Here is a 137,353-nt window from a genome sequence, read left to right on the forward strand (position 1 = left end):
TTTGTTCACACTGGGCCATTCTGGAAAAAACACGTGAATTTTTAGACGGTATCTTGGCAACTCAGCCGTAGTCTGGCTATTGATATTCACAGTAGACGCTTCCATCTCCTTTTCAGAACAATAGAAACCGTATGGGAATGAGGAAACCAAGTCTGCAAGGACAAATCTTCTCCCTCCGGCCCTGATGGACATTTGAGAGATTAGTACAACTCTTGACACTGTTTCTTGCAATTTCAAAGATGAATGAGACAACATAAATTATTTCAAGGTATTTATTGAATAGAGTTTAATAAACTGTTTATGGACTTTTAAAAGAATTTGCTTATGAAAGCAGCTATGTGCAAAAGTTACAATAGTCCCTTGAGGAGGTACACCATTCAATTTCTGTCTTTTTGTCTCACCGTACTACATGAAGGGGCTCGAAAAGCTAGTTTGCTCAGGGAGTTTGCTTTCAGAAATGATCTATTTACATTCTAATACAGCTGAGTGCTTATATACAGAAATTCACAATCAACAGTGTAGACCAATTTTCAGTCGTTATGAAAAAAGCGGCATTAATTAAAATTAGTGATAAATAGCATTTGCCTGAGTAACAGACAAAAACTCCTTAGATTTTTGTTTCATGAGTTTTCCTATTATATGAACAAGACGATGTGTTATTTGTGATCTGGTAGTATTCACTGCATTTCTGATCTCACAGAGTGCTTCGCTAAATACTTATACACTCAGAGCTATGTGTAAAATTCATAATTGTTTGTACAGAAAAGTAGAACTATGAATGTGGGACATCTGAAGTCAAAATTGCAATGACTTAATGGAGACTCTGGTGATATATTAAGTGGAAAGTTCACCCAAAAATCGAAATTCTGGCATCTTTTACACCCCCTCATGCTGTTCCAACCCATTATGACTTCCTTTCTTCTGCAGAATACAAAAGTGGATACAATTAAAAATAGTTTTGTCCATTCAGTGAAGTCACTGGAGCCCATTGGTTTCCATTGTATGGACATAAACATGGAGACGTCTTTCAAAATATCTTCCTTTTGTGTTCTACAGATGAAATGACACGAGGGGGAGTAAATTATTGGGTGAATTATCCTGTCAAGAATTTATAGGTACATTGAGCCATCCTGAGATATTATGGAATGAATCTTCGGATTTATGAACATAATTTAGAGTGAATTAGCCTTTAGATGCCAAACTTAGAGCTTAGATCTTAACCAAAAATGTTTTTACCCAGTAAGTTCGTACCAAAAACAAAATTGCAAATTGGCCTCAGATTTGTTGAACAAAGCTAACTTGCTCCAACATAACAGTAAGAACTGCTAATGTAAAGATGGCCACTAGTGGATAACGGGAAGAAGGTAGGTTGTAGACTCCATGTCGTCTCATGATGTCATCACTTAGGGACGGGATCCGCCTACTCAGCTGCCAATGGACAAGATGGTTGTACTGTCCTTGGCTTTGTCAAAAAAAATGGAGGACATGTCATTGGTGGTCTTGAGCTTGCCTTCAGCGACATTTTGGGTAGATGAAGAGTTGCTCGGTTGGCATTCTTCACAGCAGCAGCAGCAACAGTCCATGAAGGCCTGGCCCAGAGACTTGCACAGGCAAAGCAGCAGCACTGGTGTCACAGATGACTTAAAGAACAGAAAGAACTGGTTTATGAGGGCCAGAAGAGAAGTCACCTCCTCAGACACCTGGATGGGAGCATACGCCAATGTCAGGTTGCAAACGTTCTCTGGCAGCGTACAGACACCATATACGACCGCTAGAGCCATGACCGTGCAGTTGAGCTGCCGTTCGACTTGCTGAGCGTGCTGAAGCTTTTGTTTTTTGGATGGAGATTGCTCCTCGGGCCGCTTAAGAGAACTTCCGCTCCCGCCGGATACATGACAGGTGGCCAGCTGACAGAGCAGGGTGAAGACAACGGGCAGACAGAAGTAACAGCCGAAGTACCACCACATGCGTGCGTCGTGGTAGTTGATAATTAGAGAATAGATGGATTCGGGGAGATCTGGATATGGACTCATGATGCAGGTGTCCACTTGTTCACCCAGACTAGATGATGTCACCTGATGCAGCTGCCACAGGAGCAGCTCAGGAGCCGCTAGCACCATGGAGCCAATCCAAACCACGGCCAGCTTAGCCAGGACCTTCTGACATCGCTCAATTCGTCGGGCCTTTGGCATGGAGCTTGTGGCAGCGTGGAAGCGGTCAATGCCCAAAGCACACAGACTGAAGGTTGTCACACCAAGAGAGGTTACCTGGAGGGTGTGCAAAACAATCATTATTGTTATAATCACATAACATATGTTTGTGTTTTCATGATGTTTCATGATGTTCAGTAAAAATAACTGATTAGAGTAGGGATGCATCCATTTTAATATTGTGGTCAAAATAGTAAAGGTGCTAATTATTTTCATGTTACATGAAATGCTATTAATATTAAATATAATATAAATATATAGATATATAATGACATAGATAGTAGTATTTTAAGAGATTGAGTTAGGCTACACATTTTTTTTTTATAAATAAATAAATGCTACAAGTGAATCTAGGATTCAGAACAGTTTAATTTAAAGGCTGAAAAACTGATATTCATTTTAAATTTGATAAACATGTAACATTACTAATTAAGTTACTAATAATACTAGCTTACTTAAAGTTAAAATTACTAGGTCAACTTTAAATGAACATTAGATGATGACAAAGGTAACTGATAGGATAAAATAAGGTGAAGTGCACAATTAAATGTCCTATATTGATCAAAATGATAAATCAAAAATCTGTAACATTGTCAAATAATATATAACCGATATGGGTGTACGTCCCTCTTGACTGTCATGAATAGTAATTATAAAGATGGGTGTTACAGGGTTATGTAACATGGTCTGCAGTGTTAGAAATCCAGAATTAATACTGTATCTATCTGAATTTAAAAGTTCTTTAATTTAAGGACTAGCTAAACTTTGGGCACATTTAAGATATATTTTTTCAGATACATTAGACCATGAGAAATTGATCAAGTCTGAATGTGAACTTGACTGTGCCTTAGAAGGGCCTCACCTCTATGTAAGGCACAACTCTGCAGGAGAAATCTCCCAGCAGCCTCTTATTGGTGAGTTCATTAAAGACCACCACAGGCAGACAGAAGCACAAAACCAGAAAATCCCAAAAAGCCAGACTTGCAAGAAAGTAGTTCCATGTGCTCCTCATGAAGTAATTTTGCCACACAATGCACATTACCGCCAGATTACCCACGATGCCGAAGGCAAACACCACAAAAGCCAAAAAGAGAATCCCATAAGCACTGTAAGAGCTGTCAGTGATGGGAAACAAAGGATTGTAGATTTTTGTGATGCTCCTTTTGGTTGGATCACCGATAGGAACCTGTTCACTGGTCATTTCAGTGCGGTTTCCATCTTCAGCCACTGACGAATTGGCCATCTCTGTGAAGGGCAAAGGACTTGTAGTTTGTGTGACCATGGTTCCTTTATCATCATCCTCCACACTGAGCACATCTTGCGGTGTGCTTTCTTGTGAATCATCTTGATTAAAACTATTCTCGCCAACAGTTGTCTTGTCTTGACTTCCTCTTTTTCCTTCTGAAGCACAAGCACTCAGAAGCAAAGCCAGTGTCATAAGATAAATCAATTTATAATCTCGTATCCCCATCTTCAAGGTTAAGTCCAGTTACGTACAAGTCAGAGGAAATTGCTTCAGAAGCAGTAACTAAAAAACAGATGGCAGAGGCTGAAGTAAAGACCCCGATGAAGGCACTGCTGCTGTTTGAGATCCCTTGTGCCAAAAGGCTCTGTGTTCTGCAGTGACCAGAGAGTAGCTCTCTTATCAAAGCTATGGATGGCTGCTCCCTCTCAATAGGGGTCCATAGAAGCACACCCCCTTTTGCTATTCTCCCTCACTGACTGATGGGTGTGATTGCCCTCTGCTGGCATTAAAATGCTGTTTTAAAGCGTTATAATTTCACTACAATTTACTAAACTGAGAGTTTTTAACATTGTTATTAAAGTGCAAGTAATGAAACTAGTTTTCAAGCTGTGGTGCATTAAAGAGATTAAATAACATAGATAAATGCACATGTTACCAGTCAGAAGTCTTGAATAATTTATTTTTACATTCAGTGATGCAACCCGCACAGACATAGCTTAAAGAGCACTGAAGAAACAAAATAGTGAAATAAAAATAATTAAAAAGATTGTCTTGTAACAAGCTGATTTATCCTTTTCTGACTAAATGTGAGTTACATTTTTGTGTGTCTTAGAAAACAAAAGAGAGAATTCCTTAGCAAACAGAATGGTTGGCTGAAGAGACAGTACCCCCTCCCCCCACTGGCCCCAATACTTCTGTAAGTAAGTAACTTCAATAAGTCAATACACTTTATCCTAGTTAGATAAACTTCTAAACATGGCATGACTCAAGTTATCATGTCTGAACTTCTAGAAATCTAGATTAGAATGGATTAGAAGATTGGATTGCTTCCAGAGAGATTAAATTACATTAAGTGTACTTCATTTTTAAAAAAAATTTTTTTTGAGCATCTCTATCTGTGTTTGATCTTAATCAGTATGCTATGTGTTGAGTAAAATTTGAGATACAAACACTTTCTAGTATGAATACATTACCTTGGACTGAAAATGCTTTTTTTTTTTTTTTTTGCTGGAGCTCCTGCCTGGGGGCTGGGGAGGCCGCAGATAAAAAAAAAAAAATACAGACACCGATAGCCATAGTTTACACATCAACCTTTCACAGACCACGAGTATTAAAATGAGTAAGTGCACGAAAACTGAACACAGCCAAATGCACTGTGTGCCAAAACGTGTCACCCACACACTTTCAAACTCTTCTGATGTAGTAAACAGTTTGCATGTGTATAATGCTTAGTACAGTAACACTAACAACGTAAGGGTGACATGGTGCTAGTGATTCAGAAATGTCTTCTTTCTCTTCCCTTTTGGGTTGTGCATAATGTATTTGTATGACATCATTCATTAATTTTAAAATATGCCTAATTCTGAAATCCATTATGTTACCAAAGATGTTCACATGCAGAAAGCTAACCTTGTTTGCTCAAGATTATTTGCTCTAGATACAGTATATGACTTAAGAGAATCTGATGTCAATAATATTATTATCTGTTTTTGGTTCTTGATGACTACTTAGCAATGGTTCTCATGGAAATTGGTAATGTAACAGTTTTGTATGTGACTAAATAATTGACTATATTTATTAAAATGTGAAATGCTCTGCATAAGTGTCATCACAGTTCTTTGGACACTAGAGTCAAAGCATTTATGGCTGCTAAACTCTGAAGTGTGATGCTTCATGAGCAGTAATGTTACTGAAACAGGAAGGAGTGGCACAATTACACATTTTGTGGGTATGAGTGGAGGATAGATTATCTATATGGATGTTATTATCTCTCGGCTCTACACTCACACACGTTCATAGAAAAGCAAAGGGCATCTTACATTTACCACGAAACGTTTCCTAAATATTGATATCCCACCCACATCAGTCAGTAAGTGTCATGTGTGCACATAAGCCATCCTATAAATTAAGATAAAAAATGCATACATTTATATTGTCATAATATTTAGATACTATTTATTTAATGTAATAAATAAAAAGTGGAAAATGAAGTATACTCACACTCAGGCCATCCTAGATGAATTAGTTTCTTCACCTGAACATATTTGGATATATTTACCATTTACCATAACATCACTTGCTCCTCTGCAGTGAATGGGTGCAGAATGAGAGTCCAAACATCTGATAGAAACATTGCAATAATCCACAAGTAATCCACAGGTAATCCATACCACTCCAGTCCATCAGTTAACATCTTGTGAGGTGAGAAGCTGCAGGTTTATAAGAAACATCTTGGATGGTCTGAGGGTGATTATGTTTTAAACAAAGTTTCATTTTTGGGTGAACTGTTAATTTAAATACTAATCATATCATCATAATCATATGCAATTACATCACAAAACATTACATTTTGGTGAAGGGACTACAAAACCATAACAGATAATCAAAGTGCTTTAAGATATCTGATACCAACAGGAAATGTAACCTAATACTATTAATGAGGGCATCATTAGTGGTTACTCTGAGAAGGTTCTAGAGAATATTTCTGGGTTTTACTCTGCTACATTTACAGGAAATGCATAATGTTTCATATCTGGGGAAAATGCTGATTGCGTTTCGATTTTTCATTATAATGGCAGCGTTATTGAACTCAACAAATCGATGTTTTAAAACTGACAGAGGACATTTTTTGTGGTAATGAAGTTTTCCTCCTGTTTGATAAGTGGGCTGAGGCATTGTAAACGTCTCCCTGTGTCAATAAGGATATGAAGAACAAACTGTAGGTAAAGCTGGAGGATCCTTTGGTCATGTGCCTTAAGTGAGCATAGCATGCACACACACTTCCTAGGTAACACACCCTAACACCCACCTTTTTTTTTTTTTTTTTTGCTCTGTGCTACTCTCAGTTGTTATTTGGCTCATTCTTGAAGGGATTACTTTGAGTATTTATATAGTCATTTACAGCTCATGCAAGTTTTCGTCAGTTTCACCTGACTTTCTGTTAAAAGTCATTAGTATGCAGTCAGCCCAAATCTGTTCATGACCTCACCCTAATAGGGAGATCTGGGCTAAGAGTGAGATTTAACGAGCCGATGGAGGGTAGAAAATAACCTGTAAAATACTGGTTTTGGAGATAATGAGGCCATAGCTAAAGCTAGGAAAAAATCCTTCTATGATGTCAGAAATGTTGTTATGGTTGCATGTGATTTGTTCACCGACTGAAGTGCTAATGAGAATAGAGTCAGCTTTTAGAAAAGCCAGCACTTTAGTTTAATCTCAATTATTGTATTTTAAATAATAACTGTAAAGTTAAAACCTTTGCTAATGTGCAAAGTGGTTTTAAAGTAATATCATGACTGCAGATCTGAAAATGTGTTGCTCAGTTCTGTGACTTCAGCAACACGTCTCACTTGTGTAAATACTGTTGTGCGCCAACATTCCCAAAATATGACAGTAATTACCCAACTAGAGCTTTTACATATTAATAAGAAACACGGGGTTGTACAAGGAGAGAGAATGGGAAAGTCATAATAAACTTCTAATTGACTTTAAGCGCCAACCGGCAGTGCAAATCTAGCCACAATTGCATCCCATCTCTCCTGAAGCTCGATTTGAATGCAAATTTGCCTGGACAAACGTTTTGAATATGTGGAAACTCAGCTAAACATTCAGAAGTACTTGTTCACAGATGTGATTTTGCATGTCACAGATTTGTGCGTAGGTAGCTTTTCCTGCTGATTGTGTCATTTCCATGGCGAATAATCATTTTATATACCAACTAGACTAAGACATATTGTGACCTTTTCATACATGAATGGAAAGATGGATTGCACCTATTTTAGCTGTGAATCTAAAGCCTCTTAACATAAACCACAACACATCAAAGTGTGAAACTCTCTTGCTATGACTGACAGTACTACACTGAAAAATATAGAGCTGCTGGAGCATTAAATATTTATAAGATTATATTCTTGAAGTCTTTATTATTGCCATTATGCACAAAGACATCACTTGGTGGGTCCAATTGATTTATTGCTGAACTAGCTCATCAAAATGATGAAAAAATTAGATTGTGCATCTATGTTTAAACCAAGAGCCCCTTATTGTGTTGCTTAATATCATGTTTTGTCTCATGAACCAAAGCAGGAAATTTAGTCCAAGTTTATAAAATGAAAGGTTGGGTGTGCCTGTTTTTATAGAAGCCTGTGCCTCAATACAGCTTTCTCATAAAGGAACTTTCTCATACTTGACCTAATCTGACCATTAATATATATATATATTGTAACAAAGCTAGTCAGATTAAATACGAGTTAAAATAACATAATTTATAGAATATAACATATTAACGGAATTTAATAAAAAGATATTGTGTTATATATCGCAACAGCTACATGGCAAAAAATAAATAAAATAAAATAAAATAAAAATAAATAAATATATATATATATTTAAACTTAAAAATGATAGGTCATAAAACATACTTGTATTTTATATATAATAATTTATTATATATTATTAAATAATCTATAATATATCATTATGTATTTATTTATTCATTTATTTATTTATGTATTTATTTTTGTTTATCTTCGAAACCACAGAGTGAGCGAGCGACGCGAGGCGCCAAATAGCTCATCATCTAATGAACAGGCTCAATGATTGTTTTTAGTTTTCTCTTTCTGTCAGGGTTGTTGGTTACAGCAGGGTCGAGAGAGTGTATTCTTCCACGCGGTGCCTCCCCTACAGGCGTGTTTTGACTTGACAAGGTTGCGCGTGCTTCCTGGTTTGAAGCACTATGACCTCAGGTACGCCGAAAAACTTCAACAACGAGTCCCTTCTGCCACTCGGACCTCTGCGCTTTACATCCCCAGCTGCACATCCAAGTAGGGATTAACTTTCGCAGGGTTTCTCTCCTTTGCATGTTTTCCAGCTCTGCCGGGATGCATTTATACTTCAACTGTGGGTGAAGAGCGTGTCTACACCCGCTTTATCAGGAAGAGTTTGTAAGAAAAGTGTCCGGGCTTTTCAAGATCTGACTCTAACGTACAGGCTGCTGCTGTAAATAGCCAAGATGTCGGATTCAGCGTCCAGTTTTCTGCATGTGGGGGATATTGTCTCCCTGTATGCAGAAGGAACTGTCAATGGTTTTATAAGCACACTGGGGTAAGGGTTTTTCATTGACTTCTTTCTGTCTTCCTGCCTGCGTTCACCTCAGCCAAAGACTCTGCAAAACACACAGCTTTTATGTTTATTTAAAAGAGCAGTAAATCATAGCCATCAGTGTGAAATTTCATGTCTCATCAGTTCAGTTTATTATTAATTGTAGTCTTGAGAACTCAAGATGTTTGTTTTCTTCGCTAGTTGGCTGTACTGTGGCTTACTTTTACACTGAGCTTTGATGTGTTTGAGTTTTTGGGTTTGCAAAAAGATCGAGAGCTGCACACAGGTGTGCAGTTAAGTCACAGTGCAGTTAACAACCTAGAATCACAATTTGAATCATATTTTGAATGATAGTAGGCAGACTGTATGAAAGTTATATATTGGCTACTGTAAAGATCTCTATGTATGTGTGTATTATGCAAATTTTAGATACTCAGGACATCTCATAAACTTTCTGGTCGACTAGACTTAGCTAAAATATCTATTCAGATGGCTCCGTTTGATGCCCGTGCTCCTAAATAAAAGCACAATCTTGAATTCACATTTACAGTGAAGCCTGTTGGTCATTGAAAGGGAGAGACCTTTTTAGTATTGTTCTCACTATATGAACTTTTCAGACCAAAGTTTACTGTTGTTTTAAGGTCAGGAGGAAACAGCACCCCTGTTTTGGATTCAGGCCAGATGCAAGAACAAAGGAGACGGTCATCTTAAAAAGCAAATGTTATGCAGGAATGGCTCTCTGAAACCGCATTCAGAAGTGTCCAGGGTTTTTCCTTGGGCTGTTTCAGCCATTCAGGCTCGCACGTGTCTTATTGAACTGGCGTGGCAGCCTATAAACATGTTTTAACCTGTTTCCTAGAAACCCTCAAAGGCTGCTGTATTTAGTTGCAGGCTAGCCTAGGGGTATTATTGAATAGGATTGCATATCTATAATATGACATAATTAGACCTTAAAGGCACTTTGGCAAAGCATTATTATTTAAAGTATTTAGCAGGATGTCCACCAGAAGTCTGTAGAAATGAAGAAATTGTTCCAGGCCAGGACTGAAGTGCTTTAAGAGTTCATCGTGACACATAAATCTTTATGACCACTGATACTGATATGCCTCTCGAAGGCTTTGTAGAATCGTTTTATTGAGTGTGAGCCTTGTGTTTACCTTCCCAGGCTGGTGGATGACCGTTGTGTCGTGGAGCCAGCAGGTGGAGATCTAGACAACCCTCCCAAAAAATTCAGAGGTATTTTATAGTTTTTAAAATAATGTTATTCCAGAATGATTATTACATACTGTAACTCTGTGGAAGTCTTGATGCTGAATGGTAAGTCGTGCATACAACCTTTCATTGATAGCTAGACGTTTGTGGTCCTCAGAGAGAAATTAAATATTAGAAGACATTTGACATTTTAGCTAAATATGCTACCTACAGGAACTAGTCTGACTAGTCTGTATAATAGCTTGAATTGCAGATTAATCATAATATATTAAGAAATACTGTATTGTTCCAGTGTTTGTTTTGTTGCAAGGCCAGTTGTTTTCTAAATATAATAAACTAATGATATAAATGTAATTTGTTTTAATTTGATTAAAACTATTTTATTTGTTTCAGCTACCCATGACAACAGTGGTTCAGTCAGTCATTTCACAAATATGAAAAAGTATGGCTGGGTTTGAGTTACCTGGTATTGCTAGGTTTTATTTATTTAGTCCTATTGAGCAAACTGCTATTTACGTTGGTAACTAACTGGGTCAACAATGCAGTGAAGTAACCTCAAACCATAACCTCCCCAACCCATTAAGTTCAGATCTGATCTGCAGATGATTCAAAAGTTTAGTTGCAAATACAAAATTATTTTGTCCCGTCCAAAGCAAATTTTAAGTATTAAGATATAATGAATAAAATCAGTATTTAGAGACTTTATTGGTCTCACAAGAACAGTGTCAACAAATAAAAATAAAATTAAAATTCACATTTTCCAAACCAGGTATGCAAACAGCTGATACAAATTAATTCATTATTTATTTATTCAGTATTTTTTATTATTTTTTATCTAGACTGCCTCTTTAAGGTTTATCCCATGAACCGATATTCTGCCCAGAAACAGTTCTGGAAGGCTAAACAGGCAAAGCACGAAAAGGATAAGATTGGAGACATGGTGCTTCTTCAGAAATTGCAAGTAAGTCACAAACAATTCTGTTGAATTTAGATCGACAACAGAATTCGCTTTTTGGTTTTTAATTACAGCTGTGAGCAAAGAGAAATCTGATGGATTTATTAACATGTTTGCCATGACAAATTTCATATGATGATTGACATTTGAACTGCCTGCAGTTCTTTGTTACTCATTTGTTTTTGTTTTGGCTCGTATCAAAGCATGCAGCTAATCTGGAACAAAAGCAGAATGAAGCTGAGAACAAAAAGGTCCATGGGGATGTGATAAAATATGGCAATGTCATTCAGGTGAGAATCTGCATTTAGAAAAAAATGATACCTGTTAATTAGTTGCTAATGCAGTCAGTGTGATCTGAAGTTTTTTTTTTACAGGCTGTTTGTCCATAAATACATCTTGGCTGATTTTTTGTTTGTTTTTATAAGTCACGTAAGAAAAGTATATTTGCCCCCCAAACATTTCTTCATGAAATTGTAGCTCCATTTTATAATTAAGTTAAAACCCACAAGATCAGGAGAGGTTTTGTAAGGTTATGTAAAGAAATCGCTGTCTTGTCCCGACAGATAGACCTAAGTGCAAAACCATTCAATCCCTTTTAAAGAGGAGTAGAAATGTGCAGTTCTGTGATGTAAACCTTGGTTCTGGATACAAAAGATTGAGAATGATCCTAGTCACCCAACGTAATCATGCTTTTCATTCAAGATTCAAGGTGCACCACTTACTATAGCCTCTACAAAAATAAAGAGTTATTATTTGAAATTTTTAGCTGTAAAAAAAAAATGCTTCTGTATTATGGGGACTTTGGGAATTGACTGGATCCTGAAAAGTGGATGGTTTCCTTTTTTTAGAATAGGTCAGTGTAAATGGCTAGACATGGTCTGTACGACATTTGGAGCTGGGTTAGTAATATTAGCTGGAAATCTTTTGAATAAAGATAGATAACACAGACAAATATTTAGTTTCTTTGGAATCATATGCTTCAATGACATTTTTCCAAGTATGTGTATAAATAAACTTAAGAAAGTCACTTTAGATTTTTTGTTGACTTATGTAGACATGCTGAGTTTGTTAATGGGTCACAGCTATAAACGCACATCTTTATCTTAGCAAAAAAGAAATGTGTTTCCTCCCTGGTAGTGACGTCAGTTACAGATAATTGCCTACAGCAATGCTACACTATAGGAAACAAAGTCTTTTCCTGTGACTTTAGGGTATCCTAAAATAAATAGGAGCTTCCCATGTCCAGTGATTCCTGTGGGCCAACATGCATTTATTTAATTTTTTTATTTTAGCCAGTGGCAGAGAAGGTGCTAGCATATTATAACATACCCATTCAAGATATTTGCAAAGTCTTTTTTTAGTTAAAAAGGAAGTACTTTCTTCCTAAGAAGCTCTGTAGTAAGTGCAGCGCTGTGGAAATAAGCAATCAACCACAAAGGCTGTGTGGTAAAGTGAGAGGGTGTTTTCGGCACGATGGTCTCAAATGACTTGCATTTATAAGTCACAACAAAATGATTTAAGATGCATACATTCAGTAAATAATTTAGTTTGTTAATCCAAATCATTATAGTTTTCCCAATAAGTTCTTTCGTCACCAATCGCAATCTTGTTTTTTAGAGCCTGGACTGTCCTTTTTATATTTAAGAGAGAGTTTACAGAATAAAAGTGTTTATTCTAATCAATGTTCATGTGTTTTCAGCTCCTGCACATGAAGAGCAACAAGTACTTGACAGTGAATAAGCGTCTTCCAGCGTTGCTGGAGAAGAACGCAATGCGTGTCACTCTTGATGGGACGGGGAATGAGGGATCCTGGCTTTTCATCCAACCTTTCTGGAAGCTCAGAGCCAATGGAGACAATGTAAATCACACATGCATATGCAAGCACACAGGAAACACAGAAGTCACATAATATAAACTAGGCCTGTCATAATATCAACTTTTTGTTGTGCGATATATTGACACAGATATAATAGCGATATAATTTTTATTTTATTTTTAATTTTAAGACCATTTTATGCAATTGAACATATATATTCATAATATAAAAGCATAATAATGCAAGAAGGCTGACACACTTGCAATTCTTAAGAATATTTAGATCATATAAATTAATTATAAAAATATTAGATAGCTTAAAAAACTTCAATAAATAGTAATAACATTTTCTAACAAAAAGTGCAAGGTAACTTAAAGAAAAAAAGACATATTCACAAATAACTCGAACTATATTTTTTCCATTTACAGATTTTTCCCGGACTTTCTTTTTTCTGTCAATTAAGGGTGCACAGTATTGCTGAAAATCACAATCCCTACTTAGCAGTCAGATGTCCGTATGCATAAAGGCACAAATCCATAAACAAGGCCATTTTTAGTTAATTTGAACTAGTACCAACTTATGCACACGAAAATGCAAAAAACACAGGTGCAAGTGAAATGCAAAATACATGGTGACATAAATTTTTTAGGTAAATATAATGGGCACTATTGCGTCACCAAAAATGATTGTGGTCATGTACATTTATTGTGCGATAAGTCGATTTATAGATTATTGCAGGCCTAATATAAACAAGCTTATAAGGGGAAATCCCATCATTATATGATGAATCATATTTTACCCCAAAATAAGATTAAGAACTAGAAATTTGCATGAAGTTGAAGCAGTTTTTAAATCTAAATTAAAATTAAAACCATAAAAAACCCATTTTCATTACTTGAAGTAAAATAAACATTAACTGAAATAAAATATAAAACCCTTTTTATTCAGCTAGTTTCCAAGGCAACATTTCTCATTATAATTGATCTTAACATTATGTAATAAAATAACTGAAATTAAATGTATTTACAACATGAAAAAATCCCAAAACAAAATGACTGAAACTTAAAAAAATGAAAACACACACAAAAAAAATTAAAATATATAATAGTAATGCTATGATACTAAAATAGCACTGCTTCACCACAGCTTCTGTGACTAATGTGAAAATAATGTACCACTGTAAAAATATAAAAATGATTAAATATTTACATTATGCAGTATTTGTTTAATTTGTGTTTATTTGAATACATTAATGTAATTTTTTACTGTAATACATAAAAATACCGCATTTATGATAGAAAATTATAGAAAGGAAAAATAACATAGAAAATAACGTCCAGATTATTTTTATGACACAATGTTGTAAATCTTTGTAAACAACATCAGTTTTCTGTGTGTACAAGGCTTTTTACATGTTTCGCAGTTTAACCTTGCATGCTTTTTGAGATTCAACTTTATCCCTATATAGATACGGCATATTTACCTGCACACCTAATTACACATCATAGTTTATACGAAGATAGACACACATACTCTGTGCATACAACCAACGTACACACTCACCAAGTTAGGTAAATGCATGCAAATGACCCTATATACATATAAACAGGTTTACCGAGCTAATCCGAATTTAAATGCTTCTCCCTTGTGTAAACTGATAGTGATGTACATATTTGCTTTTCAGATGTCTGTGGCTGTGACAGTCATATTGATCCCCTCACTGAATCGTTTAATCTCCATTTCAGGTGGTAGTTGGAGATAAGGTGATCCTGAATCCTGTGAATGCTGGACAGCCTCTCCATGCCAGTAGTTATGAGCTTCCCGATCACCCAGGGTGCAAAGAGGTGGGCCAGTTTGAAAAGACATGGATCAGTTTGCCTTGAAGTTGTTTGTTAACATGACTGTGAAGTAGACACATGGATTGTGGTGATTGTAAGCAGCCAAACAGATACATTTACCACAAACTAGTAGTTGTCAGTTTTACAAAATGTACATGTTTTCTGAGATTAGTAATGCTTCTGTGAAGGATAGTCAGCAAAATAAGCTGAAATAAGTGCTGTGTGCCATTTGTCTTTTTATAATGTAAGACTGCCCCCTACAGATCAATTCAGTCAACAGCAACACCAGCTGGAAGATCAGTCTGTTTATGATGTTCAGTGACCACAAAGATGAAGTCCTTAAGGGGGTAAGTGCAACGGTCACATGCAAAAGTCATTGTTGCAAACCTGTACTGTAGTTCATGTAGATCAAGGTTTATGATATATAGCCAAAGCCAAGGCAGTTATGTTGACGTCTCATAAAAAAAAGTCATATTCATGCTGTTCATGCATAGGGAGACGTGGTGAGGCTCTTCCACGCAGAACAGGAGAAGTTTCTGACCTGTGATGAGTACAAGTCTAAGCTGCATGTGTTCCTGCGCACAACTCTGCGTCAGTCTGCTACTTCAGCCACCAGCTCCAATGCATTATGGGAGGTTGAGGTAAGAGCCTCCTCATAGATTGATTCAGCAGATTTCCTGCAGTTAATGTCAGGATTTAGATTCAGATGTGTGTCGTACTATATCCTCAAAAGAGCCAAATATATTATACAAAACAACGAATTTGCATTATAATTATAATTGTATTCAAAATGGATTACTGTTAATATATTAACTGTTTTTAACTTCTTTGATGCTTTTATTTATTTAGTATGCCATGTGGCATTTAAAAAAAAAACTGTTGTTTAATTATTTTTATATGATGTGAAGTTGAAATCATGATAGATCAATTCTAATCAAGATTAAATGATCACAATTGTCTTTTTTTATGCGGAGGTGGAAAGGTGCCTCCATAGTGACCTAATGTTGGGTTGTTTGCTTGTTGGTTGTAGGTGGTTCACCATGATCCATGCCGTGGAGGAGCAGGACATTGGAACAGCCTTTACCGATTCAAACACTTGGCCACAGGAAACTATCTTGCTGCTGAGGTAAATCCCTCCACATTTATTGCAACCTGATATGTGGTTTAATAATATTAGAATACCTTATTTACATGAATGATTTGTGTTGCAGGAGAATCCAGGTTATAAAGAAAACAGCAATGATATAGAGGTAGGTGTGACTTGTTGCTATATGGCATGGTAACACATGGAACAACTTTCTGGTTGACATCTCACTGTAAGACTTGGATCAGGAGTTCACGAGAAGTTAAAAATTAGATGCAAAGACTGTTCCTATCTTACCGTATTTTCCTGACTATAAGTCGCACTTTTTTTCATAGTTTGGCTGGTCCTGCGACTTATAGTCAGGTGCGACTTATTTATCAAAATTAATTTGACATGAACCAAGAGAAATAAACTAACAGAAAACATTACCGTCTACAGCCCCGAGAGGGCGCTCTATGCTACCAGAGATGCTGCTCAGTGCTCCTGTAGTCTACACTAAGCAGCATATAGTGCCCTCTCGTGGCTGTAGACGGTAATGTTTTCTCTTGGTTCTTGGGTCTAAATAAATGCGATTTATAATCCGGTGCGATTTATATATGTTTTTTTTTCCTCGTCATGACGTATTTTTTGACTGATGCGACTTGTACTCAGGTGCGACTTATAGTCCGAAAAATACGGTATGTGTTCTGAAAAGTGTTCTGAAACCTTTTTCTCCCAGAAAGTCTCTGACTTGTTACTATGCCTGTAGGTGGATAGTAGCCGTATAAAGAGAAGCCTAGGAGAGAGGATAAAATACAAGCTAGTTGCAGTGCCTCATGGGAATGACATCGCCTCTCTGTTTGAGCTGGACCCCACCACACTGCAGAAGACTGATTCGTTTGTGCCACGGTATTCAATGCTATCCTGTACTCTCTCTTTCTCTCTCTCTCTCTCTCTCTCTCTCTCTCTATTTGTCTTGCTGCATCCTGTGGGATAAATGAATTTGTTTGATAAAAAACTTGATTAACGGATTCCTCCTGCATATTCATCTTCTTGATTTCCAACAGAAATTCTTATGTTCGATTCCGTCACCTGTGCACAAACACTTGGATCCAAAGCACCAACATTCCCATCGACATTGATGAGGAGAGACCCATTCGATTAATGGTGAAAATCTTTCTCCCTATGTATAGTCTGTGTAAAGGCAAATTCTTAATTTAGATTTTTTTTATATTTATGTCCAAAGTATTTATTTAATTTTAGAATTAAAACATAAGTTGTATGTTTTACTACAGATTTCAATTAATTAATTAATATATAATAAGTGTTGTATATCACAGTTTAATAATTAGTTAATTTTATATCATTATCGCTTAAATATTTGGGGTCAGTCATATTTTAAAAATGTTTTTGAAAGCAATCTCTTATGCCCACGCTACATTTGATAAAAAATACATTCCATATAATAATTTTGTCAAAAATTCTTACAATTTAAATTCTTTTTGTATTTTGATATATTTACCTTACTAATTTTTTTTTTTTTTTTTTTTATTATTATATTCATTTTAATACTTGTGTACTTAATGCTTAATACATTTTTTACATTAAATTTTTTTATTTATACCTCTGGTGATAAAGCTGAATAACATTTTTTTTGTAGTTTTAATATGCTGATTTGGCCCTCAAGTAACATTTCTTATTTTTATCAATGTTGAAACGCTTGAGCTGCTTAATATTTTTGTGTAAAATGCATTTATTTCAGGATTCTTTGATGAACAGAACCACATTTATTACTCTAAATGTTTATTTTAGTATTCACTTTTCCTTCTCTCTCTTCTTCTTCTGCTAGCTGGGCACCTGCCCCACCAAAGAGGATAAGGAAGCCTTTGCCATTGTCTCTGTGCCGGTCATGGAGATTAGAGATCTAGATTTTGCGAATGATGCCAGCTACATGTTGAGCACCGTAGTCGACAAGTTCACCTCCGGTTTCCTCAGTCCTAATGACAGAAGGTAGATTTGAAAGTACACACAAGCACCAAACCAGAGTCTCAGCCTGAGGTTTTATGTCCTTAACCGCTGTGGTTTTTACTTTGTGCTATGCCAGAGCTTCATGCACTCTCTCTATTCACAGGTATGCCATTAAACTGCTGGAGGATGTGGTTTTCTTTGTCGTTGATCAGTTTAACAATGGCCAGCCAGCCCTGGAGGTGACCATGAACAAGCCCAACCGAGAGAGACAGAAACTTATGAGAGAGCAGAACATTCTCAAACAGGTCTGATTTTAATGATTAGAAAACTACAATGTGTCTACAGTTGAAGCGTCTTTGTTGGTGAACGATCTAATCTCTTAAGACTTGCTGTCTCTTTTTCTGCTTAGATATTTGGGATCATTAAAGGCCCATTTAAACAGAGGGGCACTGAGCCGCCTCTGCTAACGTTAGATGAGCTGTCTGACCAGAAATACGCCCCCTATCAATACATGCTGAGACTGTGCTACAGGGTGCTGCGTCATTCACAAGAAGACTACCGAAAAAATCAGGTACTCCAATGCATGCACAGGTGCTCAAGGATGGTTTAGAACACTGGGACATTACAAAAAGCCGTGATGTTGAATGTTGAAATTGTACGAATGGCAATCAGACGTCCTGTCACTCTAGAAAGAGCCACAAGAAATCAGCATTCAGAGATGGGGATTTGTCTTACAGGAGCACATAGCCAAGCAGTTTGGAATGATGCAGTCTCAGATCGGCTATGATATTTTGGCTGAGGACACCATCACAGCCCTGCTACACAACAACCGCAAACTGCTGGAGAAACATATCACTAAAACCGAGGTGGAGACTTTCGTCAGTCTGGTTCGTAAGAACAGGGAGCCCAGGTTAGTGTTTCCATTAGATGAACCTTAAAATTATACATTTTAAAATTGTGGGTTAAAGGACTGGAAAAGTAATGGATATTAATACAATCTTTAAAGTTATAGACGTTTGTTTTGCTAGGGTTAAAAATGCTCATTAGGAGACGTGTAGTGTTAAAAGAATTTAAATTGGCTGGAAAAGTCATTAAAAGTAATTGGACAAATTATATGGTAATTAATTTATTGGTCAATTTTATAGCTTTCCTGCATTATTTATTTATTTATTTATTTATTTATTGCTGTGTCAAAGTAAAAGCTCAATGGTTCAACATTTGAAAGCAAAAAGTTTTAAGACTGACAAAAAATGACAATTGTAATTCGGGCTGGTCAAGTTAACGTGTTATTATTGCACAGGAGGGGATGCTCCCGATCAAAATATTTAGGCTTAGCATAAACATTCACAAACCACTGTCCACTGTTATTTTTAACAGAAAAGAATACAACAAGCTTGTAATCATGACTTTATATGTTGGAAATAGGAAGTTTCCAATAGCACATGAAGAGAGCAGAGAAGCGCTCTCACTCAACACAGTGGAGCGAAATTGGTTTGTTAACTTTGTGCATTATTATTTTGAGTCGTATGGGATGTGGTAACTAATATATCTATTGCTTTTGCCGCTCAGAAATATTCACACAATCATGCAGCACGTATCAGAAGATCTGCACTCTGGTGTGGTTAGCGCTCACTCACTGATCTATATCTGAACTGTACTCTTGCCCACCTCTTCCAACCGAGCCAGGGACTGCTAAATGTAGCAATCACACTAGTCAAACGAATCAGGCTTTTGGGGTCAAACGCACTCCGCCACAGTTAAGATTGCCTAGTGAGTGCACTCCATAATTATTCTCCTGCATCCCGCACTCGCGCCGCACTCTGCAGAGATGGGGCCTGTGATCATGCAGGTCTCTACGGCTCTGGACTCTTTACAAACTATAAAATATTTTAACAAATAGTGACAAATAGCTTGTCTTATATTTCATTTAATTACATTATTGTTATAAGTTGAGATTGTTGTGATAAGTTTTTAGATTGCTACTATGTAAAAGGAACACTGTTGTAAAAAGCACCTTATTTGTTTAAAGTGTTTGCAAACCAAATGTTGTTAGACTTTTGTTCATATAGCAGTGGGCCTACTTTTAAAACAATACACTACTTTTGAATGCATTATTAGTTTTGTGCATAACAATGCAATTAATTGCGATTAATCACAGACAATAATGCGATTTAATTATTTATTAAATATTTGCCATAGCTTTTAACATGCCTTTGTATGTAAATGTCTATTCCATGTTGATGTTTTGATTTCCAGGTTTCTTGACTATCTGTCAGACTTGTGCGTGTCCAATAATGTTGCGATCCCAGTAACTCAAGAGCTGATATGTAAATGTGTGCTGGATGCCAAAAACCAGGATATTCTCATGAAAACTGAGTAAGTAAATTGAAGAAAAATAGTGTAATGTGTCTCGGGTTATGTGCTCATGTGAATTCTTCCTGTGCGTGTTTGTGAAGGCGGCGAGCCGCTAAGGACACACATCACACCTCGGAGTATATGGAAGAGTTTGGAGAGGAGGATGAAGTTTGGCTGATTTGGTCTGAGAAGGAGAACGAGACGCATGAGAAGAGCATTCGACAGCTTGCCCAAGAGGCCCGGCAAGGGAATGTGCATGATGAAAATGTGCTGACATATTACAGGTAATAAAAACAATTCAGTTGTTTAAACCCATTTTAAATGTAAATGGAATGCTGCAATAATAAAATAATCTCTTTGTGTATAGATTTATATTTAAATGAACATGAACATGGACATTAATTCTTTAAAAATCATCTGCACTAATATATTGTTGTTGTTTTTTCAGGTACCAGCTCAAACTGTTCGCACGAATGTGTTTTGATCGCCAGTATCTGGCCATAGATGAGATCTCAAAGCAGCTGGATGTGGAGCTGATTTCCCTCTGCATGATGGATGAGGCTCTTCCCTTTGACCTGCGGGCATCTTTCTGTAGACTCATGCTACATGCACACGTCGACCGTGACCCTCAGGAGCTTGTGACACCCATCAAGTTTGCTCGCTTGTGGGCAGAGATCCCCACTTCTATCAGCATCAAAGAGTGTGTTCACATACCCCCACAATCACCTTCTGTATGACTTAATATTGAAATGTTTAAACCTTGCTCAGCTACACTACCATTCATCATCTATCATTTTTTTTGTCTTTTAAGATCATCCAGACTGTATTTATTTGATCAAAATACAGTAAAAAAGAGTAATATTGTGAAATTTTCAAACAATTTAATATAACTGTTTTGTATTTTTTATATATCTTAAAATGTGATTTATTCTGTGATGGCAAAGCTGAATTTTCAGCAGCCATTACGCCAGTCTTAAGTCACATGATCCTTCAGAAGTAAAATGCTGAATAAAAGTATTCATAATAACCCAAAACTTTTAATAGGTAGATTATGTAAAGACAGACTTTTTATTCTTTGCATATAATCACTATTTAAGCAATAAAAGGTGTAATTATGGTATTTTTTGTTATAGTTATGACTCTCACTTGGACTATTCACGAGACAATAAAAAGAACAAGTTTGCCAATACGATGGCTTTTATGGAGGAGTACCTCAACAATGTTCTCATTGATGACCTACCTTTTGCCAATGAGGAGAAAAACAAGCTAACATATGAGGTACAGTTATATGTTATATATTAAAATTAAATATCAAGATGACATGCTTTAACATGTAAATGTCAGTGTAAACATTAATATTCATTAATCAAATTTACACCTTTGCTTCATTTACATTGTTTGTAGGTGGTGAGCTTGGCAAGACATCTCATCTACTTTGGATTCTACAGTTTTTTTGAGCTTCTGAGGTTGACTCGCACTCTCCTGGGAATCGTAGACTGTACTCCGAGTAATGCTAATGTCAACCCAATGTTTACTGATGATGGCAGTGGTTAGTATTAAAAATGTAGATTTTTATATACATATAGGTTCCAGACTGTGAATAAAAATATATACGTTTTTGCACCAAATTTTAAATAAATCTAATGCTCACAACAAAGTCTGTCATCACAAACAAATAGTATATTTCTAAAAATTCTATACAATATTTAGAATATATATATACCATATTTTTCGGACTATAAGTCAAACCTGAGTTTAAGTCGCATCAGTCCAAAAATACATCATGATGAGGAAAAAAACATATGTAAGTCGCACTGGACTTTAAGTCGCATTTATTTAGAACCAATAGAAAACATTACCATCTACAGCCACGAGAGGGCGCTCTCTGTCTTCAGTGTAGAGCACTGAGCAGCACAGAGCGCCCTCTTGCGGCTGGAGACAGTAATGTTTTCTATTGGTTCATTTCTCTAGTTAATTTCTCTTGGTTCATGTTAAATTAATTTTGATAAATAAGTCGCACCTGACTATAAGTCGCAGGACCCGCCAAACTATGAAAAAAAGTGTGACTTATAGTCCGGAAAATACGGTATATATATATACTGTAATAAACAAATCTCCATATTCATTGGGAAGAAGGAGGCGGGAACCGGCGCACAATCAAAAACATTTTAATAATCACAAAATAAATACAAAGCAGCGCGTCAGCCCCTCACGAGGACTGGTGCGCGCAAATAAAAACCAAAACATAAAATAACGTCCCAGGCCTGGTCCTCTCTCGTCCTTCACGGTCGTCACTCCAGTTTTATATCCTTCCATCCCTAGTGGGACTCGATACTAGCGGTGGGGCTCAGGTGTAGCTCATCTTCAATCACTACACCCGGCCTCACTCCTCGTTCCCACGCCTCTCGGCCCCGCCCCACTCGCCACATATATATATATATATATATATATATATATATATATATATATATATATATTAGTTGTGGGCATATTTTTTTATTTATTTAGATGAATATCCCTGTAATCTTGGAATTAATCTAGATTAAAATGGCTCATTTGAATTCTGCCGAAGGCTTCCAGAGAATGTAGGCTACCCAAATAAAATAATGACTAAAAGTAACGTTAAGTCTTTGAGAAGGGATTTCTCAAAACAGGTGGTGCATTAGACCAGGGGCTCATCTCCTGTTTCCAAAATGCATCACAAAGTGCTTGAGAAAGCTGTAAACGAATTTCGCACATAATACCGTGGGTATGCTTTGCGTATTTTTTTTTACTCGCCCATGTTAACGAATTCCAGCGTTCACGCGTTTGTGGTCCGTCAGTGTGTTCCAGGAGCGTTGCGTCTGCAGCAGTGCAGCGATTGTTTACGTACCGAGTAGTGGACTGCAAATGCATCTTGTGTGAAAGCACAATGAGTATGAGCCGTGCTGCTTCAGCACCACATATGTAACGCACACAGACTGCATACGCTCTGCAGACGGATTATGTGTGAAACAGGCATTCGTCTCGTTGAGGTTTCCATTGGGAAGCTTCTTTAAAAAAAAAAACAAATCCCTGAAGCAAACCCGGCGGCATCTTAGCTGCATTCATGTTAGCATGTCACGTGGTAATGTGGTAATTTCACAGTAGGCATACACAAAGGTTTAAAGACTCGTTCTCGCCCCAAAATATCAAGGTGAAAGTCATCATAGCTCGCGTAGTATAGACCCAGCTCCCAACCCAACTTTGAGAATAGATTAACGGTGATATTTTTCATAAATGATATTTTTCATAAATGAGCATTTATGAAAATGATTTCATAAATGCTCCTGATATTTTTTGCAGCACGTTAACGCCGATAACGGCCCACCACTAATATATATATATTTTGAATTAAAATGCATTTTTATTGAGCAATTATGTAATGTGTCTGCTAAAGTAATTTGCCTCCTAAAGTTACATTTTAAGAACCAATTACTGCAGTTTAATTTTTTATGTCTAGAGTGTATATATTGATCATTTGTCCAAAATGGCCAATAAAACGGTTTCATCTTCCTAGGTAAGAACGTCAGGCGCTCTATTCATGGCATGGGGCAGATAATGTCCACCATGGTGCTAAACAGGAAGCCATCCATTTTCTCTGGCTCTGGTCGTCCTGGTGCTCTAGACAGCCAGGCTGGCAGTAAAGATAGCATTGACACACAGGACATCACCGTCATGGACACCAAACTGAAGATCCTGGAGATATTACAGGTAGATGCAGTCGAAGATGGCAACAGCTTTATGCTGTCAGTGCTGGCAATATCTAAATCTCCTTCTACTGGTTTGTGCAGTTCATCCTCAGTGTACGTCTGGACTATCGGCTTTCCTTCCTGCTCTCTGTCTTCAAAAAGGAGTTTGTGGATGTTTATCCTATGGGTGATGCAGATGCAACTCATCATACGGAGCAGGAGGGTAATGATGTTTAGATACATACTGAACTCTTGTTATTGTCAGAACCTAACTACTAATCAAATAACATTTATAATAATAATATAATCATTTAACAATCTCTAAAATTACATCATAATCAAATAACAACATGATTCTTCCTTTCTTCCATGTACTAATCCCTCTACTCTATTTTTCATCTTTGCTTTTGGTGTTTGCCTCAGAGCCTCGTTCTGGTGAGAGTGGCAATGTTACATCATTTTTTGATTTTTAAAATGAATTCATTACAGGTGTAGTCTGTAATTTTTTACATAAAAATATTTGATCCTATCATTTAATATGCAAAAAAAAACCTGTTTGATTTCTGCAGCTCTGTTTGATTTCTTGTGGCTCAGAAATTACGTACTTAAATTTAATTTAGGTTAGAATAGTCATTTGTTTTTTGATTGTACATTTGTCTCATTTATTTATTTAATATTTAAACAGCTTCCATCAACCTCCAGCACATTGGAGAACAGGCAGAAGCCATGTTTGGAATTGGGTATGTTAATTAACAATTTATTCTATTTCCACATGAATGTTCATCAAAAAAAAAGAAGAAGAAAAAAAAAAGATATTTAGTGCTTGTAAGAGATGACCTCTCTTTGACTTTACTCTGACCGTACAGTAAAGGAAACAGCATTCTGGAAGTGGACGATGAAGGGGGCCGAATGTTTCTGCGTGTTTTGGTCCACCTCATCATGCATGATTACCCCCCTTTGGTTTCTGGGGCTTTGCAGTTGCTCTTCAAGCACTTCAGTCAAAGACAGGAAGTCCTCCACACCTTTAAACAGGTTGAATGTGCAGCACACTCAAACATAAACAAACAACTTTATTTTTGATTGGTAAAAAGTTGTGCCTAGACACCTCCAGGTAAAACATCTGCATCTAATGCAGATCCTCGAATGTGCAAAATCTAAATTAACACCTGTGTAGACCATTTTATTGCTCATCTGCATGCAACAAATCAGAAAAAGTACTTTTTCAATGCAAAATGCAAATGCAATCACTTTTGTAAAGATTAAAAATTGTTGCTGTCATTTTTTCATCTTGCTATGTTCATCCTCCTCAGGTCCAGCTTCTCATTTCAACGCAGGATGTGGACAACTACAAACACATAAAACAAGATCTGGATCTTCTGCGCACCATGGTGGAGAAGTCTGAGCTTTGGGTCATTAAGAAAAGTAGCTCTGGGGGAGATGGGAAGAAAGACAAGAAAGACAAAAAGGATAAAAAAGAGGCTGCTCCGGTGAGTCATGCGCTGGGACATGTGGGATTCTGAATAACAAGATAATTAGGTGAAAGAAGCTCATTTTTCTTTTCTTTTTCATGCAGACATCTCCAGAGGAGGAGACCGATACAAAGAAACAGAATGTTGAAAAGAGCAATGAAAGCTACCAGAATGTCAAAGAGGTGATGTTTTTGCATTTGTTCTTATCGTCTGTTGTTCAGTAATATATTAGTTTAATTACAGTGGGGTCTAAAAGTTTGAGATTTATTGAGTTTATTGAGTTTATTGTATTTGTTAAAGAAATTTGTATTTTTATTCCGCAAGAATGCATTAAATTGATCAAAAGTGACAGTAGACATTTATAATTTTGCAATGGATTTGTATTGCAAATAAATGCTTTTGAACTTAATATTCATCAAAGAATCCTGTAAAAAATGAATCATGTTTTCTGCATAAATATTAAGTTAATGTTTTCAAAAAAATCTAACTGACCTCAAACTTTTGAATGGTATATATTATGAAAATTAAAGTTATGAATTGTTTGTATATACGTATAAGCATTTTTAATATTTTGTGTTCAATGTACAATATATATATAAATGTGTATAGATGGATGGAAACTTAAATGAACAAACCAATATTCTTTGCGACAATTTAATCTTTTCTCTGATTTCCAGATTCTAGAGCGTCTGAATAAAATGTGCAGCTCCGGTGTATTTAAGAAACAACAAAGGCTGCTGAAGAACATGGGTGCCCACAAAGTTATGCTTGACCTGTTGCAGATCTCCTATGATCGGGTTTGTGGGTTGTTTTTTAAAGCAGATAAAATCTGAGGTAGATGTGAAGCATGGTCTTTGGCTGGTACCTCACTAATCACATGATTTTATTTCAGAATGACACCAAAATGCAGGAGATCATCAAGTACACGCACCTGTTCCTACAGAAGTTCTGCACTGGCAATCTGGAGAACCAAAACCTGCTCCATAAACACCTCAACCTCTTTCTCACACCTGGGGTGAGTACAAAGCATGACACTTAAAATAGCCTAAGATGCTTCTCATGTTTGCATTGTGTTCTCTTTTCTGCTTTTTGTTTCGTCTCTCTCAGCTCCTAGAGGCAGAAACAATGCAGTTCATTTTCAGTAATAATTACCAGCTCTGTTCTGAGATCAGCGAGTCTGTGCTGCATCATTTTATCCATTGTCTGGCCACACATGGCCGCCACATTCAGTACCTCAACTTCCTGCACACCATCATTAAGGCCGAGGGGAAATATGTGAAGAAATGTCAAGACATGATCATGACAGAGGTTTGTTATTGTGCTCGAAATGAAGTAACCTAAGCAGAAATTAATTTTCACCATTTGTAAATATTTTAAGAAATAGTGTATAACTACTTTCATTACAATCTTAAATATGAAAGTGTTAAATTGAGATATATTATGGGATATATTTGTAGTTTTTTCTGTTTAGTATATGGTTGGTGTTTTTTTTTTTTAGCATTTTATGATATTGATTTTGTATGGTATTATTGGTAATTATAAAACGAATTTCAGTTAAATGTCCATTCGGTTGATGGTATATACAGTGTAAAAGACATTGGACATTACATGTTTTTTTTCTCAATTAGCTTACAAGTGCGGGTGATGAGGTGGTCGTCTTCTACAATGATGACACATCATTTGACGCCATGGTGGAACTGATGACACAGTCTAGGGAAGGAGTGAAGGACGACAGCCCTCTGCGATACCATATTTCTCTGGTAGAGCTGCTGGCTGCATGTGCGGAAGGCAAAAACGTCTACACTGAGATCAAGTGCACATCTCTGCTGCCCCTGGAGGACATGGTGAAAGTAATCACGCATGAAGACTGTATCACAGAGGTAATCCGATGATGGATGGTAGTCATGAAATGAAAGCGTTTATTTTTAAACAATGGGTCATGTTTCATTTTTTCCACTTGTCCTGAAGAAGTGACCTATCGGTAAGCCCCTCCCGTCAAATGCAGATGAGCCAATGGCAGTCGAGTATCAGTTGCACGGGGAGCACTGTAGGTTTCAGTGCCATAGAGAAACATTGGAAGATCCAAAGCTTGCATCGTTAATGTCATCTTGTGCTCCAGCAAAGTATTTCTGGCTAAAAGTAGCTAACGTTAAAGTTAGTGAGTCCATACAAACCCAAAGCAGACTGTTCTCGCGTCAAAAACACATAAACAAAGGTCTACATTTCACTGTCTCTTCTTATTAAACTGGTTAAATGTAAATTAATTGAATTTTACTCTGCGATACATGAACAGTGTTGATCCGGGATGTTGTTATCTGTGATTATGATGAACGTAACATGAGGCTTCACCCGCTTGCATTGTGAACCGTAAACCCTCGCCTCCAAATTAATACCCACACTATTTATTTTAAAATCTTTTATATATCCCTCCATGGCATATTTAAGTCCCACTTGAGTGGTGGTCCTCCTGTGTCCAAAATATATCAAAAAGATATAGGGACAAGCTTTTCAAAATTACAGTCATTGTAAGACAGTTAGTTTGTCTGAGTTTGCAACTGTAACTAAGGTGGGCGGGGCTTACTGACAGGTCAATTATGTTCAGCCTCCCTATATCTGTTCGTTACAAGAGCCAGTTAATTGATTAAATTAACGCAAGCATTTATAGCATGTTTGGAGAAAAAGAAAAGCGTACTGGATAAAGTGTATCAGAACATTTACAAGTGTCCTCTGTGTCATGCAGGTGAAAATTGCATATGTAAACTTTGTGAACCACTGCTATGTAGACACCGAAGTGGAGATGAAAGAGATCTACACCAGTAACCACATCTGGAAGCTGTTTGAAAACTTCACTGTAGATATGGCTAGGGTGAGTGACCTCTATCAATGACGCGGTGTATAATAATAAAGAGTTTCATTAATGTGGTGTCATTGGAATTCCAGGTGTGCTCCAACCGTGAGAAACGCATGTCAGACCCTGTGCTGGAGAAGTATGTGATTCAAGTGGTTTTAGACACTATAAATGCCTTCTTCAGCTCTCCCTTCTCAGAGAACAGCACCACCACAGAGGTGAGGCATCAGCAGTCTATCAAAGTCTTATTTCTGCTCTCTGCCACATCAGCCTTTATTCATTGTAAATAGCAAAGACCTTTGGATTTAAGTTTTTGTCTAGTGTTTATAAAGAAATAGCCGCCTTTTAGAAATTCAGTGAAACAAAACTACTAAAACTAACATTTTAATCAAAGGAATTGACAAAAAAAATAAAATAATTTTTAATATTTTCGAAGTAAAAATAGTCTTCTGTTCCAAAGTTTGAGGAATATTATTATTGTTTTTTAAATGTTTTTGATAGAAGTTCATTAATTGGATCAGATGACAGTAAAACATTAATATTGTGAAATATACATTTTTCATTAACAGAAAGTTCAAAATAACAGCATTTATATATATATATATATATGTGTGTGTGTGTGTGTGTGTGTGTGTGTGTGTGTGTGTAAAAGTCTTTCACTTTTTATCAATGTAATTCTTTTTCTGAATAAAAGTATTACATTCTATATAAAAAAAAAAGCCTTAATGACCTCAAACCTTTGAACGGAAGTGTCAATCTGAATATATGAGTTATTTTTAGAGAAGAAGATAACTTTACAGGAGGAATAATACATTGAAAATTATAGCTGTTATATCATGTCTATCATATCACAAAAAAAATGCTTTTCCGATTTCATAAGTTCACATTTAATTCTCTTTTTTTTTTTTGTCTCATTTCAGGTTCATCACACCATTGTAACGCAGCTGCTGCAGTCTACTATGCGTCTGTTAGATTGTCCCTGGCTACAGCCACAACAAAAAGTCCAAGTAGAATCCTGCATCAGAACTCTGGCAGTGACAAGTAGGTCAACTTACTTTCGAAGAAAATGCTTGCATTCTAAAAAAAAAAAAGTTTCAGTTCTCATATACAGTAAATGTTTTTGAAGTATGACCAGACAACTCATTTGTTTACCTGACTGTCCCCACAGCAAAGATTCGCGCCATCCCTCTGAAATTAGAGTTGGAGAATCATGTCAATATAATGTTAAGTCACAGTAATGCCCTCACACTGACCCGCTCCAGCCACAGCAACAAAAGGGTCATTCGGCCTACTGTTCCCACCAACCCCTGGGATTACAAAAACATCATTGAGAAACTACAGGTGCATATATGCATGTGTGTGTGTCTGAAAAGAATACCTAACAAATCTCCTTTTACATTTTGGAGTCAAATGAAAAAGGTGTTCAAATGAAAAATGCTTACACAACTTGTGCATGACACTCTGGGACTGTAACATATGTCCCAATACAGACTTAAATAGTTTGTTTGAGTGTTATTTCTAGCAGTAATAATGTATACAGTACATTAATGCTTCTGTAACACTGTTTTGTTAGGATATCATTAACACACTGGAGGATCGTGTGATGCCGTTGGTTAATGCGGAGCTGTCAGTGCTCGTGGATGTGCTGCACCAGCCTGAGCTGTTATTCTTGGAAGGCACAGATGCTCGATCACGCTGTGAATCGGGAGGCTTCATATCTAAGTGAGTCACTCCTGTATAAACTAGGACTTTTAGCATAAAACTTTCTGCGTGCATGTTGTGGCTCAATCAAATAAACACAGAATTTGTGTTGCATAATGCTGTATTACTTTTTTCATTATCACCTTATGTTTTAACTTTGTGCAGATTGATCCAGCACACAAAGGCCCTCATGAACTCGGATGAGAAGCTCTGTATCAAAGTCCTCAGAACTCTACAGGAAATGCTCATTCATGAGCAGATCTTTGATGAGAAGGTGAGATTAGATAATATTATTAATATCGCCATGTAGTCAAACAAGTTCTCATTCAAATGAAGCGAAGTTAAACAAAACCAACATTCTAAATATTTAGCTTTCTAAAAATTGTAACACAAATTTTTTTTAAATATATTTTTAGTTCAACTCAATATTCTAAAGGTATATTCTAAATTAAAAAATATTAAATGTGAATATAATTACCAGAATACAAGGTAAATTCTGTTCTAAGGTGTATTTCTAAATCATCTGAAACATTTTAGAAACATGATATAGTTTTTTCCATGGAGAAAAACTTCATTCGTGGGATTGAGTAACCTGAAGTTTATCCATTGTTTTTTCAAAATGAGGAATGAGTTGAAAATAATTGACAGTGTGTCACAGATGTATTGAATCTAGACTATTACTTGATGCATTTTCCCGAGTAAAAAGAAACTTCCGGAAGTGTCTTTTAATGCCAAAAGTGTTTATTTTTGGGTGGGTTAGTTTGGGTTCTTTGCTCATTGTAATTGATTTAATGTAACAATGAAAGTGCTGTTTTTTACAGGGCCTTGCCTTAAGAAAGGTATTGCTCCAAAACTACCTCTACACCAACAAAAAGAACATAAAAGCAGAGCTTGTTGAACATGGAGGAGGTAATTTTTCAATTACTGTTGAAATATCATAGAATAATTAAGGAATATCACACAAACTGGTTTGACTGATTTTGTAATTGCTAACCGAATCAGCACAAAACATTCTTTGTGGTGTGTGTGTGTGTGTGTGTGTGTTTAGGTGGAGAGGCAGAGAGAGACTGGCTGGCAGTTGCAGCATTACAATGTCGTCTGGACAAAGAAGGTGGCACCAAACTCTTCATAGACCTCATAACCAGCAGTAAGAACGAGAAGATCTTTCAGGAGAGCATTCAGCTCGCCATCTGTCTCCTGGAAGGAGGAAACACAGAGATCCAGGTGGGGAAGCAGCTGCCGTAAAAATATAGCTTTCAAATATAGTCAAGGCAAAGTACTCGTATGTATAAATCGGTTCTTGTTTACAATAGAACTCCTTCTACAAACTCATGATGGGAGACAACAAGTCGGAGAAGTTTTTCAAAGTACTAAATGACCGCATGAAGAACGCACAGCAGGACATCAAATCCACAATCTCCGTCAATGTGGGGGAAATGACCAACAGAGCCAAAGATGACAAAGATCCAGACACAGGTAATTTGTATAAAGTGTATCTTAAAACAGACATTGTGAAAGGAAAGGGACAACGTTATTCTGTTATAAAATGAAGTTATGCTACATCTTATATGTTTAGTATACAATCTGAATTCATTGCTGACCTTAACAATGGTTTCCTATAGGTGCACTGTCTTCCTTTGGCCAACCTGAGCAGCCACCTCAACCTGAGCAGCAGGAAGTAGATACAGAAATGGGCCCCTCTGTCACCATCATGAAACCCATTCTGCGCTTTTTACAGCTGCTCTGTGAGAACCACAATCACGATCTTCAGGTCTGAACATCCCTAGAATAACAGTCTATGATGATCATGTCAAATAAAAAAATCTTAAATCAAGATACATTAACCAGAGGTGCACGTTTTCTGAGAAATTGAAAAAAATGATAATTCATTATAGTATTTATTATGGTATTGTATGTTCATTTAACAAATTCCCTTGTTCTTCGCCCTAGAATTTTCTTCGCTGTCAGAGCAATAAAACAAATTATAACTTGGTTTGTGAGACACTCCAGTTTCTGGACATCATGTGTGGCAGCACGACAGGAGGTCTGGGTCTGCTGGGCCTTTACATCAATGAGAACAACGTGGAGCTGATCACACAGACCCTGGAGACCCTCACAGAGTACTGCCAAGGACCGTGCCAAGAGAACCAGGTGAGATTACTAATACTGCCATTATATTAACGAAATCATTTATGGCCATAAATGCTTTTTAAATTCTAATTGATTTTTGTCTGTCTGAAGACATGCATTGTCTCTCACGAGTGCAACGGTATTGACATAATCACAGCCTTGATTCTGAATGAAATCAGTCCTCTCTGTCGTTACCGAATGGAGCTGGTGCTGCAGCTCAAGGTGAGGATACATTCCTGACACAGAAGCTCTACTTTAATCATAAATCATGTTCATCATTACTCATATTCGATTATTGTCAGGACAATGCTTCTAAGCTCTTGCTCGCTTTGATGGAGAGTCGTCATGACAGTGAGAATGCAGAGCGGATCCTATTTAACCTTCGACCCCGGGAACTGGTCAGTTTTGCTATGTCTTCTGTATTATGTGTATGAGATGTAACAGTAGTATTTTAACATTGCTGAGCACTGTACTGTATGTCTTCAGGTGGAGGTGATAAAAAAAGCTTACCAGCAAGAGACTGAAAATGAGGAGGGAGAAGTTTCACCACTTGAAGTTGGACACAACATCTACATCCTGGCACTACAGGTGGACCACTGCATCTCTTTATTCAATAATTATATATATATATATATATATATATATATATATATATATATATATATATATATATATATATATATAGGTTTTTATGTAAGTTCATAGTAGTTAAGGCCACTTAATATACAGTGGGACCCAACAATCTATAAACAACCAACCAGACTACAACATTTTCATTATTATTATTACTGGCAGTTTGGTTGCAAAGACCTTTTTTTTTTTTTTTTTTTTCAGCTTGCCCGGCACAACAAAATGCTCCTAACACTGCTTAAACCACCAAAGAAGACAAAAGAGGAAGAGGAGGAAAGCATCTCTTCTATGGTAACTTGTGAATTTTTTTTTTCTTTTATGATTAGGAGCACATTTTAAATATCTTCTGTCTAGAACATGCATACAGTATATAAGACATTATATTTTTGCTTGTGTTAATTGCAGCTCAACTTGAACAAGCAGCAAGAGGAGCAACAGGAGGATCCATTAGAGTACTATGACCGTCAAACAGCTCAGGTTGAGGTAATAAAAAAAAAAAAATTATCTTTGTGTTTTTTCTGTAATTAATTAATCTTAATTAACACGTTATTTTTGTGTAATTAATTAATCTCAATTAACGTGTTAAAATCCCGGCCCTAGTTGTAATCTATGCTGTTATAGTAATTTCTGCTCCACTAATGTCTCCATACATTGTGGCTAATGTGATACAAATTAATTTGTGATTATGAGAAGTAGTGAAATAATTTCTGTGGGCATGTCACATGTAGATTGTGCGGGAGGACCGTAGCATGGAGCAGATAGTGTTTCCTGTTCACCCCATCTGTGAGTTCCTAACGGAGGAGTCAAAGATCCGTGTGTTTACCACCACAGAGCAGGACGAGCAGGGCAGCAAGGTCACACACTTCTTTGAGCAGACATCTTTCTTGCACAATGAAATGGAATGGCAGAAAAAACTTCGAAGTAAGTGTTGGGCCTATGATGTTGTGGCTCAGGGAGTAACAAATATGTCTTTAACACAGGTTTATTGTGATGTTTTAGGCATGCCTGTTCTATACTGGTTCTCTCGTCGAATGTCTCTCTGGGGCACCATTTCATTCAATCTGGCTGTGTTCATCAATCTTATCATCGCTTTGTTCTACCCACATGACTCTGGCCAAGCTGGTATGTTTACGTGTACATTATCTGTTGGTAACTTAAGTGTATTAATTGCATTATATTAATAAATGCTACATTTACCATCAATTATGGACCAACAGTTGGCTTTCTAAATTGCTTTTCAATTGATTTATTTTTTACTTTGCTTTGCTAAATTGTAGTTTTAACGGTCTCTTGTGCTTCCAGGCAGCATAGATGATTCGTTGTTGCTTATGCTGTTCTGGGGTTTCGCTGGACTGGCTGTTTTGGGCCTGTTATCAAGGCGCTATGGGTTCCAGTCCGTCACTGTTGCCATCACCCTGCTCTGCATCTATCACTTCGGCATTGGGCCATCCCTCATCCTGCTAGGGGCTCTCAATGTAAGTCTTACATATTAAGTCTTAATACTGTATGTTTACTTAAATAAAAGCGAACGGATTTAATTCAGAATTTCTCTTTTTAACCAGCTGATCAATAAGATAGTGTTCGTGGTGAGCTTTGTGGGGAACAACGGTACCTTCATCATGGGCTACAAGGCTATGGTGATGGATGTGGAGTTCCTTTACCACTTGGCCTATGTGTTAACCAGCACACTGGGGCTTTTTGTCCACGAGCTCTTCTACAGCATACTGGTGGGTGTTACAAATTACACTACCTATCGATTAAACTTACTGGTATAAATATTTTTTTTTCAAACAAATGCTGTTCTTTTGAAATTTCAATATAATGAATATGAATATAATGACACTGCTTATCATTTCTCACTTCTCTTTAACCTCCTTCAGCTGTTTGATCTGATCTACCGTGAGGAGACGCTCTTCAATGTCATCAAGAGTGTGACGCGTAACGGCCGCTCTATTCTCCTCACTGCTGTCTTGGCCATCATTCTGGTCTACCTGTTCTCCATCGTGGGCTTTCTCTTCCTCAGGAATGACTTCATCATGGAAGTCGACCGGCTTGCTAGCCTAGATACAGGTGAATTGCATATACCTCTGTTCATCTTCACTGGTCTATGACAACCCCATCTGAATAGTTTATTCCAGAAAGGCATCAAATCTAGCGTTTATGATCATTTTGAATTACAGTATACCATTTCTTTTTCATTGATGCCAATTTGACAGGCATTTCTTGTTTTATACGCAGGTACAGATAACTCTGTGAGCAGCTGCAGTGCAGATGGAGTGGAGTGCACAAAGGAAACTGGGTTGGTTGCACCATCAGAGGGTGAGTTTAACATTAAAAACAACTTTTAGTACTATTGTATTGGCATCAGAACTCGTGTGTGAATTTTTTTTTTTTAAATGTCTTTGAAGAAGAGGACAACACAGAGAGAGCATGTGACACTCTTCTAATGTGCATCGTTACGGTGCTGAATCATGGGCTGAGGAACGGTGGAGGTGTGGGAGATGTTCTGCGAAGACCCTCTAAAAATGTATGGAGACCTACAACCTAATAGAAATGTGCACCTATACTGTATACGGTAATAAACCTAACCAATGCTGTTCAATTTACAGGAGCCTTTGTTTCCTGCTCGTGTGGTGTACGACCTTGTCTTCTACTTCATAGTCATCATCATTGTTCTCAACTTGATTTTTGGGGTGATTATTGACACCTTCGCTGACCTGCGTAGTGAAAAACAAAAGAAAGAGGAGATCCTGAAGACCACCTGTTTCATTTGTGGTACGAAATCAGATTTCAATATCTTTTAAAAGCTACATTTAATCCTGTGATGGCAGAGCTGAATTTTCATTCGAATTCTTTATTATTATAAATGATTATTGTTATTATAAATGTTGAAAAAAGTGTATGTTTGTAGAAACTTTTTGTATTGATCTGTTTTTTTGTATTTCAACAGGTCTTGAGAGGGACAAGTTTGATAATAAGACCGTGTCCTTTGAGGAACACATTAAATTTGAGCATAACATCTGGCACTACCTCTATTTCATTGTGCTGGTACGGGAGAAAAACAAGACCGATTACACTGGCCCAGAGAGCTACGTGGCCCTTATGATAAAGGTAAATAAAAAAAAAGAATGGAAAATTACAGTTGACTGGATACTGGTCACATTTTATGTGTTGACAGCGATTACCAGCATTATTTCAGTATTATTTATATACTGTTGTAGTATTTATTAAAGGAGGGGTGAAATGCTCGTTTTCACTCAATATCCTGTTAATCTTGAGTACCTATAGAGTAGTACTGCATCCTTCATAACTCCAAAAAGTCTTTAGTTTTATTATATTCATAAGAGAAAGATAGTCTGTACCGATTTTTCCCGGAAAAACACGACCGGCTGGAGGCGTGACGTGTGGGCGGAGCTAAAGAATCACGAGCGCCAGTAGGCTTTTGAGTTGAGAGTGTTTGGAAGTTGTGACATTACCGTGAGGAAAAAAAAACATCATCCAAAACAAACCATGGCTAACAGTCAGATTCAGCCGTTTATTTATGATCCAGAATCAGATCCCGAGGCTGAAACTGAACGAGAGCAGCAGCAGCAATGACTCGCTCTGAGCGGGGCTCGAACCCGGGTCTCCGGCATGGGAGGCGGATGCACTAACAAGGAGGAAGAGACATTTTAAGCAGTTTTACTCACCGCCTGTGGTTCCAACACACGATTGTGACCCTTTTTCGTTGGGACTGCATCTTCCTTAAGAAATAAACGATGTGCAAATCCGGCGTCAAACAGGGCCTTGTTTGTAAAACAAGCATCTTCGAAATGCAGGGAACAAACACTTGCACAACTCCGTTCATGCTCTGTAAAAATAAACTCCATCCACTGGTCCCTTAATGCTGTTTTTTTTTTTGGTAATCTGTGCAGGGTTGTCTTGCCCTGGCAACCAAAAAACACACTTCTTTTGTGACATTTCGCGACGCTCTCGCTCTGATCAGTGAAGTCTGTTGTGCTCTCAGTGCTGTGTTATACGGGAGCGGCGCTCTTCCGGCAGAAGTGCCCTAGGACCCATATAAGGAAATTCCGCTCCATCTAACGTCACACAGAGTCATACTCGAAAAAAACTTTCAGAAACTTGTGACAAACCGGAAGGAGTATTTTGGGAACAAAAATACTCCTTCAAACGTACAACTTAATTTTTTTAACTTTGTCCATGTTTAGCATGGGAATCCAACTCTTTAACTGTGTAAAAAACTCAGTATGCATGAAATAGCATTTCACCCCCCCTTTAAATACTTTGAATTGAACCGTTTTTTTAAATGTATTTACAGTTTTCATTTTAATTTTTTTTTAATTATCTTATGTACTTTTATCTTGTTGTTGTTAAAATAATTTTAAGTTTAGTTCTTGTATCTTTAATTAAATGAATTAATTCTTGCTTCACCTTCCAATGGGTTTTTATTGGGTCTTGTTGTGACCTCTTGATAGAATAAGAACCTGGATTGGTTCCCACGCATGCAGGCCATGTCTCTGGTTGTAACTGAGGGAGATGGAGAACAGAACGAGATGAGGAACCTGCAGGATCGTCTCACCTCCACCATGAAAGTGGTCACGCAGCTCACAAGCCAGTTATCAGAGCTGAAAGAACAGGTACATTTAGCAATTTCAGCAATGTTTGTCCAGCATTAATAATATTGGTATATTAAAAATGAATTCATTTCTCATATTTGATATTCTCTAGTATATAAAATCATGGTTGTGTATTTGTTCATTTAGATGACCGAGCAGAGGAAAAGAAGGCAGAGGATGGGTTTTGTGGATGTTCAGTCTGGCTCAAACCCTGGCATGCCTCTGCCTCCTAGTGCTGCTGGAGGAAATCTTCAGGTCTTCAAGCCCTAATTTGTCCAAATAACCTTGCATTGACTTTGTAGAAGCAATAATGTAATCCTGTGATGCGGCTGTACTTGGTTGTGTTCACCGGATAGACGGATTGGATCTACACTCACAAAAGCACTACTGACTAAATAGTCATTCTTTGAGGGGCCTTTGATTACCTGAATGCTTTTAGTATTCACAAATTTTAAATATTTAAAGTATGTAATGTTTTTATTTTATTATAAAACAAAAATTAAGAGCAGCTTTTGGTTAAGATATTTGAAAGCTTCTTTTTAAAACTTGTTGGATGTATGGATAAATGTAACATTGCTGTAAATGATAAATAATGTGTCATTTTAGGTTAATACAGTCAGATGTTTTTTTTTTTATTTGTGCATTGATGAGATTGCACATGCTGTATTTCTAGGGATAGTCATGATGCCCTGGCCTGATATAATTGACACGAAGGGGAATATCATGACCAGTCTTATGATGAACTATAGGAAATGCTAATGTCACTATAGATGAATCTGGGGATTATAAATGGCATAATGTATAGAAGTCTATTCAGCTTTAATTTAAAAGTCAGAGTATCTGAAAATGACTCCTAACTTTTGAACATAACTTTTGCTCTGGAAAATAAAACATTCCTTATTTATCTTATCTATCATAAAAGATGGCAGTTTAAAAAGAGGATATGCTGATCTTGGTTTTAATAGACATAATGCATGCCTATCTATGTATGTGTCTATTGAATTATTTATTGTGCGACCAGAACTAGGTTATAAGTCAATTGCATTTTTATGGCTGCAAAAAATAATGCTGGAACATACATTTCGACTTTGTTAATAACAGCAAGTGTGTAATTAATCAGTACTGTTGATATCAAAGAAATAATCATAAGTGTATTATGCTACTTATTGCTGATATGTTGAAATGAAGAGCCTCACCAGCTTTGCATAAAATAAAACATTTGATTATTTGACGTCTTGTGTCAATATTATTAAACGCATTACTACGTTTTTATAATGTTACACAAATCAATAGAAATGTGTTTAATTTTTAAATATAATCGCAATGACTATTATTATTTTCAAAACAAAATAAATGATTGGCTATCTTCCGATTTAAAGAGAGTAAACCGTCGCGTGAATAACTGCAGTTCTGTCCATTGATTGATCTTGCGTGAGATGACGCGCCGCTGTCACGCACTCTTCAGTGTTATTAGGGTGAGAGCGTGAGTGACTGACGCTGTTCGTTTGAGTGTCAAGTGCTGTTCAGAAGTTCGTCCTCAGTGCAGGTCAACAGGTAGGCTAATGTTTTCTTCATGTTAACGTAATTTTTAAATTTGAACAATTTGTATCACATAAATTTACAACGAATAGGCTATAATACAGGTAATACGTCACTCTGAAAATGGGAATTGCAGTTATGGCTAAATTATTCCAACAGACAAAAGATCAGTCTCGGGAATAATGATGCAGTCATTTAAACTTTATTTTATTTTATGAAAAAATAGAAAAGTGTTTTTTTTCTAATGTAATGTTGATGTAAAGTAATGTTGAATGTTATCAAACCACATAAAATGTCAGCAAAACCACATAGTATAGGGTCCAATTCACACTAATAACAAGATGCTCATTAGCATGTCTATTATTAACATATTGGCTGTTTATTGGTGCTTATAAAGTACATATAATGCAAAACATCCATAATCCTACCCCCTAAACTTAACAACTTCCTTATAAACTATTAATAAGCAGCAAATAAGGAGTTAATTGAGGCAAAAGTCATAGTTAATGGTTAGTATAGTGAGAATTGGACCCTAAAATAAAGTGTGACCGTAATTATTATAGCTTTTATTATAATATATATAATACAATATTAATATATAATAAATTATTATATAACATAATATTATCATAAATGATAGTTAACCTATTAAGCCTATTATAAATAATGTCATCTTTACTATAGCCTAATATAAGTTGAATTACCTAATTTCAGTTTACACATTCGAAAATTCACAACGCAATGTTTTGTTGCCCATTATAACAATTCTTCGTCTTATAGGGTTGATACTTTTCGGTAAGTATGGTCTAGCCTTTATCAATGTATATGACGTCAGCTGTTTAACTCTGAGAACGGAGTGCTGCGGAATGCGCGAGCCTGCGGGTTCCAGATAAAGCGCTTTATTTGCCGCGCCCAGGTGTCCGGCGCGCCCTGAAACCCACTGCTTGTAGTTTAGATCAGCGTCGCTTTAGATGCTCTTTAAGGACTTAATTATCAGTATTATGTAACCTGATTATTATTTTAGCTTAGCATCTTTCTCAAAAATGTGCTTGACACTGTTGTTACATTATGGAAAAATATTTTTCAGAGCTATATAGCCTAAATTTGAAATTACTTCACTGACCATCTTTCCCATTGTTTACAGCTGTTAAAATCATGTCTGCTTTTCTGCATCACTGCCCATTCTTGAAGTCCACTCCAGGCCCTCCTCTTAGGAGTATGGCAGCATACTTTGGCTTGGCTGACCGATGTCCGATCATTGTCCGCCAGGTCTCTGTAAAAGCCCAATCCTCTGAGGAAAAAGGTAATTCGGTTATTTTTGTATTTTCTGTACTGTTCCATATTGTATAATTAAAAAGAGTCAGTAGTCAGTACCTTAGATTATCTTCATATATTGATTATATTCATGTTCTTATTGTGTTCAGGCCTCCTCCTTCACAAGGAGCCAAAGCGACAGGTGGCCACAACAGCCACTCAGGTGGCGATCTCCATGTCCCAGAGCTGTCCCTTCGTTTCCTCTAAGATTGGACTAGTTAAAGCCAGTCCACAGGTGCAGGAGGATGTCCAGCCCAATCTTGAGAATCAAGACACCTCTGGTAAAGCAATCCCTCTCAGTGTGATAGATTCATGGACTATATAAACAGTGCTTACTTCAATGTTTATATGTTGTTTAAGAAGCAGATATCGTCTAGTTGACTGGCTGATGTGTTGCAACAGCTGTCTCTTTTTTACCACCACAGTATAATTAGTTCACTGCTGAAGAGGCACTTTTGTCTGAGAAGTGTATCATTCAGGGGTCGGATGCATTTTACATAACGCACAGCTCGGAGTACATTCTCCTCTCTGCAATTTGCACAATTTAATTCCAATTTGAGAGACTTTTTCAATTGTGAATAGTAAGCAGATGATGAGTCAGATCGCTGATGTTACAAAAGCTGGTCTTCAGATGATCACATTAAAGATGAAACTTCGCACAACCTCATGTGTGCTAGAAAATAACATCTAATTGGAAAATTGTAGTTTTTGTGTCTACCACGGTTTAGAAGATAATGTGCACAGCTTGTAATTTAAAAAAAATTATAGGACTTAAACAATGACATTGAATACAAAACACTTTGATTTACTCTCTGTTTTTACACTGAAAGAGAATTCAAACAGAGCAAAAGTACAGAATTTTGAGTGTGTTTGAATGATTTCCGAAACATTTATTTATTTATTTTCTCCCCAGGCTTGATGAGCTCGCTGTTCAGTGGCTTGCAAAGTCATCAGTCTACTGGTCCTACACACCTTCTTCAAGACAACTTCAGTGAGTTGGACTGCATTTTCTTAATGATTTACAGTAACATACTACCATACACTTTTTTTTCTGTGTGAGCTAATGGAATAATGGAATAGTAATATGACATGAGGAATAATGGATGTTGAGTAAACTGTTGAATCTTTCTGTTTTGTTTTGGAGATGTAGCATATTATACACCGTATACTCTGCAACAGATATTAAGTAGTTTCTATCTTCTTTAATTTCTGTCTTTTTCCCTCACTTATTGACTGGTGATTGCCTTTTGAAATAATTCAGCCATACCCAGTTTCAACTACGATGACTTCTTCACTCAGAAGATTGTGGAAAAGAAGAACGACCACACCTACCGTATCTTTAAGACGGTGAACCGTTTTGCAGAGGTTTTCCCTCTCGCTGAGGACTATTCCATCCCTGGACGCTTGGGCTCCCAGGTGTCTGTATGGTGCAGTAATGATTACTTGGGCATGAGTCGACATCCTCGCGTTGTCAAGGCCATAGGGTCAGTATATAAGACAGACAATGAAATAAATGTTTGCCATCATATTTTATTATACATAGAGAAGAACAAATGAAGGTGCAGCAAAATACACTTATATGTATTGTTAAATACTGTATGTGTATATCATAATAAGATAAAACTGTGTATTTTGAAGATTCTTATTGTTTACTGTTGGAAATAAATAGCTGCTAAAACTGAGTAATCACAACCTTTTGTCATTTCTTAGAGAGTCTTTGCAGAAGCATGGTGCAGGAGCAGGTGGCACCCGAAATATTTCTGGGACGAGCAACTATCACGTTGCCCTGGAGAGTGAACTTGCCCTTCTACACCAGAAAGATGGAGCATTGGTCTTTTCTTCCTGCTTTGTAGCCAATGATTCCACCCTCTTTACTTTGGCTAAAATGCTCCCAGGTATCCAACAAAATGAACTGCCTGTGCTAAATGAATGTGTGAACTAATGAATGAATTTATGTTTTATATCGACTATACTGCTATTAAATAAAATGAAAAAAAAAATAATCTATATACGCTACCATAAGTCTGGGGTCAGTATGACTTTTTTCTCTGAAAAATTATTTTATCAAAAATACAGTAAATATTATTTCAAAATATTACTTACAATAACCGTTTTCTAATTTAATATATTTTCATTTGTAATTTATTCCAGTCTTAAGTGCCACATGATCCCTTCTAATTAGTGATTTGCAGCTCAAAAACATTTATTACCATAATCAGTAATGAACAGTTGTGCTGCTTAATCTTTTTGTTGAAATCCGCCTTAACGTTTTTCAGGATTCTTTGAAAACTTTGTTTATTTGAGATTTTTTGTAACATTATAAATGTCTGTCACATTTAATGCATCCATGCTTAAAAAAAACTGAACGGTAATGTGTTTTCTGAAATTCCTCTAAAACAACATCTCTCCGTAAAGGTTGTGAGATCTACTCAGACATGGGTAATCATGCCTCCATGATCCAGGGCATCAGGAACAGTGGAGCCAAACGCTTCATTTTCCGACACAATGATGCCAGTCATCTGGAAGAGCTGCTCAGCCGCTCAGATCCACTCACACCCAAAATTGTGGCTTTTGAGACCGTTCATTCAATGGATGGTAAGCAGAAGAAGCTATCACATAACTGTCTCAAAAGAGATTGTTTCTTAGTATTGTAAAATAGAGCTTGACAACCAGTATTTTATAAGACACTGGCTTGTGGAATAAATTAATTATTGTCAACTGATAATAGTGCATTTTTATACTTCATCATTAAATGAAAAAAAAAAAAAAACTCAATTTGTTTCAGGTGCAATTTGCCCTCTAGAAGAGTTATGTGATGTAGCACATAAATACGGAGCTCTGACTTTTGTGGATGAGGTCCATGCTGTCGGACTGTACGGGGCTCATGGAGCAGGTGTAGGAGAAAGAGACAACATCATGCACAAGATCGATATTGTCTCTGGAACTCTGGGTAAGGTGAACACAGTCAAGTGCGTGATTCTGTTCAGTACTAGGGAAGTGTAAGTTCACCTGTGTTGTTGCCTCTCAATACAGCTAATATTGTTTGATATATCTGTAGGTAAGGCATTTGGCTGTGTGGGTGGTTACATAGCCAGCACTGCTGCCCTGGTGGACAATGTGCGTTCCTACGCCGCCGGTTTTATCTTCACTACCTCCTTGCCTCCCATGGTGCTGGCGGGGGCTCTGGAATCTGTGCGTGTGCTGAAGAGCCCAGAAGGCCAAGCTTTGCGCAGAGCCCATCAGAGAAACGTCAAACACATGAGACAGCTGCTGCTGGACGCTGGACTGCCTGTGGTCAACTGCCCTAGCCACATTATTCCCATACGGGTCAGTGTTTGCAAAAACCATTATGCCCTTAATGGGATAGTTCACCCCAAAATGGAAATTTGGTCATCATTTACTCTTTTACAAGTGATTCCAAACAAATAAGAGTTTGGTTATTCTTCAAAATAAAAAATGTAAATATTTTTTTATCAAATATGAGAGGTTTTTGCTGTTCTATTGATCTAAATAGGTAATTCAGACATTGCAAGAATTGAGTGGTTTAATCCAAGTCTTGTGAAGAGATAATATTGCTTTATATGATGAACAGATTTAATTTAAGCTTTTATTTATCTAAACAATGATTGACCCGCATACGTAGAACACATCACATAAAGTATGGTAAACACGGAAGCTCAAACATGCATGAAAGAACCAACGAGGTTCATTCTAGCATGCACTGTGTTGCGCTCTATGTACTGTATACCGTATGTAGCAAGCAATCATATCTCTTCACAAGAGTTGGATTGAACTGCTTGATTCATATGGATTCGTTTTATAACGACTTTATGACCTTTTTGGATCTTCTAAGTTTTGGTTTCCTGGACTTTCAGTGTAGGAACAGAAAACTCTTAGTTTAATTAAAAATATCTTAATCTGTGTTTCGGAGATTAACCAAAGGTTTATGTACTTCTAGCGACGTGAGGGTGAATAAATGGTGATGGTTTTCATTTTTGGGCAAACTATTCACTCTATTTATCAAATATAAAAAAAAATTATACATACATATATATATATATATATATATATATATATATATATATATAGATATATATAGATAGATAGATAGATAGATAGATAGATAGATATAGATATATAGATATAGATATATATAGTTTGGATGAAATCCTTTATCTGCACAGGGATAAATGTTTGCACCTTAAATCTGATATTTCAGGTTGGAAATGCAGCAAAAAACTCTCAGGTGTGTGATATTCTGTTGGAGAAACACAACATCTATGTGCAGGCCATCAATTACCCAACAGTGCCTCGTGGAGAAGAGCTGCTGCGGTTGGCTCCTTCTCCTTTCCACAATCCCATTATGATGAACTACTTTGTAGGTGAGTGGTCATGCAAAATTTCTTTGCAGTTTAAAGATGAAGAGTTTAATTTCTGTACTGCAAGCACCACTAAGCAGAATTAAAATACTCTGTCATCTGGCATCGCCGTATCCAGATTTCAGAAAATGAGATCTGTTTCCATTTTAAACGTAGTGATTTGTATCTGAATTTGTAATAATATTTTGTGTTGGACAGAGAAACTGTTGGATGTCTGGCAGGAGGTTGGACTGCCGCTGAATGGACCAGCTATGGCCTCCTGCACCTTCTGTGATCGGCCTCTTCATTTTGACCTCATGAGTGAATGGGAGAAGTCCTACTTTGGGAATATGGAACCGAGATACATCACTGTGGCAGCACAGTGAGTCAGTATCAGCAGACAACGATGAAGATCTGTTTGATCAGATTAGATTAGATTGACTCATCCAAAAATCCATTTCCTATTCAGAATTTTTTTTTTTTTAATGTTAAGATAAGTGTTGAGGATGCCCAAAATGTCCTTAATTTTAAGCACTGTTTGTGGCAGTTTGTGACACAATTGTTTCTGTATTGTTTGCTGTGACTGTGAATAATCCAAAGATAATTAGTTTTCACATATTCTTATAAATGTACCACTGAAATTAGTTATTGAGGCTTTGGCTAAATCCTACATTAATCGTGTGTCCCCTCTGCATTACAAGAAACCTGCACATGGGCACTTTTTGGTAGTTTTCTGTTATTGGTATATATGTATATATATATATATATATATATATATATATATATATATATATATATATATATATATATGTAAGCATGCCAGATTATATTTCATAACAGCTTACAATGAAACTATGCCACATGCGCTCTTTCTGTTTTGGACCATTTGCACTCAAATTGATGAATTTAAAAATTCAATAAATATGGCCAGTTCCAACAAAATGCCTCTGAATATAACCACTTATTTACAAATACCAACAAATGAACAAGTTATATTTGTACTTTTAATCTGATATTTTTTAATTTAGGGGAAATTTTTAATGCAAAACACTAAACAAACCACAGTCAAGTCTTGTGCGGAACCCTTTTTTAATTAAAAAACCACACTGCCACCTGCCGGACGGTAACGGAAGTGACACTTAGTGAGCTATGAGATCTCATCATTTTGAATACCACTAACAACCAAATACCACTAACATCAACTTTGTACTAAGTTACTAAATCATATAAGTCTTAAGTGCCTTTAAACATGGTGTTAATAATATTAAATTCTTATAGTAGGCTGATGTATAGAGCAAATACATACTTTATGTGCCGTTTAAAATTTTTAATAAGGCGTGATGATACAAAACCCATTTCTGTTTGCTCTTTAGTAGCTGGCCATGTTCTGTAAGAGATTAATTGGGGAAATCAGTTATTAGTTTCCATAATGACAACACTGTCCAAAATGCCATTAAGATGAATTTGCATGTTATTACAGTGTTTTGCTAATATAAAATGCTTACCTTGCTGATCCAGTCAACGTAGACACTTACATGAGTAAAAACGGTGGGCTTCTTGTTATAATTGCAGCCCCAGTCTGAACCAAAGCTCACAATGCCGTGGACCTCCCAAGTGCCGTCACTTCCAGTTCAGGGGGCCATCAGAGTCGCCCTATGTTTTGTGACAGGGCAGTGTTAATCTGTTGCATGTTTTTTTACTTAAATAATTTGTTACGTAGCCTAATTTATGTTTTATAAGACATCTAGGTTTAGACTAAAGACTGCACAACCCACAAAAATGTACAGCCTGGACCAGTCGATGCTAGTTTTTTTTACTGTAGATTTTTAAAGTTTTTTTTTATTTTTATAATTTTTCTTTTTGCTTCAAATAAAAAGAAAAACAAGAGAAAAAGTAACGCAGTGGAATAAAAAAAAAACATTTAAACCAGTTAAAGTAAATTGTAGTAAAATTTTACAAATAATGAGTGATGAAAAATAAATAGTCTATAAGTCATCAGTATCTCCTGACATTACATCCAGCAACAATGCCATCTCCACCAGCGCAGACCATGTTTTGTGTGACCTGAGAGCCCCAGCAGTCAGACTTATAGCATGTGGCATAATCCACCACAGGCAGAAGAGCCTGCTGCAGGATATCAACAAGGGGTCTATTGGATATTGACAATAAAAAAAAGGCACAGTGAGAAGAAAAGAGGAAAAAAAAGATTTTAGCAGCACAACTTCATCCATAGCCATCAACATTAGTCTACCTACTGTCGAGACGTCCCCAACCAGTGATATAGCAGGGAGCATTGTGGGGCAGAACACGGCCATCAGCAGGCAGACATGCAGGAGTGATCGTGTCATTAGGAAAGACGGGACACTCCAGTTTGATCAGGGCGATATCATTACTGTGGACCAGACCCAACATGAAAATTAGATTCATTACACAAGCGTTCAAGATACTGTATGCATCTCTGTTGTTTGTGATGTGTCGTTGGGACTCTGTACCGGATATTGAAGGAATTCCAGCCCTCGTGGACAATGATCTTTCCAGCGGTGATGGCCACAGATTCTCCTCCTCCTCCTTCAGGTTATGTTTTCCCAGATACTCCCTATAAGTCCTGCTACTGCTGCAGGGCCACGAGAGGAAACAAAGCAGTTCAGAAACACTCACAAATACTATCAAATGGTAAATAATATTACTATGAGATTCCTCAGATCCTCAGACTAACCTGATGCAGTGAGCAGCAGTCAGAACCCACTGATCAGAAATAAGGCTTCCACCGCAAGTGTGGAACCAGCTGCTGCCACGACTGTACTGGAGGGAAATCTAGGTGAAGAAACAAAACAGGGCTCAGATGTCTTCCCTTGAAGTCATTTTACAGTTTTTATTTATTAATTTTTTATTTGAATGTAAAACTAAGCATCTTACTAAGCCATATTATTGGGAGATGTAGAGACAGCGTATAACTTATATTTATATGTATTTTATGTACGTTTTACAAAGTATGGGGGGGGGGGGGGGGAATGTCAGTTTAGAATTTTTTTTTATTTCTATTAAAATTTCCAAAGCAGGATTATTATCTTTAACTAAAATGATTTAATTAATGGAACTAAAGCTGAAATAAAGCAAAATATAAATATTAGAAATTAGAAATGTTGCCTTGTAAATGAAATAATTTTAGGATGAAGCACTAAGATGAGTAATTGACATTAAATAAAAACTAAAACTGAAAAAAAAAATAACACTAAAAGTGACTCATAAAAGTAATTCAAATTAAATGAAAATTACAATAAAAGAATGTAATATAAAATATAAAAGCTTATTCAAAATATGAATAAAAGCTATAATAAGACAATATATAGGTGCATCTCAATAAATTAGAATGTTGTGGAAAAAGTTTTTTTTTTTTTTTTTTTCATTTATTTCAGTAATTCAACTCAAATTGTGAAACTTGTGTATTAAATAAATTCAGTGTACACAGACTGAAGTAGTTTAAGTCTTCTTTTAATGTCTATGTTCTTTTAATTGTGATGATTTTGGCTCACATTTAACAAAAGCCCAACACCCAGTGTCCAGGATATTTTTATGACTGTTTTTATTTTGTAGGTGTTAGACTGTTTAACTGAGCTCAAGTCACAAAGAAATAAAAAGTTAAATTGAGATTTAAATTGAAAAAAAAAATATATATATTATTTTTATGTTATAATTATGATTATAATAAATAATATTTTCATCTCAGAATTAAAACTTAAAATCTAATAATTCCTTTTTATGTTACAATTATGACATTTTATCTCATAATTATGACTTAGCAAAGCATGATGTTCTTTTCTTATGTGGCAGAAATGACCTTCCATAGGACACACGACTACACTATGTACAGTAAGTCGACTTCAATGACTGTCACTTTATCACCTTCCAAGAGTGGCTTGCGCAGAGAGATTGAGACACGCAAGGCTGAGTGGCAAACCAAGATGGAAAAAGCCATGATGCGAGAAAGAAACATTGCATGAATTACATCTCAAAGAGGAGGAGAGGAGCGAGAAAATGAAGCGGTGTGAGGAAAGAGAGGTGAAGGCCTTACAGAGAGGAGCTGATATGCTTGATATGCTGTAGTTTCATGTTACCCATTTAGGGCAGCTTCTCAAAAGCCTTAGGTTCCTAATTAAAACTAGATTTTATGTGTCCTACATATGTGATCTGTGTTCATTATCATGTTTACCTTTGTTGTACTTGTACTGCGCTCTGTAGGCTGGAGGGCTTTGAAAGCCACACCACATCTTACACATCAGAAAAACAGCAGGAACCGGATCAAAAAATAACATCCCTCCGGTATAATAAAGCTCTCATAAAAATCATCACTGAGTAACCCATCATCCAAAACCTATGGTGTATATTATTATGGTAAATATGCAACCCATTTAGCCAGTAGGCCTGCTTTAGAAACCAATTCCAACAGCTCTTCATAAGATTGTAACTTAGCAATTTATATATTACATAAGTTACTGTGTAAAACGATTTCCTTACTCTGTCGTCACATTCACTGTGAGAAGGATAATATCCATACACTGTGCCCTTGTTAATGATTAATGCATGAGGTTCATTATTTATTCATGCATTATTTATGAAACTCTTGCTTAATAACTAATTACACAGTCTCTATCTTTAAATAATTTCATAGATTAAATTGTAGCTGCACATGTCTCTTTTTCTACTTCCATTCATTTTTACTATACAAGTGCTAAAATCTCCTACATTTTTTACATTATAATGATAACCACAGACAGTGTATACATATTGTCTAAAATGTACACATGCTTTAAAATGATTATTTATTTAGTGATTTGTTTTCATCAAAAAAATAATCAGTAATATTTATCCTATTAATGGATGTTTTATTTTCACTAAACAATCTGTACTGTACTCATATTGAATCTACTGCATTCAGAATGTCTCATTGTATGTCAGGAATCTTTCATGCAGTTTCTAATTGGTCCTGCAGGGTATCTCTAATCTCATCCCAACAGGAAGTGTTCAGTCAGAGGGAGATCATCAGTGCCCTAAGTCGTGACCTGGCCCAGACTCATCCTCGGAAATGTTTTTGTTAGACAAACTGAAGAGGACCTGAAAAGTATAGCAAACCGAGAGATGGAGAACACAAGTCTTTTTCCACTTTAAACCTCAAGAAACACTAGTAAACTGGACAAACATTTACTTTAACAAAACTGAACTGATTTATCACTTTTGCATGTAGAGGATAAAAAAAGCTTTCTTTTGTTTTTCTTTCTTCTCCTAAATATAAAAAATGATTGAATGTCAATAAGATATCGAAAAAAATGAGTTCCACTGAAAAAATTATACTCATTAAAGAATCCTGAAAATTATATTTAGAAGAAGAAACATTTCTTGAGCAACAAATTCAGCATATTTGAATGCTTTCTGAAGGATCATGTGACTGAAGACTGGAGAAATGGCTGAGCTGCCATCACATGAATAAATCACATTTTAAAATATATTAAAATAGAAAACAGATATTCTAAATGGTAATAATATTTCACAGTATTAGTTTTAAAAGCATGCAGCCTTGGTTAGAGGCTTCATTCAAAAGCATTCAAAAGTCTTACCGACCCCAAACTTCTGAACAGTAGTGTACATTCACAAGAAAAAATGGGCAACAAAGAGACCAAGGGGTCACACAAACACTCACACTGGCAGATCACAAACAGACACGCTGCTAACTGTTATATGGATGCTGTTTTTTTCAGGATGTGGCACTCATGACTGCTCCAAATGATGTCATCAATCAGGGGTCATCGCCACGAGCAGGAAGGTTTGACATGAGAGAGCGAATCAGAGCTCTAGAACAGAAGTGGCCTAGCAGTGAGTAATGATCAAACCTTTGAATGTGGCGATCATCATCTGATCTAATTCCAGGCCAAAATTAACCTACATGATCACTTTTCTTCTGTACTGTTTAGAGAGCATCTGTCCCAGCAGGGGGAGCCAGAGAAACAGGGTCAGATGAAGACTCAGAGACTTCAGAGATCTGCAGCTCAGAGAGGGTCCATCAGTTCTGTGGTATCTGCTTTACACATTCTGAATTACCTATCGAATAAGAATATTTTATTGCAAAAATAGAATAAACATATCAGTCAACACTGGATGACAGTTAGACACTAATTATACAGTTTTAACAGTTTTAATGATAACATTTGGGCATACTTGAAGAGAATAAAAATGTATGGATGTAATATTTTTCTAATAAAATAGCTACATTTCTTATATACTCTAAATTATGATCACAACTTCACTAGTAACACTGAGCTCTCAGAATCAGTTTTCAAAGTGACGAATCTGATCAATTCAGATCAAAATAGTTTGACACAGGGGCATAAAAAAAGGTGGTCAACTGACTCAAAATTCTCATTACAAAAACCATTTTAAACTAAAAGTCAGATGTTCTTGATTCCACTGAAGCTCAAGATGCTCTTTGGATCTCTCTCAAACTTAAATATATAAATGGTCCCAGACTGTTGTGTACTGTGTAGTGTGCTAAATGTGTTTATTTGATTCCTGCTGAGTGGTTTTGTGCTCCCTGAAGCTCTGACCAAGGCAGCACGAGAACGTACAGCCAGACTGGACACGTCTGATGCTCTGGAGCTCAGTGAGAGAACGGTGAGTGCGGCACATACTCATTCAAACTAAATTGTGTGAAACATGCATCTGCAGCCTTAAGATTGTGCTCTATTTTGAGTTTGTTTTATTCATGAATCATTAATGAGTCATTATTTTTTGTCTTTGATTTAGTACCTGGAGCTAGTGTGCGTGCTGCATGAGGCCCTGGAGCTCAGTGACGTTGAGCTGTCAGGATGTGCTAGTTTAAAGCACCTACCTCCTGATGAGAGACAGCACATAGTCTCTATGAGACAAACAGACCTGGAGTTTGTGAGAACCCGCCTTGATCTAGAGAACAGACACAAAGCCAACAGCAAGAGCTACTGCTGGAGGAAAACCAGAGAGAGATACACACACTCAGGTGCAAACAAAAGAAAAACACACATTCATGACAAATAATTCCCCCTCTGTTTCTCAGTGTTTCTCAATTTTATATTAAGATATTAAGAAAAGAAACAAAACAAAATAATTCCCTCTCTTCCTCAATGTTCACTTGATTTTCAATATATGTTTAGTGATATATGTCCAAAAAATAATAGAAAACAATTAATTTATTACATTACATTACAACTATTTGTTTCAGAGAGAGCCAGGTGCTGGATTACCAGATGCAGACCGAGCTTGAGAGTGTGAAGGCAGAACTAGAGACTCAGAGACAAGAGATGGAACAGCTTCGGCTGGATCTACAGGACAGCATCAACCAGCTGCAGAGAAACCAGCAGGAACGCAGTATTACCAACAGAAATAATAGGGTATCACACATACAAGCTCACTTGGAAAGTGAGAAAGTCTGACTCACACTAACTTTGTGATAGAGAGTTTTTTTTTGTTTCCTGAACAAACTTATTCCAACCTGAAAACACAAACAATTCTGACTTGTCAGTTTGTAAAATCAAATAATCTAGCTAATGCATTTCCAGTTACAAAGTCAGTGGAACCATGATGCTTTTACTTACAAATCAACTGATTTCTTTGCCTATTTTAAGGCATGATGGGCATGATTGAGAAGTCAGAATTTTTTAAAATTTCAGACACTCTCTCTCTCTCTCTCTCTCTCTCCTGTCTCTCTATAGAGAACCACCTTCAAGTGGTTCATAGCTCACCCAGTGAGATCTATAATAAATACTCTAAATACTCTAAAGAACCTTAGTATGGAGAGAACAGACAGAAAGAATGGAAGAGTGGGCCATTACAGCTATATACCAAATGAAAGCTATAAAAAGGTACGTTCAGTGGCAACAGTGTATTGGTTTTGAATCAGTGCCCCAATGCAAGAGTTTGTGTGTTTGATCTCCAGAACATATGCAAGGTCTAAATCCATGCTGTCTGCCACAGGCTGTCTGCATGGGGTTTTACAGAGACACTCCACACTGTGCAATTAATAGATTTTTCAGCAGCACCACCAAATTTGTTCTTTCCTGAGCTCATAATCTCACTGCTATAAATGGAGCTTGAATCTGCTCCTGTTCGTTTGATGCTAGACCTATTAAAAAATAGCACAGACAGAATACAAGAACGCGTCTTTTTAATACTTGCGTCTGCCACAATAATGTTATGCATTTGAATTATCTTCATTTCGGGGCTTTTCTTAGCAAATATTCATTAAAAAATGATATGCCATGCATAATTAATTTTATTGAAATATGTAATAAGCATTTGACAGCCCTATTTCTTTCTGTGTTCGCAGGCACCAGCAGTGAAGAAACGGACCTCACAGATGAGACTGAAAAGGAAAGAGAGTGAGCTAGATAATCAGAAGAAAGAAATGGGGCAGAAAACGCAGATCTGTTCAATGGTCTCTGATTTGTCCAATCCTTTGCAAGCTCCTGAGAGCTCCCAACTACCCCTGCTCACTGAGGCCCACTGACATGAACACAACTTAAGAGCATGCAGTATTATACAACTGTGCTTTTTAATAATAAACAATGTTATAATATTTCCTAATTCTTGTTTCTCTCTATATATGTGTGACACAAACACACAGCAGAGTGTTGATATACAGTGCGTCTCTGCACTAGTGCAGTGAAACTTTCTGGAGGTTTTATAATTATGCCAGAAGTTGGCGACATGTGACTGTTTTTATGAGTGAGTCATATGAATCATTCATCCAACTGATTCATTTACAAACACGGATTCACTTCATGAATTAATGAACGACACAAGTAACTGTTACTTTAATGAGTGAGCCACTGAATCATTTACTCAGCCGATTTGTTCTAAAATGCGGATTTAAGGTGTGTTCATACCATTCATGTCCTCATAGAGCTCAACCTGACCACCTCATATTTAGATATTGTAATAATTCCAAATCCAAGGGTGTGAAGAAGAGCTCCAAGAAGAAGGTCACGTGTGTAATCACATGGCCTGAATGCAGCATAATCCCTAATGGAAACATTAAAGGTAATTTTTTTTTATTAATATTTTTATATTTACATCCCTTAACACTGGCAACATCGCGGTGGTTTGGAATTATATCAGTAACATCAGCAGTAAATCCATCAAAAATATCTGAGGGATAAAAAGACATTCCTGTTCCCATTTATCTGAAAGAGTGCAAAAATCTGGTGTTTAACAACAAACATGCCTTTGGATTTAACATTAATCCACTGTGTGGGATCATTTCCCAACTGTTCTCTGCACATAGTCTCTTTTCTCAGGAAGAATTACCTTAGTTCCTTTTGTTCCTCACATCTGTTCCTCATTTACAGAGCCATCTGACAACATTAGAGATTCAGAAAAAAAACGGTGATGTATTTTGTTAATTAAACACATTCAGTTCTGTGTAGACAGGCATCAAGGATAAGTCTCCCCTCATCGTTTTGTCTGAATTACTGTCACACAACTCTGTTTGCTTGTTGTGGGTAGAGGAGAATAGAAGAACATAATGGACAGTTTCCAATAAAGGAAGGCTCCTGGAAGTGATCATTAAATTTCATTATACAAGCAGATAGGATCACATGAATCCATCTGAAGAACCCAATTTACATTATATTTGTTGACTTTTTTTTTCTTTGAATGTAGAATCAGATTATCAGCAAAATACCAGTGGCCCCACGTAATATTTAAAATGATCCTCCTCGTCTTCCTCATTAGTGCTGATCACTATATGAAGTGGGTGGATGAATCCCAGCTGGCATCTGCTCCATTCAGATTGCTGGCATCAATCCAGCCCATTAAAGGATCAAGAGAGGAAAATCAGTTCAATTATTGAAAGAGGGCTCAATCCTTTGTTCATGGGAATTCAAATAGTACAAGAAATGCTGTGTTCCCCAAACTGTCTCCTTCGATTAGAGACTGCTTCCCTGTGGCAAAATGTCAGTATTGCATTATTAGCTGGTATTGTAGAGTTCGATTCCTGTAACTGTATTGAACCCTTGAAATACAGTGTGCCAAAAAGCCCAATATAGTGTAGTGTCATATATAGTGAGACTTTACCATGTAGTTTTTTTTAATACAACTATACAAATTTTATTATCTTGGGAGTAAATTATATAATTATAAATTATATATATATATATATATATATATATATATATATATATATATATATATATATATATATATATATATTTACTCCCAAGATAATAACACAGTTGCAAAGCAGTTTATGTATTTTAAGTTTCACTTTAATGGTGGGGGGTCACATATGTATAAATGTGTTTTTAATTGTATTACCATTAAAATGTTTTTAAATCTGAAAGATTTTAAAAATGTTTTTAAAATAAGTCTGAATCAAAATACATAAAAAACAGTAATACTATATATATATATTATATATATATATATATTACATTTAAAGGAACTGTTTTCTATTGTAATATATTTCTTAATGCATGTTTAACCCTGTATTGGCAAAGCTACATCTTCAGAGTCATTACTCTAGTGTCACATGATCCTTCAAAAATCATTCTTACATATTGATTTGCAGCTCAAGGAGCATATAATATTATTATTAATGTCAAAAACAGTTAGTATGATTTATAAAAAAATTTCAGTATTCTTTGATGACTAGATAGTTCAAAAGAACTGGAATAGAAAGCTTTTGTAACATAAATGTGTTTACTGTTACTTTTTGGTCAAGTCAGGGTGGGTTAAGCACTGAAAAAAAAAATATTGTAAGGCATAATCTATGTAATTGTTAACCATTGTTGGCTGTGTTTCTTTGGGTGTTCTGTGTATACATACAATCATGAATATTAACGTCTGATGCCTTATCGCCTGTATAAAGACACTGACAGCATCCCACATCACAGACATCCTCTGCTGAGGAGACTATAAAGGCAACTGGTTGTTGATGGACCATTTAATCAAAACCTATTCTCTCATTCACAGATATCCGCTCTCCCCTGAGAGAGATCTGAAAGTGTAGGCATTTTCTCATCCTCTCCCTTCACAAAAATGCTGATGATTTCAAGAAAGAGAATGACAGAAGCACTCTGTGAGGGTCCGTAAATAGCAATGGGTAGTGAGGTTGATGGCCTAGGGATGGATTTCTTAATGAGCTAAATAAATGGCCACTTAATCCATCCACAAACACTGTTTGTCTTCACCTGAATTCCCCCCTGACAAGCTGTCCTCCCCAAACAAACGTTGTTGATGTAGTGTGCCATGCTCGAGATTTTTTTGTGTGGTATGGAGTTAGTCTGTCCTGTCATAGACATATCATTCCTGCAGGTGGCACCACATACAGTTACACATAGAAGTCACTGACACTATTATAATGTGAAGAACTGTGAAATGTTAATGTAATTTATTCCACTTCGTATGAATTCAGCTGAATACATATGATATTGGATTCTAGATGTGTTATATATTTAATTAATTCACTCTGCAAGTACCAATTCTGATTTATGTCAAGAGCCTCTCAAGCTCAAATTGGGAAACACACAGAACCGTTTTTGATTCATTTGGAGTTGGACATGATGTGAAAATAGTAACCTTGATTCAAAGACCTAGCTCATAAGAATCCCAGGAATTGGGCTATACTGTATTTTTTGATTCACTACAGAGAATTTGCTTACTTGAATTTGATTCACTTTGAAAATTTTTAGGGACTATATGCTCACTGAACTATAGAAATGTTTTCTAGTGTAGATCATTGGTTTTGCTGCATTTTTGTGATTCATTAAAATCAATATAGCCTACAGGAATTGGTATATACTGATAGTAGCAGTATGTTTCGTGGTATTCAGCAGAACAGTCAATATTTTACACTAATATTGTTCATCCAACATTTATTCCCTCTTTGGTGCAGGGATCAGGAATTGTTATTTCTCCTGGTAAGAGATTTGATATGATTTGTAACATTTCATAATTATTTAATTTCATTATGATAATATGTGTTTATTCATCAGAGAGCTGAGAATCAGTTGAGAATATTTCTTCATGTCATTTCGCCAGAATGTGAAGTTTATGAGTCATTTGAACCATTCATTCAACTGATTCGTAAACAAATGGTTAAACTCAGATTCATACATTGACAAAACAAGTAAATGTCCTTATGAGAGAGACACGGAATAATTTATTCAGCCAAATCATTCAAAATATAGATAATGAAACAAGTCTGTTACTACAGTATGTCCTAACTTACTTTGTGACCAAGAAAGTACATAGTATGAGTTAAACATTACTGTATAGAGTACAAAACAATACAAAACTGAGATTTGTGACAGTGTAGATTAATTTCTTTAAATTTTTTTGTCATGTCCAAAAACCTGTAACAAAAATCACAAGAACTCTGAATCCTATTATTAATAGCATATGATCCCATGTCCACTGTAAAGGTTGCATTGCCTATGTTTTTCTGTGGAGGAGTCTTATCACGGCCCATGTTGGGTGGTACTACTGTGGCATGGTGGAATCAGGGTGTGTATGTGTAAAATGTGTCTGAAAATGCCGTCTGAAAGACTGGCTCCTCATTGCAGATAACTTTGTTCTTGGTTCCCTTAAGGATGACATCATAATGGGTGATCATACAGCAGCAGGAAGTGTTATCTGTGACATGTTCAGTCACAATAACCTCAAATGCGCTAACAAACACACATTTCTTCAGGCACACACACACTCCATCCTATTTTATCCCAAAAGACTGCATTTTATCTATACAAGACACACACACACCCATTCATATCCAGAAGCAGTCCCTGAAACCTCAGGGGGTTAAGTTGTGTTTGCAGTTAAAAAGGACTGTCTCCAACTCAGGGGTAGCCAGAGGGTTGTGGATATGGTAGAAGCTTTTGTTTTGGTAATCTGTGAAAACAAGTGGAATATATTTTATAACAGTCACTTGAGTATCTGAATCTGGATCCTTTGGCTGATCCCACTGAAAGTAAGTCTGGTATCATTTTATACTGTTGCGCTGAGATTTAAGGAAATGTTAAGTAAGTTGTCTACTTGTTTAATATTAAGCATGTGTTTATCAAATTTAAATCGTTCACAGGAGACCATCAGATATGTATTTTATTGATTGATTTGTTAAATAAGATCACATATTTCTGCATTATTTTATTAACTTTATATATAACTGATTAATGAAAATAAATCAAACTTTTCCTATAAGGTATTTTTTTAGGTGCACATGCATGTTTAGTATTATAAATATTCCATTTACTGAATATACAAGAACAAATGCATCATATATGAACTTTTTTCTTTGCACTTCAGTTCTGTCTGTCTGATTCAGACTGCGTTAAATGAACAATGTGCCGGGTTCTGAACATCTTATTGGCTCTTCTGAGTCGCTTCCTGTTTGCGGTGCATGGGATCCTGACAGTGTGGCGTGTAGTGGAGGTGACTGGAGAGCCCTCCTATTGGCTGCTGCTGATGGGTGTGACGCTGCTGGGTGTGGAGATGGCAGTCACTATCAAATACACACAGAATGCTGAATGGAAATGGTGAGGTTATGCTATAGTCCTATCAAAGACATAAATATAATGACAGTGGTGTCACTGGAATTATTGCAGAATTTAACACAAATATTGGTGCATAGCGCTGTAAATGAATTTGTTGCAACATTTTGTTTGACTCCGTATGAAAATAATAAATAGAATTTGAAATAGAAAAAGAATTATGTATATATATCCTAGTATAATATGTTATTATGTATATATATCCTAGTATAACAGTACTATTGTGAAATATTATTAAAATTAAAACAAAATATAAAATATAATATGCTTATTTGATGCTCAAGAAAAATAATTGTTCTCTATGTTGAAAACTGTTGAAACATTATATTTCAGGATTCTTTCACGAAAAGTAAGTTTATATGAACAGCATTTTTTAAGCAGACATCTTTTGTAAAATTATACGGTCACTTTTAATCAATTCACTGAATATCTGTTGAGTAAAAGTATGATTTGTTTTTCAAATAACAAACAGAATGTTTACTGACCCCACACTTTTGAACAATATAGCAACATGTAGTTTAAACTTGAAAATTAAAAGCAAGGAAAGATATTTTTATAATGATATAATGTCATTACACATTTTTGAGGTCTCTGACCCGCAGAAAAGCCACATTTTTGATTGTGATTTTAAAAAATTATATATTACAGAAATATCATGTTTAACGAAAGAACTAAAAAAATAATGTGAATTTGGAATGACATGTGGGTGAGTAAACAATGAGAGATTTTTCCTTTTTTGGTATCATATTAATACTATTAATACTATATTAAGGAAATGATGTGTTTGTCAAAAATACTTTTACCAACTTTCATGTAGCTCTCAGAAAAAAGAGAATCTGTTATGGCCTTTTTAAAATAACTTTACTAAGTTATTCCAAACGTTATAGTACAAAACGACACAGGGTTCAGAAGTAGGGTGCCTTAATAATAATTAAAACACTAATGAGAATCTGGAAAGTTGCACTCGTTACTTCGGCACTTCAGTCTGTCTTGCGGGGACTTGTGATAATAATAACAACCCCTTCTCTCAACTGAGGAAAAAAACTAACTTAGCATTCACACAGAGCAGCACATCATCACATTCAGACTTGATTCTGTTTATTGGTTAATTTATGCATGTACATTGAGATCGCTATGCTAGGAAATGTTTTAATGAGACTCTACCCTCCCACTGACATGGACGGACGACCTTCTGAGGACTTTCTCCTTACCTCTGTCTTTCTCATCAACCTCTTCGCTCTACCATGATCTCCACCTGAACTTTTCTATCTCTCCTTCTCTGCCTTACTACTTTTCTACGCATACTATCTCTCTCCTGCACACTACACTTTGAAGTCTCTGTGCTCTTTAGAGAGGCTCGCATGTGTCAGTGGGGATTTGCATAGCTAATGGGAGTAATTTGCAGTCTGCTTTGGGCTGGTGTGCCTGCAGCACCGGACTCTGTGGTGTGACCCAGCTTTACCACCCAGTCAGAAGAATCTGACACACATACAACTGTGTGGTGGTTTTACTAAGTCAAAAGTAAAGAATAGGCGTGCTCCTCCATTAATGTGATGATCCACTCTTCTGCAGGTTCTCACCTATGGTGTTTCTATATCTGAGCACTGTGATTCCCTCGGTCTGGTTCCTGGAACTGAACCTCCTACAGTCCAATCTGCCTATCAACTCGAGCACAAACTCTGACCCGCAATTCTTCTCCCAGATGCCTCTAACAATGGTGGGTGGAAAACAATCATTAACTCTGACCTGACTAATTTTGGTGCTTGATATTGCAAATTGGTGTGTCTTACAATATTATATTTAATGTATTATTTTAAATATGAAACAGTTTTATTGTTTTCTGCACTTTGTTATTCTTCTTGTTATTTCGATACAGCGGCTAATGAACTGGAATCTCCCACATTCACATAAAACGGCATAAGTCTGTATTACAGAATTTGACTCTAGAAATATTGAAGCATGTCCAATAACTTAAATAATTGGACCAGATTATGACCTTTTTAAAAAACAAAAATGTAAGAAATTTATTTGATTTAAAATTTTGATAAAGAATGAAGTTCTCAAATATTTTCTTTAGTTCATCTTAATTTTTGTCTTAAGAATAAAATGACAGGCTTTAATATTTGATTGTATAATAGCCAAGTAATAAAGTTGTCTAATACATGCATTCTGCTTAAAACACTGGTTAATCTTTACAATAAATGTATCCATCATTAACATCAATGCTGCAATGCTTAATATTCAAAAGAACCCAATAAATGGATTAAATACTTTCCCACAAATAGTTTAGTTCTTAAAGTAGTTTTTTCTATTGAACAATCTTAAGAAAAAACCGCTAGAAACACTTAAAAGTATTTTTGAAAATGCAAAGTATTTGTAAGTTTATATCCAAGCTCCAGTGCTTTTATATAGTTACATAAAATGCTGTTGATCCTGTCTGAGGTTTTTAAAGGTTTAGACTTTCTTACAGCTCTGTATCTGACTAATCAGAATTTTTTTTTTATATTGATGACTGTGATAATTGTTTTTTGTTGTTGTTGTGACTTTGTGTGGGTGGAAAGCTGGGTGTTTTGTAAGAATACGCTGCAATAGCTAATCAGTGACTTTACTGAAAAGCGTTTTTGAAACCATATCATCTCAGTTGTCCTCTTTCATTAAGTTAATCCTCCAGTGGATCTTTTGTTGAGGCACTCCAATGAGTCAAAGCAATCATTTTTCCTTATTAACTGTTTGAACCTTTTTAATCTGGCATAACAATAAGATCTAAACAACAATTTTGATTCATCCATTTAAATGATCGCAGTCTTGCTGTGTGCTCTCACTGTCTGGGCTGTTACCATGGTGATTAGCCCATTTGTGGTGTGTGTGTGTGAGACAGGGGTTGGCGGAACTTGATCCTGAGAACTGGGTGGAGGCTCTGGAGCAGACCATGTTGATCGTTTTGGTTCTGGGCCGCTGGCTGATGCCGAAGGGCGACATGTCACGTGACCAGCTATCTCAGCTCCTCATGGTTTATGTGGGGCTTGGAGCTGATATCCTGGACATCTTTGACACGTTTAAGGAGCCGCAAGTGAAAACCAAGCAGGCTGTGATCATTGTTGGGCTAAGTTTGTTCTCCTGGGCCTTGATGCAGTTTCCTCTTGTTCTTACCCAAACCAGCCATCCCAGAGTCCGAGAGGAAGGTCAGTCAGAGGCTGTAAAGCCTGGGCGAGCTGGCTGGACCGTGTCCTGCTGCTCTAGCGAAGTCTGGAGCCTTCTGCTAACGGTGGGTCTACAGGATGGCCCATTCCTGATTTACCGTCTGTACCTCATGATACGTGAAAATGTTCTGAACCAGCTGATGATCTTCTTCACATGCAAGAACATCCTCATTGTTTTGCTGGAGGTCTACAGGATCGGTGTTGTCCACTTGGAGCAAAGCAATTCAGGGGGCAAAACTGAGTCATGTGACCTGTCTCGTGGACACACGGAATGGACTGATGAAGAGGCTATAGAATCCAGTTGTCAAGAATAGATTCGATTCACACTCTCTCTCTCTCTATCTATCTATCTATCTATCTATCTATCTATCTATCTATCTATCTATCTATCTATCTATCTATCTATCTATCTATCTATCTATCTATCTATCTATCTATCTATCTATCTATCTATCTATCTATCTATCTTTAAGGTGACCCCATCTTTAAATCTGTCTCTGTAGACACAATTAAAAAATAGTGCCTTTGTGTGCTTAAAAGTTTTGGAATGTTAAACTTACTCAAAATCTTATCATAAACATCTAAATTAGATTCAAAGCTTTAGATTCTGAGACTGTATTATTAAAAAAAAATCTCCCAGCTAGCATGGACAGCATGAAGAGCACAATAGGTAGCAGTTGCTGTACCACTTGAGGTCAGCAGATGGGAGTGTGAACAAACTCAAGGCAAGGGCTGAGCAATATGATGAAATTCAGAAATCACTCTGGAGATCATGACGCCTTTTCAACTGTACCCAGACGCACAGCCTCTGCACACAGCAACCTGTGACATTTTAGCATCTAACATCAGCTCAGTGGGTAACAAATCAGTTCCTGAGTGCTTCTTGATGTTTGTGAAGGATCTGTCCACGGCTGTCTCATTACTCAAAGTTCAAGCCTTCCTTCTTGCTCAGAACTCTTGTATCTTTTTGACGGTGACATTGAAGTACTGTCATGAAGACCGAAATAGCGTGCTACAAAACCTGTGCGATTGGAATGCACAGCTGCTGTCAATCGTGGGGTTAACAGCAGAAAGCAGTGGTTTATTAGAATGGCAGCTAATAAGGATATCAGTAAGAATAACAACACACATGCGCTTTTGTGGTTATTGTTTGTTTTGACAAGCTGTCAGATTGCTGGCCAAGTTAAAAGAGAGGAAGAAACCTGATAGACGTGAATGGAGAACGACAGAGAGGGAAACACCTCAAAGTGAGCCCTTGTCATTAGTACGGTTCTGTCACAAAAATCTTTAATTCCTGTGATGGCTGACAATGCCTGTGACAATTTTATTTTATTTTTTGACATTTAAAAAAAAAATCTCTCTGTGGCTGTCTCTCACTCTCTTTCTCTGTACTCAGCTCTCCGTTAAAACAAATCAGCAACAATTAAAGTCCCCTAAAAACAACCTAACACAATAAAACCTGCATCGTTTCCTGCGCCCTCTTGGCTCCCCAGACTGCACATTCTCAATTTCAAAGTCCTCTTCCCAAAACTGAGTGCTCTGTGGATACTGTAATGTGCTGGATACAGCAAGGATGAAGAACAAGAGAGAGAGAGAGGGAACAAGAATGAAAAAGGTCAGAAAGGAGAGATGAACTGCATGCTTTAATGAGATTTAAACTCGTGGGAGGAGACATGCAGTCAGCTGATCAAACGGTTAAACAACAACCTGCCCTAGATAGACAGAAGAGAGGAGAAGAGAAAGGCAAAGGAAGGAAAAGTGTGCAGCTCTGAACGTTTTGGAAAGGTTCAGTTCCAAAACTTAAGAAAGTTCCTTTGTTTTAAAAGGTTTGGAAAGGTTCAGAAAGGAAAGTGTGCAGGGATTTCCAGTTTGGAAAATTTAAGAATCTTAAAATTAATGGTTTATACATTCCTCCACTTTCCTTACAACCTCTTTCTTTTTCAGGACAGAAAAAAAATTTCAAATGATGTTTGAACATTTTTGTGCACATTATGAGAGTGCGCATTATATAGGTTTGAAAACAACATTCAAAATCCAATGTATGTTACAATTCATTTTTGGGTGAACTAATAAAGAAAACGCACACACCCACACATAAATACTTATTTCTTCACATTCTTTCATTTGAAACACACATATTCTCACAATAGCTTTAAAGGAACAGGTGCATACCTGTAGAACAACCCTTGGCAAGAATCACATGACTAACTTTTCCTCTGATTCACAACACACACAGCAGCACATATGTGAAAAAGTGGTTTGAAACTGCAACAGCATGCTCACTTTTGTGCTGTCAGTGTGAAACAGGCCTTAAACATCTACTCACTGACTCAAAACTCCATCTGTACTATAAGATTTGATCAGCCCTTGTTACTGTCAGTAATTTTTACCAAGATATAGAGTAATAGCACTTAACTTGAACTATTTTATGGCATATTTATAAATGATTGGAGCCATGTTAGCGAACAAGAGCACAAAGCACCAGAGTGGGACACTGTGACAGCTATACATTACAATCTATACGTAATCTGACAGTAAATGCCATTGTTTTGTAGTAAATTTATAAAATATATTTATTTCTCTCATATAAAATCAAATTCAGCTTTTTCGCCTATTTCCCCCCTCGAGCTGATCTAAATCGTCTGCAGTCATCACACGTGTGTATTTTGCATAATCTAAGGCTCCTACATCATGAGCTGTCCATCATTCTCTCTGGGGCTTTTTATCAGATGAATCAATATGATGGCATTAATTCTCTTTTCCCACTGCCTCTGCTGCTCACCCGCCGCCACTAGCAGATTTTCGATATTAAAAATGTATATATATATTTTTAAAGATAACTTTTACTCTGTCCATGTGCACACATGTAAACCTGCACTTGGCAGGAGCGTTGGCCTCGCGCCTCGCGATTACTGCAGCGGCTCCTGCATAACATGCCGTTCAAAAAGCAAAGGTAAACCAATTTTTTTTTCTGCTTCAGCGATCTAACTGCTTATTATGTTTCCTGCATAGGCTATAAGGCAAAATCGTTTACTGTTTTGTATTTCTTTTTCTTTATTCCTTAAACCCCTTCTTTAATTCTTTAATTATTTATAAATATTAAGCTCATTTATGGCCTTGAGTGCCAGACAGCTGGTTGTCCAGTATAATTCCACTCACACAACGGGGATTTGTTGAAAATGGAGTCCTGAAAAAATACAGATGTGAGTTATTCAAGAATGTGCTGGTTGTCATTATGGTAATCAACAGAAATGTGTGTCAATGGAAGCGCAAAATACAGGACTGACGACTATATTCTGCTGCTGTGTCAATGAGGGTTAAAGGGGGGGGTGAAATGCTATTTCATGCATACTGAGTTTTTTACACTGTTAAAGAGTTGGATTCCCATGCTAAACATGGACAAAGTTTCAAAAATTAAGTTGTACGTTTGAAGGAGTATTTTTGTTCCCAAAATACTCCTTCCGCTTTGTCACAAGTTTCGGGAAGTTTTTTTCGAGTATGGCTCTGTGTGACGTTAGATGGAGCGGAATTTCCTTATATGGGTCCTAAGGGCACTTCTGCCGGAAGAGCGCGCGCTCCCGTATAACACAGCACTGAGAGCACAACAGACATTCACTGATCAGATAGAGAGCGTCGCGAAATGTCACAAAAGGAGTGTGTTTTTGGTTGCCAGGGCAAGACAACCCTGCACAGATTACCAAGGAAAAAAAAAATAGCATTAAGGGACCAGTGGATGGAGTTTATTTTTACAGAGCATCAACGGAGTTGTGCAAGTGTTTGTGTTTGTTCCCTGCATTTCGAAGATGCTTGTTTTACAAACAAGGCCCAGTTTGACGACGGATTTGCGTATCTTTTATTTCTTAAGGATGATGCAATCCCAACGAAAAAGGGTCACGATCGTGTGTTGGAGCCGCAGGCGGTGAGTAAAACTGCTTAAAATATCTCTGCCTCCTTGTTAGTGCATCTGCCTCCCATGCCGGAGACCCGGGTTCGAGCCCCGCTCGGAGCGAGTCGTTGTTGCTGCTGCTCTTGTTCAGTTTCAGCCTCGGGATCTGATTCTGGATCATAAATAAACGGCTGAATCTGACTGTTAGCCATGGTTTGTTTTGGATGATGGTTTTTTTCCTCACGGTAATGTCACAACTTCCAACAATCTCAACGCAAAAGCCTACTGGCGCTCGTGATTCTTTAGCTCCGCCCACACGTCATGCCTCCAGCCGGTCGTGTTTTTCCGGGAAAAATCGGTACTCTTAAAAATCTTTCTCTTATGAATATAATACAACTAAAGAGTTTTTGGAGTTATGAAGGATGCAGTACTACTCTATAGGTACTCAAGATTAACAGGATATTGAGTGAAAACGAGCATTTCACCCCCCCTTTAAATCCAGAGCATCAGAAGCCCAACCCATGACTTAAACTGCTTTAGCTTTCCAAAATCCATCAATAGGTTTGAACTCATTTTGAAATACTGTGTCTGATTCAACTGTGTTGTATTTTTCTCTGCAACTTATACAATATCCAGAGAGCCTATGTGAAGGAGCAAGTGACGGAGTAAGGCTGTAAACAACACAGAGAGTACTCAACAAGAACATTTTAGCTGTTACTTTTTGTTATGATATAATGTTATATTGATTATAATGTTAAAAAAGATCTCATTCTATTTTGACTACAAATCAAGTTCTTGTCACCATAAATCAACATTCTGGAGAGAAAACTGTGTGCTGTAAAAATTCCAGCTGGGCGAATCTGTTTGAATCAGATGTCCTTGCCTTCAGTTTTTGACATGGATTTCTACAGATAATTTAAATATATATATATATATATATATATATATATATGTATATATATAGGCGAAAAATACATATAAAACAAGGAACTTGTTACTATAACAGTTACTATTAATTTGGTTCATTTTGTCATTGAATCTTACATAAGGCTGATCATGATAGCTCCATTATCTTCACAAACGTTGGTTGTTTGTTTGCACAAAGTTCAATTGTGCTTTAATCTCTTTAATGTCTCAATTTCTTCCAGACAGCCATAAAATAAAACACATGGGCTTAATTCTTAAATTTCATGCATCTCTAATTTTTCTCTTGAGCACTTTCATATTCAGCAGAAAGCACTTCCCCAAAACTCCTGCAGACTTTCCACACATTTCATGGCTCAAGCTCATGTTTCTAAGGTCTACAGTTTCCAGGCAGAGGGCAGACTCGTGGGTGGACATTTTCCTGAATCCTTTCACATGAATTACTCAGAAAACCCTGAGCATATTATTGAAGCCATCAACCTGATGAAACTTCAGTGAGATCATGCAAGAATAATGAGGAGATGACTTTGTGACATAATCACTGAGAAAATTTGTCACCATAATTGACCAAATATATTTAGCAAGCATCACATGCATTTAAAAGAATGAGATGCCATTCAGTCATGAGATGATAGAAGACACAGTTCATAATGATAAACCTCATTTTGTTGCTGCTCTAGTCTAACTGTGAACAACATCTCTCTTTCTGTGTGTATTAAGAGCCCAGAGACTTACCCGAAATAAGATTTACACATTTACTTACCTGGCTTATTTACTTGGTGGCACTTTTTTTGTTTGTTATTTACTGTTATTTATTTTGTCTAAAAATCATGCTTTTATTCAACAAGGATGCATCAGTTACACAAATATTACACGAATAACATTTTCCACAAAAATATTAAACATATTTCAACTGTGATAACAAGAATAAGAAATAAGCAATGTTTATTGACCACGAAATCAGCAATTAGAATGATTTCTGAAGAATCATGTGACACTGAAGTAATAGCAGCTAAAAATTCAGCCTTGACATCGCAGGAATGAATTACACTTTAAAATGTATATGAAAACAGAAAAGTTATTTTAATGGTAATAATATTTTACAATATCCTTTTTCCAATGTTTTTGTTTTAAATACAGCCTTGCTGAGACTTCTTTGAAAAAAAAAAAAAACACCAGTGTGTATATATAAAATATATAATATAAATATAATTCATTAGCTGAATTAATAAGGCAGATTTTCTCAGCTCAACCCCTGATTGTGGTTGATTCTGTCACACTGAGAATCCAGTTGGAAAACAGCTTCATTTCCTCTCCTCAAGAGTTACAGAGTATGTGCAGCTCCTAAACTGAGAGAGGAAGTGTTATCTGCACCCTGCCTCCAGACAGAGTCAGTCAGTCAGTTTCAGACGGAGTGCGGAGGGGCTTACCGAAGCCTTTTCAGGGGTGTCGAGTCGAGGATGAAGTTATCAGTGCTCTGGAGTTTTCCTAAGGAAGGAGTGCAGCTTGAGAGATATATGTGTGCACGCTCTTTTCTCTCTCACACACACAAACTTGCACACAGAGTTCAAACATCTTCACTGGCAAACAGGAAGATGCGTGTGATAATTTGACTTTAAAAGCATTCCGCTTCCAGAAACGAGTGGAAATATCGGTGGCAGGCTTGAATCTGAGCTCTCAGAAGTACATGCGATGCATTAATAAGCACCACTCGCCTGTGCAAATTTATACAGACCTACACAAACTGTACAAATAGGGAATCAATAATAGCATTACACACACACAAATAAACACGTATGAGATGCATACCAGGGCATCAGAAGTATATAGGCTGCTAGATCACAGAAAGAATATTCTAGTGATATCATAACAGCTTGATAGAAGACTATGGACAGTTTTAAAGATTAAAATCTGTAAGTGCCTTTAAATATTTAAAACAAACGTTGAAAAATTTGTGGTTGCACTTTTGCAAGATTACTGAAAAATATATAGAGAATGTATAGAGGCCACATTGAATAGCAAACACCACACTGCAGCCCATCTATATCTGTACCCCGAAAAACACTTGACAGTGAAATTTGCTTGGTTGAAAGTGAGGGAAGACAACGGCACAAAATTGTATAGTCAAAGTTATTTATCTTTAATCTCAGCCTTTACACTGTATGCAAGCAGCTTTTCTGAGATAGCCTGACCCTGTCATAACTGACAAGAAAGTCAAAGAAGAAACAGATCTTTTACTGTATTCGGGAGACTCCCTGCTCAACAAACTCCTATTTCCAATCCTCTCAGTTTACTGTTTCAGTATGTAAAGCTGGGCAGTATTTCTAGTGCAAGAACTGTTTCAGAAAAGAAAAAGTTTCCTCTGACCATTACTGACTCAGAGAGAGCCTTTAAATTGCATTTTCATTTTAAAGGTGTAACATGAATTATATAGATTGGTGACTTACCAAAGAGCATAATCAGAGTAGCCTCATCCCCCAAACTACCACTTCAAAGTCACTGCTCATTTGCTTTTATCTTTGCTGGTATGCTTTCTCATGACCTATGGTGATTTTCTGATGTGGCTTTTGGAAAAATAATTAATAAATAAGAATCACTGAGGTGGAAAAGATCAACCCCCACCTAAAAATGACTAAAAAAGGTAATTCAGTGAGGTGTAGCTATTCACCTTTTCAATGGCAGACAAAACAATTAGACTTTTAACTGTGATCAGCTGTGGTCATTTTGATTAGTTCAGCATGAAAAGAGCTGTCCTGGAGCATTTCAGTCCTTGGTAGTGCCACTGAAGCAAACAATCAACTATGGGTGGCGAGGCACTGTCAAGAATCAAGAAAGAGTCAAAAAGACAAATCAAGAAAAATAATTGCATTGTGTGCATGTGACAACAATATCACAAATTCTCCACAAATGCAGCTTGTATGGGAGGGTTGCAAGAAAAAAGCCACTCCTGAAGAAAGGACAATCAGTTACGACTGAGCTTTGCCAAAATATACCTTGAAGATTTGAAAAAGACCACATGGAAAGAGCTGTGATGGTCAGATGAGACTAAAATTTAATTATTTGGCCTCAACACCAAATGATATGTCTGGCAGAAATCCAATACAACTCACCATCCAAATAACAGCACTTGTCAGGATAGAAGGAATAATAGAAAAATCTGCTGCCCTCTGCCATAAAATTGTCAATGGGGAGAAAGTTTACCTTCCAACGTCCAAATGACCCAAACCACAGCAAAACTAAGCAGACAGTGTTTGAAGGAGAAAAAGGGGAATGTCCTTGCAGGCAGAAGAGTGAGCAAATGTTGCAGAGACATCCCCACAGACTAAAGGCTGTAATTAAAACAAAAGTTGGTTCAACAAAATACAGACACAAGGGACAGATCCTTTTTCTAACTCAGTGATTTTTTTTCTTTTTTTCTCAGACATGTTGGTGTCAACACGATAACATGTTATATGAGTATATTAATATGAATAAATACAGCTGGATAAAACAAAAACTGTGACTCTCTTCATATCAGACTGCAAAGCAAAGGGCATTATATATAAATACATACATACACACACACACATATATATATATATATATATATATATATATATATATATATATATATATAAAATCAACATTAGAAAGTCACCATGTATTAAAAAATGTTACAAAAAAGGTAAAAGTAATCTCAGAAATTTTATTCTTTAAATGTGCACTCAGGATAGCAACACCAATTGCCATCGGCATGGATGAATGAGATTTGTGTGTTAACTGCTGAATGTTAAATGTTTGTTTTTGTAAAAAAAAAAGTCCCAGAAACATCAACAAAAGGGACATTCTTGGATTCTTGCATCAGCCACGTTTCTAGCATTTGTAAAACTGCATTTTTCCATCTCAAAAATATATCTAAATTACGGCCTATGCTCTCAATGTCAAATGCAGAAATGTTAATCCATGCATTTATGACTTCAAGGTTAGACTATTGTAATGCTTTATTGGGTGGTTGTTCTGCACGCTTGGTAAACAAACTACAGCTAGTCCAAAATGCAGCAGCAAGAGTTCTTACTAGAACCAGGAAGTATGACCAAATTAGCCCGGTCCTGTCCACACTGCACTGGCTCCCTATCAAACATCGTATAGATTTTAAAATATTGCTTATTACTTATAAAGCCCTGAATGGTTTAGCACCTCAGTATTTGAATGAGCTCCTTTTACATTATACTCCTCTACGTCCGCTACGTTCTCATAACTCAGGCAATTTGATAATACCTAGAATATCAAAATCAACTGCGGGCGGCAGATCCTTTTCCTATTTGGCGCCTAAACTCTGGAATAACCTACCTAACATTGTTCGGGAGGCAGACACACTCTTGCAGTTTAAATCTAGATTAAAGACCCATCTCTTTAACCTGGCATACACATAACATACTAATATGCTTTTAATATCCAAATCCATTAAAGGATTTTTAGGCTGCATTAATTAGGTAAACTGGAACCGGAAACACTTCACATAACACCGTACTTTCTACATCATTAGAAGAATGACATCTACGCTAATATTTGTCTGTTTCTGTCTTATTCCGAGGTCACCGTAGCCACCAGATCCAGTCTGTATCCAGATCAGAGGGTCACTGCAGTCGCCCGGATCCAGTACGTATCCAGACCAGATGGTGGATCAGCAACTAAAAAGGACCTCTACAGCCCTGAATGTCAGCGGAGACCAGGACAACTAGAGCCCCAGATACAGATCCCCTGTAAAGACCTTGTCTCAGAGGAGCACCAGGACAAGACCACAGGAAACAGATGATTCTTCTGCACAATCTGACTTTGCTGCAGCCTGGAATTGAACTACTGGTTTCGTCTGGTCAGAGGAGAACTGGCCCCCCAACTGAGCCTGGTTTCTCCCAAGGTTTTTTTCTCCATTCTGTCACCGATAGAGTTTCGGTTCCTTGCCGCTGTCGCCTCTGGCTTGCTTAGTTGGGGTCACTTCATCTACAGCGATATCGTTGACTTGATTGCAAATAAATGCACAGACACTATTTAAACTGAACAGAGATGACATCACTGAATTCAATGATGAACTGCCTTTAACTATCATTTTGCATTATTGAGACACTGTTTTCCAAATGAATGTTGTTCAGTGCTTTGACGCAATGTATTTTGTTTAAAGCACTATATAAATAAAGGTGACTGATTGATTGATTGATTCAATCATAATATTTACATTTTATAACTGATATGGAACTTAATAGGTAACCAGTGCAGAAACTGTAGAATTGGGGCAATTTGATCATATTTTCTTGACCTGGTAAGGACTCTAGCTGCTGCATTTTGGACTACCTGTAGCTTGTTTATTGATGATGCAGGACAACCACCTAGAAGTGCATTACAGCATACCAGTCTAGAGGTCATGAATGCATGAACTAACTTTTCTGCATCAGAAACAGGAAACATGTTTCGTAGCTTGGCAATGTTTCTAAGATGGAAGAATGCTGTTTTTGTAACATGGGAAATATGGTTTTCAAAAGACGAAAAGTGATACAAGGTAAATGTATTATTGTTGTTAATATTAATATACAACATGGCTGGAGTCTTCTAATGTGAATGTACAAAATTGTATTAATATTTTCCAAAACTGCTGTTCATTTCTTCATGTGCTAAACATTTTTAATTAGCAAAAAATTTAAAGTGCATGAGTTAGAAAAAATTTATTGGAAAAAAATAATGGGGGAAATTATGGAATGGAAAAACTGCTCATGAGTGATAAGAGGCTGAACAACAAAATAATACACATTTTTCTTATTTCAGATTAACATTTAAAGCATGACCATAATTATATACGTGTATGCTAATTTCTGTAGTTAAAGCAGTAAGAGCAGTTAAAGCAAAGAGGAACATTTTTGTAGTTAAGGCAAGACATCTTGCATGCTGTTTACTGTAAAGCCCTCCAACATTAACATACTTGTTACATTTGGGATCATCACCACCTGCAGGATAATCCAGAACACATGTGCCAACCTGAAACAGATCTTAAATAATATATCTCCTACCTTATGATTATTCATCAAATGATATTGTCCATTCATCTGAGCTGCATTATATAATTTCATTATGCATTTTCAAGTCACAGATAAGACAATCTGATAAAGACATTCAGATGCTCCCTGTGTCCCTCCACCATTACCGATTCATTATGCGGTTCACACGAACGCGAACAGTCACTTGTTTTTCCATAAATTCAAATATAACTCTGGTCTCGTCAGTGGGATGAGATCTCTTGAGCTGAAAATCAGAGAAGCAAATTCAATTATGAGCAGGATGTTGAAAAAACCCATTCTCGCTCTGACCCAGACAAGCTGTTATGTTGCGTGGATGAACTTTGTAGGATAACTTCAGCTGGTTTGATAAATGGATTTGCTGCCATGAAAAATAAGTATGACATCTGTATCAGGGGTGGGAGATTGCGATTAAATGTGTTGGTATTTGCTTCACTAGTGGATCCCGCTGGGAAAAGATCTTTTAAATATTGCACATTGAAAAAAATGATAATAATAAACATCACTGAATCTAATGATATTTGTTTTATTTGCAATTTTGAAAAATCTTTTTACAGTATGTAAATGCTGAGATTCTGAAGTAATCAGTGGACACTTTGCTATCCCATAAGGCCACAGGACAACTTATTCATATGTCACAAACAAAGGACAATGGCAATATGCCGGATGTATATCTGATAATGTATTTATGCTACACACCTGCATATGAAACATACATCATCAACAGTCGAGGACCACCAAATTCAGTACAAGAATTTGGACACTGCATATGACACAAATAATGCTGTTTGTTCATAAAAATTTATCTACTTCCCTTTACCATTAACCCACTTCCTGAAATAGATCCTCCCATTCACACATGCAAGTGTTCCAAGGAGAGATATTGCTTCTGGCGGCCAGTGTCCTACATTATGCCATTATGTAAACTCTAAAGATGAGGAGGAGAGGAAACAGATCCAAATGAAAGAAAAAATAAATACATACAGGCTTATACAAACCTGATAAAAGACAGCAAAGCCAAGCACCTGATAAAGGCCCACACAGAAAGGATGTGATGTCACAGATGGGTGTAGGTTTCATGATTGCTCATGAACATTTGCAATCTGCCTTTGGCAAAACCAGACCTCTAAAGAAATTTCAATAATGGAATACTTATTTTAAATGTTCAAAAATCTTTAAAAACCCATCACTTACATCCACAATCAGATTTTGCATGGCAAATACATTTTAACTATAATTTTTCACAATCTACACTCCATATAAAATGACTTTTGTGGTATAATGTATTGAACAGTTAAGACAGAAATGTGTAAAATGTGTGCATTTGCGATAAATTAGCCTACTGCTCATTTTTTGCTAAATAGATCAAGTATAAATATTCATGAAGCCAACATTCATCAACATAAAATACTGCTGAAAATGAGCCTTGAGAATGAGAGGCTCACTGAGGCTAAGAACCTCATTCACTCACTCAGACAGTTCTGCAGTGGACTGAAGTCTTACAGCTCAGTTCTTCAAACTGGTAATTGAAAGTGAGACAATTGTTTTTTAAAACATTTCTTTTGCTGTTGAGGGACAGATAATCATTATATCTTCATCAGCCCCATCGTATGATCTGGCACTTCCTTGTAACAGAGGTTATTGGAGACAATGAGTCCTGTCAATTTATTATATCAAGCATGCTGATCTGGATGTGTTTGGATGACTAGGAAGCACTGGAATGAAGGTGTTGGGATACGGGCCAAACAGGTAGAAATAATGAAGCCCAATAACATCTGGAATCATCAGATAATGTACAGTCAGCTGCAGGGCCGTTATAGAAAACATATATATAGTTACACACACAGTATACTACACATACTGTAAGTGATTTATGCATCTACACATCTCAAACTTTTTCACTAGTATTTTTGAATGTTTTCATTTTTACATTTCCAGTTTTCACTTTAGTTTAAAGTTTATATTTGAGTAAATTTGTTTTGTGTTTTTGTCAGTTTTTATTAGTTGATGCTTTTTAATTATATTTTTTAATTTGTTTTAATTATTTTCTATTTTTAGTTATTTTATTTAAATTTCAAGTTGAACTAAATACAAATGTGAAACGTTGCCTTGGGATTTAGGATTTTTCTGATAAAGTTTATTTTATTTCAAGTAATATATATTTTAATGGTTTTAGTTATAGAAAACTATTAGAACCCTGTCTCAGATTAATATTATATCTTGATGACTTTTTCTCCTATAAAAACAACTGTGTCAAACACTAAAAGTAGAGCTAAGAAAATAAACATATGCCCTCATTACTGAACGTTTTATTCTCAAAAAGCCCACACTGTCTAAACATTTATTAATGTTGACAGACAAAGACGGTTACTCTATAGAAAAGCAGAGATGCTCACACACTGCTGAACATTTACTAATACTGATCATTTCTGCTTCATGAATGTCAATGATCTGTTTCATACATTCCTGTGACAGACTGTGATCACATGCATATTCAGAACAAGAAATAAACAAAGTATGAAATGCGTTCAAACCAACCCACTGACTCACATCAGACATTTCTGGTCACGTAGCATGGTCTTGGTCTGCTTTTCTGCAATTTAAGAAGTCTGTTAGTCTCTTCCCAAGATACAGTCACTTTTATTGACACGGCAATTTGTGAAAAGACTCTATAGCGGGAAGGAAGATTAAAGAGTAAAGTCTGTGGCAGATCATTTAAACTTCTGGCATTATTTACTCAACTACATGTCGTTCCAAACCTATATGATTCATTTTTTCTATGCAACATGAATTTTTGCACAAATCACTGTGGACTGCTTTGATACATTTTATGATACTTTTGCATTCTTTGATAAGCTCCAGCTTCCATTAATTGTGACTACATAATTAAAAAAACTAAACAAAAAACATTCACATCATTTACAAAAAAATCTATTTAAAAGATATGAAAAAAGGATAAGTTTAGAATAACATAATGGTGAGAAACAATGACTAAATGCTTTAATAAGGCCAAGATGATTTTTATAATTGCAAAAATAACAACAGTTCTGTTCCTTCGATATTATGTCCAACTTTGTTTACAGTTTTCTGTCACAGAGATTCATGTGCAGCATTTTTATTAGCAGACAGTTCCTATTGAATACCGCTGGACAGCCTGATTAAAGCTCAATGCTGTGCATAAGCAGTTCCCATCGATTCATTTAGCCAATACTTTAAAATAACTAGGGGCCAGGAGCTTCAATTGATTCAGATGGTTATATTCATATATACATCTTTTCAAAAAACTGAAAAAAAGTATCTGTAATCTTTTCCCTTACCTGACCTCTCTAGATTTTTTCTCAAACACAGACAAGCATTCTCTGAGGCATTTAAAAACAAGCATAGGTTTAACAAGAACAATAAAGGCACCCTCCAGAACATTGAAAAGTGCAACAAAACAACATCAGTAACTGTCAACATCAGCTGGGATACAGAATAAAGATCTCAATTTATGGTATCATTTCAAAAAGTCGGACACATAACATTAAATATAGAGCTCTTGTTAACTGAGTTGTTAAGGAGGGGGCATGCTGTTATATGCTATTGTAGTTTTCTAATTAGTTATTAACTTTCTAAAGTGTCAAATTTAAGGGGTCATATGATGCGATTTACATTTTTTCTTTCTCTTTGGAGTGTTACACGCTGTTGCATAAAGAAGATCTGTAAAGTTGCAAAGACTAAAGTCTCAAATCCAAAGAGATATTCTTTAAAAAAGGTTTTGTTTTTAACATTAAACACTGAATACTGATATTTGAAATAATTTAAAACATGAAAAATGTTTTTCTGAAAATGTTCAATCCTGTGAAATTAAAACCACCAGTAGGTGACAGCAAGTGAATATTAATAAGTGAAATCTTTGTTTGGAGCTACTTTTGTTGGCAAAATTGTGATTATAGATATAGTTAGCTAGGCCTTAAATTAAATAATATAAATATAAAAAGCATACAGAAGAATTTTTGCTGTCTACAATTTAGAATGCTTGAAATTAAGAGTTTTAATAGACTAATAAATCAATGTGCGTGCACTCTGTGTATGATTTGGTGATATAGCCTACTTGATAACATCAGATTGCACATCATTACAACATCACTTACCATATTATTGCAGACGATGCTGTATCACACATCGCAGATTCGACTTGAGTAAAAAATGAAATCATCCGCGGTTGTGCATGATGCACACTTGTTTGCACATGGGTAAAGGTGATTTGGTCCCACTTTATATTAGGTGGCCTTAACTACTATGTACTTACATAAAAATTAAGTACAATGTACTTATTGTGTTCATATTGCATTGTAAAACACTTTTGCTGCCATTGAGGTGGGATAGGGGTAAGGTTAGGGAGAGGGTTGGAGGTATGGGTAAGTTTAAGGGTGGGTTAAGGTGTAAAGTATGGGTCAACAGTGCAATTATAAATGTAATTACAGAAATTAAATACAGATGTAATTACATTTCGTTTTTTTAAATATAAGTACAATGTAAAAACATGTATGTACACAATAAGTACATTGTACTAAATTATTAATTAAAATGTAAGTACATAGTAGTTAAGGCCACTTAATATAAAGTGGGTCCGGTGATTTTTTGAGTCTTACTTACAAACACCAGACCACTGATTTGTCAAACCTGCTTTCCTGTAGTCCGTGTTCTTCGAATTAACGAATAAACTTAGGGGAAATGTTGTGGAGTAAAAGTATAAGTTGCCTGAAATATAAAAAGTAAAGTATAGATACTCCCAAAAATACTTAAGTACTGTAACAAAGTTTTTTTTACTTTGTTACATTACAACACTGGTTGTAATGTTGTTGCAGCCGCCATGTTGTATAGACGCTGTATGTTTCACTGTGTGTGAACGCTGGGTGAGGCATTTCATTGAGAAAGCAAAAATACTTTGTTTGGCCTTCCAAAAGAGGACAAAAGAGGGCAGGTTTTATGTTTATTTCTCGTCGCTAGGGCTGGACAGGGCATCACAATATGTTCAGGAGCGTAACATTTCCAAGACACGCTTGAGGTTTTCAGCCAATCACAATGCACTGGATAGCCAATCAGAGCACACCTCGCTTTTCAGACCGATGAGCCTTGTAAAAATCGAAATGCTTCAGAAAGGCAGGGCATAGAGGAGAAACAATAATGTATGTGGAAAATAATGTGTTTTCTGAAACTGCATAAACACATTTTATTACACCAAATAATGTTCTTTTTAGCAGCATCAAATGACCCTTTTAAGTGGAAAAGACAAGTCCAAAGACACAAATAGTAGCTGGATCTGGCAACACAGTGGAGGCTGTGCCCTCACTCACTATTCTCTCAAGCCTAGTTTACTCCGTCCGCATCTCGCAGTGACTATTTTCATGCCACAGACACTAAACATTGCTGTAAACTTAATTACACATGCAGACACTCTACCAGACAAGATGCATTTTAAACAGCAAATTAGTCATTTGGAGTATGAACATGGAATATATGCAAAGTCTCTGACCTCGGTGACCTCATAGCTGGCCACAGCCATGGGCTTAGTTATGTGAATTGCTAAAAATTGTGAATTAATTATTAAAATAAAATTAATCATAAAATTAATAAATTAATTAATCATAATGAAGCATAATTAATAATATAAATAATATATACATAATGAATTAAAACCTTAAAATATTTGATTGATTTGATTTACCGTAGATGTTTTGCCATTTTTCCCTGCTTACTCCAGACTGATTAGTTACATGGCATTTCTCGCTCAGGGGAATAGCTCATAAAAAACTAGTGTCATGAGCAAATATGTCATTTTTTATGTAAAAAAAAATAAAAATAATTTAAGCTGATTCCTCTTGGAAGAACTGAAGAATTGGCAATAATGTACGTGGCACCTGTTGCTTTGTTTCTGTCTCCTCCTCTGTCTTCATTAATTGCTTATTGATGTGTATACTTTAGCATGAAATCTCCTGGTTTATTAAGGTAGTTAGAAACACAGTTTACCCACAACACAAAGTGAAGTGGCTGTATTGACTCAAGCATTGAGTCCAAACATCCATCATAAAGATAATACATTTAACCTGAATAAGTTGTCTTTTATCAACATGATGCATAATTAAAATAGAGTTCTTATGATTTACAGATCAAAAGCTGTTTCTGTTTGCCTGAGAGAAAAGTTACATTTAGATTTTTGCATACTTCAAAAGAACATAAATACACAAAAACAACACCGTTTTTTATCCTTTAAATACTAACATTATAATTAACAGCTTTGATCGTTTCCCTGGATATAAAATATTTTGGCATGAAATATTTTGAATGGATGATAGCGTCTCAGAGTATTTAGATGGGGCATCATGTAAATCTGTTAAACCGATCTGAGTTTATCTGTTGTGCATTATCAGTCTTCCTTCGTCTGCTCTAACAGCCGTTTAATTCTGCTCGTCTGGTTAAGGACGTTGGATCTTATTGGATTCCAGCTTGAGGCTTTCCCGCGTGATCTGTCATGATCAATTGCCACTGCAGCTGTAGGGCCAATGAATATAGTTAATGATGGGGAGGCCGGTGGAGAATACTGCCTGACTGTTAACTTATCTAATTAAAACATTGTATCACCAGACAATTAGACTGGCATCGCTTATTCTTTTCTCAGGCCAAAATCAGACCCATTAAGGGTCCAAGTCTAATTAGAAAAAGTATTTTCTGCACCGTGGGGTGTCCTGCGGAGCTGAGAACATATAAAACACTATCGATCTGTCCTGTTTGCCCTTAATTTATTTTTAGGTCACTGGATCCAGAGACAAAGAAAGAAAGCAACTGCTACTGACAGAATATGCAATTGTATTGCTTTTCTATATTTATTTGCAGAAACTGGCAGGTAAGTACATTCATACAACTTACAGGGGGAATTTTCTAAGAATGATGGACTGAAAGATTGAAAGAAATTTAATTGTGTAAGAGCTAAATAAGTTTTGGAATGTTTTATGCTGTTGACTTTTCACAGTGGAAAACAACCCTAGATCTAAATAACCCAAATTTCTTGTCTTCACACTGGCTTCTCACCACACACCTCTGCATTGGCTTACAGTCAGTCTTCTGACACTGGCTTTAGTTTTAATGTAACATCAGATCTAAATATATTAGAAGTTAATGTGAAAGAAATAAGGAAATCTTTTCATAGGAAATGTATTATTACCTTTGTTAATTAGTCTTAGATACTACTCATCCACTGAAATAGGCTAGTTCTGATACCAGATGTCCAGGTGCCAGTATTCATCCCAATAGAGACAATGCCTTTAATATCCAATTTTTGAAGGCAGATTAGTTTCATCTGGTGGATTCCATGTGGATACACATCTGAAATTCCATGGTTTAGCCCAGGGGTAGGGAACGTTGATCTATTTTCATTAAGTTGTGGATTTGAATTTATATTTAGACATTCCCAAAGACAATGTTTTTTAAAGGTTTAGATATTTTTAGTTTGACATGTTGGTCTAAAATGTCATGTTTATGTTCTGTTTTAGTTTATACTTTCCTGTGTTTCTGTTCTACCTGCCTTGGTTTCCTGTGTTGCGTTATTAGTTCATTTAGTTCCACCTGTGTTTATAAATTATCTTGTTTGTCTCAAGTTCATATAAGCCCTCTGTTCTCTCTAGTTCCTTGGTCCGGTATTAGTTCTTCTCCTGAGTTTAAGTTGGAATTTAATACTTTTTCTTGGATTACTCCTGTGTTGTACGCTTCTCAAGCCACAAACCATTACAAAATGTCAGTTTTTGTATTAATTTTACCACGGTCAAACCTGAACACAAAGCAAAGAAATTTTATTGCACATGACATCAGTGTTCAACAAATATGAACGGGAATGCTTTATCAGAGGTTAATCAATCGGATACCAATCTCTTATTTGAGTCTTTTGGCTCAGTTTTGCAATGTTTTTACAGCTACATCAGTTCATTTGTGTGTGTATAATATTGCATTTATGAGTTTTTATGTCTGTTTTTTACTCTTGAAGTTTTAGAGTGGTGTCTCCTGGTGTCTTTACTCCATTATGGCTAAATTGATTTTATTTCAAGTATTTGCAAAAACATGCTTAATAGTCGCACTACTTCATATATGTGTGTTTGAGTGTGTCTGCATCGTGAATGATTTGTAGCTTGTACACACAATCTCTGTAGTTTTTGTATTTTAGCATATTTCCCATTCATTTCCAATGGCGGTCATTCTTGATCGCGAACAACAAAGTGTGACTGTTTTATTTTTATTTTTTTTACGACCATTTAGCTTTTTCAAATCATAGCGACTGCCATACAAGTCAGCGAGTTTCGTACCATTCCCGAAGAAGTATAAGATTTTTACAATTTCAACACATTAAATTTTTTTCTGGTCTAAAATGACAGAACAATACCAGTGCTTACATCTAACTGTAAGGCCTGTTACAATGTTGCATTTTCTTCTTGGTTTGGTATCACATTCACGAGGCAACGTTTCAAAACAAACCAAAATGTGTTCATGCAAGTTACAGCTTTCATGTGAATAAAACTGTGCTCTCATTGGTCAGAGTACTCATTGTTTTTGTTTCTCATAGCTTCATCCATCAAGAAGTGAGCTCTGCAGGCTTATAGTGAATGTAGGCATCATTACAAGAATGTTGTCCTGACAAAGCCTGGATTCCCGCTCTAACAGGTAAGTCAGAGTGGGAAATCAAGGCTTCTTTGGGACAACATTCCTGTAATGCACATGCTTTGGCGAAGAGTAATTGCACAACAGTTTAAGATGAAGAAGCTCTCTTTGGTTTGCCACTGCATTAACTAATATGCTCACCCACAGAATCAGACTGCTACTTCATACATAACATTCCCCATTATGAATTATGATGGGCCTATTTCAAATCAAAATATTCCAAGCCGTGGATTTAGATGGGTCCCATCATTCTTATAAAAATGCATAGCCAAACATGTAGAGCGACCATTTAAAAATTATACTATATACTAATATAAATAATAAAATGAATGTATTATATATTATACTACTTGGTTACAAAACAAGAATTCATGAAATAAAAATGTATCAAGGTTTCCACAAAAATAAAACACAGCACAACTGTTTTCAATTCTGATAATAATACTAAATGTCTCTTTACAGGAATTCGTTACATAAAATGGTAATAATATTGAATAATAATAAATAACTAAATAATACAGGATTAAATGGAAAGCCAGCCAAACAGTAGTGATTTCAGTCGGTACTTGATTTCAGTTGGTACTTTTCTGTTCCATATATGCATCAGACACTGAACAGATAGTTGGTGTTCCTTGTGCATGTTGTCTGAGGCGGAGCCTGAGACTAGTAAACACATCAGCTTCTGTAGAACATCTGCCACAGATGAGTCTGAGAAAACAATGAAGTTGATAAAGTCTGGATGCAGTTACAGCAAAAAATCACCTTTTGCCTTGCTGCTTTTCTGGTATTGTGACATCTGCCAAAGATTCGAGTAAATCCAAGCAACGTCATAATTCCAGCAGCACTGCTGGAAGGCGCTACGAGAATATCTGAGGTCAGCTGTAAGCCTCTTTCAACCAATCACTTACATGTTCTTTAAGAGAAAAGGACACATGTAAAGGCCTGAACTGTTTCCCTCAGAATCAACCGCAGCCTGCAGGTGCACTGTAACCATGGCAACTACTGATGCGACTGAGAAGGACTCACTCCAACTTTTGTGTTACAACATGTCTATTTGAACCAGACAGAATGTGTCGCAGCTGTAACATCCGAATAACAATGACATCCAGGTGTTGAGGATCAAAGAACAATCAACAGGACTGCAAACGGCCAGCTTCACATTATTTGTGCTGACAGTGACAGGGTTTCATCAAGTTATCTAAGTGAAGCTTTGCTTGGAACCGGTTGTAATAATGCTAATGCTATTATGTATCCTTCCTGGAGGAACATTGACTTCGTTCCCATTTATATCCATGACAACAAGCATCCTTGTGATCCTTAATTGCTAAAACCAATAGTGTTTGTTCGCTTCAGCAATCTGTGGGATGTCTTAATCTGCCTCAGTTCACAGGATTAGAATTTAACAGCTCCTAACCCACCTCGAAATGTCATTAGGACGAGCACCTCCTCTAAACACAAGGAAGATGAAGAAAAAACAGCTCCCTGTGTTCAAATCCGGCATTTTAAATATATAATGACCCACTCAGACAGGGCAGACTCAATCCGTTTCGCTGAGAGGAACATGTCATTACAGAGCAGAGACTTCGTTTTGATGAAATGTTCTTCATCTTTGCCTTATCCTGCACTTGCTAGCATGGAGATGTTTTTATGGCATTTATGTAATTCTTCAAAGTGTATAGCTGGCATGTGATGTGATTTCAAGCTCACAATGATAAAACATTCATATCCAAGATCCTCTTAGCTGGGGTTACAGGCAGACTGCTCGCAAATTCATTACAGAAATATTGTGCTTTGGAAAGAAACTTTGAGGTCTTCTGGGTCATCCTGCTCTTGAATGTTGAATGATGTCAAATGTTATTTTACAGCTGACAAAATGCTTCTATGTTGATGCTTTTTGCTGTCAATATAAATAATTTGATAAAACCTTAAATTCATGTTTTCTTAGTGGTACACATCGCTTTCAAAATCATGAATTTTATCTTTCTTGTTAGACATGAAACAAGTTGAGCAATGTCGGTATCCCAGAAAAGTTCAAACACAAGTATGTGAGTTATGTTTTGATGTTCAGGAGATTGAGTTTATTCACATTCTCTGATTGATAGTACTGTATATCTCTGCATATAATTTAGTCTGCATGTATAGAAAAACGAAACCTTCGGCAGACACAGACAGAAAGAAAGAAAGAACCAGCCACTTAAGAACACATGTGGATCTGAAGATGTTAGATATGTGAAGGTCATAGTGACTAATGCGCCATCTAAGCTGGAAATCAGTCTGAAATAACCAGCTGGCAATGACACACTTTTTCAAAGTGCAGTGTTTAGTCTTGTGACTGAAACAAATCACAGCTGATAGCCGCTGATTTTGCTTTACCACTGAGGAGCCTTCATTGTAGGGTTTCACTTTTACATGATGCATTTTATTAGAAGCAAATCTTTTTATTTAAATATCATCACACTAACAAACTAGGAGAGGTCTGCAGAGGGCAATATCATTTATTTGCTAATGATTTAACTATTTCGGTACAATCTTTAAAAAGTTGCTTTGCAGATTTGCTTTGCTAATTTTAGCTTTCTGCTGGAAAGAGGGTTTGAAAGTGATAGCGAATCAAGGCGGGAATGTGAAGTCACATTTTCACTGTCTATGGTCCCTGAAAACAACTGTTGCAATTCGCCCCCTAGTGGCAGTCTTATGAACTTATTTGCTGTGAAGCTGCCATGATACGGTTTAAGCTCGCAGTCAAAGATTGCAACTAAGAGCATTCACCCTACATTTATTGGGTTACTTAGGAAAAAAAGCATCTTCTAAATGGCTTAAAAATATAAATGGTTGGATGATTACAGAACAAATGACCACCAATAATTTTGATACAAATTTTTACGATTTACAAAAGGTACACCATTTATAACTTATTTACCCATAAATTTTACATTTTAGTAACCAAACAGTACATTTTAGTACCTTATGAAAGGGCAAATACCCAGGGACAGCTTTCATACATTTTGTTTTTGATCGTACAGTGTTAATAGATGTAAAACAATATTTCAATTCATAACTGTCCATTCTAAGTAAGGCCTGAGTGTTTAGGATAAAGTTAGATAATATATATATATATATGTATATATATATATATATATATATATATATATATATATATATATATATATATATATATATATATATAAACTAATAAAACAAACAAAGTCTAAGAGGATGGTGCATACCAGATGCTTCCGTCCCAAATGTCTGATCCACTTTTGATCTGACAACTATAGATTGGGTCATAGCTCATTGAAAATGAATGATTTTGTCTGTTGTTGGTCATAAACAGTGAAACTGAACATGGAGAGGGAGATTGAGACATGACCACAATGGAGATTAAGTTTGAGACAAGGTAAGAGGTAGTGTGATAAGACAGTAGTCCAAATAAAAAATAATAATAATAATAATTTCATGTTTAATTGCTTTGTGTCTCTTGAATTTCTCTAAATTGGTAGCAGTTCTCACATTACTGTTCAGTTTTGTAAATGCATTCATGCGTGTGTGACACTCCTGCTGTGTGCAAGCCTGTAATGTAGCAGCATTGTTCGTTTATTCTGATGGTTTCTTCAAGTCCAAGTTTAAAAAAGAAAAATGATCCAAATTAAAAATTGAAATCAACAATTTCATACTTTTGCCAGCCACCTGCTCAAAACACCTATGAGGTCATGTGATATCAGAGACCCTTCTAACCTCAGCTGGCTTGCTGACATTTTTGTCAGCCTGATCTCATAAGAAAAATGTGACAATGTATACATTTAGGCAAAACCCAAAATACATACTATGCGTTTTACATAAAAAAATATATATATATATATATATTTAGAATTCTAAAAAAGAACGTCAAAATCTCAAAATTAAAATCTCATATATTTTGTATTTTTTAGTATATTTTAATTATAATCAGTATTTCACAACTTGTTTTGTAACCCAGGAAACTCACGCATCACTGCTTGTGCTTTTGGGGAGAACCTAGACAGTCTGCTACTGAAGTCTCCCTTAGTGCTGACTGGAAATTGTGGGTTGTCAAAAAGGAAATATCAATTTTCTGTATCACTTACAAACAAACAACTCACAGAATCAGCAGAGAAAGCAAGAGTTTGGACTCACATTTATGTTTCAATGAAGATGGCACACAGTACACTGTATTTGATTTGAGCTTGCAGCCAACAATTTGTTTGTAGAAAATAAGCATTTGAGGGGAAAAATGTCAAATGATGACGGTAAATGTTAAGTGAAGAAGAGTCTGTTTTATTGTTTCATTTACAATCCATCAAAAAGTCCATTCTGTGCTGAAGCCATATTCTGCATTCATCCAATCAAAAATGACACTGGAACCATATGCAAATAAAAACATCAACCCGGGTTTATGAATGTACAGTGTATGAATACCCAGGATTAATCGTTTACCCTAGGTATGAGCAGTATAAACTGCAAAACAAGTAACACAGGATTCTGTTGACCTGGGGTATAGAATGACCCAGGGTTAACTATTTCAAGAGTGAAAAAGCCCTATTGTGTCCTGGTAAGAAACCAGCTCATAGTCCAATAACCACACAACCAAAGCCAAGATTTATCTTATATTCCTCAGTATAATAAGCCCTAGGTTATAATACTTCATTAAACTAAATGGAAGATGATACAGCCCTTTTGGAAAAAATCACTGGCCCTGATTTCTGTCACCTGAGCCAGAACTCTTCTGTCAGATACAGAAAAGGCCTGTTTTAATATTCAGCCCACAGCATGACGATGCCCATAACCCCAGTGCCACGAATACAGCTTGGGTTATTTTAATTTCTTTGTCGCACATACTAATTAGGTTTCCTGCTCCTCTTTTACAGCAGCGGCTTTTGAATTGTGCTTTGAACTTGCCTCTTCTCTGAGGTGGTACAGGGAGGCTGAAATGATAAGAGAGGAAAACCTTAGAAATGTTTAAAGAGAATTTCCTCGTGGAGGTGAGCCTTGGGAGATTAGGATCTAAGATGAGCCCTGGCTGTTTCTCACTTGCTCTGTGTATGTGCAGAAGGAAGGAACGTTAGGTCTCATGTGTTGTAAAGACAAAAACACCGATCTGGAATGGTGCAGATTCTAGATCTATGTATTATATTATTTTGAAGATACTAATCTGAAGTGCTTGCATATACAGTAGTTCCCGATGCAGCCTATAGGTGAAGACAGATCGGCTCCAGTGGCATAAATTTCCTCAGAATGAGCAAATAAACAGATCAATATGTTACATGTTTCCCATGTCATACAGTCATCATACAGTATTCTTTGGATATCTCAGTATCAGATTTGAAAGGAAAAACTCAAAATAATATTCAAATGCTTTCCCACCCCCGTCTCTCTCTGTCTCTCTTTATCCATTTAGTCTCTCTCTTTTGCTATCTCTCAGTATCTCTCTCTCTCAGACTCTCTCTTTCTCTCTGGCTCTTGCGAACTTCACAGACCATAAAATCAGTGATTGCATTGCTAGGCAACTAGCATTTGCAAGAAGCAGGTTGGAGTGGAAGCTTCTCAGTGGTTTTTCAAATGTTCATGATTGTTAACGAGAGACACACAACATATTCAAATGGGATCTGGGATGCTAAATTCATGCATTGAAACAATGGGAGTTTTATATTCCTGTTCCTGTAACCCCGGAGTCATTATGTGTTTTTTATGATCTAGAATAGTCACACTTTTGTGTTTAATGCAAAATTTGATTAATACTGAGCCAATCTGTGTCAAGGTTGACAAGAATGTGCTTTTAGAAAATGTTCATATTGCACAGCATAACCATGGGGCGGCTTTTAAAATATAGTGTGCAATACACAAAATTAGTTATATATTCAATTACATGTTTAACTTTGTGTTCAATATCTGTTATCAACCTTAGGTTACTTGCAGACACAGGTACGTGCAGCCACTGAAAATATAACTCATCATTATCTGGATTACTAATGTTTTCATCACCTCCTCCGGGGTTTTGAACTCTGAAAAAGATCCCAGGCACAGAAGTTAAACTCAAAATCCACCGATTTTGTTCCTTTCCACAAAAGCCTCAATTTTGGCTGCATTTTTAAAAGTTTTGTGCTCTTTTGGGGGATATATTGAGGTACCAAAAAAATCAGGGAATTGAAGAGATAAGAAAAAACACTTACAAACCTATTGTGTAAAATAATTATAACATTGGACTGACAGCACATTTCATCAGGTTTGCTCATGAATATTAATAAAATAATGTGAGGCTCAGTCAGCAATTCTAACTTCTAAATTTTGAGTTTTATGTTTATGCAGCGTAATACGTATCGCAACGAGTAAAAAGACAGTCTAAGTCATTATAATGAGTAATTATGTCCCTACTTCATGCAACAAATGCCGCTTTTGTAATGAGTTTTATTGGTTTTGTCTCGTCAAGTGATGTCTGGATTGTGAACAAATCTTTCTATTTAAACAGATCTTCTTAGTGAACTGGTCCAACAAGTTCCCCAAATAGAACTGAATCTTTTTTAATGGCATCTCCAGTACCCATTAATCGACAAATTAATAAAGTTATTCGGTTTAAAAACGTGACTTACATTCCTTCTGATGCGAAATAAACCAATATCCCAAGTTATTCAGTTTATCCTAACAGTACATTGACTGATCTGCTAAAAGAGAACCGATGATGGGATGTGCACGAGCAGAGCAACTGGACTGAGTCTCGTGCTGCTGGCCTGGGGGACGGCATATGAGAAGGGGTGTAACATTTCCGTCACACACTTGAGGCATTCGACCAATCACAATGCACTGGATAACTGGCCAATCAGAGCACATCTAGTTTTTCAGAACAATGAGCTTTGTAAAAATCGACACATTTCAGAAGGTGGGGCATAGAGGAGAAACAATAATGTGCATTAAATGGAAAATAATGTGTATTTTGAACCTTAAACCGCATAAAGAGATAGCATTACACCAAATACACTAAATAATGTTCTTTTTGGCAGCATCATATTACCCCTTTAAAGATTGGTTTTTGGCATTAACTTTATTATGACAGGACAGTGTACAGTACACAGGAAGCACATCAGTAGATATAGAGGGGGAGCAGCATCAGAAATAGTATCTCGAGCTGGGGCTCAAACTCAGGTCATAGGAAGCACAGCTGCACTTTACATGCTTATGAGCACGGGTGTTGAGCGGTTGGTTTTCAGAATATCTATTAAACTCAATGGCCTATATGGCCTTTGCCCTATATTTCATTTAAAAACTGAACAGTTTTTAAATGAAATGTTCATCAAATGTTAAATGGTGCTACAAATAGGCTACCCCTTTCCTGAAAAAAAAGATGTTTGAGGACGTGACATTCTGTTTTTTTCATAGAAGTGTAAAACTGCCTGTAACATTGTAATTCTATTAAATTCAATGGCCATTTTACCTAGAGATGTGAATCCAACTGTAAAATGTTCAGAATATTGTTCTTTATATACTGTAGCACAAGACGTGTTTTGGGGAGAAAACACCTCCTGTACTTTTTATATAGACTCAATAATCTCAATAAACTCTTTTTTCAGTACTTCTGCAAAGTATTGTAGTAAAAAATGAAAGATTCTTGAGGCTATAACTTTATGTAGTTAGCTAATATAGACTAGGTTTTATAAAATGTGAAATTGCTTGTGGTTTTGTTTCATATGTCACAAATGCAGAAGAAAAAAAAAGATATATATAATTTCTATTTTTTTTTCTTTTTTTTTGTGGTGGGGCAAATAAAGGTTGGAACTACAGAAAAAAATCCTTATTTTGGAGTCCTGATAAGACTAGTGTAATCATTCAGTTTCCATTGTGTATATATATCACGTATGCAGTGGTAGTATCTGATACCATCTCTTCCACTAAAGTGTATATGCCACTGTCACAGCAGGCAACTTTTTTGAAAAGTAATTCTGAGAAAGTTCAGCTAGTGCTTTGTCATGTGAAGTCTTTGTAGCCCATAGTTATATTCTTGCCACACAATAGTACGGAAGAAAATGTCTTATTATATATATATATATATATATATATATATATATATATATATATATATATATATATATATATATATATATATATATATTGTAACGATGACTGACTCGACATGGGATCCATTTGCAAGCTTTTATTTGAACACTCGTAGTCGTACAGGCGAAGGGTCAGGGTCAGCAAACACAGTATAATAGAGATATCAGAATCGTAGTCAATACCAAGCAGTGGGTCGGGGTAACCAGCAAGTATCACAGTCCGTATAACAATCTGGGTTCAAAGGTAGGCAGCAAAGGTTCTAGGATCGATAAACAACAAGGGTTGGCAACTGGGATAGCAAGACAGGGTAGAACGCTCAGAAATGTTAGCCGTGGCAGAAACAAGACTTCGCAATGAGGTGACGCCAAGGTCTGGCTTATATGGCAGTCTCTGATATGGAACACCTGGCCGGTGATCAGTCCAAGGTACGGGGCTGTTGGGTAATGTAGTGAGTATCAGTGTAAGTGAGTGTTTGGATGCCTGTAGGTGTCAGTATTCGGGCGATGGTGCCCTCTGCTGGCCTCTGGAGGGACTCACGGGGTTCGTATTCGTGACAGAGCCCCCTCCCTGCGAACGCCTCCTGGCGTGAGGTGGAGGGCGACGTCGGGGTCTTCCTCGAGGTCGAGGGGCCGGTTTCTCTGGATGTTCTCTATGGAAATCAGTGGTTAAGTTGGGGTCAAGAATGTCCTCGGCATTGACCCAGGATTGTTCCTCTGGACCGTACCCCTCCCAGTCAACCAAGTATTGGAGAACTCGTCCCCGACGTCTTGAATCAAGCAGCTCTCGCACCTGATAGGTCTCCTCGCTCTCCACCTGAACCGGTTGGGGACTCTGCTCACGGGACCTCCCCTCACCCTCCTCCTCAGGGGCAGCAGCGGGCTTGAGCAGTGACATGTGGAAAGTGGGAGAAATACGATATGTGTCAGGCAAAGCAAGGCGGAATGACACAGGAGTGATTTGTTGTGTGATTTTGAATGGACCCACGTACCTAGGACTTAGCTTTCGGCATGGCAATCTCATCCGAAGGTCTCTGGTGGACAGCCAGACCCATTGACCAGGTTGGTAAGTGTGTCCAGGGCGTCGACGACGGTCGGCCTGTTCCTTCAGGCGCCGTACAGCTTGTTGAAGATGTACATGGGCCTGATTCCATGTGTCCTCGCTTCGTTGAAGCCAATCAGTAACAGCGGGAACATTGGTGGGTTCACCTGACCAGGGAAACATGGGTGGTTGGTACCCTAGAACGCATTTGAAGGGGGTGATTCCAGTGGAAGGCTTGATCAGGGAGTTCTGAGCATATTCGGCCCATAGGAGAAAACGAGACCAGTCCTCTTGATGGGAGCTGCAGTAGGAGCGGAGGAACCGAGTGAGCTCCTGGTTGAGGCGTTCCACTTGACCATTGGCTTCGGGGTGATAGCCAGACGTGAGACTTACGTTGACCCCTAGGGCTTGAAAGAAATCCTTCCATAAACGAGAGGTGAACTGAGGACCTCTATCCGAAACGATGTCGTCAGGTATGCCGTAAAACCTGAACACCCAATTACACAGGAGTTCGGCGGTCTGAAGAGCAGTAGGGAGTTTGGGTAGAGGTATGAGGCGACAAGCCTTGGAGAATCGATCGATGATCGTGAGTATGACTGTGTTACCCTGGGATAGGGGTAAGTCTGTGATGAAGTCTATGGCAAGGTGTGACCAGGGTCGTTGAGGGATAGGAAGAGGTTGAAGGAGTCCAGCTGGCAGTTGACGAGGGGTTTTGTGCATGTTACACGTCTGACAGTTCTGAATGAATTTAATAGTGTCGGGGTTAATGGTCTCCCACCAGAAGCGGTTCTTGAGGAGATGGAGTGTGGCTGTGATGCCGGGGTGACCGGAGGCAGGAAGACAGTGAATATGACTCAGGACCTGATCACGGTGAGGGGCAGGTACGTAGGTTTTATCCGGTGGACAGGCGGCTGGTGGTGCTTCTTGTGAATTGTGTTGTTCAATCAGAGTCATGATATCCCACTGGATGGGAGCAACCACCACATGGAAGGGCAATATGCGTTCGGGGACTGAGATGGAAGGGTCGTCATCATGGATACGTGACAAAGCATCGGCTTTAGTATTCTTGGAACCTGGGCGATAAGTGACATTGAACTGGAACCGGGAGAAGAACAAGGACCATCTGGCTTGGCGTGGGTTGAGTCTCTTGGCGGAGCGTAGGTATTCCAGATTTTTATGATCCGTAAAGACGGTGAAAGGATGAATAGCCCCTTCGAGCCAATGTCTCCACTCTTCAAACGCTGCCTTCATGGCTAACAGTTCTCTATCACCCACATCATAATTCCTCTCCGCTGGGTTGAGCTTGCGTGAGTAGAAAGCACAGGGATGAAGTCTCTCCTGAGGGCCTGGTCGTTGTGAGAGAACGGCCCCAATGCCAGTATTGGAAGCGTCAACTTCGACTAAGAAGGGAAGAGAGGGGTCAGGGTGATGCAGGATAGGAGCGGTGACAAAGCGTTCCTTTAATTCCTTAAAGGCTTGACGGGAGGCTTCGGCCCAGGTGAGACGATGGGTACCTCTTTTGATCATGGAAGTGAGAGGACTGACGACTGTACTGAAATTTCTGATAAAGCGTCTGTAGAAATTGGCGAATCCCAGGAACCGTTGTAGCTCCTTGAGAGTCTGAGGCTCTGGCCACTTGAGTACAGCAGAGACCTTACTGTCGTCCATAGCAACTCCCCCCGGACTGATGACATAACCCAGGAAGGTAGTGGATGTGGTGTGAAACTCACATTTCTCGGCTTTGGCGTACAGTTGATGTTCGATGAGGCGCTGTAGCACAGTTCTGACGTGTTGAATATGATCCTGTAGGGTGTTGGAGTAGATGAGAATATCGTCAATGTAGACCACAACAAACTTGTTCAGCATGTCCCTGAAGACATCATTAATGAACGCCTGGAAGATGGACGGACTATTGACCAGTCCAAACGGCATAACCCGGTATTCATAGTGACCGTTGGTTGTAGAAAAGGCCGTCTTCCACTCGTCACCCTCTCTGATGCGAATCAGGTTGTAAGCACAGCGTAAGTCAAGCTTGGTGTAGTATTGAGCTGTGCGAAGTTGTTCTAATGCAGCTGGAACCAGAGGAAGGGGATAACGGTACTTCACCGTGATCTCGTTGAGACCACGGTAATCAATGCAGGGTCTTAAACTGCCGTCCTTCTTTTTGACGAAGAAGAAACCAGCGGATGCAGGGGAAGTGGAAGGACGTATGAAGCCTTTCTCCAACTCCTCCTTGATGTATTTGGTCATGGCTTCGGTTTCTGGGAGTGACAGTGGGAACACACGACCCTTGGGTGGATTGTGACCTGGTAGAAGATCAACAGCACAGTCATGGGGTCGATGAGGTGGTAAGGTGTTTGCTTGGGTTTTGCTGAAAGCTGCCTTGAGGTCGTGATATTCCGCTGGTAGGTTGGGAACCTCGAATGACTCCTTGTTAATCGCCAACGAGCGCACTGGAAGAGGAGAAACGGTAGATAGGCATTTTGTTTGACATTTAGTGCTCCACTTTAATATCTGACCTTCCCTCCATGATACTAGCGGATCGTGCAGTCTCAGCCATGGTAGTCCCAGAATTATGGGTGTATTAGACGTGGGCAGAACGTAGAACTGAATGACCTCCTGGTGCAGTAAACCGGCTGTGACGGACAGACTTTGTGTAAGGTGAGTGATGATACCAGTTCCCAGGGGACGACCATCTATGGTAGCTACAGACAGAGAGTTAGCACAGGGTATTAATGATACGTTGTTTGTTCTTGCAAACTCAGCTGACATGAAATTCCCAGCCGCTCCAGAGTCCAGTAAAGCAAATGTGGTCACTTGAACGTTGTTAATGGTTAGCTTCAGGGGTACAAACACACTGTTTACTGGATGGAGAGAGTGTAAGGATTCACTCACCAATTTGGATGAGACAGATGAGGGACGTGAAGGACAGTTGGCTCGTTGATGACCAGGGGATCCGCAATACAGACATAGACGATTTGCCAAGCGGCGATTCTTCTCCTCAGATGAGAGATGATAGGTATTAACTTGCATGGGTTCAGAGTCCTCGACAGACTGAGCTGCTTTAATGACAGTACTGACATGAGAGCGAGGTTTACGTGAACGCTGCAGATTGTCAATTGCTATCGTTAACTCGATGAAATCGTTCAAACTTCTCCCCTCATCTCGACATGCTAGTTCAGCTTGTAATTCATGACTTAAACCCTTTCGAAACAGAACTTTTAAGGTGTCACTCACCCAGGTCGTTTGTGCTGCCAATGTGCGGAAGTTCATAGCATACTCAGCAGCTGAAGATCTCCCCTGAGAGAGCTCTAGCAAGCGTTCGCCAGCACTCTTTCCCTCCTTGGGATGATCGAAAACCTCACGGAAGCGTGTGAGGAAATCATTGAAGGAGGAGAAGGATGATCCATCCGTGCGCCATACAGCGGTAATCCAGTCAAGAGCCCTTCCGGTTAACAACGAGCAAACAAAGGCAACCTTACTGTTGTTAGTGGAATAGAGCATGGGTTGTTGTTCCACAAACAGCGAACATTGTAGTAAGAAGCCTTTACATTTGTTAGGGTCACCGTCGAATCTCTCAGGAAAAGCCAGTCGTGGGTTAATCTGAGAGGGCGTGGGAACCGCATGTGCAATGGCGGCCGCTTGTGGCGCGGGTGTCGTGACAACAGGACTATGGAGATTCTGAATAGCCTTCACCAATTCCTCCGTGACGGCGGTAAGATGATTTAACTGTTGCTGATTAGCAGCGATCTGACTTGCCTGAGCTGCCAGGTTGGTGCAGAGATGTTCATAGGCTGCTGGATCTTGTCCTGGCGAAGTCTTCTGTAACGATGACTGACTCGACATGGGATCCATTTGCAAGCTTTTATTTGAACACTCGTAGTCGTACAGGCGAAGGGTCAGGGTCAGCAAACACAGTATAATAGAGATATCAGAATCGTAGTCAATACCAAGCAGTGGGTCGGGGTAACCAGCAAGTATCACAGTCCGTATAACAATCTGGGTTCAAAGGTAGGCAGCAAAGGTTCTAGGATCGATAAACAACAAGGGTTGGCAACTGGGATAGCAAGACAGGGTAGAACGCTCAGAAATGTTAGCCGTGGCAGAAACAAGACTTCGCAATGAGGTGACGCCAAGGTCTGGCTTATATGGCAGTCTCTGATATGGAACACCTGGCCGGTGATCAGTCCAAGGTACGGGGCTGTTGGGTAATGTAGTGAGTATCAGTGTAAGTGAGTGTTTGGATGCCTGTAGGTGTCAGTATTCGGGCGATGGTGCCCTCTGCTGGCCTCTGGAGGGACTCACGGGGTTCGTATTCGTGACATATATATATATATATATACATACACACACACGCACGCACGCACGCACGCACGCACACACACACACACACACACACACACACACACACACACACATTACAATATAATATAAAACATTACAATATAAAATTTCTTTAATCTAGCCTACCAGTCAACAGCTTTTGAACAGTAAGATTTTTAATGTTTTAAAGAAATCTCTTCTGCTCACCAAGCCTACATTTATTTGATCCAAAGTGCAGCAAAAGTTTTTAAAGTTTTTAAAATTTAAAATAACTATTTTCTATTTGAATATATTTTAAAATGTAATTTATTCCTGTGATCAAAGGTGAATGTTCAGCATCATTACTCCAGTGTCACATCCTTAAGAAATCAAATCATTCTAATTTGCTGATTTGCTGCTTATCAATACTTAAAACATGAGTACATTTTTTCAGCATTCTTTGATGAATAGAAGGATCCAAAGATCAGCATTTATGTGAAATAAAAAGCCTTTGCAACATTATACAGTATATCATTCAAAAGTATATATTTTTTGGAAAATAAATTATAGATATGAATACTTTTATTTAGCAAGCTTTAAAATCTCAACAAATAACATTTAGAAATATATTCAAATAGAAAACAGATATTTTAAATATTCTAGTAAAAATATTTCAGTTTACTGTTTTGCTGTACTTTGGATCAAATAAATGCAGGCTTGGTGAACAGAAGAGACTTGACTGGTAGTGGATACCAAAGGCAACTTTAATTATTCTCTAATTTCTAGCTTTAAATCTGCTTAGAAATCTAAAGAATGAAAGAATGAAACTTAACACATTCAGTATGCTGCTAAGTTTCGAAAGTATTTGAATTATTTGTACTCTAATTGAAGTTTTGTAAGTGGTTCTCATCAACATTCATTAAATTGTGTATGTGTGAGAGAGAGAGGTGGGATGAAAGATCATTAGAGGAGAGAAAATTATGAGTTAGCTAATCATTCATCCTGATCTGCACTAATAGTGCTTGTTAACTTAACTTAATCTTCTGTCAGAGAGAAAAGGAGATGAGGGAGGTTACAGAGAACATATAAAACATAATTTATTACTATGATCATCAATGACTTATATTGCCAGTCGAAATTTGGACCCACTTGACTAAAAAGATGCATCTCATGATCACAAAAACAGTTTGATCTAAAAGCTTATGCTTAAATGCTTGAAATACATTTTTTTTAAGTTATGCCCATGAATTAATTCATTCAAAGAACAGTTTTTTAAAGCATGAATTGGACCATAAAGGCTCCAAAATCTAAGAATGAACTGGTGTGATGAGCAATAGGTTCGTTTGGAGTTTATTTTGGGAGTTTAAAACCACTTAGCATAGCAAACTTTTCTGGAAAAGTTCACTCGGGCTGGTAAATGTAATAATCTAATAATGTAATAAGTAGATGTGCTTTGGGGCCCAGCCTTCTTTGATGTTGAAATCTTCTGGAAATGGCTTTTGCAAACACATCCACTTTGCAATGATTAGCTGCTTTCTTAACTGCTGTTTTTTCACCAGTTATTTTTTATTATTGAGAGGAAAGAGTGTAGAACATTCATCAAAATGCCATTCTCAGCAGAGTGTTGGGATGTTTGCTCACAGTATACCACTGCTCAGGTATTTCAAACAAATTTTTACCCTTAAAGGGTTTGCTCAAAAATGAAAATATGTTTTTTCAAACCTGTGTTTGAAACTTCTGATGAGCACAAAAGGAGATATTTTGACAAAACCAAGCAGTTGATGGTAACCATTGACTTTTATAGTATGGAAAAAATAGCCTACTACACTCCTTCGAGGTGCCATAGAAGAACCTTTTTGTCTAAATGGTTCCATAAAGAACCTTTAACATCTTTGTGGCGAAAGAAGGTTCCTCAGATTACAGAAAGGTAAGAAAGAGATGGTTCTTTAAACAACCTTTGACTGAATGGTTCTTTGTGGAACCAAAAATGGTTCTTCTATGGGATCGTTTGAAGAACTTTTTGAGGCACCTTTATTTTTAAGAGTGTGTGGAATTCAATGACTACCGCCAGCTTTTTGGTCACAAATTCTTCAAAATATCTTCTTCTGAGCTCAAAGAAGGAAAGAAACTCATACAGGTTTGGAATAACACAAGGTTGAGTAAATCAAGACAGAATTTTCATTTTGGGTGAACATTCCCTTTAAAAAAAGATCTAAAAAGAAGTATATCAGGGCCTTTAAAAAGAAGCAGAAATGGTTGCCAAGAAAACTTCTTAAATGGTGTTAGATCATTATTAATATATTTTCTTTGTTTTGTTTCTAACAGATTTAATGATGTTGATCAAACTTTTGACTGTAGTGTACATTCAGAACTTTAATGCGGTCTAAACAAGACTCTTCATTAAATCTGAGTTTGTGCTCTGAATCGAATAATTTCCATTGGAATCAGAACATTTGGGATTTTTGATTTTTTCCACATAGATTCTGCATGTGGTTAAAGTTAATCACACAAAATCTTTATGCCTCACTACACTATTAACAGTAAACCTTTTTTGGACATGAAATTTCTCCGAAATGTCATTAATGTAATCTCAACTTCATTCTCTTTATCATTCTGTGTTAGATCCCCTGAAGGATCTCGGGCAGTTTCAGGTCAGCAGCCTCATCCAGTATGTCCATTTTTAAAGTGCAGTTGCTGCTGCGCTTCTCCCAGTAGACTCGCAGCAGGGGATCGGTTCATGAAGTGGAATGCTGGTATCTTCTTTTCTCTTAATTTTGTCAAGCCTTGTGTGGCGAGGGTCAGTAAGCTTAGAGTGCCCCTCTCTACAGTTCATAGCCTGAAAAAAAAGTAATGCAAGGCTCTAAAAAACAAAATAAAGAAAGGCCGAGGCGAGAATAACAGACATGAAAAACAATGTTGTTCCTGATCACACCTCTCATTTGACATGGGCCGATGAGTCAAGAGCTCTCAGGCGTAACTAGACAGACAGCGTGAGATGGATGTATCTCTGTATTGTTGTGGACCTTGACCTTCATGCCAAAAGAACACAGGCCTCCATCACAGAGAAATTGGAAACTGCGGCATGATTTCAAATCAACTCTAATGTCAAACAATCAACACATACAATTTTGTGACATGCATGGCTGTCACTTTGTATTAAAAAGTGGTGAGGACAGTTTGGTCAGCTGAGGTGTACTGACTTTTCCTAATCTCTCAACCGCAGGATAGTAGTTTGTGTAAAAAGAAAAAGAAAAATAATAATATACAAAATATAGTATAGCTGTTTTGATTCTTTTTCTCTGTTTAGATTATAAATCTATAATATTTATTAGTTGCATTTTAAAAATATTTTAATATGGGTATTTTTATTTGAAATTCATTATCATTTTTTTAATTTAATAATCCAAATTGGTGATATATGTCAGTGGATAGTATATCAGAAATTAATTTCATGAAATTATTCAATTGGGCATGATAAAAGAGGACATGTCCCACAAGTCCTATTCATTTCTGCTCAATTAAGCTGACGAACAAATAGATGCTTTGTTGGAAGCTTGAAGGGATGTCTGATGTACTGCGTTTGGTCTTGTTTCAGCATATGTCTGGAAGAGGAAATAGGTCACATCCTGTAATTTCTTTGTCGTTTTGCTGGTCACATTTCTCACTTTGCAGCTGTCTCAGGAACTGCACAATCTCAGTCAGATTGACACACCTCCTGATTATCACAGTCATATGTCCATCACAATATATCCGGAGGGTGACATAAGAGCAACCTGTCATAGGCTTAGCAAATCTGTCAGGCTTTTAAATAAATCTTCACCATCCTTATTAGTGCTCCAGATAGCATCTATTGTTGTTTTGCGATAAAAATGTTTATAGTGTTGTAACCTCCATTGTTTGACTCAATAATGGTCCTTCCGGACAACATCTCTAGGACACTACGCTCCATATGACTAGTAATCCAATTCTCAAATAACTGCTACAATGGATTTTGTTCTACCCACTTAAATGATAAAAAGTACTATCCAGTCTATAAATATATAATACTGTATATATAGATTTAAATTTAATGCTCTAGAAAAAATCTGATCGTGATTAAATCAGAAAAATGCAAAACAAACAAGCTAAAATTTTAAGGCTCCTAAATATTAGATCACTCACACCCAAAGCCATTATTGTAAATGAAATGGTCACAGATAATAGATTTGATGTACGTATTTAGAATTGCTCCCAGGGCCGAGCATATCCACAAACTCATAGAAATAACCAAAACAATCCAAGGTTATTATTTAGCACAGTGGCTAGATTAAAAAAAATATCCAGACACCACCCAATCTAAATATTCCTCACAGTTTAATAATAATGACTTCATGAATTTCTTCACTGATAAAATAGTTAACATAAGAAATGCAATAATAATAAAAAAATATTCTACAGCGTCTAGTACTTCAGCTTCATTCATTGAACCCAAAGAAAAAATGAAGTGCTTTATAAATATAAGACAGAATAAGCTAAATATACTTATCACTGCATCACCAACAACCTGGCTATTAGATCATGTACCCACTAAATTACTGCAAGAGCTGTTACCTGTAGCCTCAAAACTGTTTCTAAATATTATTAACTCATCGTTATCTCCAAAACCATTCAAGCTGGCTGTTATTAAGCCTCTTATTAAGAAACCACAACTAAATCCTAATGAACTGGCTAGTTATAGACCCATTTCAAATCTTCAGTTTATGTTTACAATTTTAGAAAAAGTTAAATTGTGCTCCTTCTTGCAAAAAAAAACAAAAACTATTATCTCTATGAAAAATGTCAGTTAGTTTCAGCCCACACAGTACAGAAACTGCACTTGTTTTACTTGATCTTAGTGCTTATGTTCGACACTATAGATCATGACATGCTCATAGATTGATAAAAAAAAAAAACTATACAGGTATTCAAGGGCAGGCTTTAAGATGATTACAGTACCTGTCTGATCACTACCACTCATGTCATCTCAGTTATCACCCGTAAAGTATGGAGTGCCACAAGGATCTGTCCTAGGTCCTCTGCTATTTTCAATATGCATTTACCCCTTTATAAAATTATTAGAAAATACAGAATAAGTTTCCATTGTTATGCTGATGATACTCAACTATATATCTCTACAAGACCAGATGAAACTTCTAAATTATCTAAGCTAATTATCTTTTTTACTTTTTTTTCACTTTCACTAACAGAGTGTATTAAAAATTGTAAATATTGGATGACCAATCATTTTTTCCTATTGAATTTGGATAAGACTGAGATATTACTTACAGTATGAAGTGCCTATGACATCTATGGAAGGAATCAAGAGGCGAGTGAATAAACACCTCCGCAGGTGGCTTGGAATCCCACTAAGCTTCACGTCAGTAAGGCTATACATTAGGTCTGGACAGTTACCCCTATCATCGGTGGTCGAAGAGTTTAAGGTTGCAAAGTGCAGGGCTGTGATGATGTACAGAGACTCCAGCGATGAAAAGGTCAGAGATGCAGGCATCACCACAAGATCAGGACACAACTGGGCAGCTGACACATCAGTGGCGCAAGCTGAGAGCATGCTAAAGTTGAAGGACACCATCATTAACCCTTGCATGGGGAGACAAGGACTCGGGACCAACCACGTCAAACAATGGGGAAAGCAGACTCAAGGCAGAGAAGAGATATGATTCAAGCCGAGGTCCGATACCTGGAGGAAAAAAGGCGAAGGTCAAAGGCCATGGAACTTGGATCACAAGGAGCCTGGACTAAGTGGGACCTGCCAAAGAGATAAATCATGTGGCCTGAACTTTGGAGACTAGAGCTCTTTCGCATATCTTTCCCACTCCAATCAGTGTATGATACTTTTACAACACCAACAAACCTGCAGAGGTAGGGAATGAGGGAGGACTCACTGTGCAGTTTATGTGGAGGGAGAGGCACATTGATGTACATACTAGTGGGGTGCAAAATTGCACCACGACAAGGTCCTCTGTGCACTGGCCGATATCTTGGAGCAGGAGGGATGGAAAAAGCGCCAGACCCATGTGAGACCAGACTCATATATCCAGTTCATCAGGGAGGTGGAAAAGCCACAGTCTGTGGCACAGTCTGTGTGGAAGATGTTAATATCCCTGGTAAAATCAGGAAGGGAGAGGAAGATAGCTGCTTGCAGGTTTGGGGGAGGCAGCGGCTCTGGAGTAAGCAGGAGGACTTGAGCTGGAAGCCAGCAGAAGATGGGCAGTAACTGGCCATCACTGCCAACCCGCCAGCTGCAGGATGTTGTGGTTCAGGGTTGAAATGTCTGAGGAAATTTGGATGCCACCTGACAACATTTCCCCCTGGCTGAAATCTACTGTCACAAGACAATGACTGATGGTGTGAGCATACAGATGTATCTAATAGCAGAATGGACCAAAAAGCAGTACACAGAATCTTTTGGATTACAATTCGCAACTAGACGAATGTACTGTTACTTCCAGTCAAAAATCTGAGTGTTATATTAGACAGCAAGTTGTCTTTTTAAAATTATATTTCCATTGTTACAAAAACGGCATTCTTCCATTTTAGAAACACTGCCAAGCTACGAAACATGTTTCCTGTTTCTGATGTAGAAAAGATAGTTTATGGATTCATGACCCCTAGACTGGTATGCTGTAATGCACTTCTAGGTGGTTGTCCTGCATCATCAATAAACAAGCTAAAGGTAGTTCAAAATGCAGCAGCTAGAGTCCTTACCAGGTCAAGAGAATATGATCAAATTACCCTACTTTTACAGTCTCTGCACTGGTTTCCTATTACATCCTGTATCAGTTACAAAATATTGTTACTTAACTACAAGGCCCTTATTGGTTCAGCTCCTGTGTACTTAACTAGTCTTCTATCATGGTACAATCCATCCAGATCCCTAAGGTTGCAAAAGTCCAATAAAGGAGGTAGAGCTTTTTTCGCATTTGGCTCCCAAACTCTGGAAAAGCCTTCCGATTGTTCAGACACACTCTCTCTGTTTAAATCTAGATTAAAGACACATCTCTTTGGCCAAATATTCAAATAATGCATCTCAAAATCTTGTACTGCACTCATTTCTGATCAAATGCACATTATTATTCCTTAGCTTAGGCTGAACAAATCATTTTTGCTTGGTTGGAACAGCAGCTACACTAATTATATCTCTATTTGTATCTACAGTATGTTTCCCCCATGGGATTGACATCCTGTGGTAAATAGGAATTACACAAGCTTCAGGCTGGATCCAGCCCTTACAAAGACCTGAGATGACCAATCCCTGAGAAGAGATGATACAAACCTCGGATGATGGCAACCTTGAAACAACATAAACTACCAAATTTTGCTACACATTTGTTTGCAATATAAAATCATTGCTGTTTATAGTGTTCATATTCTGTTTGATTACATCATTAAATTAATTTTACCTTACATGTCTGCCATATGTACATCAATTTGTCATAGTCAATTTGACAGTCCACTGGCAAGCCACTACTAAATATATTGAAACTTAATTTTCTGTAAAGCTGCTTTGCAAAGATTTGTATTGTGGAAAGCGCTATACAAATAAACTTGAATTGAATTGAACTGAATAATGTAAGCAGTTTTATATGAGATTGTGTTCTGCTACATTACACTCATAGGGCTGCAGTTTTTTTTCTGATGGCTTGTACACAGTGTCCTCTGTTAGCAGTCATGTTGATTTACCAAGCACTATAGTGCGTGCACTCAGAAAATGCTGCACAGGTTTCATATGCAGCAGTCATAAATTATGGGGTGGATTTGTAAATAGGATGAATGGCTTCATTTGAGTCTTTTTCCACAGTGTATCTGGATGGCCAAGCTCAGGGGCACTGGCCTTCATCTGCCCCATTGCGACAGTGCATTAACCATTCAAGTTTAAAGGAATAGTTTAAGAAAATGATTATTTGCTGTAAATTTACACGTTTGAAATAATAAATCTACTATAAAGGCATTTTAACCTTACAACCTTAAATCAATATTATGGATAGATATTGGAAGATATTCACTTCGCAAGACATTAATTGATGGACTGGAGTCATGTGGATTACTTGTGAATTATTGTGATGTTTTTATCAGCTGTTTGAACTCTCATTCTGACGGCACCCATTCACTGCAGATGATCCACTGGTGAGGAATTGAAATAATGCTAAATTCTTCAAAATCTGTTCCAATGACGAAACAAATTCATCTACACCTTGGATGGGCTCAGGGTGAGTTAATTCTGGAGAATTTGTGACAGTTTTTTAGATGCTTTTGTTGAGGTTTCTGTGATGAAACCAAACCATTGAGGGATCGGAGCCAGACGAGAGTGTATGTATGTAAATGGAAATCATGATACCCTCACAAAGACGACTTTGTTAATATGTAAAGCCAATGTGAAAAAGATGTGGCTTGTCAATGAGCAAAGATGAGGCAGAGCAAGTGAGAGAGGAAACTGAGAGCTTTTTACTGTGGTGATGTTGGAAGGCATCCCATGTTCTATTTTGCTTTTTGCCAGCGGGTGAGAAAGAGAGATTGAATTGGTTGGTTATCTGCTGGCAGCCCTGTTATTTATTCCATGGTAATTTTGGCCCTCCCACTCCATTCCCCTCTCTCTCTCTCTCTCTCTCTCTCTCTCTCTCTCTCTCTCTCTCTCTCTTTCTACCAGCCCACCTCTCTCATACACTGCCTTACTATATCTCTTTTTTTCCTGTCCCTCCACTGAGTGCAGTATAAAGATGATAAGGACACTCACTTAAGATTGAACTTTACAATAGTTCTTGAAGCACAGAACCAAAGTGCCTATGCTGAAGAAGAAGAAGAAGAAAAAAAAAGATTTTGGCTCCAGGTTCATTTTATGAAAGTAGTTGTTGGTAATTATAAATATCAGCTTGCAGTTTGTTTGGTGTTACCCAGGCAGTTTTGTGTTAAATTGTGATGTTTAGTGGTGGAGATTAATCTTCCTTATTAAGATGAACCTCTTTTCACTCTGTTATATTTTTAATATTGATCATAATGTGCAGTATATTACTCTATATAACTATATTCTGCCAATATCTGAGAGAAGGAAGCTCAAGAGGAAATGCTTTGAAATCTTTCATCAAAGTGGTCATGTTGTTACATCTGCATCCTGTTTTAAAATGCATTATGAAAAATAGAAACATGAAAAAATCTGTTATGAAATGATGGTGTTCCCTTAGAATGGTTCACTTTAGCCTTGTGCATTTTGCCACCATTTAACTTAAAAAAAATTATTCATATTAAAAAGTCATTATTTTATTGTTTAAATGATCTTGTCTGTATAGAAGGTTCAAGAGACTGGATTAAGGCATTGACCACCCAGATGACAAGGATTTGTGTCTGGTTTTAGGGATTAAATGTGTTCCCTTGAGCAGAGAATGATGTGTAAGACATCCTCTGTTCTTTTCTTTCCCCCCTGAGAGGTCTGGCCACTTTTCTTTTTCACATAAAAATCCCATTGTCCTCTCAACCTTTCACATCCAAGAACTCTGTAAACCGCCTCTACAAGTCTCTTTGACTTAGTGACTTAGTGACTTTTGCTCTTTAAGAATAATGAACATACTTAGAAATGTTTTTTTTTTCTCAAACACACAAAATGGGACAACAGAAGTGTTATGCCAAAGGAAAGAAAAAGTGAAGAATTTCTAATGCAGACCCATAAACCAGCAAAATAGCACAATAATGGGGTCATTGTTATGTGGCGAGTTTAATTTGTAGCTCATCAGCTCAAGCTCCATAAGGACTCTGAAAATGCTGCCTTCATAATTGGATAAGCTATTATAAATCAAATAATTCTGACAAAGGCAATCAGATAACATTTTTATACTAGTAACTGGTGTGTGAATCATTTAATTTTATATAAAAAACTGATTGAGATTGAGGAAGCTGAAGAGGTACACTGACATTTACCTGATGTTTCACATTAGATCAACCCTGAGCTGACACTCGTCTTGTGTAAGGAATTAACTGAAGCTCTGATGTGATTCATATTTTCACCGCAGTATATATATAGCCTAGATATTACTTAACATGTTAAGTAACAGGTGTTGCACATCTGTAAAATGCAAAGTGGAAAATTAATTGAATCACCACGTGTCAAAAACGAATAATTCCTGAAGTTTTAGACTGTTAAAACATGCTAATGTTAAAAATATGACTCATAAGTACATAATTAAATGGATAACTTGTATGAATAGATAACCTGAATAGATTAACTATTTATTTCTATTTTATTTATATCTATTTTTTTTGTTTACATGAACACTATGTTTTTCTTTTACTGAATTTTATACACAATGAACTTTTTAAAAATCGTTTTCATTTAGGGTATTTCTATATAATTTTCAGAAGATTGGGGTTGGTGAGATCTTTTTAACATGAAATGTGCAATTTAATAACTTAATGGGCCCTATCATACACCCGGCGCAATGCGACGCAAGGCGCAGTGCAAGTGTGTTTACTAGTTTCATTCTGGCGCCATTCGCATTTTCACGTCCAGCGCCATTTGCGCCCATTTGTGCGCCTATGGGTGTGCTGGTCTAAGAAAAAAGAGCTATTTTAAGGAGTTGAAAATAGACTGCACCATAGACCAACTCAAACCTAGTCTAGGGCCCTATTTCAACGATCTAAACGCAAAGTATAAATCGCACGGCACAGGAGCACTCAGGGCGTGTCCAAATCCACTTTTGCTATTTTAAGGACTGAAAAACGGTCCGTGTGCCGGGGCGCATTTTTGGAATGGTTGTCCCTATTCTCTTAAAGGTCCCATTTTTCGCGCTTTTTTGAAGCTTTGATTGTGTTTGCAGTGTGCAATATAACATGGGTTCATGTTTCGCGTGTAAAAAAAACACATTTTTCACACAATTCACCTATGTGTATAACGCTGTTTTTGCTGTCATAAAAACGGCTGATGACTTCCTTGGTCTATAAAGTCCCTCCTTCAGAAATACGTAACGAGTTCTGATGGTGCCAGCGGTTTCTGTGTTGTGATTCGACACCAGCTTAGAGAAGGCTGTCCTCCTGGTAACGTGATTGGGCTATTTTTGAGAAGCAAGTGGGCAGGAGCATGTGCTGGAGATGTACTTATAATCACAGGAGCGTTTTTACTGACAAGATGCGCATGAAAATCGCATTCGTTTTTTGCACATTCCTACCATCTAGTTAACAAAGTTAAACAGCATTTGCCTTTGTGTAGTAAATTACAGAAACTGTTAAACGCACCAACTTAAATAGTAAAATACACTTACCGGTTGTGGTCCATAAACAACACCTTCTCCAGACAAAGAAGGAACTGCTCCATATTTCAAGAATAATCTTTGTGCGAATCCGGTATTAAACTGATTGAGATTGAGGAAGTTGTCCTCAGCAAAATGTGCTGCACATAGTTTTACATGTGGATTATAATTTTCGGGAACTGAGTTAAACATAAATTGTAACCATTAATCTCCAAGTACAGCATCCCTGGGAAGCCCAAACTAAGGTGATTGGACTCCGAGATGAAAATAACAGCGTTTCAACGACATGGCAAAATAGACAGTAAAAGAAATGGACACAGCAACCCCATTGGATTCAACGGAGAAAAATGAAGTAAATTAGAAGCAAGCACTTCCTGAGGGCGGGTGTACTGCGCAGACTCAAACTGAGCTTGATGCCGTAAATGTCACGTGAACAACATGTAAGTCTTCTAATCGCTGTGCTAAGAGAAATCTGAATCACCCACCGAATCTTGCAGAGAAGGCGAGCTTGAACAGGAGCAAATTTTGGTAATATTCTGATTAATTATCTCCCTTGAATTTATACCTCTACACAACCTTGAGTAGTTTTGTTTCTGGTTTTTAGGATGAAAGTGCAATAAGTAGCCTGTTGATGCTCACATGTGCCTAATCTAGCTGGTTGTACAAGGTTACTGGAGTCTGCCTTTGACATCAGCACCACAAAAGGCACATATTTTCTCTTTTTGTTGAAATTTGCTTTGCTGTTCTATCATAACTGCATGATTGATTATTTTCTTTTCATTATTTGCATTTAGCATTGTTTCTTCATTGATGTCCACGATCCTATGAGAACAGACTTGTGATCCATTTTTAGGTCACATCCCACCAGTTGAGAAGTGCTGCGTTAAAACATTTACTGCCTGCAGCAATAGAAGATCATGAAAGAAAAAGTGACGACAACCACATTTGTTTCTATACTTTTTTTTTAATTTTTTTTACATCATTAAAAAATAAAAATAAAATCCAGGAGAATGTCATTTAAAAATTAATTTAAAAAAACTTAACTTTGCATAACTTTTAAGTAATTTGTTTTGTTAGAAGATGCAACAGAAAGTAATTGAAAAAACAAAAACAAAGCAAAAGCCGAATATGAATGTACAAGACACGAGAGAGTCAATACCAAATCTCCCAACACAGAGAGTGTCTGATGTTCTGCTGGATTCAGGGCATGGATTATGAAATTATTCAACCCTCCTCCCCTAGCTCAGATGAATAACTGAGTTTTTGAAAGCAGCCGCTTATTTGCAGCATAAATTACGTATGATGGTCTATTTACCCTGTCAACACGGTCAGACAAAACCTTAAAGAAGAAAGTTGGTCTACAGAATTAGACTATTGACATAATTCAGCCAATCATTGTGAACAATCCTGTCAGGGCTATTCATCTTTTCCAACAATACATTTCAGATTGAGAGGTATAGAATTAGTTCGCATTCCCATACTGTACCTAGAAAAGTTTTTTTTTAATATATATAATTTGTTTCAGAGGCTTTGAACTCTTTGCATAAAGGATTGTGGGTTTCAGAACAGGAAACTAAACAAAGCCATCACCAGCACATTTCAGGAAAGTGTTATAGAAGCGTTGAGCCATTCTCATAAATGTCAGATAGCCACCCTTTGGGTCTGTTTTTATGAGGCAGACACAGGGAATATAGCGGGAACTAAAAAGGTCGTCCAGATATCTGGCTTCAATCCTTTTTCTGTTATTCCTAGGTGGTTCGCCTCTTTTCCCTTGAAATTTTGCTGTATGTTTTTATTTTAGTATTGCCTTGTGTCTCTCAAACCACACAGTACAGTCATTCGAAGGTAATGTCATTTGAGAAAACTCCTTCAGGGTAAGAGCAAGCTACTTTTTAAGAGTTTGAAATGACTTTATAAGAATGTAGGGAATGTTTTCAAAATGCTCCAAAAAGGTTAAGGTTTAGCCGTTTTTTTTTTTATGTTTTAAATTGTATTTTATTGTATTTTGGAGAGAAGAGCTTCTGCCTCTCTTAACACATGCCCATAGTTTTGGAGGTTGATGGTAGTTTTATTGATTTTAACAAATGTTTGGAGACTTTTATTCACAGCGGCTTCAAATCTCAGGTGTCCTTTTGAAAACATTCAGTTTTTTTTTTTTTTTACATTTCTATAAGAGACCCTCACCAAAAAAGATACAGACTTTGTCAGAGCCTGAGCTTCATTTTAATTGTAATCAGCTGCTCTAGGAAAAAGACACAATTTCAACATAAAAACACCTAGAAAAGTCATTATTACACTTTTAAGATATAGCTATATTGAATGTACATTTATACTGTATGTAGGGAGTATGCCCCATTTTGTTTTGTGTTTCAAACTTTGATGTAATATTCCCGTATTTATGTTCTACAACTTCAATAAGAAATTCTTCAACTTCTGAAGATATCAGTTCTTTAATTTAACACCAATTAACATGCTCTTACAGTGAGTCTCTCTCTCTCTCTCTCTCTCTCTCTATTTGTCCAGTAAATTCTTTATATATATATATATATATATATATATATATATATATATATATATATATATATATATATATGTAATTTTTTTTTTTTTTTTTTTTTTTTTTACATTTTGTTTTTTAAAGAAACTTAACACATTTTAGAGAGATTGTTTTTTATAACAGTGATTTTCACTGATGGCATTACAACTCTCCTTGACTGACACCTCTCTCTCTCTCCTATAGTCTACATCAGTAATGGCCACAGATCATAAAAAAAAAAAACAATTCCTTTATTAACAAGTTCCTGACATCTTAAAAACAGCATATTTAAAATCTCATTTATAATCCCTCTCCTGATCTGAGCTAAGTAGCACCGTCTGACTTAGATAAGAATTCCACATCTCTAGCAGAACCACAGGATACATAAACAGAAACAAATTAATGCAAAGGTGAAATATCAGCTTAGCGATAGGCCACAGAAATACGGCGCAGTCAATAACAACACACATAAACTTACACCCACACCTTACTGAATTACGACCCTCAAAACAGGCCATTAACACTTGTGGTGCTGCTATTGGAAGCGCAAGGCAACATAATACATGTGTTGTCATGTGAGTGGGCCGTATTATGTCTTTGTATGTCTTTGCCTGTTGCCCCTCTCGCAGGTCCCTGAGTCTCCGTGCAGTATACATGATGTGTTTGTGCACGGAGAGACCTTACAGGCTGGAGCCGTGTACATTCACATTGCACTGTATATGTGGGAGTGTGTGGGAGTTCTCTGTTTTTCTGTGCTCAGAGCTGCCAGATTTTCATACATACGCATTAAAATGCAGGATTTTCTTTTCTTTTTTTTTTACAGGGTAATTTCTTTTTTCTCTACAAGGCAGATAAAGCTTTGTGTTTTGGCCAGGGACTGCTGAGGTTATACAACATGTGCGAGTGATAGGCAAGCAGGCAGAGAAAGAACTGTCATATGCCATAGATAGATAGACAGATCAGCTTTGGTTGGAGAGAGAGAACAGAAAACAGATCTGGATGTGTAATACGTTTTCAAACACACTCATTGTGTCTTTTTAGATTCGTAGTTCATATTTAAGGTTTGTAATTTGTAAATGTAAATTAAAATAAGGTAAATGATATCATCATTTACTCACCCTCGTGTGGTTCTAAACCTGTATGAGTTTCTTTCTTCTGTTGAGCACAAAAGAAGATATTTTGAAAAATGTTAGTAACTAAATTTACTACTTATTTACTTTGAATATTTACTCACTCTCACTACTTATCTCAGTCATAGAATTTTAAAATTTGGCTCCTTTAAGGGTTTTCCAGTCAAAGTCGATATTTAAAGGTTAAACTGTCTGCTCACCATTTTAATGACAATAAATAAATAAATAAATAAATTTTAATCTCAAACAATCTCCCCAGATAGAAAGCACAGGTTGCTCTTGTTTTTTTTTCACAGAAAAGGTATAAAACAAAGCATATAATGAACCTTTATTAGACTCTTGGAGTCTTTCAAGTTAATGGAGGAAATAAATGAGGACAAGTATGTTTTAAAGGTGCTCTCAGTTTTGATGGAGCATTTTAGTTCAATTAAATTGTGACAGTTCCAGACAAACCATCCATAGCTGCATTATTACTGAAGTTTAATATAAAGGTTTTGTGTCCATATTGCATCATACTTTTGTCAACTATATGTGACCCTGCCTGTGAAAACCCAGCTAAAGTCTTTTGTGTGTGTGTGTGTGTGTGTGTGTGTGATTTACATTTTTCAGAATCATCATTTATAAAGACGTAGAACATTCTCTGAAAATATAACCTTTATATCTTTAATATTGACTGAGTAAGGCCATGTCAAAGCTTGAAATCACAGTGAAATTAATGGTTGAAATCAAACTTTGATGCATGTTATCTCATAATTAGATTTTGAGACTTTAGCCTGGATTTCACAGACAGGGTCACATATTTGTACTGTGTGGCCTAAAACAATTGTGCCAGTGCTCTGTCCTCAATAAAGTTTTACACCGCTATTAATTTCTGTGGCATAGTTTGAAACCAGTGTCCGAGGGCTGGGGAATTCTTCAAATCATGTCAGCTGTTGTTTGCACTAATGTCATCTCAGTGAGTGGATTTTTCTGCCCTCAGTAGGCATGTATATTTTAAAATACTGAAAACTGAATCCAAGTGAGATGTGAAAGTGATCAGGACCACTTGTTGGATTTTGCTCGCTAAGTCAAAGAGCTTCTTGAGTAATGTATGCTCTTTATCTCCTGTCTGATTTAAAGCTTGTGGATGAACCTTTCAATCTTATCTACAGACTTAAACTCCAGTCTGTTTTTCACACAGACTGCCATCACATGGCTTCCGAAACATGATGTAGCCTACTGCACAAACAGTATGGACACATTTTATGGTGCTTTTTGCTCTTTTGGCACATAATTTTATTTAATTTCAATATTATTATATTTATGGTATATATGGCTGCATGTTGACTATTTATGTCTTACATTGTTATTTTAATGTAGAAAATTAGTCATTATGTCATCAGATAAGAAACCATTTTTTTTTTTTATGAAATAAACCTCACATATATTTTGTTTTTATGCAGTAGACAATTTGGCAGTATAAAAGAGTGAAATAAACATACTGTATACAAACTCACATATTCTTATTTATTATTTTATACAGTAGAACATTTGGCAGTATATGTCTGTAACACAAACAGTGTTTGTAAATAACTTTTTTTGCCATTTAAACTGAAACATATTTTTTGTTTCATTTCAATGCATTTAATTTAATTTCATTGCATTTGCATTGCTTTCGATTCAGTTCAATTCAATTCAATTCAATTCAATTCAATTCAATTCAATTCAATTCAATTCAATTCAATTTGATAGCCAGTTTTGCTGTATACGATAGTGAAACAGAAATGGTTTGTAAACGACAATTTATGCTGAAATGTAAATTTAATTTAATAAAAAAATATATATATATTCACAAATGTATTGAATAGCCAATTGGGCTGTATAGTGAAACAGACAGGGTTTGTAATTGACTTCCTCTGCCATTTTGCATAGCTAGCGGCAGTTTTGGACAGAACAGTAGCATGTAGCACAAGACGACATCAGATGACCTTTGGGCCAGCAGCACTTGGTGCCGAACCAAAAAGACTGTGGGTGATGGCCCACTTCTCCGAGACACCCCCCCTTAATCCCCCCTCCCCCCATCAATGGCCCTGATTACAGTTTCACGATAATTTCATTGAGAGTCAGACTCTTCATTTTCAGTTTAATTGTCTCTTGTTCTCTTGTTCCAAATATGCGTACTTCATATTACTCTTAAGTGCTCCACAGGGACCGTTTAAGTCACTGGCATCGCCTTCCCCTTCCCTGAACACGATGTCTTCAGTACAACCAGTCAGGATGCTAGTTCTGACTCTCTGCCTGCAATTAAAGCAGCTCTGGAGGATAGCGATGCTAAATTAGCCTGTGTTTATAGTTTATGTTGGTGTAGGCTGAAATGTTGTGCAACACAACACTGAAGGACTCATTAAGTAATGATATAATAGATTGTAGTCTTTCTTTCTCTCTCTCACTTGCCTGCTTTCTTTCTCCTTGTCATCATGAATGCATTTATGTCTCGTGTGATGGCTGAGTTATTTTGAATGTGAAAAGGTGGGAGAGTTCTGTCTTTCTTCATTTCCTCGCGCCACGTATGGTGTAAGGAGACACTGCTGAGCTTAAGATCTGAATGAATGTAAACAGGAGGCAGATGGTTAAAAGAATCAACACCATTACCCTCATCACAATGTGTGAATCTGCCTCATTGACTTGTAGAGCTTCTCTTTTGTAGCCGTATTATCCTTAATACTAGCCAGGCTGTCAGTGAGATGTGAAGAATTGGGCAGGTGACAAAAAATAAGCCCTCGTTTATAGATTACATGTTTATGATGTCATTATTGCAGGTTGTCGGTGGGACAGATAAATGTAAATGGTAGTTATTACATTACTGAGTGAACATCACCGGAGAGGAGATTGTAACCCTCAGTCAATAGTCAAACACCCCTCTCTTCTACCACGCTAAAGTAATAACTCATAATGTAATGCACTCTCTCGCTTGCACGGGTAAGGATGATTAGTGTTTTGTGAAAGCTGTTAATGAGCATATTTAGATTTGAATATATCTGCAAGAACATGTTTACTGCTCACGATGAGGCCCTTGTGTCTGTGAAGCAGCCCAACCACAACAGACAAACGAGTTCAACCCTAATGAGGATTAATTGGCTGAAAAATCTTCATATTCATTTGGAATTAATTCATGGTAGTCGGGAAATCCAAAACAAAGAACTACTGTATAATGGAAGTAATGAAAGTAATAAATACAATAAATGAAGGCGTTTGACAATAAGCTTACAGGAATAAATGAAAATTTGCTGGAAATTTACTCACCCTCATGCCATCCGTTTGTTTCTTCATCAGAGCAGATTTGTAGAAAATAGACTTATGCTTTCATCACTTGCTCAACAGTGGAACCTCTGTAGTGAATGGGTGCCGTCAGAATCAGAGTTCAAACAGCTGATAAAAAGTCCAGTCTGTCAAAGTCTGCCAACATGCGATACAGTCCATAACAGTTCTAAACATATATGTCATTGAGTTTTGATGTGAGAGAAAAACAGAGAATTGACTTTTTTTGGAGGAATCGTCATTAAGGTTTATGGATGCGTATTTTGGCCAGAAGCATTGGTTTGAAGTTAAAACAGCTTGATGGATTTGTTCCTTACAAACACGCAGCTTTTAATTGATGGACTGGAGTCATCTGAATTACTTGTGGATCATTGTGATGTTTTTATCAGCTGTTTGGACTCTCATTCTGACGGTACCCATTCACTGAAGAGGATCCATTGGTGAGCAAGCGATGTAAGGCTAAATTTCTCCACATCTTTTACGATACAAAAAAAAAAAAAAAAAAACTTAACTACATCTTGAATGGCCTGAGGCTGAGTACAATTATAGTAAATTCACATTAACATTTTTGGGTGACTTATTCCATAAAAAAAAACAGCCAGACACTGTTCCAGCTCATAAGTACTTTGTTTTAAATTCAAATGCATGATGTGATGACAACGTTGTGTATTGGCTTGATTTATGGCTGGTGATTGCAGGGGGCGCCTGCAGAGTAAAATGTAAAAAATGAAATGATGTGTAACAAGATGTGGCCGGGGTGATTGAGGCTCCCTCCTATGCTTAATAATGTCCATTTAATGAAAAGTCGGCCCTCATAAAAATGGCAGCACATCTCACACGTGGAGTTTATTAATGGGTTCATTATGGTGTCAGTGTCAAGGTGCTGTTGGTAAAAATATATTTTTTTTCCCCTAGATTTTCTGCTCAGAAGACAGTTATAACTTTGACACTCTGTCAAATAAACAGGGATTTTATAAGGAGTCAGTTAATTCTCAGTGCAATTATTATATATATATTAAATTAAACCATACAATCTCTTAGCCAGGAATATTCAACAGGTTTGAACCATTTGAATACTGTATTATTCCATTATTTTTAAGCCTTTTTGTTGTAACAGACAGAGTGAGTGCTTATAAATAGACATTTTGCAGTGTTTCTACACATGGATGTAGATAAATGACCTTGTATTTAATCCGCTATAATCAGAGTGACATGTCTATAATTGCATATTGCCATTTACCTGTGAGAGGATCCAAACATGGGTAAGTGCCTCATCATGAACATTAAACACCCCCTCAAATTCACTTCAGTCCAAAAAATATTTAAAACCCTTTCCTACTCGTTCTGAGCTATGTTCAAAGAGACATTTTGGCACTTTCTGTGAATATGTTCTACTCTTCTGAAATGAGACTTTTATTCAAAGGTTTTGGGGTCAGTAAGTTTCCATTTAAAAAAAAAACTGATGTTCCTTTGAACTTTCTATTCAGCAAAAATCCTGAAATGTATCACAGGTTTCACAGAAATATTAAGTATCACAGCTGTTTTCATAATTGGCTAATTATACGAAATGTTTGAGCACCAAATCAGGACATTAGAATGATTTCTGAAGGACCATGTGAGACTGAAGACTGGAGTAATGATGCTGAAAATTCAGCTTTGTCATTACAGGAAGAAATTTCATTTGAAAATAAATGTTTTATTTTTATTTTATTTTTTTATTTTATTTTAAAATGTAATAACATTTCACTTTTTACTGTACTTTGATTAAATAAATGCAGCCATGGTGAGCATGAGAGACTTCTTTCAAAAACCATTGAAAAATCTTACCGAAACCAAAAGTTTGTATGGTATTCTTTGTGAGAATACAGTACTTTCTTAAGATAAATCTATGTAGGAGAACTGCAAGAGAATCAGGTACATTTCTTCTTGTTGTCTTGGAGAAACAAATCTTTGCAGTTGAACAGTTGAAGTCTTTGCAGAATTTAGGTCTGAAGCTAATACAGAATCAGACAGTCCCAGACATGTTCATCTGCAGTCATTTGTCCACTCAGTCAGGCGGCCTAATAAAAGCGTTCAGTTGGACTACAGGTAGTGTCTGAACCTGGTGTGTAGAACAAACCTACTGCTCACATGCTGCTGTGTTTGCTTGGCCTGCAGGGACAGTGACAGAGCTCTGTCTAACACTTCCCAGCACACTCTGCTCTCAAGGCCTAACCATGTCCTACATATTGAGCATTTATTACACAGCTTTCTTTCTTATATTCTATATATATATATATATATGTGTGTGTGTGTGCGTGTGCGTGTGTGTGTGTGTGTGTATTTTTAAGAAATTAATAATTGTCTTAATTAATAATAATCTGGTGGGGTATTTTTTAAAGAAATGTAATTTCATCTCAAGAAGATCAACAGCTATGCTCAGTGCACAGAGAAACACACAGCCATACTGACCAGCTTTACTCTAAATGTCTGTTTATTTAAAAATGTCTACTTTCAGTTTGACCGTTTCTGTATTTAAGCACCAGTAGATCTGAAGAACATGATAAAGACAGAAGAATTCTTCACAGCATAAATATTTTAGATGCTCTCTGTTTACTGAAAAGCTTCTTTGAATGTGGATTGTCCAAGAACCCACTAGTCTGAAAGTATGAAGTAATAGGGATTATAATAGTCATTACGCTGCTTTCAGAATGCAGTAGTCATTCATCCCATGCCTGCTTTTTGCTTCCTTTGGACACATTGTGCCGAGTGTTTTCTTCAGATCAGAAGGGTCAGAGGGTGGGGAGATGAAGGAAGGTCTCCATTAAAATACCCACAGCCTAGTCCAGACTCTCTCTGATGCCTATCAAATAATTCATCGCCACACTATGATGGATTGAAGGAAAAGTACCACCCAAATCAATAAACAGGGGCGCCGATAAGAACAAGGAGTGACTGTTGCTCACTGATATGACAGGTGATGGCATGGGAATCTAAATGAACGCTGGCATGTGCGTTTTTGAATTAGATTAAAGTCCCATCCCAAGCAGGAAAAGCATGACATGCTTATTTAGCTTCCTCTGTAAATAAAGCTGCTGTCGGTAATAGTGTTTTGGCAGTTAGTGGTCCCAAAAGACATATTTTTGTTGGGTCAGAGACTGATATCATAAATATCCACAGTGGTTTTTCAGTACTGTAGCTGCCAGATGTCCAACAGGCCTTATATAGAAAAACCAAGTGTTAGTTTAACATCATACTATGTAATTTAATGGTATGAGTTATTATTTTTCACATGATGAAAAAGCCGCTCTCTCAGCCCAGTCTTATTGTGCCTTCGACCCCCCTTGAGAACAGAATGCCTTATTTCCTGTCTCCAGGGACATTTTATTATTCAGTTTACAGAAGGCGATTGTGCCCATGTTGATTTCCTGTAAGCATGACTGAAGGAGAAATTGAAATTGTTTCTTGGAAATTTGTCTTTAAATAGGCATCAAATCATTTGTATACTCTGTGCTTTCACATTTTCTCATTTTAATAAATGTAAATACATTTTTTACCATGGTTGGCAAATCAGAATAGCCACGGTGAGAAGTCTATCAGCCACAAAACGGACACATTGTGCGTCATTTGATTTAGTATGTGAAGAGAGAATCTTGTTGGGCTGTGTTAGAATGAGTCAAATCTCACCACAGCTCCTCAGATTCACAAATACTCTTTTGCGTATCTGCTGCTTTGACACAGTAATAACGAGAAGACAGAAAAAGAGGCGAATGGTGAGAGAAATATAGCCCCCAGTAGCAGGAAATGAAAATGAGTTCATGAATCTTAAAAAATGACTTGATGTAGATTAAGCAAGAAAGTCTCGGAACAACTCAAAAAGATATTATACGCTCTGTTATATGAAAAACTTGACCGTTAAGGGCACTTCCACCTCCACCTACTGAACATCACCTGAGTGTGGCTCTGTTCCAAGTTCTGTAGCAACTGACTACATAAAAGCTGCTTTTTAGAAAGCATCTCAACCATCATGGAACCTTATGTGACTGATTTGGAATGCTCTACAGAGCCAGTAACTTGCTATATAGCTGGTTTATATTACATTTTACTGATTACATGATTATATATTCACACAGTAAATTATATATTTGTTGTTTTTATTGTTAAATATTATTATTATTTTAACGATTTAATGATAAGCTTTTCATCTACTGACAAACTCCAGTTTGTGAAAGTCTGATGTCATGTCATGTTTAATAAACTTCATGATGTTAATAAAAAATAATAGAATACATTATTGTAGCATATGTTATATATCATTAATATTATAAAAATGCATTTATTTTATATTAATATAATTTATATATTATATATAATAGAGTAAAATCCATATGTATGTACAGTATGTGTATTTCATTTTACTGAATTCCATAAAGTATTCATAAAAAAATACAATAAAATAAGTTTAATACGTTCAGTGTGATTGTAATTGATTATGCCATAGAATATTTCTTTTGTGTGTTATGTTACTGTCTGCTTAGATAAACTTTTTTTTTTTGTCAAAACCAGATGTGAACTGCTGCTTATGTAGATTTTTCCAAATTGACATGTTATGCATTTCACACAAACACACCTAACATTTAATCTCCATATGTTTTTATGTTGTCAGCTCTTCATGGCCACAGTCAACCATTCAATACTAGAAATTACAAACATTATGGAGATTTAGCTGTGTGTTACTATCCAATTTGAGATTTATCTGAGAGAAAACAAAGCAAACATCCAGTTAAAAAGCCTCAATGGTAAATAAGAACAAGTGTAATTGGAGCCTAAATGCAGGCTTGTTTTCAATGGTTCAGAAAAGTGTAGTTCATTTACTTGTAATTTCATCTGAATGAATATCTCATAGTAAGAGGATTGGAGCAGTGGTGGATATCAGTGTTGTGACCCATGGTGTGCTGCACAATGTGTGAACCATTTGAAGATGAAGCTTTAAAATAGTATTTTACTGACGTTGATTAGAGGAAAGGTATTTTAGCATCTCAGAAAAGGGCTCTCACATATTGCATTGATGAGCTGAAGCAGTGTGTGTGTGTTGAGCTGAGGTAGTCTCTTCCAGGTCATGCGCTCTTCAGCTAATTGGACATTAAATCAAACTCTCTGTTGCAGCCTGTCTGTGTGGTCTTTAGTGAATCACCCTGGGCTGTTGTGTACAACCAGCTATAGACATCCATCACTAAACACTAACTCTGTGTATCACTGACTTAGTTTTTTTTTTGTGTGTGAATTCCCTCCTTAACAAATTAATCTCTTGAAAATCTAGGAAGACAGCTTTATTAGCAGGTTTTTTTTTTTTTTTTTTGGCAATAAACTGAGGTAAGTGTGAGTCTGATTAAACTCTTCAATTAGAGGTGCCACAGATGGCAAAACTCAATTTCTCAAAAGGGTCAATCAAGCCGAATGCTGCTTGCAATAACACTGACAGGCTCCATTGATCCATAAGAGGAGAGCATTAGAAATGCAGTGGAGGAATGTTGTTAGTGGAGCATTGTGTTCTGGGAAGGCAGTGTTATTGATAAGGTCCTGTAGTGAGAAAGTTCAGCAGATAAAGAAATGAGGAGTATAGATTTACACAAGAGCTGCATGTCTACAATTAAGACTCTTTCTTAAAGGAGTGAAGTACTAATTTAATGAGGCCAGTCAGTGCAGCAAAGTTCGCTGCACTGCAGAACTTCCAGAAAGGCTTGGAAATTGCCATTCATGCTAGACTTTTGCTTTTAAGCTTTTTGTCTCAGTACAATTTAAGGAGCATGAAAACCTGGTCTCATTCTTGGTCTTTGATCTCAGACAAGACTGAAGTTTGATGATAATCTTTCACTGCTTCAAACCAGCACAATGTCTTTAGATGTCTGAGTGATGAATTAATGAATATCCAGTATGAGCCACTCAAGTGCTTCACCTTCACTGCTGAAAACACCAGCATCGCTGGTCATCATTATATGTTGCGTTTTGGATACTGCTAGTAGGATTATTTTAATTTTTAATTGAATCTTCATTTCCATTTTCTTTTCTTTTTTTCCCCCATGTACAGTAGTTGAGTTTACTACACTGTTAATTTGTAAAACAAAAATTATATATATAAAAAAATACTGTTTCAGTCTTTCTACTTCAAATGTTTGCGTTTAATCCAGTGTTATTTGCTGATTCTTTGTAATTATTTGTGATATTCACAAGCAATTTCAGCTGTACTAACATTTCATGTTTGTTGTTTAATTTCCATTTTAATTAGTTTCTAGTTTCAGCTTTTTATTTAACTTTCTTTCTTAGTATTTTAAGGGCTAAACTGAAATTAAACCTGCTAACTGGTATAATTACAAAAATTATAATATACCATGCATAAGAAACTGACTAAAATTTATTTTAAGCTAGTTTTAGTCATGAATGTGTATTTTCGGTTTGCTTCAGTTTTTCAGTTGTATTCATTTGTAATTGTATTTCTGAAAATATAAAAATCTGCTATGCTATAAATCTATTGGTTTTAGTTGTGAAAAAAAGAAAATGTACAATTAGAAAAGACCAGAAGGACATGTAAATATGAAGTGTAAAATAAATAAAAAGAGTTTTCACAGTCCTACCAATATGATTAGGCTCTCTTGAGTTTTTCTTGCTGAAATCTGTATTTCTGTATTATTTGTATCCAGTGTTATCACACACATTACTCAGAGCTTCTGTCTGAATATCACACATAACCCACACATTTTAAATGAGAGACACAAAACACACTAGCATTTCTTTTTGCCTGCCACTTTTTATTTCTTCCCAATGATGATCACAGAAACACCTTCATTTTCACTTTCATTCAAAAATGTTAATCTCTCTCATCTAATTATTATTTTATTTCACTAATTTAGAAGAAACAATGGTAACACTTTATAAAAACTGCACACTATTAATCATTAATTAAGCATTAGTAAACAGATAATTCATAATTTATAAAGCATTAATAGACAGTAATAAGCAGTTTATAAATACAGATATAAATGCTTTATTCTTGATTTAAAAGAATATCTATAACGGTTTAATAATTGTATTTTCATACTTTATTCATGATAAATTTATCATTTCTCAATTAAGTATAGCATTATTTACAAACCAGTTATTTAGGAGTTGCCAGTGATTCATAAGATCACAAGAAATTTAGTAAATTCAAGTAGTTATAAAGCATTTAGTAGTGGTCAGTTAACTATTTATGTGAGCTCATCTAAAGTGAGTCTAGTTTAGGGTGACCACGGGACAGTCCCGAAATTTGAAGCTTTGTCCCGCGTCCCACAAGTCATAAGCAGCATCCCGCATTTTAATTTCGTCTTCGTCATTTTATTTAATTTTATTTACAATTCTACAATAAAAAAAATGTTAATAAGAAAACACTGAACATGCGCAGCGCAGCCGTTATTATTAGTTATAGCGGCTAGCCAGAGCAGGAAAATAAACACTGAGAAAAAAAAAAAACCCACAAAAAAAAAAAAAAAAACCCCGGTGAAAGTGAACTACAGCTACGCCTGCCAGGAGTTCTAATGACACATAATGAATGAGAAGGCCATACTCGAAGCTGCCAGATCAGACAAAAAATATAAATTCAAGATGCACTGAATCCGGTAAGAACGCATTTAATCTTTCTAGTCTTTCCTAATGGAATTTATGTGCTTATTTGGAAATGTGCTTTGTAGCGATTGGATTATTATTTTCACTTAATTATTTGGATTGAATAGACACGTTCTGTTAACGTGCTGTTAACATGCTATTTATGTTGATATTTTTTTACTGATATTACTATTAAATATTATTAGTGACGTTCACAGCGCCGGTCAGCACCGTCATTAACATTTTTATAAACCCTTTTAGCAATTTAAAACATGTTAGCATTACTGCAAAAATATATCTAATAAAAAAAAAAATCAATATTTATTCACCTAGTATAATAATAGTAATTTCTCTGCCTTGTGTCCCGCATTGTCCCGCAAAATCAGGTCTGCTGACCTGCAACAGAGCAATAGCCAGGTGGTCACCCTAGTCTAGTTATGCCTTGTAAAGCATTTATAAAGAATATTTAAAGGCTCAGTTATCTTCTAAACAAAAAACGGAAACAAACACCACACAGTGATACAGAACATAGAAATATTAACAGCCTTTAAATCTCATTTGTAAAAGCTTTACAAGGCATAAATAGTCCTCACTTTAGATGAGCTTGCAAAAATAGTTAACTAACAACTACATATGTTTTATAACTACCTGAATTAACCCTGAATTACAGTAGAAATACATGTTAATAAACCATTTATTAACACTATAAGTAACTATTACTATATGTCTGAATAAAAAGATGTACGAATGCACATTTAAATAGTTTAATAATCATTGACTTACAATTTCTAAGTGATCTTATGAACCATTGACAACTCCTTAATAACTGGTGTGTAAATAATTCTATACTTAATTTAGAAATGATAAATTGATCATTAATAAAGTATGAAAAAACAATTATTAATTACATTATAGATATGCTTTTAAATCAGGTATAAAACATTTATATCTGTATTTATAAACTGCTTATAAATGTCTATTAATGCTTTATAAATTATGAATTAACTGTTTCCTATTGCTTAACTAATGATTAATAGCATGCAGTTATTATAAAGTGTTACCGAAACAACATATATCAAGGTAATGTAGCTCTCAGAAACTGGAACAGACTTGGAAACAGACATGTCTTCTGGGATCAGTGATCTGTGATTCTGCAGCATCAGATTTAGAATAAATCTTTCTGAGCATGATTTCTAACACATGATGTTCAATCTGGTCTTTGTGAAGAAAGATATACATTAGCATTGCCATTCAGCTACCACAAACAAGTCCTAAAAACAGTGTTGTCTTTTATTTGATTTAGTCTGAATACACTGCTACTTTTAAAAGGTTGTTAAAGTAGAAAGAGGCTTCCTGCTCTTCATTAACACTCCTGATGAGAACAGTAATGTAGTTATGAAACATGTTTATCATCGATTATATTGCTGTTTAGCAAAATGTCATACATGGAGTCAGTCAAATGCTAATAATGTATAAGTGGCTGCTTGCTTCTCTCCTGCAGTTCCTCTGGCATCCAACTCCATGTTTAATTTCTATTAATTAACTACATCTGGCGCTTCCTCCTTGAACTCCTAAAATGTGCTAAGCAACCAACCATTTATCAGACTCCAAATGCATGCTCAAAAATCAGCTATGCATCAGTTCAGTTAAATATTCAATGATTGCACATTTTACATCACAAATGAAGCATTCATATGAAGCATTTGAAATAAATCAAATATCAAAACCGATATTTGATTTTTTTTTGATGTAGTTATCACTAAATTGTTTAAAAGAATATATATAGGGAAGTAAGATTTTTGCAAATAAATTAATACTTTTTTTTCTCAGAAAGAATGCATTACATTGATAAAATGTGATGGTGAAGACATTTACTGTATAAAAAAGATTACTTTTTCAAATAAATGCTTTTCTCTTGACCTTTCTATTAATCAAAGAATCCAAGCAAGAAGAGTATCATGGTTCCATAAACATACTGTATTATGCAGCACAACAACACTGAAAAAAATCAGATAAGATTTCAAGCACCAAATCAGAATTTTAGTATGATTTATGAAGATCAATTGACACTGAAAACTGGAGTAAGGACTGCTAAAAATTACATTTGAAAAATATATTAACATCCACTGTAAAAAAAAAATCAAAAATCAAATATTTGTAAATAAAACAAATATTATTGGAGGGCATTTTACAAGAAAATACTATTTCAGTCTTTTTCCTTAAAAATGGCAAATTTAATTCAATGTGTTACTTCCCGTTGCTTTGTGCTTATTTACTAATTTTACTAGAAATTTCTGAGTACAATTTTTAATTTATAAGTGTAAAACATTTAATATAGTAGTCATATTTTTTTAAGTATATATATATATATATATATATATATATATATATATATATTACTTATTTACCTGCTTTTATTTACAAATAAATTGTTTAATTATTTTAAATTATTTAATTATTTTGACAGAATGTGCTGATGGCTGACTGTTCACTCAATCCTCTCTTCGCACTGATTATCAAAAAAAAAATCATATATCTTATTAAAGAATTTATGTGTGGTTCAGGGGGCATGATTAATTGCAGTTTTTTAAACTTAGAGTTTTTTAGTTTTTTTAAATAATTAATCACTCTAAATTAACACATTAAATGGACAGCCCTGCTAGAAACTGCAATGCTAGAGCAGCATTAAGATGCCTCCGAAGTCTCTTCTGTGAGCAGGTGATCTGGTGGAGGATAAAATATGAGCTGAAGGAGATGTACAGCCATCTGATATAGTCTCAGAGCGAGGATTCTGGGCCCTGGGCCACTGTGATGTGCAAATCTATGGTCTGCGCTGACAATTTTTGATAGCCTTGGGTAGAGACAGAGTGATGGGTCTTAGACACAACCGCTGTAAAACACCACAACTCTTCAGTTTATAATGTTTTTGCTCTTTCTGTTATATGCTTTATCTATTTTTAAAAAAACACCTCTCCCCAGAAAATACGCTTCTTTCTTCTGCTTATCCCCATCTCGCTCTGACATGTGTGTGATTAATGTTTTTCATTTGATGTCCTCCTCTTGCCTCCACCAAGTACCAACAAATAAAACTCCCAGCCAGAGCGTGCAAATGATCTCTCAAAAGGGCTGTAAAAGAGGAAAGATAAACAGAAAAGGTGGGAGAAACAGTGAGAGAGAGAGAGAGAGAGAGAGAGAGAGAGAGAGAGAGAGAGAGAGGATGAGCGAGTGCATGTTGGGCTACGTAGGACAATTCAGTAGTTGAAATCTGGCCTTTGGAAAGGAAAACATTTGCGGAGGATTGCGACGGAGGTGTTTCTCTGTGTATAGCTCACCTCCCTGGAGAAATTCCCTCGTTGCTAATCTGCAGTTATTGCGATTGCCAGAGGCACTTTCCAAATTAAAGCAGGAACTCGGGGAGCACTTTCAACCCCCCCCCCCCCCAACCAATCCCACAAAATCGTCATTTCCACTCAGCTGTAACTCTCTCCAGCCTGTTGTCGTGGATAAATGATCAGTTGTATGCCCCTTGGTCTGTTTTTTTTTTTTTTTTAAAGACGCATATGTTCCTCAGAATAAACAAAGATAATGAACTGTTACTGATACAGACTCGTGGGCTGTCGACTGAGATGATGCGCTATTGTTGCAATTTAAAGGGACAGTTCAACAAAAATGTATATTCTGTCGTCGTTTAGTCACCCTCATGCCATTCCAAACAAACCACCATACATTTTTTTTTCCTCTGGAGTACAAAACACGATATAAAAAAAAAAAAAAAAAAAAAGATTTTTTTTTTTTACAGTACAAAAACAAATAACAAATCGACTATGAAGATTCACACAGAGAATTCTGGGAACATCATTCAATCTTTTCCACTATAAATTAAAGTAACTTGTTTTTTCACTTCCAAAAACATAGATTTAACAATATTTTATTGATAAATGAAATAACAAATATGTTGGATTTACAGTTTTTGACTATAAAAAGCAAAGAAACTTATAACTGATTAACACGTATGCAATTTTACCAAATTCAGACTTTTTAATTTTATATATTTAGTTTTAACAGTGTATAAATTAACGAGGACAAATGTTACCATTCTTTGGCATCATGATCTGTTGGTGCCTGTTTGCCATACAAGTACAGTTCTTTCTTAAGAGTGGGATTGTGCTCTTATAATCAGAAATCAGAGAGAACTGCATTGTGTTTCACATTCAAATAAAATTAGAACTGTGAAAGACAAATTGGTGCACATATAAAAAAACTGCTGCAGGGCTTGTTTTATGATTGACCTCATAATATGAACACTCATTATAAGGGTAGTTTAAAGGCTAATAACAATGCAAGTAAAAAAGACTATTGAGACAATACAACATAAAGGTGAAAAGGAGTAAAAGACAGTAAGAATGATACAGACTGATTGTTGAATGACCTATGCAAATGAAGTTACATTTGGTATTTCTATTAGAAGTTTTAACTGAGATTCTGTAGAATTGGAGGTGTTGTTTGCTGTACATATGAGGCATTTCCTACATTTCAGTGTCCTTTAGAGGTAAAGTCAGTCAAATATTTGAGACGTGCATCCAAGCATCAGAAGAAACATCCATAGCCTGTATATAAACAATTTTGAGCAGATGCTGATATGCAACTTCTCTTGCACATTGATGCGCAACTTTCGAACAGATGTTTATAGTCAGCCTTTCCTTTCCTGTAGGTTGCTATCAAACTTATTAGTATAGCGGTACAGCGGTACTATCATTTCTTTATCGTGCTGGTGCATATATGATGTTTTTTTTATATATTTTAAAACCTGTCTTTAACCAGAAAAGGACCATAATTTGTCATCATTTTTAGAGCACCGTGATAGTGATATAGTTTTGTTAAGGAGACTTAAGAACTTCTGATTCATCTTATAATATGAGTGTTTTGAGTAGGCTATTTTTATTAGAGCCTCTGACTCATTACTTTGCACAGTGATTTGGTTTATCAGGACAGAGCATTAGTATTATTATGCTTACAGTAAATCTTATGATTTCCTGAAAAAGAGGATTGTGAGAAAAAACCTTATTCCCTTATCAATCACAAATAATCAGTTCAGTCACTTTAACTACGGAGTCAGATTAATGATATGGAGACACATTAATCTTTGAATGGAGTTAGATGAAACAGTTTTTAACACTTTACTTGTAACGAGACAACATTGGTACACTGATTCCCGTTTGGTGACAACCAAGGAATGTTGATAGAAAAGGAGGATGTTGTATTCTGTTCAGACTCTCCGGTTCAGGGAGATTAAAATCAGTAATAATCTAGGTCTCCAGTGATACTAAAGGAAAGGAGGGCGCTTTTTTATTTTATTTTTATCTAAAGCACTTGCAGTATATATTTTCACTCATATCTGGAAGTTGAGGTGATCATCTGGCAGTTCAAAGTCTTCTGCTCAGGCTTTAGATGTTCTCCAAGTTGCTTCATTCTGTTCTCAGACTATGGATGAAAAATGCTGTGCTCATGCACAGAAACTGCACTCAGCAGCAAATCAGCCTGTCATCCCTCCATGGCAACAGCAGTGAAGGAGAGATTAGAGTGTGTGATTAAACACTGCTTCTTATGCGGATGTTTCAAACACCACTATGCACTGCCTATGACTTCTGCATAAAGTCTGGCCCTTTTTACTTTATTACAGCCAAGAAGTATGACCCACTTAAACAGCAAAAGGCTGTGAAATAACCAACCAATGTGTTTATTTATTAATTTTTTTACTACATGATGTTCAGGACCCTACCCACCAAGAGAGAAATAATCAGCAATGTATATATATTTATATATAAATTTATATATTATATATATTTAACATTTTTTTCTTTTTCGATAAGCATTTTTGTTTGTATTATTTATTTTCCCTGTCGTATTATTGAATTAAGTTATACAAATGTTTCTGAATGTTCAAATAGTTTATTTTACATTTAAAAAGAATTTACATAAGGGAACATTCAATTTAATAATATTGCAAGAATGTTGAATGTTATTTTTGAGTTGAACATTCTGAAACAAGTAGTAGCATTTAAAAAATGTTAGATGAACGTCCAACTTGATTGCTATCAGGATGTGAAGAGTCTTTCAAACAGCATAACAACAAATTCAACCAAATAATCTACCCTGCCTTTAAATGCCAGATAGATTAAAGATAATTAATCTTACAGGAAGAACATTTGTTTATAACTTTGAGAGAACTTTGACAGAATGTTCCCTGCATTATTAAGATATAAAAAAACGAGGATGAACATGAAAGCATTTCTGTGAGGTATACAGATAAAAGCGAGAATAGGTTTTTGCTTTCTTGTTTGCGCGCCAAGGAAGAGATGCAGCCTAATGAGCGGTTGAAGTAATGATGCATAAAACTTGCAGTTCAGGAAGCGTGTCATACAGTATTTTGATTTTGTATCTGATTCAAAATAGTTCATTTAGTGAAGGTTTCATCAGACTGATTCTTTTTCAATTGTAAATTAAAGGAGTCATTGGTAACACTTTAGTTTTGGGACCAATTCTATTAACCAGTTGCTTATTAGCATGCCTATTATTAACATCATTAGTAAGTATAAAGCACATATATTATACCTAAACTTACTAACTACCTTACTAACAATTAATAAACAGCAAATTATACATTTATTGAGGCAAAAGTCATAGTTCTTGGTTTGTTAATAGCAAGAATTGGTCCCTAAAATAAAGTGAGACCAAGTCATTTTGACTATAAAATGTCTGCCCACCGATGAACTATTTGTTTTACATTTACATTGGCATGGCATAAACACACCACCATTTTCACAATTTACACGACCCACTTATTCCCACGGTAGGTAGATGGCTGTATTAGACGGTCTGTGAACAGCCCATTGGCGGTCTGTGGGTGGTCTGTAGGCATGCAGGTCGACTACAGTCTACAAGACACTTCCTAAATATATTACCACACAATGACCAGAACACACATTTCCCAAACCCATTTCCACACAACACTGAACAAACACTGTCAAACAGAAGTGTATTTGGACATGGTTGAAAAAATGAGTCACAAACACCATTTAGATTCTAAAGTATAATTTCATGTTTACCAGTGCAAACATTACAATCTTTTATCCTCATTCATAAAATGTAAGAACTGTTAAACTAGTGCAGTTATTGATGAGTATGTCTTGTTGTTGGTTATGAAGACCCTGGGGCATTTAGTGAAAGTAGATCCTTAATCAGGAAAGTGCTGGCAAGAAAAGCCAGTTTTATTACTATAAGACATGAACCAATACATAGAGCACATTATAAATTTGTGCCATCAGTTAGCATGCATTTTGAGGCCAATCCATCACCTCAGACACTTGAATCCAAGGGGGCTGGTCTAGGATCAGTTTCCCATCACTTTATTCACTAGAATGTGAAAATGAGCTGATCTCACATCAGGAAAGTTACTGAAGTTCAACACAATGGACTGGCATATAGACCCAAATGCAGTCAACTATTTGGTTCGTGCCAGTATTTTATGATGCACCTCTCAGAAACTCAGGATTCTAACTTAATCAGCTATTATGTATCATGTTTTGCTTGAGCTCATAGGAGTATGTTTGAAGGTGAGTACAAAGAAACCCATATCAAAGAAAATCGTTTTCTACACTCGCTCCCAGAAACAGCTTTAGGACCAGCAGGAGTACCACCGTGTAGTTTCTAATAAATACAGCCCTTAGGAGTTTTGTGCATATTTAACATTTAACTAATTAAAGCCCTCCAAAGATATACGAACCGACATGATGCAAACCAGGTTTAGATTTAAAGTCACTGTTTTAAAAGAAAAACACCTCTAGGTGGTTTTAAGCTTAGTTACATAATATAGTACAAGATTCATATGAACAAATAAGGAATAATTTTGCCAATATACCTAGGAGCATGAACCTTACGTTCAGGCTAAATGTCAATGTTTTGCCTCAACAAATTTCAGTTATGTTAAAAGGCAGTTAATTGAGTCAGGCAGAAACCACATGATGTAGAAACAAATTGACATTTCTGTTGCAGGACCTCCTAAGGGATCTCTTCCTCTTTCTCTGCCCATGGAATTGGGTTGTGTCAAAGTGTATTGCTAAGACAGGCACGAGCTTTGTTAGATAATCTAATGAGGGTCACACTTTTTTGTACATTGAGCTAATCTATTCTGATTTATTGGCGAGCCAAGAGAAAACACACTTTTAATAAATCCAAATTATGTGATGAATTGGCAGCAGTCACTGCAGAAAACCCACCTTAGAAAGTTTATTGCTGGTACAGTACAAAGTAGTTGGCAAGGCAAAGCTAGTAAATCAATATGATATTTCTGGTGAAGCTACTGTAGTTGAAAGTGGAAACGATGTGACGTGTGTCCTCAGAATTTGTGCTCTGCATTTAACCCATCCAAGTGCTCACACACAGCAGTAATTAGTGAACACACACACACACACACACACAAACTGTGAACACACACCCAGAGCAGTGAGCACACTTTTTTTTTTTTTGGTATGGTGCCCTGGGAGCAGTCGTCCTGCTCAAGGGTCTCAAATGAGTCTTGGTATTGAGGGTGGAAGAGAGTGCTGGTCATTTATTCCCCCCACCTACAATCCCTGCCAGTACAGAGACTCGAACCTGTGACCTTTGGGTTACAAAGTCAGACCATGACTGCCGTGTCTCTCTTTAAGATGTTTACATTTCATATTATTTTGTCACATTCTGAATGTGGTGCTTTTTCAAATAAAATGTATTCATTTTACTATGGACTCACACCAGATTCATTCACACCAGTTCAGAAGACAATACAGTATTGGAATACACTGCATAAATTGCATGATATTTTTACTTTCACATCCTTTTAAAGTTTGAAAGCTGCAGTCTCCATTTATTGTAGTTGTAGTTTTAGGTAAACTATTCCTTTAAGAATCCTGCCCAGGACACCAACACATGGTCATAACATGTTGAAGACAAGCATCCAAAACACAACATATTTATCTTTTCAGAATGTATTGTTAAACAACTTGACTTCTTTTCTAAATATCAGATCTGTAGCCCATAGTATAGCCAAACTAGACTTGATGTATTTAAGAAGGTGGGAAAAGGTGGGAGGACAGTCATAGAGATTGAATTAGATTCAATTCATAGTCCACAGGTCGTACTGTTAGGCTCGACTAAATCATTCCTCGAAAAGCTATAAAAAATGTCACAGCATAGATTTAAGGCACTCTTAGCATGAACTTTCCCTTTCATTCTCTCTCTCTCTCGCTCTGTCTTTCCTTCTCATTCTTTTTCCATAGCACCCCGCCCGACTCATTTTCACTCCTTCTCTAACCCCATCCTTTCTGAGGTTGACATTTAGAAAGGAGCCAGTCTGTGTGTGCTTGTGAGTTTAGAAGAGAGAGTGATCATCTCTGCTTTATAACTTTAGCCATACACCTCATTCTCTCGGCTCTTGTCAGAGAAAGAGAATGAGAGATGTGGACCAAAGTTAAACAATTTTTGAACAGATAAAAGCTTTAAACAGCTTTTATCTGAGATTCTGAGGGATTTTCTTCTGAATAGCGTTCACCTGAACCATCTCCTTAGCATTTCTACATTCATCTTGTCTCCTTTGATTCTTTCTTCATACTTTGAAAATGATACCTCTTGTCGTGTGTGTGGCACACTCTGTAGTCACTGAACTAAACTGAATACATTTCTGTTTTGATGTAAATCAGCATCACGTTTCTTTTTCTGACATATGCAGTGGCTGTTCATTGTGAGCCTGAAGGAACTTGATTGAGACTTCTGTGTTTAAAAGATTATCCAGTAAAACCTTGGTCCTACTTCATCCTTATTACCTCACAGCTGGGAGGGCCAAGCTTGTGAACAACAAATAATGTTTCGGGTCTCTGACATAAAAAGAATTTTCAAAGGGGTCGTATGATGCAATTTCAAATTTTCCTTTCTCTTTGGAGTGTTACAAGCTCTTGGTGTACAAAGAAGATCTGTAAAGTTGCAAAGACTAAAGTCTCAAATCCAAAGAGATATTCTTTATAACAGTTAAGACTCGTCCACACACCCCTAAAATGGCTCATTCAAGAGATTTCTAATATGGATTTCTTTAGAACTTACTGAATTTAAATAAAAAGAAAAAACTTTAACTGGCTAATGCTTAATTATATAATAGATTCTTCACTGCCAAGAAATCTTCAATATGCATGAATTCAGTGGTATGCTTCTTTGAAAATGTTGCAGATTTTTTGGCACTTACTGTGAACCTTCAGGAGTTTTTTGCATTAGAGTTCTGTCTATCGAGAGATACAGCACGATAAGCTACAAGATAAAGTACATGCCCAAAGCAGCAGCTATTTATTATATATGAAGGAAACGCAGCTAAATCTGCATGATTTTTGTGTCTAAATTGGCTATTCATGCATGTAAAGGTTTTTGCAGTCCTCTGATGCAGAAATGACACAATTTGCCTTTGAGGCCTGTTTCTAAAAAACGAACCTCTCATATCTTTCTCACACATTAAGGAGTGAAGAAATTTACAGATGGTAAGACGAGGGCTTTAAGGGACAGAGGTTGACTTGGGGTCATTTGGAAAAGGGCTGGTGTTTTCACACTCAGATCTCATAAAGTGTCAGGACAGGAAAAGGACTCAGGTTTTGCAGGTGACAGTCTGCACAGAACCCAGAGATAGAGCAGCCGCTACTGGCATGTTGAACCTGACCGCCTGGGCCACTGGAGGGGTAACAAGAAGCACTATACAACCCATTAACCACAGCGGGGTGAGCATATGTTAAGAAAGTGAGTTCAGGGGAAACATGTCATTCTCTTTCTCTTTTACTTTAATGCATATTCTGTTTTATATCTTCCCCTTTCCCCTCAAATGGATGAAAAATGCCACTTATGATCTAAGTATACAAATACATCTAATAACCGTGTACAATCTTGCCGAAGGCACTTGAATTAACATGTTTATTGCTTACATACATCAGGGAACCTCTTGTTATCACTGTCAGTGTATTTTAAGTTCTTTTTGAGGTGATAAAGGACAAGTGAGCTGTCAGATGGAAGAGAAGAAGAGAGGATGTGACAAGGCAGAGGGTTAATGGGTGTTTCCCCAGTAGCTGAATTAAAATAGATGCACAGATTTCTTCCTCCCCTGTTTCTATGCTATAGCCATGCTTGAGTCCATGAAACTTACACATACAGGCTGGTGATATCTCTTGTCGATTATTTGCTGTGACACATAGAGTTTTGGATATAAATTTTACATTTCACTTTTTTAACCCATAATGAAATTGCACTATTATGCATATTATTATATTAGTGATAAGGAAGCTTTAAATGTTTACTCTTGCTATAAGTATATTCTAAAATAATTATTCCTGATAAATTAAAAGTGTGATGTGTAATTGCAGTTATTTGCAGCCCATTACCAATAATAAATGCCTAAATACTCCCATATGCTGTTGCACTGTCACAGTAGTGACAACAATAAAACATTTTCAACATAAATGTATATGGTGACAGTAAGTGTCTGTTACTGTGGGTTTGTTCTTTAAAATTACAGAAATGATTAAAGAAGGCTATCTTTAATACAAACACACACACACACACACACACACACACACACACACACACACACACACACACATACATATATATATATATATATATATATATATATATATATATTCATTATTTTAATCCAACACACTGTGTGCAATTTTGCTTCTCATGGTAAATGATCTTGTTTTGCGGATGTTGCTAGCTTTGGGTCTTACATAAAAGCTGGCTTATAAAAGATAAAACAACAGCAACCTGTTGCACCTGCATTTTCTGAGTGTTTTAATGGGATCTGCTTTCTGCTTTCAAAGACTTTTAGAAAACCTCTCCATGAGCATTATGAAATAGATGCATCAGCTACGTGCTGACATCACAAAATAAACAGATATGCTTTTAAGAAAAATATATTTATGCATACTGAATATACACCGTTGAACATCAAATCTAATGTTTGGGTTGGTATGATAAAAATATTATATATATATATATATAATAATATATATATATTATATATATTATAATATATTATAAAAATATATATATATTTTTTTGTCTATGCAGAAACTAAGTACTCTGAAAAACATACACTAGAACACAAAGTGTGAATGATCCATTTTTTATAATTAACGTTTTTTTTATATTTTACATTTACATTTTTTGTGTGTCTTCTGAGCATTTCTACAGATATAATCTCTTTCCATCCACGTAACTAGATTATGAGTGCATCAAAGTGTCATCTTTGCACATTGATCACAGCCAGATTAGTGTTACTGATAAACCCATGTGTCAATCTTCAAGAGTGACCATACAGGTCAGGCAGAACGGCTCTTGGTCTCTTCACATGTTTTTTTTTTTTTGTTATTCCCAAAGACTCTACTGACCCAAACGCACCCTGTAATCGGGCTCCTTTTTTGTTTTTTTCCTACTGAATTTCTTCTCATTCACTATTATGCCTGTTTCCATAGCAATAATTTTTATGCACTTCAGCGTTCAGACCCTTCCCAGGTGAGAACTGTGATACACTCCAGACTCCAGTGGCCTTGTCAGGAATCTTAATCAAAGACAACATCAGATGTTGGGCAAATGTGAAGTCTGCCTCCACAGCCTGGAGATTGTCTGGCTGATATTCTCCACTTAATAAAATGGCCAAAAGTTGTATGCAATATGTGTCCACATCGGCGTTTACAACTCCATATACAGTATGAGTTCTTAGATCTGCTTGTAAATCAAACATACACCTGACCTGATGTGTGCAGACAGAAATGCAAACATTAAAAAGTCAATATTCAGCTACAGCGTGTGCGTACCAAATTGTGCATTTCTAGGTGGCAGTGTATTTCAAGGTGAGTGCTATAGAGTGCCCTTCAGAGTCTAGATGATCAGTGAATTAATGCACGAGGCCAGGGCTCACACCTCCTCTTTCTCACTCTCTCCCTGCCGTTCTGTTTTATATTTTGTCCCTCTTACATGCCATCTATCACCTGTGATTCTTCCCATCATCCACTTATAGAAATCCCTAACTGTCTGAATGAGAGGTCTGTGCATCAAATATCATTTGAACAGTCACAGAATGACTGATGTAAAATGAGCTTTCTTTGAGTTAAAGCTGCTGAGACTCTCAAATATTTCAAAAAGCTAATTTTCACTTTGTATTCTTCACCATGAACACCTGAAATAGAAAATGGATTCTCTGATGTGTACTAAATAATACCATCTGTTACTCAAGTCCCTATTCAAGACTGCTCTATTGGTGTGCAATACTGATATTTTTCATGTTTTCTTTAGTCACAGTCTTCATAGATTCAAGGTGCTGTGGAAAATAAATGTTTCTGAAAAGATATAGACCTGTTTAAGGGACGGTTCACTCAAAAATGTTGCTTGCTTGCTTGCTTTCTTTGGTGGAACACAAACTATTGCATTTTTTGTCAGTTAGGGTCCAGTGTTGTTTTGGACGCCATTGACTTTCATTGTATGGACAAAAGAACACTATTCAGAATATCTTCTTTTGTGTTGCACAGAAAAAAGAAAGTCCCAAGGGATCGCATCTAGTATGTCTTGTATCTCCAGCATCATCATTGGGAACATTCTGGTGCATTCTGGAGACTGATCACTCAAACCTGAGTGTCAAAGAGTTTTATGGACTGGCAGAGCATTGTCTTGTTAACTATATTGGTCTCACAGCTCGTTGTGCTCAAATAGGCCCCCTTGTTTCTCTCATCTCCAATGTTTCACTATCAGATAGTGGAGATGTCCTCCCTTCAGTCCAGTTGTCATGGTCACTGTCTTATTGTTGTGGCAGCTATTTGTGTCTCATGTCGTGTTCTAAGTGATTTGCAATTATTCCACCTTTCAAGGGGTTATTAACAGCTCTGAATTTTGAGAATATTAAGCACATAAAGCATAGCATTCTTTGAAATATCCAAAGCCTACTGCTCTGTTGTATGAATGAAACAAATGTTAGTTAATTAAGTGTTAAAGAAATACAGCTCATGTATTCAATAAAGAGGAATGACCAGGGACTTGAATTATAAGTGTTCTTCTTGAGATACTTACTCTTGTACCTTTTGAAAAACAGATTGTTTAGTTATTGTGTTGAACTTGGCCAAATATTATGTTGGTTTCAAGGTATTCCTCTAATATATTACAGTGTGCGGGTTCAGGGGAGGGATCAATAAATAGTCATGTAGTTTTACAGTTTTAAATATACAACATTGATTAACCCCTCAAAATCTAAACATGCCTTGATTTACAGAGTATCTCATTAATGAACTGACAGTTGGGGAACTGGGGTCTGGAATATGCTAACTACTGTAGGTGCTACTAATCAACTGAATCTAAAACCTGTATAATGTCCAGGTGAAGCCATTTTGTGTATATGAAATTTTAATCGGATCCAATGACAAAGTGCAATGTATCTGCATCTATATAAAAACTAAACACGCATCCAATCTAAATAAAACTTTTTTTAACTACTCAACTAAATTCCATACTTTTATTTAGCAAGGATGCAAAACATTCTCTATTTCCACCAAAATATCAAGCAGCACAACAAAGTTTTGTTTTCAACAAAGATGATGATGTTGATTATTATCATTTATTTATTTTATTTTTTTCTGATACTGTGATATGTGATGCTGAACACTGGAGTCATGGCTCCCTAAATTCAGTTATGGTTTTCAGTTGGTTAGAATGAATAATGATTTAGGATTATGGGGCATAGGGTCAGACGGTACTGAGTTAAGTAAGACTTAACAATGAGAATATAGAATAGCTGTTTGATTTTGGGTTAAGATGATGTTCTGTCGATGCTTAATATGCTCTACACAATTAGGACATGGATAAACAACCTTGCAGATTATTCTGGCCAAGATACACCTGCAGGCTAGGTTTGTCTAGCTGACATTAACAACAAAAGGCTCATTGAATCAACCTTGTACCTTCCTCAACTTTATTTCCAGATGGAGTAGTACACTAACTGTTGAAAATTGCATAGAAGCATAGAATCATATTGACTTGCCTGTTTTGCAGTATGCCTCAGGTGGTCAGTGTATGTATTGTGGGCGGCACAAGAAATTTGATTGATAGGATGTTAATCCCATCAACATGTCTAGTGTAAATCACATTGGGCTCCCATGGACAGTGTGGAGAACAGTGATTCAATATCTACAGACTCTTTCTAGGCCTGTTTTGAAAAATCAAATTATCCAAAAAACATCTAAGCTGAAAAATATGCAACTGCTTTAACAGACAAGTTTTAAAATGAAAGAATCCACTAAACTTTCATTCATTAGCATAACCTGTGCTTAAAATTCATGACAAAGCATCCCTATTTCCATGCCCTCACGTTTAACCTCCCTGACAATATACACTAACTCAGACTAACCCTTGGTCTTGACCCTCAGCCTTTCAAATCTCAAGCAGCTAAATGAGAGCAGTGCGATTCGGATAATTACCAAAGACAAAACACTCTGAACTCCCCTTTATTTACATATGATAATACAATTGTCTAAAGCTGGAGTAATAGCTCAATTAAAGCAAGACAGATAAGACCTCAGTTTCTTGACAAGTTTAACTAATTAGAGTTATCTAATTATTGCAGGTCAGCGAAGTGTCCAAATTGTTATTGAAACTGGAATGGCTGTGGTCGATGTCATTGACAAAATTTGGAGTCAGCCTTTAAGGGTCTTTACATTGGAGGCTTAAATCATCAGTGTAAGGATTACACAGTAATCCTGTGTGAGTAAATACCCAGCCTGATACATACAGAACGTTATGAATAAATCACTCTACAAAACTGTGCAACTGTTTTCTAAGAACTCTTAGGATTTCATGTTTTAAAGCCAGTGAAATGACTTTAGGTCTGGTAGTGTTCCACACAGAATAAAGATTCCCAAGTTGTGTGATTTTGTTTCTTTTTCAGCATGAATTGAACAAATAAAAGTGTTATATAATATAATTACACACAGTATCTGGTTAAATGCATTGATCTTACAGATTATACAACATATATATCAGGTTTAAGATCTCTTAGTGCATACGTACGGTAAATGACCTCTTAACAGATGCTAAGGAATGTGTCTTCTCCAAAATGCATTTCCAGTAATGGCGTTAAAATGCCTAGCTGCTGGGATCTGCTGAACATTTGCTGTTAAGGCTGGATTTGATATGCTGTACAGCTCTTTAATGACGCTTATTTATCTCTTCATTTTCTATTTCCACACACACCCCATTAATACTGGCACAATTTAAACCAGCTTTCCTAGATGATCAGAGATTTTGTAAACCTTCCAGGCCTTGTGTTCAGAAAATACGTCTTTTAAACTCTGCTTATCTGCTTTAGAAATGGATGTATACAGTATTCAAGCCTGCTATAATGTTGATATTTTTCTATTGTTTGAGTAGTGAGCTAATGATAATTTCTTCCCCGTACCCTAAGGTATAACCCTTTTGCAAACCTTTGTGTATTTTTAGATTTTTATGAAGACATTATTTATTGTGTTTATTAAGCTATTTTCTCTTGGGGACCGTTAGATGGTCACCACAATTTGTGAGATAGGTTTAACTATCGTTGTGGGAACTGTTCGGTCTCCACAATGAAGGAAAAACGTGACACTTCACAACCCCGACACACACCAGTGTTTTTTCAGGAATGTATTTTCTTCATCGGGGCTGTTTCCACAAAGACCTTCTCTCAAACGCACCGGCTTAATGAGCTTTCCTGCTGCTGCCTGACAGTCTAGGCCTAGTTTTTATTCATTTTCAGCCATTCCTGTGAAATAAACAGGAATTCAACATTATTCAATGCCACTGTTGTCTCTTTCTTCTTCCTATATGGTAAATTGGAGTGGAAGATCAATCATCTTGGCAACAAAAAAGAGTTTCTGTATTTCACAAGGAAGAAAAATGTGTCATTACGCTCTCCTGCAATTTGCAGGATGTGGCTCTATTGCTTTACTAAACCCACCAGACACTGTATTAACCTTGGGATGAGAAATTGATCTCACCCTTAGTGGAAAGTGCTGTATACCGGTTGAGCTTTTCATAGCCCATATGCAGACTGATTTATCTCAGCGAGCAGAGATTGGGATAGAATTGGGCTCGGATTAACTCCTCTGAGGGAAAGAAGGGAAGGATGTCTAAAATGTTACATATTTGACTTTAAATGACGTCACGGGGTTGTCAGCTAAAGCAGGACTGGCAGGTTGTTAGTCAGACGGAGGAGGACAGGAGAGAGAGAGAGTGTATGTGAGAGAGGGAGTGAGGGTGGATAGCGCGCACAGTGGTGATAACACTATCTATCTATCTATCTATCTATCCTAATGACGAACGTCGCTTTCACGCGCTTCACTCATCACGCGCGTCCGTGAAGTGGTGTTTCATTCCTCACTCTTTTTGTCCCGCCCGCATCTCTAATTTATTTC

General features: G+C 36.6%; 4 protein-coding genes, 1 long non-coding RNA gene and 1 pseudogene across 7 annotated transcripts; 4 read left to right on the top strand and 2 right to left on the bottom strand.

Moving 5' to 3' along the window:
- Positions 1-258: 258 nt before the first annotated feature.
- LOC113069944 (prosaposin receptor GPR37L1-like) lies at positions 259-3,868 on the bottom strand. Its single transcript, XM_026243099.1, has 2 exons — positions 3,073-3,868; positions 259-2,267 (listed from the first exon to the last, which is right to left on the bottom strand). Exons 1-2 carry the CDS (start codon positions 3,679-3,681, stop codon positions 1,425-1,427), a joined length of 1,452 nt encoding a protein of 483 aa, XP_026098884.1. The 5' UTR covers positions 3,682-3,868; the 3' UTR covers positions 259-1,424.
- Positions 3,869-8,365: 4,497 nt separating this feature from the next.
- On the top strand, positions 8,366-38,317 carry LOC113069945 (inositol 1,4,5-trisphosphate receptor type 3-like). 3 transcript variants are annotated; one of them, XM_026243100.1, is made up of 59 exons: positions 8,366-8,778; positions 9,941-10,011; positions 10,827-10,948; positions 11,146-11,232; positions 12,642-12,800; positions 14,504-14,602; positions 14,860-14,943; positions 15,091-15,237; positions 15,627-15,722; positions 15,808-15,846; positions 16,429-16,568; positions 16,727-16,826; positions 17,509-17,669; positions 17,791-17,932; positions 18,037-18,198; positions 18,365-18,537; positions 19,884-20,003; positions 20,084-20,266; positions 20,431-20,682; positions 21,116-21,260; positions 21,387-21,531; positions 23,521-23,714; positions 23,795-23,915; positions 24,116-24,127; positions 24,378-24,432; positions 24,559-24,724; positions 25,003-25,179; positions 25,266-25,343; positions 25,839-25,958; positions 26,054-26,176; positions 26,269-26,469; positions 26,790-27,041; positions 27,902-28,027; positions 28,102-28,227; positions 28,930-29,050; positions 29,178-29,350; positions 29,583-29,731; positions 29,876-29,984; positions 30,532-30,619; positions 30,759-30,934; positions 31,024-31,186; positions 31,333-31,481; positions 31,661-31,861; positions 31,952-32,062; positions 32,143-32,238; positions 32,327-32,428; positions 32,675-32,761; positions 32,876-32,953; positions 33,199-33,391; positions 33,470-33,592; positions 33,773-33,945; positions 34,033-34,197; positions 34,351-34,540; positions 34,709-34,789; positions 34,879-34,997; positions 35,080-35,245; positions 35,421-35,581; positions 36,946-37,107; positions 37,234-38,317. In XM_026243100.1, exons 1-59 carry the CDS (start codon positions 8,687-8,689, stop codon positions 37,354-37,356), a joined length of 7,929 nt encoding a protein of 2,642 aa, XP_026098885.1. In that variant the 5' UTR covers positions 8,366-8,686; the 3' UTR covers positions 37,357-38,317. The 3 variants fall into 3 exon arrangements, with proteins under 3 accessions (XP_026098885.1, XP_026098886.1, XP_026098887.1); XM_026243101.1 differs by having other exon boundaries at positions 34,882-34,997; XM_026243102.1 differs by lacking the exon at positions 24,116-24,127.
- A 184-nt stretch (positions 38,318-38,501) lies between these two features.
- Positions 38,502-44,807, top strand: LOC113069946 (5-aminolevulinate synthase, erythroid-specific, mitochondrial). The gene is made up of 11 exons (XM_026243103.1): positions 38,502-38,640; positions 39,770-39,928; positions 40,050-40,220; positions 40,853-40,930; positions 41,201-41,423; positions 41,650-41,834; positions 42,355-42,534; positions 42,725-42,889; positions 42,998-43,266; positions 44,159-44,321; positions 44,517-44,807. Exons 2-11 carry the CDS (start codon positions 39,781-39,783, stop codon positions 44,681-44,683), a joined length of 1,749 nt encoding a protein of 582 aa, XP_026098888.1. The 5' UTR covers positions 38,502-38,640; positions 39,770-39,780; the 3' UTR covers positions 44,684-44,807.
- A 294-nt stretch (positions 44,808-45,101) lies between these two features.
- Positions 45,102-47,653, bottom strand: LOC113069836 (chymotrypsin-like elastase family member 2A; annotated as a pseudogene).
- A 515-nt stretch (positions 47,654-48,168) lies between these two features.
- On the top strand, positions 48,169-52,881 carry LOC113069947 (uncharacterized). Its single transcript, XR_003279832.1, has 10 exons — positions 48,169-48,356; positions 48,537-48,689; positions 49,288-49,479; positions 50,051-50,165; positions 50,264-50,363; positions 50,887-50,960; positions 51,093-51,321; positions 51,544-51,712; positions 52,034-52,183; positions 52,648-52,881. It is a non-coding gene; the product is annotated as an uncharacterized LOC113069947 (long non-coding RNA).
- A 4,634-nt stretch (positions 52,882-57,515) lies between these two features.
- Positions 57,516-61,388, top strand: LOC113069831 (transmembrane protein 26-like). Its single transcript, XM_026242884.1, has 3 exons — positions 57,516-57,853; positions 59,441-59,585; positions 60,747-61,388. The coding sequence occupies exons 1-3, from the start codon at positions 57,660-57,662 to the stop codon at positions 61,380-61,382; spliced, it is 975 nt and encodes a 324-aa protein (XP_026098669.1). The 5' UTR covers positions 57,516-57,659; the 3' UTR covers positions 61,383-61,388.
- Positions 61,389-137,353: the final 75,965 nt, after the last annotated feature.

Source organism: Carassius auratus, unplaced genomic scaffold, assembly GCF_003368295.1.
Source record: "Carassius auratus strain Wakin unplaced genomic scaffold, ASM336829v1 scaf_tig00002576, whole genome shotgun sequence".
Classification (NCBI taxonomy): Eukaryota; Metazoa; Chordata; class Actinopteri; order Cypriniformes; family Cyprinidae; genus Carassius; species Carassius auratus.

Coding starts and splice junctions, on each gene's coding strand:
- LOC113069944 (XM_026243099.1), bottom strand. CDS start 3,681: ATGGGGATACGAGATTATAAATTGATTTATCTTATGACACTGGCTTTG. Junction 2,268..3,072: donor GAGTTGTGCCTTACATAGAG/GTGAGGCCCTTC, acceptor CACACCCTCCAG/GTAACCTCTCTTGGTGTGAC.
- LOC113069945 (XM_026243100.1), top strand. CDS start 8,687: ATGTCGGATTCAGCGTCCAGTTTTCTGCATGTGGGGGATATTGTCTCC. Junction 23,715..23,794: donor AGATCCTGGAGATATTACAG/GTAGATGCAGTC, acceptor TGGTTTGTGCAG/TTCATCCTCAGTGTACGTCT. Junction 28,228..28,929: donor AGAACAGCACCACCACAGAG/GTGAGGCATCAG, acceptor GTCTCATTTCAG/GTTCATCACACCATTGTAAC.
- LOC113069831 (XM_026242884.1), top strand. CDS start 57,660: ATGTGCCGGGTTCTGAACATCTTATTGGCTCTTCTGAGTCGCTTCCTG. Junction 57,854..59,440: donor CAGAATGCTGAATGGAAATG/GTGAGGTTATGC, acceptor ACTCTTCTGCAG/GTTCTCACCTATGGTGTTTC. Junction 59,586..60,746: donor CCCAGATGCCTCTAACAATG/GTGGGTGGAAAA, acceptor TGTGTGAGACAG/GGGTTGGCGGAACTTGATCC.
- LOC113069946 (XM_026243103.1), top strand. CDS start 39,781: ATGTCTGCTTTTCTGCATCACTGCCCATTCTTGAAGTCCACTCCAGGC. Junction 41,835..42,354: donor TTTGGCTAAAATGCTCCCAG/GTATCCAACAAA, acceptor CTCTCCGTAAAG/GTTGTGAGATCTACTCAGAC. Junction 42,890..42,997: donor TATTGTCTCTGGAACTCTGG/GTAAGGTGAACA, acceptor ATATATCTGTAG/GTAAGGCATTTGGCTGTGTG.